This window comes from Fistularia commersonii, chromosome 28, assembly GCF_037954325.1.
Source record: "Fistularia commersonii isolate RoL2024-O1a breed Wild chromosome 28, RoL_Fcom_v1.0, whole genome shotgun sequence".
Taxonomy (NCBI): Eukaryota; Metazoa; Chordata; class Actinopteri; order Syngnathiformes; family Fistulariidae; genus Fistularia; species Fistularia commersonii.
In genome coordinates, this window is record NC_141311.1 from 4,914,628 (window position 1) to 5,058,806 (window position 144,179).

Consider the following 144,179-nt stretch of genomic DNA (forward strand, 5'->3'; position numbering starts at 1 on the left):
CGTCCTCGTCGTGCAGATCCTCTCGCTCGGTGTCAGCCGCGATCGACTCCGGCTCCCCGAAGCACTCCTGTGTGCAGGAGAAGCGATAAAGACAATAAGACTAAAAAGTAATTCGTCGTTTAACAAAAATACAAATGACGGCGGTTAAATGTCGAATCGATAATACGGAATAAACAATAGTTTTCAGTTTTGGGGAGGTGTGGTCTATTAAGGATCCGGGGTGAGTAAGTTCATCGCGCTTGTTGTCATCTTGAAGCGTTAAAGCTGCTTAAACCATTGAAAGCAGGTCTTTGAAATCCTAACGTCAACAGCCTGGTAAGTATTTTTATTTCCCCCAGTTTGAATAATATGCTTGGCTCATAGGAGGACCAGTGTTAGGATTTTGGTTGTGTAATAGTCAATTTACAACCAAACATTGTTTGATATTAAGAACACATGACTGGTTTGCACTGATATCAAACCAAAGTTGTTTTTCTTAAACAGGAGGACAATATCACAGAAACGGAATGAATTTATCCCCCTATTGAAAACACTGTCACAAAAATATTTGACAGTGCGATATTGTTGAGGTTTTGCAAAACTGTGAAACGGACTCAGCTTGATGTCTTTTTTCAAGTATCGCCGCGATCTCGCCGAACGCCTCCGTCGACAGCGCGGATCGTCCTTTTGATCGGCGCCCCGAGGGCCGCTACAGTAAAACCGACCGCTGGGTCCGCGAGGTCCAGGGAGTGGGCACTCACTGCACCTGACCTTTGACCCTCCCGCAGTCTCAAGAGGAGAGGCCTTTTTACAGAGAAGGGAAAACCCTCTCGCTGATCCCACACAGTCCTCTCAAAGTCAAATTCCAAAGGATGCTTTTCCCATCGTGGACCAAACACATCACTCTGTTCTTTTCTGGCATGATTTCAGGGGAGTGGGCCATCACACAAGGAGGGTCCCGCTCAGCACTCATGGCAGACCTGACCTCTGGCACGGCCCACACTGGGGCCATTCTGCTCAGGTCAGGGGAAAAGATGGAAAAATGTCTGTATCTGGGAAAAGCATGTGTTCTTTCTAATATAGAAAAGAAATATTTGGATGAGAGTCCATCGGAAATATTTTTTTTTTTTATGACCTGAGAAATATGTACAAAATGAGTTAATTGTGCTGAGATGGTTCATTTAATTCCGAGCACAATTCTTACTATTCGCACTATTCGCCATACAGGGAAAGATTATTGTCTCAAATGACCAGTTGGACTTTATGAATGACATCAAAAGTAATTGATGTAATGATGAAACTTAAAATGACATTTGAATGGGAAAAAGAAAGCCCATAAAATGGTTTCCCCATAACACTTCCAGCAAATATTGGTGTCTCCGCTTCACTTCATCCACAAGGTTTGGCTTCGGAGGCCTCGCATTTAGATGTCACACTGATATAAACTGAATTCTGACTACTATTGTTCTTGGAATCAGATTTTCATTAAGCACGGAGAGAGAAAACAAAAAAAAACAAATGCGTTCATTAAGCAGATGGGGACGGGGAAGGCAGTTCTTTTTCTTTAATCCAACTCTGCATAAATCTAAGCGTGTCTGGTCCAAACCCAGCCTGCTGGCTCAACGCGCCACTCAGCATCCAGCAAACAGATGTGGACCGAGTTATTAGGTGAATGAGAGGAAGATCGCAATTTGACTCAACAAAATAACACCTTAAAGAAATAAAACATTTTATGAAACATTCAATAACCGAGATTATAAACAGACAAATTTCCTTTGAGTCAGAGCGAGTTTTAATGTAGAATATAGTCTTGTTAGAGTGTTAGAGGCCTCTACCTGGAACTAGCCAAGGGTTCATCTGAGTTTTACAGGTATCGATGCTGTAGATCGCTCAGTTATGACATACTTCTCAAATTCCAGTTTCATACCCAAAGGCTGCAAATGTTACTATCATCCTTTTCTAAAATGTTCCCTGACAGGCTCTGCTGGATGCAAGAACATTCATGTTTTTTTGATATGAGAGACAAACTGTGGGAAATACAGGTTGTTTAAATCCCGAATAAATACTTCAGGCAACGAACTGTCTGACTCAAACAAAATGAGTCTTTTGTTTAGCTGTTTACATTTTATAATTGTGTAACAGTCAGGTCCAGACAGAGATTACTGAGGATAGTTAAACATCTTTTCTTATACCAGAGATCCATTCCCTGCAGAAATGATTTTACCGTGTTACATGGTAAAAGCCAGTGGCGTTTCCTCACAAAATTCTAGGGGATGCAACCTTTGCAATGAGGTGACCATTAAATAGGTAAATGAACAGGGGACTGAACAATAGACGCAATTTCCATTCCAATCATTCTGCGTATTTCTTTTTGGACTGTGGGAGGAAAATGGAGAACTCAAAGGAAACCCACGCAGTCACGGGGAGAACATGCACACACAGAAACAGCCCCGTGTCGGAATGAAGCCGGGGTCCTTTGTGACGTGAGGCCGAAGCGCTGACCGCTGCACCTCCGTGCCGCTCAATTTCATCTTGTCAAAATTACCTTACATAGGAATTGTTCAATATTTGTCCAAATTGTTTTGTTGCCAATCTTTCTTCATCACTGCATTGACTGAAAGGAACTTCTTTGAGAGATGCAACAGAAGTCTTTGTGTGAAATCACTCAAAAAGAAGCAATTCCAATGCACACTGATTTCACATTACATTCAGAGAATAAGATAAGATAAGATAAGATAAGATAAGATAAGATAAGATAAGATAAGATAAGATAAGATAAGATAAGAATTTCTTGAAATTTGTTTGTCACAGCAGCCCAACAATAACAATAACAATAACAATAACAATAACAATAACAATAACAATAACAATAACAATAACAATAACAATAACAATAACAATAACAAAACAATAAATAGGAATATGAATATGAATATGAATGGAAGTAGAAGAGACAATTAAAAGGACGTAGACAATAGCGATGACAGGAACAGATAATAGATTGACAAAAAGGATAAAAATGCGAATGGAATGGCAACAAGGGTATAAAATATATATATGTTTTTTTAAAAAGTGTTACTTTTAACAATGGTTGTAAAAGAGGTTGAATGTGATTTTGAAAATTCCCTCCTTTTCCACGCTTTGGTGGTGCGTCTCCCAGAATGCCCTGACAAACAACCGCCCATGGTAACAGCTGAAGTCATACAATAGTAGGTTTAATATTCATAAAAGAAATAACAATAGTGGACAGCCAGCAAGACCGCTGAAGTAAATCAAGCCACGTCCCCTTGGAACCTCAAAATGAGAGAGCCCAAGGACTCAGGAGAAAAAGATCAGTCTTAAAAAGTAATAAATTCACTCTTGGCCCGTGCTGGACCGCTCCACCTACAGTGCTGGACATCAGCTGGGTATTTTTCTAGTGTGATCCTGCAAACATCCAGGCAAACAGACAGATGTGGAAACAAGCATGAACCTCCTTGGGAAAGCTTGAGTGTCGAAACAAGCTCCTATATATCATTCTACACACGGCACTCAAACACTCAGCTGTCGGATTAGAATGGAAAACACATCTGCCAGTCCATGCAGTTGCAGCTGAACAGATAATATGGCGCATTACATTCCTATGGCTGTTTGCTGGATTCGTTGTATTTATTTTTAATAGAGCGACAGGTAGACGGAAGAAGGAAAAACAAATCTCAAACATCAGAAACATGCATGGTTGAAAAGTGTTGAAAATGTCATTTTACAGAATGAATGCTTTGGATTTTCTTTTTAGCTTTAAGCGGCGCTTCCAATTCAGCTGCAGTTTCAGTTTATTCATTGTGATCATTTCCACTTTGGAGACCCCGAGTCCCCATCGTCATCAATTTAGAAATCTCATTTTAAACAGTGATTCTGCTCAATAGCTGATGACCTCAAGCTTTCTAGCTTTTATGACCGTAATTACAGGGACATTTCTGGATCAAACCCAGAATAAAGAATCTAGACTTTTGCTGTAGCGGTGAGTCACTGCGCATGGGAGGTTTCACCGCTGGTGAGTGTTATTAATTCGCCCCGGTTTACATCGCGTCATGCGGCTGGTGATTGAAAAACGGCTCAACGTTCGGATGGTTTGCGCTGCTATTTTTACGACCTGTGAAATGTTCATAAAATGGGACTTCGGTGTTGAGAAATACTGTCAACAATAACTATTTGTTGTCGAAAGAGCCGCGTTTCACAGGCTCCCGCAGAGAAGAGCAGAAGGTAAGATGCGCTCATAACATGAGGTGGTCTGGGGATCAAATACCCCACAGCCCCACCTATCAAGGAAATGAGAAAGAAGTATAATCGAAGTCCTAAGTAGGTGTTCGGAGAGAAGTTGACGGAGAACAGACCATGCAAAAATAAGATATCCTGTGACGGAGTCCACGGTCTGAAACTGCAAACTGCCACCGGATATCGCCCATTTTTGGACCGAGTGTTCAGAGGTTAGATCGGGATTTTTTTTTTTTTTCACAATATCTGTTTAACATGGCCCTCGCTTCTACCACCTTCGCTCATGCCCCAATTTTTATTTTTTTTTTTTTAATTTTATTTTATTTTACTTTGCCACCTTTGTGGAGTTTTGCTGAGCGGCAGAGGCCTCTGCTGATACAACTGGTAAAATACAGCGAGGTGGCACATTGAAATGATAAAGATCCTTCATTCCTGGAATTCTTCCCATCGGTTTACCTGCCACCCGCTGCAGTCCGTGACTATTTTGGGGTTTACTTTTCCCAGAGTCGTTTAAGCTCCTATTTGATAGGACGGCCTGAACTGAGACCAGGTGGGCGGGCAGCAAAAACCCCAGCTGGACCAGGAAACCACTGGAGACACACTGCTCTAAGAGTTTAGCCTGACCACACAGCCACAGGTGTTAATGTCTCTGGAAGACCGACACGTTCTCCTCGGCCGCAGGCTTGCGCCCCCCCCCCCCCCCCCCCCAAAATCACGCGACTCCCCCCTTTTTCTCCGTCGCCAGATGTGGAAGAAATACTTGGAGCTTGCAAATGTATCAGTGCAGCAATAGGGAAACAGCACATGGAGTAAATACCGTTGTGCGTATCATATTTACATCAGACTTTAGCACAGATAGACCAAAAAAGTTGCTAAAAATAAGAGATGTAAATAACGGGACACAAATCAAGTGGTATGAGTCTAGTTTATTAGGAATCAACGGTGGAATGTACAATTCACGCGTGAATGAATACCAGAGAAGTGCAGAAAAACGGCGAAAACCGAAAGAGCGAATGAACGTAATCTAATTTGTTTTGTTATCTAATAAGAAATAGAAAGAGGAGAAGAGATACAGGGTGAGAGGGAGAGCAGCCAAATGACAGAGGAGTGTTTGTGTTCTGATTAGGCTCTGCCAAATGGTGGCAGTTTACCAATGGAGATAAGCAACAAAGACATCTCTTCACTGGGGGAACAAATCTATGAACATCTTTTCACGGTCAATAGATGGAGGCGTCCTTTTGTTTTGATGGTGGGGACAAAAAAATCTGCCTCAGTGAATCAATGAATGCAGCACAATGCTGCCGTTCATGTGCTCTTGAATGAAGAAGATGAACCCCGAGTGCGCGCGCGCAAAAAAAAAAAAAAAAAACCAACAAAAAATCCAATTTCATCGGCCCTCACGCTGGAGCGAAACGCAACCTGGACAAATGTTATGATTATGTTCTTGAACTGACGTTTTGAATATCTATTCACTCTCATCCCGGCTGCCAAGACGGGGTGCGCTCAAGCTGAATAAACAAACGGGAGTGGGTTCTTTGGGCCCGGACCGGCTTCCTGGCAAGGGTCGCGCCTCGTACCCTGCTTCGTTTCTCATCTTTACGGCTGGTGACAGTGAATAGATCGGATCTCTGGCCGACGGGCTACGAGACGAAGTTTTCCTCCCTGGCAGAGAAATAAAGCTGGTTCCGAGCCAAACGAAGGCAAAGTCCAATAGCGACAGACTCCCCGATGAGGTGACAGTTTAGGCAGCCTCTCTCACCCAGGAGTCAGAGGAACACAGGTGTCTTTGGGAAACAAATTAAAAGGTTAGTCGTTCATGGTGAGCGACTGGCGAACAGGAAAACTATAAATCAAAAATAAAAACGCTTCTCGTGGCAGAGGTTGTCGGGTATCTGATTTCATTACCGCAGAGAGAAAACAAATTCACAAAGGAAGACGTTGGGAAACAGACACATGATGATATGCAAGAGGGATGAGACTGCAAGAAAAAAAAAAAAAGTTTTTTTTTTTTTTTTTTTTGATGGGCCCCAGCCTATCCGAGCCACAAACAGGAGTTTCAGGTTTTGAGAAAAAACAATCAGCGCGCCGTCACCGCTAGCCTCGCCGTCGAACCTGCGCAGAGGAATACTACACCGAGCTGACGTCAGAGTTTACCCTGCGGATCGTGTTACCACGGCTCACATTACATTGTGTCTAAGCCCGGCACAATCAACCATGATCCCCTTGTTTGAGAGCTGAAATGCAAGTACACAGACCGAACCCTTTAATTATAGAGTTTCCCAGTCATTGGAACTGGTAGTTTTGAGCGGGTGAAAAGAAAAGAAAAAGAAGAAAAGTATTGTTGTCTGGAAATTTCTGCCAGATTGTGTACAATCTGGTGCAGCAGGAAGGGAGAGGGATAAGTGCTAATGTTGTAATGATAGCGACGAAAGTTCCTGGATCCGCGGCGCACAAACCTGGCTGCGGGCCAGTCAACGTTCCCTTTTCGCCGAAGTTCCAGCGTCCGAAACCGTCTCGGAAGCGGAGACGGCTACCTCCGATGTCCAAGTGTGAATAAACCAGTCCACTCTCCTCCTCCTCCTCCCCACCCCGCCGCCCCGCCGGGTCCGCCAGAGGTCACCGCGCCGTGGAGCCGGAGCCGGACGGAGAAAAAGGCTGACAGACAGTGAGCCGCGGATAGCAGAGATCGAGCGAGAAAGAAAGAGAAAAGGAATGAACAGAGGGAGAGAGGGAGGAGGACAGATTGACGCTGCGTGTTTGTTTCTCCCTGTGGCCTCTGTTGCCCTAATGGACCCGGCCGCCACAGGGCAACTCGGGCTTCCACTGTTGTGACTAAATAAAGATTGATAGCGCTCCTCGCACCCTTGACTTAGCTCCTTGTGGAGCGGTTTCTCCCATGTGGCCGCATCTGCCGTCACATAGGATTTTGCTAAACGGTTGCCGAGCGGTTTTTCACCTCTCATCTGTCGAGGGCCTCCGAGCCGCAAACAAAATCACATTACGTTTGCCATAAAGCGCGATCTGCCGCGAGACATCCAAGATGCTCCCGAATGAATAAATGATATTCGGGGGAATTAATACCCGATCCCGTGCAGCCTCCTAAACTGCAATGACCCGGGATCATGTTGAAGCACTCTGTCTAGACATGAGCCGCATTTATTGCCAGCGACGCAACAAAGTCGGGCCGCTAACCTTTTTTGTCTTGCCACCCCTCCCTCCCCCTTTTCCGCCTTCGGTTTTCATAACCGACGTCTCACAATTTCCTGACTTCTCCGGTTCGTTCACGTCGCAGTTATTTTGCCTTCCAGTCCATTTAATCGCTCGGCGGGTGAACCTCAGCTCCCGTACACAGATTGTCAAGGAAAGGGGAGGTTGCCGCGAAGCGACTCGGAAAGCGCGGGACGCAAATATAAACTTAAAGATAACCACATCCCTTTTATCGCGCTCTTTCTCTCTCCAAGTCTTTACTTGTCCGACATTGTCGGAGGCTTGTCAGGGCACACGGCGAGACAGAAATTACATGTTAAAGGGCTCGTCGCTGTGACGGGATGATAATTAAGACAAGCCCTCGCCATGTCACGCCGCCCTCATTACCTTGCAAATAGGTTCTACATAATAAAACAAAGAAACACAACAATGGTTCGATGAGACCTCCTTTTTTTAATGAGACTTTTTTTTTTGGAACTCCTGCATGCATTCGCTCATCAACCGGGTCTTCCATTCAGGCCCGAGCACCCAAATTCTAATTTTCAAAAATCCAGCACACACCCGCCCCTTCCCAACAAACACACACACACACATACACACCCCACCCTGAGCCTTCGACGTCCCACATTGGATCTTGGCATCCCTCGGAACATTCAGGACATACAGACTCCACCCCCGACCTACTCGGATTCCTATCCCCCACACCCCACACCCCTGACACACACCCATTTGATTGTGATTGACAGGCTCTTTGTTCCATTGTGTGGAGCTGTCACCTCTGATGAAGACACATACACAGAGCTGAGGAGCTGGGCTCATTGTACATCGGCCAGAAAACAACAGGTCTGAAACCAGTTGCACTTTTGTCTGATGACTAGCTTCATTCAGCTGGACTGAGTGAGCGTGAGCGGTCTGGACCCGACAAGGCTGGAAGGATGCGATGCGACGGGGCAGGCTGTATCCTGACGGGACATAAAAACACGGCTAGCTACGTAGCCTTACCGCAGACCCATGCCGGTGTCGACCAGGGGGTCCCGGTCTGATAGGCTAAGGGGGCCAGCTGGAGAGGGAGGCTCTGGGCTCCGAAAATGTGTCTGAGGAGGCCATCATTAGGGCTCACCCCTCCTCAGGGATGGGAACCAGGTCACATTCTCTCACACGGCACAAAGCGGGGTGTATGAGCGAGAGGGGTGGGGGGTTCAAGGCAGGGGTTTTGATGGGTAGCAGGCCATGACCTCTTTATATCCATCAACAGATCACTAACTTGGCTCACAGACATGCACATAAAATGCATTCACACACACACACACACACACACACACACACATGCATGCATGCTAATGGATGTGCATATGCATGCTGACAAGCACACAAATGCAAAAACAAGTAGGCGCTTTTACAAGAGGCCTTAATTGTGACGACACGTCGTTGTTGGAACATTAGCCATGATATCGTCTGAGCTGTTTAACTTTTTTTTTTTTGTTTACCTGAAATAATCTTATTTTTAATACAATTTATTACACCCGTTTTGGCACCTGGAGTTTGCAGAGATATCCGGAACCGTAGAGCTCCTTCACATTGACAACATAGATCGTATAGACATAGACTCTCCGAATAGTTAAGATGTATTGAGATGGAAAAGTTAAGTTCAAAATGCATTTAAATGAAAATGTCTGATACTCTATTCTCCAAGGAATATCAATGTTTTACTTATTTAAAACGATTTCTGTCATTAGAGACATGTGTATAAACAAACACATGCATAGTGGGAAACAAAATGAATGAGAAAATGAATTATGAACAACTGCAACATGTGGTTTCCAAATCTGAATATTTTCATCATTTCCACACTCAACAGTTGTCTGCTTGCTCGCATCGAAAAAAAGGTGAAATACTGCCCCCTCTTGGCTAAGAAACACTCTTGCAGAGAGAGAGAGAGAGAGAGAAAGAAAAAAAAAAACAACCCTTGCAGGGGTTGATTAAATCACAATTATGTTTATTTATCAATTTGCTAGATTAAAAATATATGACCTTTTACTTTCACAAGCATTTTGAGACAAAAAAATAATGTATCAACTTTATCAAAAGATTAAAAATATGATTTTTGACAGCAGTTCTGACCATGAGGACATTATGTTAAAGCAAACATAACATTAAGAGCACGACACAATAAAAAGCAACTTTATACTTCCTGGCTCCGTCATACAAGTTGCTTCTCCGCTGAATGTATCTTTATCTAAATTACACATTATAGCCTTATTTATATTTCCTTATAACTGTATTGTTCTTCTATGTAATGAGTTCATCATTTGTGCTTTGTTGTCCATGAATTGACAAATCTCATGTCTGTTGAACCAAAGTAGACACCGAACCCCTTGAATCGTTTCTTTTCAGCCCTTTCCATACTGCAATGATGAAGATATGGTCCTCCTTATATACAAAACCAGCTGTGTGTTGGTTGTATATTGTCTTTGTATGTATGTATGTATGTACGTATGTATGCATGCATGTATGTATGCATGAATGTCTGCATGCATGCATATATGTACACATGCATGCATGCACGTATATATGTACAAATGCATGCATGCATGCATTTGCATGTATGTATGTACACATGCATGCATGTTTGTATGTATGTACACATGCATGCATGTTTGTATATGTGTATGTATGCATGCATGCATGCATACATGTATGTATGTATGTACACATGCATGCACGTATGTATGTACACATGCATGCATGTATGTATGTATATGTGTATGTATGTACATATCTATGTATGTATGTATGTGTGTGTTCATATATATGTATATAGTACACAGAATTGTAGAACATCTCTTGTACATTTGTGCATGTTGTCTTGCAAAGCTTATAACTGTCACATCTCTGAACTAACAGGCGAGTGTCCGCTCTCCAGTTACTGGTTCTAGTCTACCTGCTATCTGAGAACCTCAGGAGAGAGCAAACGGGAACCGATTGGGATCAACAAGTGGGAAAGAAAAGGGGGGGGGGGCAAAAAAAAACAAAAAAAAAAACCTCCTCAGTTTGGCGAGATGGTGCGCCGACGCAGGCAGCTGCACGTCAGGCACTTAAGGATGCTCATGGTGATGTGCATGAGGGGGCCGAAATTAAAGAGTAGGTTGTAGAAGGTGTTGACAGACAGGCCGCCAGTCTCATCGGCATACTTCAAGGCCACAATGGGTGTGTAGAGACTGTTGGTCAGATTCCTGAAGCGAGGGCTGCTCGACTCAATAACCTTTTTAGTGCACTGATGGGACAAGACAGGAGACAAGAGAAACAAGAGAAAACAATAAGTGGCCGTATTATGAGATACGCTCTGGTGAAATGTTGGTAACTGTTAGCGACTGAAGAAAATCTTCCCAAAAACCTTCTTACTTTGGCTATGTCCTCTGGTGTCTGACCCATGGCTTCAAATATATCTATAGACGATGGCAGGTAAACATCTTTAAAATACCGAACTGTGTCTTCATCTACTCCTGGATACTCCATCTTAGCCACGTCCTCCATCATCTTTGTCTCAAATTCAGTGTGCACGGGGCCGGGCTCGATCATGGACAACCTGAGGAGCATCATGTGCAATGAGCACCACGCAAAACCACGTTATATGTAAAGGAGGAAAACGGGAAGGGGGACGGATTTACCGGATGTTGAACTTCATCAGTTGCACCGCCATGCTCTCGCAGAACCCTTCCATGGCAAACTTGGAGGCAGTGTAAACGTCATTGAACACAACTCCTGATCCCGGTGCGGAAACAAGAAATACTCAATCTTATGGATAACGGGAAATCAAAACACAATTCTTTTCTTCGGGCGACTCTCGTGCTAAATGGGAGACGTATCGGCTACAGCAGAAGCACATTTTAGAGATTTCAAAGAGAACTAACAGACGCCGTCGGCTTAAACGGCGGATTTAAACTCAACCTGTCTCGACGTTCAAACCGGGTTCGACGTGCTTAGGTGTATATCGTAACTTAAGATCGTACCCTGAAGGCCCATCACGCTGCTCATGACCAGGATGTGTCCGGAGCGCCTCTTCTTCATGTCCGGCATCACCTCTTTGATCATGCGGACGACACCGAAGAAGTTGGTTTCGAATACTCTCTTCATCTCCTCGATGCTGATGCTCTCCACGGGGCCCAGCAAGCCGACCCCGGCATTGTTAACTGGTAGGAAACACACCAAGTGAGTCGTTGCTTTTTTTTTTTTTTTTAAACTTATCGCTCACAAATGTGTTCTCGATCGTCCTAATTTTGGCTTCACCGGGGCTCCGGTGAGAGCTTACGGATGACCTGACTGAACTTTGCCACCAGATGTCAGTGTGTGACAGCGACTGAGGATTTGTGACACGACTGGAAGCCCTGCCAAACACAAAGGGCTTCTGGGTCTGAAGTAATTAGGTGAAGGGGTTTTTAGTTAACACAAGATCCAAGCGGATTTATGAGTAAAAAGGAAAAGAAAAAAAGAAGAAGAAGAAAAGCTTTTGTCAAAGAAAAGATAGCAACGAACACTGTGATGCGTCTGAACCGCGAAAATGCAGATTCTCCGCAGCATGCGCGGAGGATTTAGGCAATAAACGATTCATGTTCGGTGTTATATATGAAGGGGTCGAATAAAAAAAAGATCCGCTTTTGCAACATCATCATCGGGCTTCGTCTCGGTAGCGCCGTAATGACACCGGGCCGTGATATTTAGCTTCCAAACTGGACACGTCTGTTAGATCTTTACTGTTACTCTCATGAAAAGTCTGACATTGCTGTGCTAAATACAGACAAGTTTACACAGATGGATGGGTGTGTGTGTTGTGTGGATTTGATTATCTTTCTTAAACGCATTACCGATCAAAAAAAATGCCTTCGGGGAAAAGTATTTCTCAGCGTAAATATGAATTGAGGTATGTCGTTCTTAGGGGTAAACAAAGAAGTGAGGTTTGTTTTTCGGATTTAGGGCCGACGAGGGGGAACCTGGAGGGGGCGGGACGAAGGCGGACGCGTTTTCGGACGTGTCTCACTCACTCAGGATATCGATATGGCGGTCCTTGACGCTGCCGATGCACTGCTTGACCGACTCATCGCTACATACGTCTAGGGGAAGTAACACCAAGTTCTTTCCATATGTATCTCCCGCTGCCTCCAACAGCTTGTTCTTCTTCTTCAAGTCCCGCATGGTAGCAATTACTAAAAAAAGGGGAGGAAAAAACAGAGAAGTGGAAATACAAAATAGTATATTATGTGTGTGTGTGTGAGATGCAGCTTGGAGCTTTACATAATGGGCGTGCACAGTGACAGAGAGTAGTACTTTAGACTTGTGCAGTGACATAATCAGGGTCTTCAAAGCAGTCCTTAGAAAACCGGAGAGAATTACAAAAGGTCTATTATAAAGAGTTTTCAACCTCTGTTTTCACTTCATTGCTACAGAGAGGAGAATAAAAGTTGCGCCAATTCTAAAAAAAAAGAAAAAAAAAAACCCTTGACCAACTATGAAACCACTTAAGGAACACAAGGGAACTTGAAACCTTTGATCCAGGAAGCCACTAAATGACTTCCTCAGCAGAAACGAACCCGAACCTCCACAGTCTCGGGGCCGGAGTCTCTGCGTCGAGGGCCAAAGTTCACAGGAGACTCTGTATTGATTATTTGAACTTTACACACGGAGCGCCGCCGACCTATACCCTCCGCATAAATCTATCACGTCCGGCGGCCTCCCTGAGCGGCGTGCGCTCGGCTCTCTGGGCCGTAATCGAGCTTGGAAATGTGACGGAGCCGTCGCACGACGCCAATCAGCGCAGATAATTAACCTTGTTCTCCCAAATCTGCCCCGCCGTCCTTCGCTAGATAAAGCCGAACCCTCGTCGGATAGGCGACGAAACGAGCGACCTCTGCGTGCCGGAGGTGCCGCGCCGCCGAGGTTTGCGAACGCCGCCGTACGACGAGCGACTAATCGTTCCAAGTATTTTAGCGCACACTGTGCATTAATGCCGTCTCATTAAATCTATTTAAGTCCGGTCTTATGATTTGAGAGCCGGGTGTCAGTGAAGCAACAAAGAGATTTACGTTTTTGGGAGAGAAATGAACAAGAGATCCATTGTTCTTGGAGCTCCTGCAGGAATTACTCTTGGGCAGCTTAAACATTCTTGAATGAACCGCACCGCCTTCCATACACAGAGGTCTTTCAGCGCTCTCCGAGTTTGGTGCATATTACTGAAACTAATGAACTTTATGCGCAGTGCAAAATTAATCGCAGTTGGATTTCCTCGAGAGATCTCGGGAAAGGAACGGATCCTCGCCGCTCTGAGGCGAAGGAATGTTTCTTTTCTTTGTTGTTTTTTTTTTTTTTTTTTTTTGATTCGTCCTGATTTTTCAACTGCGATAATTCCAATCAGACCCAAGGTTGCAACACAGATGAAGCGCACACACACACACACACACACACAACTAGAAAATGAGCAGAGCTCACTCTACTGCTGTATTCCTATAATTACGCTGTGAAGCAGTAAGTATGAGGTTCACGCTTAACTTGCTGACCCAAGCTTGACAATTATTATGTAATTCTGGATCTGACACCGAAACCCCTGTCACAGGAGGGGTGTGTGTGTGTGTGTGTGTGGGGGGGGGCTCTCCTGCAGAGACAGGGGGGGGGGGGTGGAGTCCTAGAGATGGGTCTAATGTAAGACTACATGGCGTTAAACGTTTTTGCATCCCCCCCAGCTCCTTGCTGGGTTGAGGGGGGGGTCGATGATGTCTTGGATGAGGGCTGGGAAACAAGAGGAGACGCACACAAGAAGCAAAAAAGGCGTCAGATTAGGACACCCTAACTCTACTGTGCACCAATGAAGACTTCAAACGGGGTCCTTGCTTCGGAGTGAACCCTCGCTTGTACAGGTCTCAAACTTTGTCCCCCTTTCAACACTGGCTCCAGAGAAGGGACTTTAGGCACATTAGACACGGCACTAAAAACCGGAGCAGGCGGTCTACATACAATTCAGCGCGATAAAAAGGGGGCTTTGTGCTGGAGAAGTCACTTGAAAGAGAACTGACAAGCCTCCTTTTATGATTCCGCCTGGCAAGCGACATCCTTCCAGAACTCTACCCTGGAAACTGTGCTTTCAGATGATAATGGTTAAACCGAAGGGGTGACTGAATCCCTAGTTTGGGAGGGAGGGAGGGTGGGGGGGGGGTATTAGTGGGTGTGTGTGTGTGTGTGTGTGTGGGTGGGTGTGGGTGGGAGGGGGTCGATTCGATATCACTAAAGTTTAGTTGTTTTGTGTGGAAGCTTCGCCAGATCACGTTTGCGCGGCGCACGAAAGCCAAGCAAAGTTAGTGCGTAAAAAGGGAGGAAAGTAAACACGGCGCGGTGAGCGAACCCCCCCCCACCCCCTCTCTTCTTCCTCCTCCACCTCCACCTCTTCCAACCCCCCCACCGCGGAAAAAAAAAAAGGTCCGATCAAAGAAACAATGTAGAAGAAGGCGCATTTACCATGGTAACGCTTCTTTTCATCTTTGGCCAGCGTGACGGCGATTCGTAGCCCGATGCCGGAGGAGCAGCCGGTGATCAGCACGACTTTCTGGCCGCTGTTCGCCATGATCTGTCCCGGGTCGGCGCTGCGTGTGCCGGCGGTCCGTCGCTGCTCCGGATGGTCGCTGCGCCGATTATCGGACTTTTAAAAAAGCCAAAGCGGATCATGCAGCCGCGGGAGCCATGTGAGCGTCTAATTCAGTCACATGTCCGTTCGAATCGAAGAAGTGAAAAAAAAAAACAAAAAAAAACACACACACACACACACACGAACTCAGTCACTCACACGCACGCACACACACGCAAGGTAAACACCGCGTTGAGTGAATAATACCGTAATAACGCTTGGAGGCTCCCGGCCGCCTCTAACATGAAGTTTATTCCTGCAAAATGTGTGCGTGTGAGTGTGTGTGGTCGTGCATGCGCGTACGTGCGCGTAATGGAGGGGGCAGAGCTTATTTGATTTCTGAGCCGGTGACCCCGACGACAGATCACCCCGACGCACACACTTACACACACATACACACACACGTACACACAAACTTACAGACACACACACAAACTCACACAGAGACACGCACACACACACACACACACACACTATTGACATTTCGGCTTTTGCGTGAATGCATTTAACGTGTCACCTCGGGTTAATCAGGTTAACTACTGTTTTGTCCTGATGTTTGTTAAAAAAAGGATTGCATTTATATATATATTTTTAAAATTGTCGACAGTTTTGCGGATACACCCTTACTCTGTTTACTTTTACAAAATTCAATTTGATCTTCTCACAAACAAAACACACAAGCCGTTCAGAATGACGCATATCTAAACCCCCCAACCTTAAAACTTCACAATAATACAATAGCAATTGAACCAGCGCTCTTTGAGCTGGATTAAAAGAATCAAATATTGCAGATTTAGTTGAGTTGTAGTTGGTTTGTTTACCTATGCAGTTGTCTGTTGCCGATTCTAATTTTGGATTGAAAAGCTTGTGGAAACTTGATGCGCAGGATTCTACCGTCATCTGGTGGTCAGAAGGGAAACAGCACAAGCAGAGACTCACTTTTTTTAAAATTCATCCCATTGATGCGCTCCAGTCATTAAATTATGAACCATTATATTACAATAGTAGTAGCAGAGCTGTGGATCTGGGTTCGGATATCAGCTGTGCATCAGCTCGGTTTTCTGCTGGTATGCTTAACGAAGTTTTGTCATCCTGACCGCTGAACCCTGACCGATGTTGAAAGGGGTCAAAGTGCCTCAGATAAGATCTTAAGAGACCTGTTGCTTATTTATTTTTTTCTATTTTCTGCCAAAGCAGAACAGTTGTAGTCTTCCATGTCCCGGCCTGTCACTGAACATGATGCAATCCTACTGCAAAGACTTGGGAAAAAAAAAAAAAAAACAACAAAAAACAAAACTGGGCTTGAAAAAAAAAGAGTTGTGTAAAAAAAAACAAAAAAAAACAAAAAACAATGTGATTGTTCACCAATAAATATCCTTTGGCTGAATATCATCTGATTTTTTTGTTTTTGGAACAGATGTTTCGCCACCATGAAACACGGTCTGGCAAACAATCACATATCCCATTATTACAAATGTAATAACTCATCACGGGGCGAATGTGTAAAAACATATTCTTCAGCCAAGGCATTTATTAAAAGCGGCATTTCCTAGCTGACTACGTCCATCTCCGGAGGGCCGGGTGGCATCTGGGCAAGATAAAGGTAAAAACGCACCGATGACTGTTTTCCACCCGCGCTAATCCCGGTTAGCTCATCTAACCTGGCGCTATTTTGACGTGTTAACATGGTGTGAAGCGCTTACATCACTCCGTGGACACAATGAGGGAAAAGGTGAAAGCCAAAGTGCACGCACGCACGCGCACACGCACGCGCACGCACGCACACACACACATGCAGCTAAGAAGAGAACAGGGGAAGCGGAAAGATGTCTGAGTTTATTGCCTGTTAATCTTTTCCGAGGGTAAACTAAGGTTATGTATGATGGGATTTCATCATCGGGAGCCGCTGTTCATTTCTGCCTTACTATCGAAAAGAGATGTTCTTCTCGGGAGGACAATGAGCGGGTCCCGGTGAGATCGGCCAGAAACCAGCTTTGTCAGTATCGGTATGAAAACAAAACAAAATAAAAGAGAATTATAATAAAATCCGTTTCGTGGATTTTTCAGTCATCCCTGCCGGAATGAGCCGCGTAGACAATCGACCGTCAGCTCGAGTTCAGGCCTAATTTCCTCTCGCTGTCTCATAAAGCTGTCGTCTGAAAACATCCTTAACCTTTGACACGTCTCTCGAGCTGAAAAGCAACAGTTTATACTGTGATAATAAAAAAAGCATAATTTGTCTTTCTAGCCACAATAGTCTCACGTCTATGCTCACATGCAGCGCAAAACACCCGGCGTCGTTTTTAAGTCGTATATCGACATTCCACTGCGGTTGTGTATTTTGTGATTTTTGAATAACTGGCACTGATGTCCAAACAAAATGCACATTTGATAGCATATTTGAGGCGGTCAGCTTGTGTTGGGAGAAAATCAAAGAAGGAACATTATCCCGAATGAAGAGGTATCTCCTGGAAAAACGAAATCTCGGAATTCTTTTGCCTACAGATCAATTATTTACTTTTGTTGGCTCTCATTTATTTACTTGTACCGTAATTACTTTTACGGTACACGTCCGGATAAGATTCCAGCGTGGCGAGTCGGGGGGCGTTCCCGCCATGTGCCTTCAGAGAAAGTGGACAGGTGTGGATGGAGATGTGGGGGGTTGCAGGACGGCCAATGGCGTCTAACGGCCTCCGAGCAATAGAATTTAAGAAGATTGAGAGGGAGTGAGGAAGGAGACAAAGAGGAGGAGGAGGTAATGAAAGAGGGGAGGAGGAAGAGAAAACGCGAGCTCGCACACGCCGTCACACGTAAACTCTCCTCCACATTTCACCCCGGCCCATTTCTCGGCCTTCTGTCTGTCCTCCGTCCTCTCTGGAACCTGCGGCGTCTGTGCATCCTTGTCTGGAGTCGTCCAAAATACCCGGACGCTGTCCCAGATGCTTTTTTTCTGCAGGTTTCTGCAGACCCCCCCGCCAACCCCGACCCCCATTTCAGACCAATTTCATAGCGTCATAGTCAATTTCCTGTGTATTGACTTTAAGGTTACACCAGCAGATGCTCTTAGACCGTTTGCCGGGATTTCAAATGACTTCATAACATTTACTTAATGTAATTAAATGCGGATTTTCTGATAAGATGAGAGATTCTGCTTATGAATTTTCTACGTATGATTCGAATGTTATAAAAAGTCATTAGGGTTACGGTTTTCACTCATTAATACACAAGACAAGAAATAACTGTCCCTCAGGCCAAACGCCAAGGTAAAACACTTCTAGAAGGTCTAGAATTGGATTATAAAGAAAATAAATAAATTTATACCTAGTACATCAGTTTGAGCGCTGTACAAAGTAATTGAGGAGACAGTTATTTTCATTTGAACCGAAATACATTTTTTTACCGGTGATCTAGGGACATCTTAACTGTGCTAGAGTGACAGACTTGGTCTCTACGTTTGCAAATTCAATTCAATATCATTCTAAACAGAAAACACATATTCGTAGCGCCTTCCTTTTTTATGTAAATTGTTTAAATATGCACAGAGAATATCTACCGACCCCGCAGGCCCTTCTCAGGAGACACACTTTGACACGTCATAGCAGGAGAAGCGCCATGACATCTCGCCGGCTCGTTTTCCCCGGCAATACAGAATTAAATACACCCGCGTGGCGGCTCGCCCGCTGGTGCCACCTCCGCGCCACAGTTTATGACAGACTCTGGCCAACGCGACTGGCGGGATGAAGAACTCTGGCTGTGTGAAAGGGCCCGGAGGACTGGAATGTTTGCCACAGGTCATCATTGGAGCTTTCTGCTCTTTTGTGTGCGGTCTCAGAGGAGGTGTGGAATGCAAACTTCCTGAGAATAGAAGCAAAGAAAGAAATGAAGGAAAAGTATAGCTGGGGGTGTGTATGTGTATGTGTGTGTGTGTGTGCGTGTGTGTGTGTGTGGGGGGGGGCTTAATAGCAATATAAGAATCGGTGCAAAGACTTGGATAAGAGTAATCTTGGGTTTAGTAAGTGTCTTACGGCAAAACTTGTTTGTCACAGTTGGCAGGTCACATTTCTCAAAATAACAATGCACCAAAGATCATTTTGGGGTATATCTGTTCACTAGTTCACTAGTGTTCACTAGTGAATGTCATTCTTGCAGAGGCACAACCGTTACATTCTAAACACATTTTATATATATATATATATATATATATATATTGATATATACATCACACATGTATGTATCTCATCCCTATCTGTGGCATCATATCTGAAAACTTTTCTTTCGGTCGAATACATGTTTAAAAATCAATGAACGATGACCTTATCCAAGAATATTCCATCTTATTTTCAAAAAAAAAAAATGTCAGAGAGATTTAGGGTTGATTCCGGTATTCACCTCAACATATGCGACCAAAGAAATGTTGTTTTGAAGCACGTCGACATCTCCTCTGTTGCTTAGAAGCCATGAAAACAAAGTTCTTTTTTTAGCTTAGTTGAGTTGTTATGAACGGATCCAGACAGAGATATGGTGCTCAGTGCCGGCACTAATCACAAAATGGACTGTCGACCATTAGGGGAGCTCGTCTGGAGGTCTCAAGTTTATTCAGTCTCTTTGTTTGAGGAGTTAATTTGACAGTCACGGTCTTTAGATGTCGGGTATTTAGTCTTCCTTCATCTATACTGATTAGTTATCACCATACTGGCAATTTACTTTTCTGACCGGGCGCGAGATTTGCACACATTTTCTTTGAGAATGTATGAAAAGCAGCCGGCAGCGATATGTAAATATGTCTATTTACAAAGCTCGGCATCAAATCCCCGCATCGGATCTAATGGCGGACTTGTTTCTTTCAACTCGGTCGAGACGTGAGGCTCGTTTCGGACCCGGATGATACAAATGGTTTTCGGGGCGATAAAAAGTACGAGGAAGGTCCGCTCTTGCCCGGCGAGCTACGGCGAGGCAAACTTTGAGTGCCTGTCGTAGGTGTTTCTGTCTGGCCTGGTGAAAACTCAATAATAAATATCTTCCATACGCGGATCGAATCCAACAGTGAGCGTTTGCACAGAGCGCTATTTTCTCGAGGTGCTCTTGCAGACCGGGGGTTTTACCAGCCCCTGGAGGGGATTAACCTACATTTTACCCCACGAGAAAATAGGTATTTGATCATTTTTTTTAATTCTTTGTACTTGTGCTCATGATCAGCTAAGGATTCCTTTTTTTTTTTTTGAAGTTTTCCTGGAAAATGAATGCTTAAAACCAGAATCCTTAATTATTTTTTACCAGCAATGCATTCCAGCTTTCGCATTCAAGCTAAGTGGCTCGAATTCAGTCCGGCATGTGTTGCAGGCAGATGTCGGTTTCTTTGGATGTGTAGAGGGAACTTGTTATCCACAGCTCATTTGTGCTTAATCTTTCAACGGAGAGACTCTACAATGACGATAAGTGATAACCTACGCCAAATAATGAAATCTCATCCCGTGATATTCTGACACCTTTACAGCTATTTGATTGCAATTTAATATAGACGCGAGCAAATCGGCGGCCGCTTTAACGTTCTAAAACATGTTTCTATCTCGCAGGGAGAGGGCAAAGGTCAACTTGGCAAACTCCCAACACCATCTGCACGAGGAGCCTGACCTCCCGCCATCAGGGAGGAAGTGTAACTTTTCCTCTTAGGGTCAAATTGAACAAACATCTGAGATAATTTTCCCCATTGGGCTCGGGAGTCGGCGCCGTCCACTTACACCAACTGCCGACGAACTCCTCTGTGTTTTCACAGGTAATTGCAATTTTATTATAATCACGTATGTATTTATCATGTGAATTATGCCTCTTTTTATTTAATTACCTTCTTATGATGTGGTCCTCCCCAGGGTCGAAGACCACGGCACCCGAGTGTGAATTACCGCAAAAATGCCAATCATCGCGACGAGAAGATTTGGGGAATCGGGATGATTTCGAAAGCGGTGCATTAACCCTCGTGCGATCTAAAAATTGTGTTTACTCCCCTTGTCCTACGGGTCAAAAATGACCCGTAAGACAATCTTTGTACCCTAGTGGTGTACAGCCCACATGGAAACGTAAACAAAAAATAAGTATCGCTTTTTCTAATTATGGGGTCTCTAGGAAAAGTCATAAAATTTCAAGTTGGAAAAAAATAGGTTAAGGTGTTTTTTCTACAGCTAAACATGGTAGTGGGTCACTTTTGACCTGCAAGACAACACAAGGGTTAATTGCTTGCCGTTGCAAAAATAAATAAAAGATGTCCTTCTTTTACACAAACAGATGATTCCGTGGTTAGCGCAAGGAGACGTGTCTGTTCTTTTGGTAACTTCACATGCATATTTGCGCTAGCTGTTCGCCCGTTGTCCTGTTCTGGCACGCTCTCCCAGCCTAGGAGAAGACCGCAGGCAGACCCAATTCAAAGATAATTTGGAGTCCCTAATCCCGAATGCCCGACAGCCTCGCGCGAGGATTAAAAAGACGAAGCGAGGACGCGACAGGTTAGCAGACCTCGCGCCCCAGGATTGACCAAATGATCAGGAATGTCCATCGGATTCAGATCGTCAATGGTGACGGGAAAGCGTGCCAAATGAATAAGAATAGCAGCCTGACTGAACTTCGCGCATCGGGAAACATACGGATAAAAATAAAGGGAAGCAGAGAGTTAAATATGTTTGGGCTTTGCTTCTTTGACAAAGTCTGTTATACATTAGGTCTGTAGCCAGTCTTTTGTTATTTCTTGTTGTGCTTTTCAATCCATGTCAGAAATACTGTCGGGTATGACTTAGCGTTTGGCTTCTCGTAAGATATATGCCATTTGAATTGGGAGTTTTCGATGACTAACCGGTATGAATTCTTCACTTATGCTGACGTCGATCAATCCGTTCCCCGTCAGATGTCGTTTTCCGTCCGATCGACGAGCTTCCAGCCGCAGCCGCGTTCTCGCCGAGCGCTGACGTTTTATTTTTCAAAGTACACAGCACATGTTCCGGTAGTATTTCTCACCCAGAACTCAGACTACCATCGGTCTCTTTGTAACTATCTGCTAAAAGCTGCCAGGAATGTGGCTCCGACTCAGGCCGGCTAAGCTGGTACTGAGAAGGGAGCCGGTGGGAGGTCATGGGGTCCTTTGTTTACCTTCCAGATCAGCCTCAAACTGAGTTATCGGGATTTTGTTTTTTTTTTTTAATTTCAAATCGCTCTGCGCTCTTTTTGCTTTGAGTGACGGAGAGCTTGTGTTTGGATGTAAAGTAGTAATGTCGATTTTTTTTTTTTTTGTACGCGCGTCTCGCCCTCTCCGAAGAAATTTAATTTTGATTTATTCCGCCGAAATGTTCTCTGAGACCCGATCACCTTACCTCAACAAGGGTGTGTTGTTGTTGCTTGGATTCCAGAAATTCTGCCTTTGGTAAATTTCCAATTAAGACAAGTCTTATCTTAGAGCCTGCCTGAACTAAATGCCAAAGGTATCTTAGGTGAATTAGCTTTTTGGCACCGAAACGTAGTAAGCGTTGGTGCAATTTAATTTTTTTTTTCTTTTAATGTCCTTGGACCCAGCGTGTTGAAATCCACTTCGTATTCCCGTGAAAGACGTTAATATCAAACGGCAAGATCTCGTAAAAAATCGCTGGGTTTTTTTGATTTTCCCCCTCCTCAAGTCTTCTTTGGTCTCAAATAGAGACGAAGGTTTCACCTGATGTGACGGACGACCCGCCCCGTCTCCTGGGTGATGGACCGCGGCTCCAGGTAACGCTGTTTTGTCCAGGTGTGGCTTCTCCTGAGCCCATTTGTTCAGCCGTGAGCGACCTCTAACCTCCGGCCTCCAGCCTCACGGCGGTCCGGCGCGGAAAAGTCAGCGATGCCGAGATTAGACTAATGGCGAAGATAACTTTCGCCGATACGATCTTACAACTTGAGCTCAAAAGTGCATTCACTTTTCGGTAATAAGAGACACACCGGACCTCCTGTATTACTATGTTATTACCATGTTATTACCACGATTTTACACTTTTCGATTGATGACACGGTAATAAATCTGCACCACACGAGCAGATACTGACTCAGCACGCACGACAGCTCCGTGACATTGCACAGGAGACCCCGCCGTGTTATTCTATACATCATTGGGGTTAATGACAGAACCCCTCCTCCTCCACGAGAGGGGAGAGAGTAATGACCGTGATTTATGATTCCCGTGGAAGCGTCCCAGGACGACGTCCTGTGGGAGGGAGGAGGCTGAGGGAGGTGGAGAGCAGAGGGAGGGAGTGATGGTGAGAGGGAGAAATTGAATGAGATGGACAGAGCGGAGCCGAGAGGAGCCACCGAGACCAAACTTCTGCGAAACTATCGAGCGATCGGAGCTGCAGGCGGACTTTCCAGCCTTTCTCTCCGCATGGCCGCGTAGTTTCCACGCACACCCCGCGACTCCCGTCAACTTTTCTCTCTGCCGGCGGTCTTGGGGTGGGAGGCGGGGGGTCCGACGCTGGGACGATGGACTATCTCATAAGGATCCGGGCACGCCGGAAAGTATCCCTATTTGTCCTCATCCTGCTTCACATAACGACGACCCACGCCGGTAACGTATCCACTTGAAACTCGTTCACTTCAAGTGAAACCGATGGCAAAAAAAATATACTGTTATTATTATTTCTTTTTTCATATTTTGGGAGAATTTTATTCCCCTGCTTTTATGAAAGTTCATCTCAAAACAAGTTTATCAGCATCATCTTTGCTGTCTGCTGTGGCCCCTGGCTGTCTCTCCCCCGCACCCCCTCCCTCCTCCTTCCTGCGCCCGCATGCTGTGATGCTGCGGCCCCCGCACGCCGCACAACCCCGCACCACCCCGCACTCCGACGCCCCGGGCGCAGATTTCCCTTAGAAGTTGTTTGAAGGTGTAATTACACGCATATAACTTGGTTATTAACTACCCATCCCCACCACCACCACCCATCATAGGCTGCAGCAGCCGGACTCTTGCAAAAAAAGAAGAAAAAAAATAAATCTCATGATGTCATGTTTCGCGCTTGCTTGTGACCACCGGAGGTTTACCGTGAAGGCCTTTAACGTGGACTCGAGAAAGACGTGAACGGCTGAACACTGACTTAACGGAGTAGATTAAAATTCCTGTCATGGATCTGTTTAATGTGCCCTCTGCTCACATAGGTCTTAAGTGAATGCGCTTAGCACTAACACGCTTACTGCTTTGGCACGCTTGCATATTTTACGTGTTTTATTACCGGGCTATTAATTCGTATTGTAAATGACCGACCCCGTCACGTCCGACTGGACCGCGTCGTTCTTTACTGCCGCGACACGTGGACGGGCGGGAGCCGGCTCCCTCGGCTGCTGCGCCGGCCTGCTGTTCGCAACGTCCCCATGTTGAGATTCCAGCAGTTATCGTCACCCCCCCCCCCCCCAAAACCGATTGGTCACCGGCAACCGGTTTACGCATCCGACCGACGCATCCTTGCACGTGCTCGGAGTGGCCTTGGCCACCTCGGCAGGAGGGGTCAACCTCACCATCGAGCCTCATTTCTTAGCGACTGCAATTCGACGGTCGCCCGCTTTACGACCGGCGCCACTTGACGGATTTCATATCGCCCGCCGTTCTTTTACGAGCCCTTGAGAAACATGTCGAGGTATGAAAAAAAAAAAAAAAAACTTTGCTTCCGAACGTCTGCGTGAAACCGTCCCGAGACGTTTTTTTTTTTTTTTTTTCCCACGGTGTGAAACAAAGATGAGTCATGGCTTTCTAGACAGGATTGCAGACAGGAAGCGCGGCGTTTGATTCTCGTGTCCACGTTTCTAGTGAGAATCCTCTGTTCCTTTGTGTCAACACGTTTACATTTTCCTTACTTTTTTTTTCCCCCCGATGCCTTTGCGACGAGGGAAACGTTGTTTTCACTCTATACGCCCTACATCTTTATTTACATCGCCCCCGCCCCCCCCTCGTCTGTTCGAGGGCGGCCTCATCCCCGTATGACAGAGGGGAAATTGAGCATACAGCCCCCTCACCGTGTCCCGTTTGATCCAGCTTCCTGCCAATCCTGTACCAGACTCCCAAAGGAGGGCAGCCAGCCTTGTTTCCCTTTGATCCGGTAACAAATTAGCGGCAAATGAAAACAAATGAAAAAGGCAGCCGAATTTGGCAGGAGGGAGAATAGGAAATTCCATATCTCTACGACCGCGGCGTCGTCTTCAATTAAAGGAGTTTGTATTCCTCTGATGAGCATTAACATTAAATACTAGAGGTGTCACAGAAACTGATGTCTGTCTCCAGGTACCTGCTGCTGAATATGTATGATCTCAAACTGCTTCTCAGACTTTTTGATGAGGCAGACTGATTGAAATTCTCACGACTCTTGACTGCGTTGAAACGATGTCGAAACACTCGGCGGCCCTGGATGGTGATCTATATTATTAAACAACACATCTGGCTTCCAGAGAGCAGGCGACACCCGCCGATGTTTCAAGGAGCTTTAGACGGAGACGCTTTTTAATAGAATGGGAATGAGCCGACTTCAGAGGAGCCCGGGTTCTCCGACGTGTCACTTTCCATATCATCTGCCGCTTCATCTTATAGTTTGTGAACCTCGGAGAAGTTCCCGGTCACTCGTCAAAAATGTGCACGCACATCGCTGAAGACGCTGCGCCGGCGAGCCGCTGAATACCAAACAACGCGTCGCTCGATGGCGGCGTATAACCCGGCTCGTATTTCATCCCGACCGCGTCCTTCAGCGCGGGATGTCACCAAGCTGCTCGCGGTATTTGTCTCGATGCCTCCGAGCAAGTTCACCAATGGATTGTTTCTTCCCCAAAGTTACGAAGGAAGAAAACATTTTTGAGAGAGTAAGCTATCATCAGACGGGGAAAACGCGCCCGTAACATATATGTTCTTTGTTTCGGAGCAGTCTTGGTCTTTCGCTCCATCATAGCTGCCCAAGAGCCGTGCTAGAAGTACTAATAGACGGAGTTGAACTGCCGTGTACGCGCATTCTTGAATAATGGTATTTCTCAAAGCTGCCGACGTTTGTTCGGTGTAATTGTTTTCTTTTCTGTGTTACACATTTATGAGGATCGGATAGCTTCACAAGCTGTCCTCCCACATACACATCTGTAAGGGAATGTACCGATCGGAAACTGGGTCGGGCTACCCCGAGGGCCGATGGTACTCATGGAGTGGAGATTAGGGTCAAGCAACGGAGTTTTTTCTCTGAAAATTCAAGGTCCCCACAAGCTTAGAAGTACTAATGTGTGTTTTTTTTTTTTTGTTCGTGTTTGTGTGTGTGTCTACAGTAGTGTTTGCCCAGTCATAGGCCTTGAGGGGAAGGTGTTTTCTCTGTGGGCCTCGCAGCTTCTTGCCCGTTGACTCATTATGTTGCGTACGAAAAAGAACAGCAGAGACTGTCAAGATCGAAGAACGCTTATCCGATTCGATGCGAAAGGGGATTTTGGAACCTGCTTCCGCCAGAAATCGATAAGATTAATACTATACATTATACACTATACCTAAATACTATAATGTGCAAAAGACAGTAGCCTGAGCATTTGGACATCTACAGACCACCAATGGAAACTTTGTGCATATTATCAGTGCTTGTGTTTCCTCCCAAATCGAAGACTTTTGAATGCAAAATTTATACCTCAACTTCCCTTGTTTTAAATTTCACCAATCACGTGTTTACGTTGTTATCGTCTTATTCGTGGAGAACACAAGGAGATCTGAGACGAAACCCTGTTATTCAAGTCTTTGTGTGTGTACAATATACATGTTGGCCAGATACATCTGATAATTTTGACATGCACGGATTACAGGGTTGGGCGAAATAATATATGTAGCATCTGCATCTGCATGCTTGACAGGCTTGTTTTTCACACATGATAGCAACACCGAGGCAGGTTACGTCCAGTCATCGTCATTCACGTCCAGAACTTGCAGCAACAGAATCTTTAGAAGTTAAGAGCACTTGTTATATGCTAGGATATTCTTCATAAATAACTGTAATGTCCAGAATATCGCATGCACGTGAATATAAGCTGCGCTGGCTAAAAATAACTAGATAAATATATGTCTACATATATAGGCCGTACTTGTCTATAACGTCGTAATATGTGATATTTACACAGAAAGATGTTATGCACTGGACATACGGTGCCTGCTACACGGCTAATGAAAGAGATTAATGATAAATAACACGAGGAAAAGTGCATTCATCCATCCATTTTCTATCTCCGCTGCGAATTTCACGGTAATTTATCGGTCCGATGTGACGAGGCTAAATGTTTTGGCGGCACGAAGCTCGTCAGCCCCAAAAAATTCATAAATCAGCCTCGTCGGTGTTTTACGCCGCAGTGTTCAAAGCGTGTGGAAAATATGAGAAATTCCGGTACTATTTACACATAAAAGAAATCGCAGCCATCGCTCCCTCTTGTGATACTCATTTCAGCCACAAGAGGCATGAGTCCACCCCTGCTCGGAAAGACCATTTATCAGCTGTCAAAAAACATTTAGAAGAGACTTAAAAAAACAGATTACGACAATGCATTCTCTTACCTGCCTGACACTCCTTTTGGACACATTCTCTCAGAGCTATTTGCCGAGACTCGACACGCATCTACACTCTCAGTGACCCGGTCAAGTTGAGTTTAATACAGACCTCGGTTTCTACATTTGCATACTACCAGAAACTGAAAAAGTCCCCGTGTCTATCTGAGAACGCTCGCGGATATTTCAGATACAGTAATTTTTAAACAAAAAGCCGACGGTTGATCCGAGAGTGATCCGACGATAGGTGTTAATAAGCGTCGACGGTTTTACGCGCCGCCTGTCAGCCTCGTGCGAGTGTGTTTGTTCATACCTCCGTCCTCCGAATCTCGTCTTGTTTTCGTCCGCAAACACGGCAGTGACCCAAACAACGGGTCACGCGTGTTAATTAGAGCAAGTCTATTTTTCATGGACCCTTCTGGAAGAAACTGCGCGTGGATTATTTTCAACCATTTTCACCGAATCTGTCATCATTCTGTAATAATTAATTCCGTTTGTTTTGTTGGTTGGTCGTCATTTTAAAAGATGTTCTGTGAAGAGACGCTCTCTTTCTCTTTCTCTTTCTCTCCACGGTGGCTTTCTCATCTCGGCTTGAATTTCAGTTAACGACGTATAAAGCGCAAAAAAAAGATATTTCATGTACGGAATTGACTGCGCACATATGTTCAGCATCTGGTCGCGTATCCCGGTCGCGCTGATCATACGACACCGATAGGCGAAAGTGAACGGATCCAAACGGTAATTGAAAATTTGAATGTCGGTCCTCTTTCCTCCACTCATCTCAGGGTGCGGCCCAGAAACACGATGGGAAATTCTCTTTTGCCCAGATTCATTTTGGCGTCAATTCTTGTTAAAATTCCCTGGTTCACAAGCTCAATAGTTTTTGACAGTGTTGCATTGTGTGAGTGCAAGTGGTATTTTCAGGCTGGACTTGGGAGTGTAGGTGGGGTGAGTCATGGAGAATGTCCTCAGAGAAATATGCTGTGAAACACAGAGAATACATTATGCCCATGTACAAGTGATTGCATCGCACTGCGTGACCACAGGGCTGGCATGGGCAGATTGTGTCATGCAGTCATGAATTCCCGGGGGGGCTTTTTGAGGGATCCGGGTGATCGAGAAAAAGCGGGTCAGCTATGTTTTGCGAAGACGACGCATTCTTGCGTACTTGTTCAACACGCACTTTTCCGTCCGGTGCGCAAGCAGCTGTTATCTCGGCAATGCTGGGTGTTTCCTGATGCACGATGCTTCTTCTCATGATCTCTTGACATTTTTACGCGATTGGAAAACAATCTGAGTCATCAGTCCTCGGAGATTCCATTATGCTATTTCGAAGCTAAAAAGGTTGCGAGGATGTTTTGAAATTGTATCCATGACACTCATAAATAATGCTCGTCTTGGGTTTTTTTTTTTTTCCGGATCTAGAAGTTTTGGCTGCTGGGATTATAAATGGTGAAATATGTATACGAAAAAATGTTGGTGTATTTTGTGGGTCACGTCTGCTGACCGCAGCAACCCCTTTAGGTCCAGCACATATCATACTCACGTCCAGCTTCAGGACGTAACCCAGAGTTTATTTTGCTCACTTGGGAATGGGATGCCTATCCCTCCATGCATTTTCATGGACAGATCGTTTTTAAAGAAAAGTCTTTTTTTGGAAGGAATTTCTGCTGCCTCGTCCAGATAACTCCCCTTAGCGCGATTGCATATTTTGACCTTGTTATCTTAAATGTCAGAGGTCAATGGTCTCCGGTCAGTAAATCACTGGAACATGTTTGGATTTGGGCAACATTTAGGTTTAAAAGCGAGAGTTGCTGAAGCGGCAGAAACTTTACGCAGCGACAAGTTGTCTTCCGTGCCGTTCAACACCTCCCAGAGGAGAGGGACGGCGTCCGTCTTATAAAGTTCATTACGTTGGTCTGTATTAAGGCTCTTTTGTCAGCGGCGGTTCCCGAGCTGACCCAAGTCCGAGGAGCCTGCATAATCAGATCCATGTTCCCTCAGTTTACAAAATTACTCAAGAGTACGCTTCCACGCAGCCCTGCTGGCTCCACACGAGCACCGCTCACTCATACGTACATTTTTTTTTACATCGGTAGATCAATAATTGAAAACATTTAAGGACCTAGAGGAGGCAGAATGTGAAGGTAAATTGCAACCTTTCTATAACAATCCTCCAAGTGTTATACTAAAAGACAAAACTGAAGTTTAAAGTAATGATTCACACAAAAGTAGGGCTAAGAGCAAAATTCCAAACTTCAGACTGGTTGAGATAGCTCACGTCAAACGCGCTTGCGTTCTTCTTGTCAAGATGATCTAGATACTCACTGACGACAAGTCTGGCAAATCAGAGAGCTGCTTTTACTTTGACAAACTAGAAAATGAGAAAGGGTAGACAGGAAAGCGCAATTATTCAAAATGATCACAATAAATGATGGCCCTCCTTACAAGCGGTGTAACTGTCAGATAGCTCAGGATCCTCCTCTTGTTCGGTTTTGACCTTTTAAACTCAGAAGACGCGTCACTCCTTGACAGCGACGCGCTTCTTCGCATCAGGACTGGAAATGATCCCGAAACAGTTTCTGCGGTTGAATATTTAATGGTAGCACATCTGAAACGCCCTGAGGTGTCTGTTGATAGTAGCCAGAAAGTTTTGCAATTATTCAATTTATACAGCATGTTTATGGCTCAGCGGGAAGAAAATTGAAGCCCTTGGGTTTTACCTTTATTTTTTATTTTTTGTCCATAATGTTTTCCATTGTTAAAACTTCACAGCTAAGCCAATTAACAGGCCGGTTGCTGTGGCGGGGATCGAGAGGGTGAGCTCTTAGAATAAACGGCCTCTCTTATGCAAATAAATAATGCCATAAAATGCAATGTGGTGCTATTTTACATGCGGCGTCCGGGCAACAGTAAACAGTCCACATCTATCATTAACGGTCAGAATAAAAGGGAGCTCTGTGCAAGCAAGAGGAGCCACAGGAGACGATTTGGGTGTCAGATCCACGTTTCAGACACCCGGTGTACCAAGTACAGAGTTGCAATGAGCCGCCGCTCTCCAGCAACCAGTGGGAGACCGGCTGCGTGCGATGTTTGGGGAAAAAAAAAACGCTTAAAAACAGCAACGGTACATCGAAAAAGCTCGTTGTGGTGAAAAAAAGATTTCGGCGGGGGGAAACAGTTCTGGCTTGTTGCTCAAAAAGAACATATTCATCATATAAATTGCAATAATGTATATGTTTACATCTAGCCTCAGTCTATATATCACGGTTAATTAGATCGGGTTTGGTACACGGGGGAAAAAAAGAAATTTCACGAGAATTGTAAATTATCTCGAAAGCGTCGTAGCCTCGTTCCTTCTTGCGCTCTTTCCCTACGGTCGGGGAGCCAACGAAAACATCTTACTCTCGTCACATAGTGTTTTATTTTCGCTCGAAAATAAGCCGCGATGCTAGCTAAGTTATTAGGACAGATGATTTACCGGGTAGAATATATGAATCATTGCTCGCCGATGCCAGTGAAGTGTTCATACCGTGATGAATGCGATGCTGACATGGTGTTGCTGGCTTGCACGGGGCGAGCTGATCGCAGATGTCAGCTGTCAGGTGCGCTGCTGTAGGATTACGGCTTAGGCCATATACCACCCCTATCCTTTAATAACACCCACAGATGCCTGGCCACCTGCTGCCACAACTCCCGGGAGCTTGTTTCTTCCGACTCCGAGGAAGCAGGAAGTCCCAACACTTTTAAGACCGGCTTCCAGCTGCACTTTACCCTGCTCTCCGGCTCGCTAACAACCTGCACTTAAGTCGGCTAAACAACAAAGCGATGTCACGGCGGCCGAAGATACTCGACGGAATGACATTACTGTAAGCGTGCCACCATTGTCTCCCCGAACTCCACCCATTGTAAGACTGGAAACGGGAATTATTCAAAGTGCAGCTGGGCGTCGGGCTGATAGAAAACATGTCAGGAATGGCCTGTTTAAAGAAACAGATGAGGCTGTCTTGCGCACGTTACGGCCAACCGAACCAGATTTCCTCTGTCAATAACTATTTTCTCTCTCCCTCGATTTCCCAGCGGATCCCATCGATGTTCTGCAAGCGTTGGGGCTGTCCGAGAACATGGAGGGGGTGTCCCTGAATTCCGGCCTCTGCAGCAGCAGGAAAGGGACAAAGGAAATGGACTTGGCCTACAAAATAGACAAAAAGATTCAGCTGAGCGCTCCCACCGAGCAGCTTTTTCCCGGTAGTGACATTTTAGAGTGTTGTTTTTGTCCCGGGAAGAACTTGTTTTCGCGCTTGCTGAAAGATCCCAGATGTATCACCGTTACTAAGGATTCTTTAGTTTAATCTTAAATAACTCGTCCGCATTTCGTACCGACTCGTGTCCAAGTGACAGCGGGTGATGCCTGCACGTTTAAAAAAGACAATGACGGCTTCCTGCCGGTCTCATATGACTTAAACACGCTCTCCTCCCGACAGATTCCAAATTTCCGGTGAACTTCTCCCTCATGGCCGCCATGCGAGCTAAAAAAGGCTCGCAGTTTTCCCTGCTCTCGTTGTACGATGAGCGCGGGGTGCAGCAGCTGGGGCTGGAGGTGGGCCGCTCCCCGGTCTTCTTGTACGAGGACCGGCACCGTCGGCCAACGCCTGACACGTATCCCATCTTCAAGAGGATCAACCTGGCTGACGGAAAGTGGGTATTCAGAGGACCCGTCTAAAATGTTTTTAAAAGATGGGATTCAACATCTGTTTTCCTAAGTCACTGTCATTGGCATCAGTAATGAAGGGTTTTATGACTGATGTTTTGGTTTGCTTTAACACATATTAGAGGGCAGGAATTTGACATAAACCCCAGATTCTTAGGAGTTACATTTTTTTTTTTTGGTTTCCATTGTAGCTTTGTAATATTACTGGAATAAAATGGAATACAATCCTTGCAAAGTGCTGTGTTCTGACCTGTTTAAAGGCCCCAAGGAAATCAACTCTTCAATGTCTCTGGCTCTGGTTTACTTGACTGGTGTGAAACAATTCTTTCTCTTGCCAGTAAACATCTGCAGTGTATTTCCAATGTCTGTTTTTAAGGTCAAGCCCTCCATTAATTCTTTAATTGATTTTTCTCTTCCCTCTTTCAGATGGCACAGGATAGCCTACAGCGTGGAGGACAAGTCTGTGACCTTGTTCTTGGACTGTCAAAGGGTGGAGACCCTGGAGCTGCAACGGGGCGAGAATGCCGAAGTCAGCACCGATGGTGTCGTGATCTTCGGGACACGGATACAAGATGAAGCTGTATTTGAGGTAGGACGTTGTGATGTGGGAGAAGATGGAACTGCCCCTTTGACTGTTTCATATAGTCACAATTGTCAATTTCGAAAGTCTTTTTGTTCACTTACTTCTCTACCAAACATCGATAATGACAAACTCAGTGTGCATTTTAAGTGATTTGGCGGACAAATCAGTGCAGACGCACATGTTATTAATCAATGTGTCAATACTGCGACATCCTGAAGTCCTTTCTACCAGGGATATACTGCACACTACATTACAGCTGAAAAAAAAAAGATCTAATTTGATGGGAAAAAATGTCCTGATATATGTAAAAATTAAGGAAATATAAATGTTAAAAAAAATGATCACACCTGCCTCCATGTAAGAGCAATGCTTTCATTTATTTGACGTTTGCATCCGAGATGCAACCTAACATCCTGTCTTCTGAATGGTTTGCGCTGCAGATTGATGGACGCAGTCACAGTCACTGACAATCCCGTCCTCTGAAACTAGCGCTGTTGTGCAAAAGTGACAAGTTTCAATTAAATTCCCATCATTCACGCAGACCTTAGGGCGTTGTTTTAGATGTCAGAAAGAGAATTGATGCACAGAATAGATAATACGTAGAATTTCCGAATGATTGGTCATGTATCCTCCGGTTTAAAGATGTCCAGTTCGAGTCAAAGGCAATAAGCTGGATAAATGCAACAAAATAATGCCGATTGAGTTTGGATTTCAACACTGGGATTTCAATACTTTGACTTGGCGAAGTTAAATGTGAAGATGAAAAGAACATCATTTATAGATGAAAAAAATGGGATATTGAAATAGTCTAGGTGTTACATCACTCTTGTATAAATGAAATACTGTTAATTATTTCTAATGCGTGTCGTAACACAGGGATTCATGATTATCCCCATACCCTATAAAACTCTTCAAAATAATGTCTCTTTGTTTTGTTGCATTTTGGTCTGGTTTGGTTTTCTTCTCTGCCTCCGTCTCACAGTTCCTCGGTGCATTTAATTGGAGGGTTTTTACAGCCAGATGATGAAAGATCGATGATCAGAGTGGGCCGTTGCATCGGGATGCCAGATGTTGTTCATGTATGCCAGGCCTGATTCTGGGCATCGAGAAATAAAGAGGGATTTCTTATTTCCAAATTAAATTTGCAGGTATTATCATCTGCTGTATGCACAGTAAACAAGAGGACTAGTGAAACTAGTGGGGTCGGTGAAAAATTCCTTGCTGTTGGAAATTTAAAGCAAAAACAGTCACTTTTCAAGCGGTTATAGAGTAACGGGTTTCTCCTGTCTATCAAGCTTTGCAGGGACAAAGCCTCGCAGAGGAAATATTTGGGCTTAAAAACCAGACACACACACACACAGACGTGCTTCGGGTGCCCTGTGTACAGTTCCAATGACAGCAGGTATAGATTTACGTGGATCACATCATTATGGTCACCTGAAGGCTGAGCGTCCTCAATCCTGTCTGCATCTTAAATACCCATCTTGGTATTAAATGCCTGTGTATCTACTAGCGGGGAGAAACTGAAGAGCAAAGATTCAAACCTAACTTTGGGAGTGGTTCTGGCTCCTTTGTCTTCAATGCAATAAGCTTTATTGTAAATCACGATGTGCTTCCCCTGTCAATATGCAACCTCTGCCCCATTATCATTCAATGTGAGGCTCCGGTCCAAATCTCTCATTCTCAGCATGAAGCGGAGATCAGCTCAGGCTCCTTCCCCCTGCCATATCCCCTTGGCTCTCCTCAGCGTCGGAGCGAGGAATAAGAAAGAGAGATAGTCCTAGTTTCAAAGTCACGTTCGGAAAAACGTCCGTCCCCTGGACTCGGTTCTTCCTCAGTGTCCCTCGTTCAACTCGCGGTCCGTAAAAGGGAACTCGGTTAAAATTGGTGAAAGCCACTTCCCTCGACTAGAGGGAAACCGCAGCCCTCTTGACCTTCACCAGAGGAAAGCAGATGTCCTTGGTCCTGACCAGTGGAAACTCACCTACTGCCGGAGGGTTTTACTTGATAGTCAGTCCCCGTGTAGTAACTTCACCTTCCCTGTTGCCCTGAATTAACCTCATCTGTTCCTCCCATGCAGTTAACAGCTCTTCTACCCTTCACTCACAGCCTCTGACAGGCAATGTCGTTTTTAAATGCCTTTATATCCTAATTCTGTCAAGAAATGCATCTCCTCGTGGGCTCATAAATTCCCCCTTTCAGATGTGATGGGGGGGATGTTTAGTTTTTTGGCCCGGCTCCAACGGCTCTCCCATGCTTTATTTATCATCCTATGGGAAGATTTATGATGCTGATTCAGAAAGTGACGCTGATGACTTATACCCCTTATTTTCTGATCAGATCTTGGCCGCTGTCAAATGCATACCCTCTTTGTGCGTTTGACAGTTCGCATTGAACGCTCAGCGCCAATATCTCAACGCCCTATTTTATCTAGTGCTGAAAAGTGAACGTCTAAAATAGGTCAAGTAGTTTTTTTGTGTTTTTTCGGGGATTCACTTGAGGATTGTGACTTTTCGACACCGTACAAATACAGTATATGTCCGGTGTGCGCAGTTGAGCGTTGGAGTTATTCGAATTAGGGAGGCTGGTACCAGGGGAAGGGAGATTAAGCAGGCTGACCTCTGGGCCTCTGTTCCCAGGCCCTGGTTCTGGGGGAGGAGGCCAGTGTTCCGGCCCAGTTCTCCCAGCGTGGGAGCTCAGTGTGGGAGCTTTGGGACTGTGGTCAGCCACTAATGTCTCTATTGCTTCCAGATTTCCTACAAACGACTAAAGAAGTTTGATGTTCGATCTGAACGTTTCGCTTGTGCTCTCAGAAAACCCAGCGCGTAGCCGCTCGCAGGTTTGGCTGCGCTCTAAGTTGGCCGACGTGCGCCTCGTGTGCCTCCAACACATTGACTGCCCGGATAAAATCCAGCACCGCGTTTATTTGCTCGGATATTCAGACCCCGTCCGTCTGGATTGAGACTGGAGATACGAACATTTTTTTTTTTAGCCTCGTGCTGAAACTATAACTTTTTAGGCGGTGAATAAATGGACAGCATAGTTTGAATTCTTTGCAATCATGTTGCTTCGCCACAAATTAGAAAAACAGCAAACACTAGCCAAGGTCTGTTTGAAGGTCTATCATGTTTCTGTATTAAAACGTATCGTTATCTGACACGTTTCCACCAATGTTCATCCTTGGAATTATCGTTTATGTTAAACAAGGTAGTGTGGGTTTCATTTGTTCTCATATGAATGGCATTTATTCCACTGGCTTCACCCCCTCGGTTATTTAGAAATACTCTCAGTGAAGGTAGTATCGCATTTCTCCCGGCCATAAAACCAAAAACCATTGATGATATTCATCATTTCCACACCGATGTTTTTCCCCCTGAAAAGATATTTCAGAATATATGTTTATGTCCGTCTATATACCTTGCACAATGCGCTCACACACACACCAGAACAGAGCTCACCCAGATGCGAGATGAACGAATGAAGTTCAAAACAAGAGTTTTCGGCGTCGACTTGTGATAAACCGCGGGACGGCTGTGAGGGTGGCGAGCGGTTCACGGTGCGGAGTAATGAGGCGCGAGCACCACGTCGAGACGGATTCCTGCGGTGAATGTCAGAGGAAGAGAGCAGACCTGTCGGGGGGACAGGTAGAAATCCAGATATCGGTCTTGGATACAAACACACGGGTTGTCAGATTTGGGAAAGGAGAATGCATGCAAAGAAACTACAAAAAGGCGGGAGCTGCACTGAAGAAAACAGAGATGAAAGCTTTGACTATGGAGGAGATGTTAAAGTGGGCGCTGAAAGAAATGAAGACGAGATAAAACGCGGGATGAATCTACGAGACGCACCTGTGGAAGATGACAGAGGGCAGACAATCCAAAGGATCAGGGAAAACCAAACAAACACAACAAAAGCAACTCATGAGGTCAGAATCGCAAATTAGAGCGGCGGGAGGAGGTTGTGAGGAACATCCAGACAGGAACCGCCACGGCGACTCCCACGCCTCGTACCAGCCCACAAACTAGCGTGTACAGATAAGGTTATGCCGCCGTTCGACATGTCCAGAAAAGCGTTGTTTCCGTGAGCGCTCTTAATTGAGTACATACTATATAAACTATATATGAGGATGTTTTTCTGAAGAATTTCCCTTAAATTGGGAATTTCTCCAAAAACGCAATGATAAACATCATTGATCACGACGCGATGAAGGTTTGAGCTCCTGTTCGTTTATGTGTGGTTTAACCCTCATATTATGGTAAGGGTCAATTTGACCCATTTCACCCATTGACCCAATGGGTCAAATTGACCCTTAACATAATATGAGGGCTAACACATGAATCCCTTGAATTTTTGGTCAGTCATCTGATACAGAATGGCAGCAAACACGCAGCTCACCACCCGAAGAGAAAAGTGTGTGTGTCATTGCGACACGTCAATAATTTATTTTGAGCAATAGGGACTAGTGTTGACTCAAACAACAGCAGTCATTCATATCTCATGTTTAAAATCTGGTCTTTTCATTTTGGGAAGTTTTGGTTGGGAGTCGCCGATAGCGGAAAAAAAAACATTATGCAGACCCAGGAAACGACTGGTGCACCACCACCAACCGTCTTTTCAAAGCTGATAATGGCTTTCATAATCTGACTACTTCATCACATCGCCCACTGTTTTGATGTCGGCTTTTTGTTACGGCTTTCGCCCGTAAATACCCGAGCGGCGGCAAACTGCACATTTGAATAAAATCAACCCTAATGATATTTTGTGTCTAATGGCGACCATAGGTTTTGTTTACTTGTGAGCATCTGTTAAATGAGTATCAAATTGTTGGCTCGTTCCAATGAACTCTTTGGAGCCAAACATTTGGATTTTCCCCTCCCGCCCCCAACAACTCCCCCAATCTACTCACTCGGAGGAAAATGACTCACACTGTAATGCGTGATATTTTTTTAGATAGCATTATCAGATTGAGTCACCTCAGACACGATCACTTGTAACCGGAGTTGGCTTGTTGGCACCTTCCTGGGGGCGACGGCTGAAAACATGGGAGTCACCGATGAATGTTTTCAGGCAGAACCATCTGTGACTTCGTGCTGTGTTTATGAGCCATAAGCAAATCAGGGGGGGGGGTTGGTTTCTTCTGCACGTACTCCTCAGATTCTCTAATTTATATGAGAAATTGCGAGGCGTACGTGGATTCGACTTGGGTGGGGGGGGGCACTTAACTCGCCGTGCGTTTTCTGCAGGCAGACTCCAAGAAAAACAGGAAAACTCTGAGAAAGTGTTGCTTTTGATCTCGAGCGGAGGTTGGATTAGATTGGATTTACTCCCTGTTGCCTTTCTCTCACACTTCAAGGAGCGAGAAGGGGGCAATCTTTTTCCCTCGCTACAAATTGGAGTCCTTCCAAAACTGAAAGACAAAAAAAAAAACAATATATGTGTAACCTTTCATGTTTAATGCATTTCGTACAAAAAAAAAAAAAAATACTGCTTTACCGTGTAGTTGCCGCGGTCACACGGATCGAGGGAATTGTGTGGACATGAATTGCTGGCCTGATGGAAAATATGAAATCCCTTTTAGACACCTTGCCTAATTGTGGATATTACAATGACATCACGATCCACAAAACATGAGATTCGATTTGATTCGGCCCGTGACAAAGTGCCGCCTCAACGTTAGAGGACGGTATTTCCAGCGGCATTATTTCGATAGTTGGCCAGTCAGCTTTTTTGGATGGGTGCATTTCATCAAAACCTTGTAGGACACCGGACAGCGTGTTAATATTATTGTGGCTCGATTTTCTGTTTGTCCAAAAAGCGATGGGACCGTCGCTGAGTGTGATCTTCGTAATCCCTTTAAACAGCTGTCCTCAATAAGATTACTGAGCAATGAAATATTGACGATAAGGACAAATTGAAAATCTCAAGTTCATGGCCAAAACAAATGCGCTAATATTTTTGGCTTGACTATTTCTAGACTTCAAATCTTCCGCTGCTGGTTTGTTGAATGACAAAACTGTTTTTGTTTTCTGAAGAAGGCCAATCGTACCAAACACATCTGTTAGGTTGGGATCTGTGTTTAAAAAACTGCGTCTGAAAAGGCAAGTAAACATCTTGACGGGAAGCAAGACAGGGCTACAGAACTGTTTAGTGTAATAACACGCAGTTATTACAAGCAATAGTTTGTAGCATTTTCAACAAGAGCGGTAAAATATGACTATTTTATTTGCTTTTAAGATAACGATATGTTGTATTTATTGTTATGTGGTTTATTATTTTTCAGCTCGTCGTATCCGCTAGATGATTTCCTTGTATTTCACCTTGAGAAAATCATACTTATTTTTACAATCATACTTTTTTTCAGGGGGATATTCAACAACTACTGATTCACAAGGACCCCCACGCTGCTGCGAACTACTGTGCAAACTACATACCGGATTGTGACTCGCCGCTGCCTTACAAAAGCATCCGAGCCCAAAACATGCAGGTCAGTAAACTTCCAGTTGGAGGCAGTTTGGACTCGAAGAGCGGGAGTCTTTCTTTAGCAGTTAACACAGAGAAGCATGGCTTCAGTTCATCACAGGGAACTGGCTCAAATATTTATTTCAAAACGACGCCAAGAAATTATTCATTCTCGTCTCTGCCAAGGAGGTTATGTTTCCATCCCTGTCTGATTGATTTTTTTTTTTTTTTTTTCTCTCTTTACTCTATCAGTGGGATTAAGCAAAACTTGCTGGGCTCATTTTCACACAACTTGTTGGAGGGCTGTAGAAAATCCATTAGGATTTGGGTCGGGGCCATGAGAAAGGCAGAAATTTTGATTCCTGGCTTTGACAGTGGCCCACACTCTGTAACTCTGAATTTTTGTTGCTATTGCAACTCTTTATTCATTATTTTGCTGTTTAATTTAATACACAGAGTTTGATAATATGGTTGAAGCAATGCAGCTCGTACGTGTCGCTCTCCAGTAAAAAAAAAAAAAATCTGTCAGTGCGATGAAGTGGGCTTTTCACAGCCAACCAGCAAGCGTGTTTCAAAGACTCTTCATCTTGTAATGAAAAGCGCACACTGGAGTCACAGCCAAGAGAACAAAAATAGACCTGAGAGATTAAGACAGAATCGGTCATCTGTCAGTGTAGAATTTGTTTTCTTTTAAATGTAGCCAGTAGGAGACCATTCTTATGGTTTAGTATTTATTTGGCAAGGGACGCACAAGCTCCCGGCCCCAAGTCCATAACTCAAACATGATATAAAAGCTCTTCCCCTCCTCAGACGTGCACTGAAATTAAATCAATCATGAATATGAATTACCCTCTATGTCTTTGATGGTGTGTAAAAGATAGACTTAATGAAGGAGGTGGCTGCAGGAAGAGGTGTGTGTGTGTATGTGTGTGTGTGTGTGTGTGTGTGTGTGTGTGTGTGTGTGTGTGTGCACGTATGGCTGGGTTTCAAGGAAAAGGCCTGCAGTTTCAGCGGAACACTTAAGCGACTTTATCGGCCCATTTCTTCTTCTTTTTTTTTTTTTTTTTTGCATCCATTCGCCTCTTGTGCTCGGTTATGTGAGTGCATCTGTGTCGGTCTGCTTCCAGCCGTTGAAAGTGCTCCAGGGATAGTTCATTAATAGTCGTGTGAAACCATTTTGATACTCATTCAGCTGGCCGTTCCCGAGCCACAGATGAGCAATGGCCTTCGAATCCAGAACATATCAACACCTGTCACCCCACTGACCCACTTCCCATCATTCTTCCTTACACACTGACCTTGTTTATAAGAAGAGCTAAATCACATCACGGATGTCTTTAAAAGACTGGGCCATCAGCACCATTTTCAGGCTGAGGCCATTTGTATCAATGGAGTGCAAACTATATTATCTGGAGGACAGCGTAATCCATATCACTGACTGGCTGCGGCATAATTTGAATTACCACCTTTTGGGGATCATAAATACGGCCATGTCTGACTCTACATGCAAATAGCAGCTCTTCTGCTGTGTTTGCTTTAGGTTTACCAGCTCACTATTTCATATTTGTATTTGTATTAACAACTTTTTTTTTTTTCTCCCCTCTGTCCTCCACCCGTGCCTTCATGCCCTGTTTTTATAAAAAAAAAGCCTTCCCGCCTCGCGGGTGACGGCACGATGCAGAACGACCAGTCGGAGGAACTGACGGAGCGGTCCAAAGGGGACAGGAAAAGAAAGAAAAACAAAAAGAAGCGGGACAAAGGCTCGAAGGGCAAAGGCAAACGGAAAGGCAAAGGCAAAGGCAAAGGCAAAGGCAAGAAGGGTTCGAGAAAGAAAAAAAACCAGGACGAGGGCTTCGAGGACGGCTTCCTCAGGGTTTCCACAATGCTGCCCGAGTATCTATCCCAGGAACCTTTCTATCCCAGAGTCCTGCCAGACGTTCTGAGCAACCTCGAAACCGTCGGCCCCACTCAGGTTTACGACAACACGCTCATCGAGATGCCCACACACGAACCCGACTACACAACTGAAGACCCAGCTGTGGCGGTGCTCGCTGCACGGCCTGGATCAAAAGCTGCAGAAGAGGTAAAAACAACAACCTTTTCCTACCATCAACAGTTTCCTACAAAGCAGGGAGCGTGATATAAAATCATAAACACATCACTGTACACACTGTGACATGCAGCACCGCCAATATTGCGTAAAGTAAATACGATGTGCTTGTGTTTATTTGGAAACTTATCACATGACTGTCGTTTAAAACTGTAAATGATTCTGAAAAAAACCAAAAGCGAGTTAGCATATTTAATTCCTTTTCAGAAATATAGTTGTCTGTGCTTTATTTATAATCACAATTCCAACAAAAAGAAACTTTCACTGCGTCCCCCTGCGTTTATAGAATTTCCCAGAGTTTTTCTCAGACCGGTCGTATCCAGCCTACTCATTACGCTCCACAGGTTTTAATTAACCGCACACCCGTTAAACTGCATCCAGATAACCGACAAATCCTTTTTAAAGTTCACACCGTTTGCAAATATTTATATCTCAGAATTCAGACGTTCAGACTTCACCTTGACCATGTGCTAATGGAAGGAGCTACGTGTCCCCGGGTTCAGCTGTGTTGTGACTGATTTGAGCCCGCGTGTCGACTTGCAGGAGGGCAGAGCGGTGAACAACCCCGAGGTGGAGGTGTATGCTGATGACCTTTACCAAGACCTCTATAATGATCTCTCAGTTTCCACAGTAACAGCGGGCCCGAATGTTACCCAGTATGAGGTAGGTTAAAAGCAAACGCGGGTAATGTCTCTCACACCGAACTGGAAAATGGATATTTTGGTAATCACGCCGCCCGTCTCTAACCGACTTCTACCCTGGTTCGCAGACGTTTGAATACGAAGATTACAAAAATGACACCCGGACGGATTATGAGGAGTACGATGAGTACGAAAACAGCTATGACTTTGCAGTTCGGGAAAGAGAGGAGACCTGGGACGGAGAGGTGAACCTCGAAGTGGACCTGTATTTGAAGTTGGTGGTCGAATTTCGATCGCCTTTGTCAAGTGATCTTTAACGATCCCCGTTTTATTCGTCTGCTTCCCTTCCGCAGGCACGCCTCAGAGCAGAGAAAGGCCAGAAGGGAGAGCCGGCAGTTATTGAACCGGTGAGCCGCTGGAGGAATTTAATGATTATTGTGGCAGCGTTGGTGATTAGAATAGCTAAAAGTTGATGGGCTCCTGATATCCCATGTGCGCGATGTGTCGTTTCCAGGGAATGGTCATGGCAGGACCGCCGGGTCCACCCGGACCAGAGGTGAGCGCTTTTGTTTTGCTGCCTAAAAACACAGGGGACTTTTGACAATCTCTTGTCGCTGTTATTGTGCATTCAAATGGATAAAAACACATATTTATATATAATTTACAACACCGCACCGTATGGTTTGTATTATTAAGTAGATGTAATACTGAAAAACATGCAGAAAATTGAAGATATTGTGAGTGATAACTATGATTTTCGAGGGAAAAAAAAAGAGGATGTGGCAATATGGTATTGCTCTTTATTCATGATGTGTTCAACGGGTGAAAATGTTTCCTCACAGGGATTGATGGGCCCAGCTGGACCGACAGGCCCACCAGGACCCAGGGGAGATACTGGTGAGCTGGTGAGTTTGGCATTGACACTAAACTCCCTGGCAACGTGCAGGATTGGACGGTTTGACCCGAGTTTGACCATTTCACCCGGGGGACAGAGCTGTAGATTCATCCGTGACCCCGGATTAAAATATATCCATGGGATCATAATGACCTGGGTCACTGAGCCGAGCTGGCTGGACAGCAAGGACTAATGTTGATGCACGTGTTTGACCCAGTTTTCTTACTTTATGTGTGTGTGTGTGTGTGTGTGTGTGTAATCACACACACAAGTGTATTAATTCATGATTCATCACAATGGAACATGTGCACAAATGGACACGAGCTTACATGAAATACATGCGGAGACCCAAACGCACAAATACGTTCGCACACGTGCGCCGACACGCATTCACAGAAACAAACACATCCACGTGCACAACGAGACACGTGCACACCCAACGACAGGTTCTCTGTGGAATATGACAAGTTATCTTTTGAGCATTCAATCAAGCTCCATGCTACCTGGTAACCTGGATTGTAAATCAACAAAACCTAGCAGCTGAAGACAATAACGCAGTAATACTGAAAATATTCTCTGTTATCGCAATAATAAAGGATGTGAAATTGAGCCATTATCAGAGTTCCTCTTGATCTTTTCTCCTCACTGCTGCAAGAAAGTGACTTTGAAAAATCATTTGTAAATGGGAGATAACGCTGAACGTCAGTGACAGGTCCTTTGTAATTTCACAAATTTGGCTTCACGGCGATTAACATCAGTCTCTCTCTCTATCTCTGTCTGTACTCTATTATTATCTCTTTCTACCGTCATTTCTTTCAAGGGTCCCGCGGGACGCCCCGGTCTTCCAGGGGCTGATGGGATTCCCGGTCCTCCAGGAACACTGCTGATGCTACCGGTGAGCCCTCGCACCTGCACGCACACTCAAACATGACCTGCATTTTTTTTTTTTAACCAGTGTGGTGGTATGACCACAAGGGGGGGCTGTATGATAGAACTTCATTTACTTTTTTTTTTTTGGTGGGGGGGCTCCAGTTGCAGCTGACTTATTTCCATTTCCTCCAGTTTCAGTATGGAGGTGATTCCCAGAAGGGACCGGTGGTGTCTCCGCAAGAGGCGCAGGCGCAAGCTATCCTGCAGCAAGCTCAGGTAGACTTGACACGGTGTCATGTTGTCAGAAAACATCAATCGCCGCTGACACTATTTCCTGAAAATCACAATATTTCCCTCCCGTGTAAAGGTGACTTGTATGGCTTACATAAAATGTGCGGCTGTGTTTTCTCTGTCAGCTGTCATTGAAGGGACCCCCGGGTCCGACGGGTCTTACAGGGCGACCGGGCCCGCTGGTAAGTTTCACCTTTGTCCTTGACCAAATTTACATGATAGCTCCGGGGCCCCTGCAACCTTTAACCCCATCTTTAGACGCTGTCCGCACAGGCGCAGTCTCCACCCTCTTCTCTCCAAACGAACCTCATTAGTATGCATCAGCAGCTTGTCTAGAACCCGGTTGCGAAATTGGCTCCAAATTATTGCTGTACTGTGGAAAAAAAATTATCCAATTTTTTTTAAGAGGATATGACCGGACTCCTTGGTATTTCTTTCACGCAATGTAAATTAGAGTGAGTGTTTGAATTTCTCCTCCCGAACCTCCCTTTTTGTTTTGCAGGGTGTTCCAGGCCCCTCTGGGCTCAAAGGGGACAGGGGAGAAATTGGCCCACCTGTAAGACACCTCCCTCTTCCATCATATCTGCCCCCCTGTTTTTTTTTTTTCTAAATAACGCTTCAGTTTTGTCGGCCTGGGTTTCTGCGCTACCCGTTAATCGGCAGTCCCGATCCTTTTCCCGATACAGGGATTGCCTGGAATTCCGGGACCCCCCGGGATCGATGGAAAACTGGGAAAGAGGGTGAGATATTTTGGTCGGTTTCTTACGGCGAGGCCTTTATTTACAGCTCTTGTTTCAGTCATGCTGTGTTCTGCGCAATTATGAGAAGAGCCTAATTGCCTATTGTGTCTGTTAGGGGCGAGGAGGAAGGGATGGGGGTCGTGGCGCTCCGGGTGAAACTGGCACTAAGGTGAGCTGCTTGAGATATCGCTGCACTGCATTGCAGTAGTAATTATCTGATCTAATAAAGCTGCACCAAGAACCAAGAGAATATTTGTCTCCGCAGTCACTTTGAGCTTGATATTTGTTGAAATGCTACATTGCTAGTTGTCAGACCGTATTACTGATGCTTGTTGTTATTTTTCCATTAATTCAGTGCTGATCCCAACCTAACCAGCCCTCTTTGGGCAGGAAGGTCTTGTGCAATAACAAACTTGCATGATAATCTCCACTGGAAAGTGTAAGCCCGTAGGTATCCGGCAACCCATAGCTTATTATATGTATTGACAACCACCACTCAATACTTAACAGCTGCAGGAAGAGCTTAGCAAGTAAATCGCGCTCCCTTGATGCAGGGTCTGACAGAACAGCAGAGTCTTTATCAGGCAAAGCAGCATTTTAGCAGACCTTCAGCAAATCTGAAAGCTCGCCTCTCCCTGATAGGAGCTCGGAGCAGATGTGAGGCTTTGCCAGAGGAGACTTTCAACACAATTCCACTAATGTTTACACTTTACTGAATGTGTGTGATTCAGGGTTTAATGCCCTTGCTTCTCCATTACTTCTCAGGGTGACAGAGGTTTTGATGGCCTGCCAGGTCTCCCAGGAAACAAGGGACACAGAGTGAGTTAAATGGGGTAACTTGACGACGGCAACGTATTTTGTCATTCAGACACTCATAAGAGCCATGATATGCATGAATACCTCACACATCATATGGCAGATGTGTATTTGCATATTATGATTATAGCGATTTTTTTTTTGGGTGGTGATATCCGCGATAACGGTGTACACCGCAAAGCATCTGCTCCACGTTGGTCTGCGATAAACACAAGAGTTCGGAAAGCCTCGAGGCTTGTCGTTTAACGCTTTTGTCTTGCAGGGCGACAGAGGAAAACCTGGCCCACACGGACCCGAAGGGGAGCCGGGCGAAAAGGTACGCGCACAAAAAGCACTTTTCGCAAAAGGGTACATCAAGTAGCCCCGCTAAGTTTCCCCATTTTTTTCCCCATCAAGAAAGGTCATAGGGGTTAATTTCTTTCCAATCCAACGAATCAATTTTACAAACCATTTAGACGGTAACGCACCACAGATCAAAGCGGGCCGGACTGAAATTAAGTTATAAACCCCTGAATTTTTAATTCCTCCCTGCCGGACCGAGTTCATTCAGTGTAAAGGTTTGCAAAAGACATGAAAGCAATATGAAAGATAGAAACTCTATCAAGATAGTATCAATTCATGCAGCCAGGCGGGTAAAGTCTGAGAGAGCAGTCTATTAGTCTCTGTTCACAGATAGTTTAGCCTTATCTGTCAGGCAGTGAATTTCTTTAATGAGCTATTTTCAGAGATTATGTCTGTGGGGATAAAAATATATGCACCCCTGAGGTTGACATAGAGGGGCTGAGGAAAATTATGTGTAGAATCTGTTTCCTTCTTTGTTATTTTAGGGATCCGCCGGACCTGTGGGGCCGAGAGGGCAACCGGGAGAACCCGTGAGTAACCGTACCCTTTTTTTTTTTTTCTTATTATTTTTCCACTCAGATTGAACTCTAAACCCATTTTCATGTTAAGCACCCACACAGACGCGTGCACACACCCACCTATAAAATAAAATATTTAATGTTTCTCAGCATTCGAACACTTAATGGTTCAGAATTTGCATATCAAGGGAAATGCAGAACACTAATACCGAAACCACAGAAACAGCAGATTTGTAGTGAGCATTTTGAGCCTCCAAATTCAGATGCAGAAAAAGGATACTTCTGAGGGGTGAACAGATATGGATAAGGATGTCTCTGCATGCCGCTAGGAGTGTGTGACACTAGCAGTTAGGAAGAAAAGGTCACAGGAAGAGGACATGGGGCTCGAACACAAAAACACACAAAGAGAAAACACGTTGTTTGAAAGATGTGCTGCAAGTTGCTCGTAAAACAGACCCGTTGCTAAGAAAACCATGAAGCACTTAAGAGGACCGCTGAAATAAAGCTGTCATTTTCCTCTTTGGATCACTACAGTGAAGCCCGGTTGATTGGTTATGACTCACACTCTATCTTTCTCCCAGTAGGTGAGGTTTGAGCTCAGCGGGATTCTGTCCCTCCAAATGCATCAACATGTGCTGGAAGAAACAGAATGCTAGAATACATGTTAGTAGGGTTATGTTAAACTCACAAGACACGGGCTGGGAGAGGGGTTTGGCTGTTCTGATGAGAAAGGGAGAGGTGACTGTTAGAGACAAATGAGAAACAGAATTTGGTTGGTGGTGAATGAGATAGTGAGATGAAAAAGAGAGGAAGTCGGTGCGGGAAGAGATAAAATCATGGCCTGAATGATTATATTTCCATATCAATCACTTCCCAGGAGATCACAGATGTGGCTTTGGAACAGGTGGCTTGGCCAGCCTACAAAGAGGGAGGCTGACAAAAACAGAGCACACAAACACACACACACACACACACACACACACACACACACACACACACACACACACACACACACACACAGGCTAGCACAGTCTCTTTGGCGTGTCCATGCTCATTCACATGTACTGCACACACACACACACACACACACACACACACACACACATACAGATTTATATATATATATATATATATATATACACACACAAATACTGTAAAATATATGACTTGCAACTTCCATTTTTTAACTCTGTGTCTGTCTCTCCGCTCTGATTTATGATTTAGTATTCAAGCACTCACTCCATCTTGTCGCACATGCACGTTAGCCACTGATGATTTGTTGTGCTTTGTTTCCAGGGTTCTCGGGGTCTTGTCGGGCCAAGGGGGCCGCCTGGTCCACCTGGCCAGCCTGTAAGTCGGCACCGCCCACATTACAAAATCGGGGATTAAAATCTCGGATATTTTAATCTGCAAACTTCAGCCGTGACTTTAACCCTCTTGTATTGCCGCAGGGAATCGGTGGCGCCGATGGAGCACAAGGGTCGAAGGGCAACCTGGTTAGTACAACCTTCATTAACAGCGCATCATGTCACTTTTGCATCTACCATTGTTCACTGTCAAAGGCTCAGAAACAGGGAAAAAAGATTTCCTTGGATTTTGTATCTTACTTATACGATATTTATGAATATGATTTTGTGACAAAAATAAACGTGCAGTTTTTGATCCCCCGTGTTGCTTATTTACAGGGTCCAGCGGGAGAAATTGGGCCCCAAGGACAGCAGGGAAATCCAGGAGCGCAGGTAATGAAGCCCAACAAATACATCCAATCCATCCTGCATTTTACAGGATTACATGTTTCTGAGAGGCTTATATATAATATAAGCTTAAAAGTAGCATTGCGATACCATCAGTTATAAGATATTGCAGTGCAGGACAAAAGAAAAATATCGTTTTTGGATTACGCCAAAACTGCTAAAAGATTAACCCTCGAGGACGAATACTACGTTGCGTGTCTTCCAGACTCGGCTCACTTTTGCACACACACATACGTCTGACACATGCAGAAAAAAAGCACTCAGACAAAACGTCAATTTAAAGTCTCCTTCAGATCTTGTGACACTGAAACTGATCGGTTCTCTGCTCTGGTCCAGGGGTTGCCTGGTTCTCAAGGTCCAATTGGATTTCCAGGAGAGAAGGTAGGTAGCATGTCTCTGGCTTAATTGCAGAATCAAAGATTTGACATTTTGCCCCTGTACATCACCTGCCCGGGCAGGGCTGACTGAGGAGGAGACTACAACACAACACCGCCACTGCTGGCTCCTGCTCAGACAAGACAGATCTAGTCAGGAAATCAATATCCAAGAAACACACACAGACATAACAGATGGCTCTGGCCAATGTACATCAAGAGACTAGACCGATAAACGAAATAAAAAGCGGTCTCGGTCATAAATACACGATGTTTGGTAGCGAGGCGGCGCAGTCGGAAATGCGGTCCCTTAGGGGTGATTTGAGATGTTAAACCATCTGAAGCTTAGCATCAGTATTCCGTTCCATACAGGGCTCTCAGGGGAAAGCAGGCATGCAGGGGCTACCAGGCATTGATGGCCCTCCTGTAAGTATACGCAGTATCTCAAACACACGTATATACACACACATATACATATATATATATATATATATATATATATATATATATATATAGACTGTATGTATAAATACTGCAAGAGTACGAGGTTCTTAATTCACCCGTCTACCTGCTCTGCACTGCATCAACAAAGAAACGTATCGGAAAATCCAACGACAGATTAAATCTTGATTCGTTGCTGTCTATAGTTTGCAAGCGCGGGAATGAGTCTCCAGAGGAATCTATGACACCAATATGGACACTGACAGAAGTAAAAATGTGATCCAATGAACAACAAACCGATAGCTCACGGATACAAATCATTATCGGCGGATATATTAAAAAAATCATATATAATTATCCGTTGATTGCAACAAAAGGGATGAAAATATATTGCAGGGAGCAATTTCATACCCTCACATCTCAATGGTTACTTGTTTGATATTCTATCAACGCTCCTAAAAAAAGGACTTTGTTTAACTCTAAATTATACAAAGTTTTTCTTTCATGAATTGGATGGTTTCTTTTTCACATTCTCATCAGCGACCGAAACGGTAATAAAGTATGTGCAGCCATGCTAAGACTTGTTTCTGTTTACACGGCTACAGGGACACCCAGGGAGAGAGGGTCCCCCGGGAGACAAAGGCAACCAAGTGGGTAACTGCATATCTCGACGGCTTGTGAACAATAGTGCGATTGCAGAACTTTAAAATTACATCACGCTCTTCCTCCCATTCAACGACCGTAACCGTGCCCCTCGCCTGCGGAAGGCTCAACAAATGCTCACCCTCATTGTCGTAATCATCCGTGTCCCGATGATTCTATCATCTCCGTCTTACGCCGGGTGTTTAGAATCGGCATGCACATCGATTATTTCTGTCCTAAAACACTTATTGACAAGACACGTCCGACGCGGCGTCCGGGTGCGATAGCGATCTGTGAAGTCACACAATGTAGAGGGGTTTGTACGTGAGACATTTGTGTCCGTTTTCTCCACGCAGGGATTGCCGGGCGCTCAGGGGCCTATCGGGTACCCGGGAAGTCGCGGAGTCAAGGTGAGAGATACGCCAATGGCGTCATGATTTCAGCTCCGACATCCGCAGAGATATTTATCCTTCCTAGGTTTTATTCCGTGCACATGTCTGCTTGTGACAGACAGGTTGTTTGAGTCTATAACTGACAGATGACAGAGAAAGAAAAAGCACCTTGTTCTCAAGGGGAAAGCGAAAACAGCAGTGAGAAGCATTTGATGGATGATGAGAAATGCCAGTCTGGTTGAGAAAGAAGGTTTGTGTAGGTGTGGAAAAGTCAATTTTGTGTTTTTGAACTTGAATAATAAGAGTGAAGTTGTCACAGAATGGCCTTTCGCTTGTTTGTTTCTGACACCTTGTCATGTCTGATATTTTTTTTCCACTCCATCGTACAAGCTCGTACTCCCTCGTCGGATCTGCTAGTTATTTCTGTCGACAAAACCTGACCTCACCGGTAACCATTAGGTTAAAATGAATGTAAGGTCGGTTAGCGCTCAGTAAGGGAGCACTGAGAGAATCATACACTTGTAAGTCCGTTGTGAGTTTATCGGTATATAGCGGCGGCATTTTATTATTTGTCATTTCTGATTCAATTGAAAAACATCGTGATTAAATTCAAGTATTTTCCCCACCAAAGGGTGCAGATGGAGTTCGGGGTCTAAAGGGGAGCAAAGGGGAGAAGGTGAGGGGAAATGATCATTCTTGATAAATAGTTAACAATATTCTACAGTTTGTTGGATTTTCGATCGTGATTCGGCAAAAAATACAATTCATTGTATTCAAGCTTTCATTCTTGGCGCCTCTCTTCCCCATATCAGGGAGAGGACGGATTCCCCGGGTTCAAAGGTGACATGGGCATCAAGGGGGACAGGGTGAGTACATCCTCGGACCGCAAGTCACAGCATCCTCTTCGGACAGCGAACCAGTACTTCTCCTCTACGCTCGTTGGTCACTGTAGGGAGATTTTGGACTTGTGGGTCCCCGAGGGGAGGAAGGACAAGAGGGTCCAAAGGGCCAACCGGGACTCTTGGGTGACACGGGACCTTCTGGATTAGCCGGCGAGAAGGTGCGCAAACAGAATATTACATTGTCATCAGCGGTTCGTATGTAAAACGGGATTATTTGGCAAACCAAATGGGTAGCAATGCTATTACTGTTATCTAAACCTGCATATGTTTCTACAGCATGTGTAAATAATCCTTGACATGAAAATACTGAAGCTAGACCGGTATTTTGGGACCAGAACCATTTTTTTTTCGTCATGTCAGGCTGTGATTAGAATTTGATGGTGAAATGTCAAGGTCACTGTGACCGTCAAAGTTATGACTTTACCGAAACTGCTTCCAAATGTTGGCACAGTTTCACTCGATTGCCTAGTTTGATAAAAACCCCATTTCAGATGTAGAGGAACAGAAGTCAGCTTTACTGTTATGTGATAATGTTGCACCAAAATCACTGGCGGACGCTGATTCTATGCGCACACAAAGTAACACCGTAGCTTTAGCTAATCCCTTATTTATTTTGGGAAAAACTTTTCTACTAAATGAGGGTTTCAGGCACACAGATGGAAGGGAACACCCTCGCATTAATTACATCTGTTGCTACGGCAACATTTCCACCAATGTGTACATTGAGCCATTTCATCTTTTGGTGTTTTAGGAATTCATCTTAATATACTTTTGTGTATTGCATGTCTTTTCGGCATTATGATAGAAAAACTTGTTTTTGTTTACATGAATGTGTCCACAGGGCAAACTCGGCGTTCCTGGATTGCCGGGACACACGGGACGACAAGGATCTAAGGTGATTTTATACTGATGAGCTATAATGATCATTTAATGTGTCCTGTAGTTGCTATTATCAGAGGCTAAAACTGCAATACGCGTGTCTTTGGCTGCACTGTTTCCTGTCTGATTAAAAAAAAAAAAAAAAAGATGATAAATGGCGCATTAAAAAGGGCTTTTTTATTAATATTTCATTAGTGACATCCATTTATTACATGTTGATGAATGGTGTATTTAAGAATCTGTTGGGCTCATGGATTAGGTTTGATTTAATTTGATGCAGTAGTTAATTATACATTAACAAGACATTAGGGGTGATGCGTGATGAATGGTGGCTGAGGCTGATTAACCTCTACGTGTCTCACCAGGGATCACTTGGCTTCCCAGGGATGTCAGGAGCCCCAGGAGAGAAAGGACGCAGGGTGAAGAGTCTAATGTCATATCTGCCCTCGTCACATCCCAACTTAGTCTGGAAAACATTGCTCAAGTATATAAATGAGTTTTCAAACTATAATTTACATCGCAGGGTCCGGCAGGTCAGTCAGGGTCTGTCGGCCAGAGAGGTCCCGGTGTGAGTATGAATGAGTTATGGTTCCCACGCCCGAATCTCGCTAGGTTTTCTCCCGCCTCCAGATAAGATTTTTTTTTATTTTCCAACAGGGAACCCGAGGGGGGAGAGGAGCGAGGGGCCCCACTGGGAAGCCCGGGGAAAAGGTGAGTTGCGGCTCATGCGGCCCGACCATAAACAAAGACGTACAAACAAGCGGGCGCGCACATACTGTACATGCATGCAGCTCAGCATGGATGAATGCGCCGTGTTCAGCTTATTTTTGCTGTTTGCTCATAGATGACAGGCCATCTGCTGCAGTGAGAAGCTTCTGTCTGGCAAAAGATGCTTCAGTTTACACTCTCACCCCCAAAGACCATCTTGGGAAAGCTTAAGATTTGCTGGCAGGCAGGAAACTGCTACAGTGGCTCATGCGTTTTGTACAGTGACTGCAGTTGTTTGTATTTCTGTCTCTGTTACATTGGCAGGGTTCTGCGGGACAAGAAGGTCCTCCGGGTTCCCCTGGAGAGCAGGTGATCTTTGTAGTGTTTTGATAAATGCGTACCTGAACAGGGTCACAGTTTGTGCCTATGCACTTCAGAATACCATCAACAGAAAATCCTACATTTATTTACATTTTTCACAGCTTCCCTTTTTTTTCATTCCCCAGGGTCCCCAAGGGCCACAGGGAAGAAATGGGGAACCGGGACCTAGGGGACCCAATGTGAGTGTGGTCAAAAAAACAACTGTGGTGTTTGCCTTGTGATTTTCTTTTCCGTTCTCTCACATTTTTCATGTTCAGTTCTTTAGAATTATGTGAAAGTATATGCTTTTCAGGGCCCACCAGGAAAAGATGGATTGCCAGGCCATCCCGGCCAGAGAGGGGAAGCAGTGAGTCATCTCTCTTTCGGATAAAGCAATATACATTGACATAGGTTCAGATACAAAGTACGGAGGAACAAAAGATTTTCTTTTTCATTTATGAAGATAAATAGCATTTTAAAGACACACAATAATACTGGAGTAAAAGAACAAACCAGATGATGTCTTTTCCAAGCTGACGTTTTAGAACTAGTAGACAAAGGAAAAGCACTGTTGTCATCAATAACATTAACAATGGCTCCATTCTACTAATTTCTATGTAAAATGCATGAGTGTACAATCACGCTCGGCACGCCGAGCCCAGATCTGGCTCGGATGAACTGAACGCGGCCATATTTCTGTAATGAATTCCACCTGTCTGCAACTGCAAGTCTAAATGAAAAGGGTTTGTTATTATGGATTAAAACTGGCCGGCAGATTTGAACTGAGTGAATTAATTGCAGGGCATTGCTCAGCGGCGGCGCAAAAAAAAAAAACCCAAACAAACCCAAAAGCGGTGATGAGAACAACTTTGGAGCTTGAAATAAGACCTCATTTGATGAAGTGTGATGGAGTTCAGTACTTAATTCTCCTAGAGTTTAAGATCATCCTGGCTATGTGTCAACACAGCATTTAATTTAAGCTCAGAGATATACAGATACTGAATCAGATGAAATACCCTGCCCTGGCTTCTCCCCTCAAAAATAATCACAGATGGTACCGCCTGAACTGAGTTACCTATGTAAATATTGTCTCAACTGTTAGGGCTTTCAAGGCAAGAACGGCTCCCCCGGCCCCGTCGGTGTTGTTGGACCGCAGGTAAGAGCATCAGCAGATGCACCGGTTCATTGTCCTTTCCGCACCTTTGTTTTGGGAAGACAAAAAAAAACAAACCTATACCATTTCACACAGCTAGCAAACAGATGTCCCTAAGGCAGGGGTGTCAAACTCAAATACACGGTGGGCAAAAATTCAAAACTGGGACAACATCATGGGCCAACATTGATATTTATTGCAAAAAAATCTTCCTCCAGATATAACGATGCTTTTCATATGGACCCAAACAAGTTTTGCTTAAAAACTAAATATGGAACAAGCATAGCTCAATACTATACAATATATAACTTAATACTACACACATGCAAAATCCTGTTTCCTAAGTAGCAGGGTGCCAGTATTAGCATAAGGTTGCTATGACTACTGTACACAGAGGAGAGGGCGTTTATGGGTCCTGTTGTGATTATCGTGCCAAAACACCAGCAGAAAATTCTGGGATTTGTAGAATTGCACTGTAGACTGTAACAGCGGGCCAGCTCTAATAGTCATTTGGTATTGCTTTGCGGGCCAAATATAATTACGGCCAAATTTGACCCGCGGACCAGAGTTTGACACCTTTGCCCTAAGGTGTTGGGTACTTGGGTTGTTTTTCAGGGCAACACTGGTGAAACAGGACCGACTGGGGATCGTGGCCACCCGGGTTCACCGGGCCCACCGGGCGAGCACGGGTTACCTGGTGTTACAGGAAAGGAGGGTGTCAAGGTGAGCGGTTTTCATTTACATTAAATAAAAGAATATGTATATATATGTGTTAATACTGTCATTAATATAATAAATCGCAGGAACAAAGGGAACAAAATCTGAACAAACTCTTCTTACTGTTGCTTTGGATAAAGCACAAGAACTCTTGGCAGTGACAGAATATCTTAATATCTTCTATCTCCTGGGACTCATCCCATTCTGTAATTTCCTAACAAATAACCGGAAACATCACGTTGTCGAAATTTCTCATATGAGATACGGGTTCCGTCTTTGTGTCAGTTAGCGCTCGGCTATATTCATGACTGCATAAAGTCCTGCTGACTGTGTGTCGCCGTATATTCTCCAGGGAGACCCAGGCCCCGCAGGAGCCCCAGGAAAAAATGGTCCTTCTGGGCCCCAAGGCTTCAGAGGTAGCAGGGGTTTGCCCGGTGCAACGGTAACAACAAAATCCATACATCTCATATGTTTACCTTCTCCTTTGAGCAACCTGACATTCCTTAGAATTTGCAGCCCCTACCATTGTTTTCATAATTAGACCTAAAACGGCCCAAATTGGTGTAATACTACAGGGGGGGAAATGGAAAAACAAAACAACATAAAAGCAGCTGCCAGGCATTTAGCCTTTCTTAAATAGGGCTTCTGTTTAAGTCCGGCAGATGTTTCCAGGGGCAAGCAAACTCCCATTTGTATTTTTTTTTTGTATTTGTAATTTGACCCATTTCAGTCCCTGTCTTGTGGCCCTCTTAAATTGTGTATTTAATTAGTAAAATGTGTCACGCACTTGCACGTCTCTTCTAAAGTGCATTTGCCGGATTGTGAATATTACTGTGGCTGTAGGTGTGGTTTGATTGTGAAGACGGTGACTCTGTTTCTCCAGGGTCCTGCAGGTTTAAAGGGAGGAGAGGGCCAACCAGGTGTTGCAGGGATCATTGTAAGTCTGATTTTGTTAAATTACATCCCGTCTCTTGGTCCCCGTGCAGCTTTCTAGAGAATATAGAATGCTAGAACGTATAAAGTAGGAGGCTGTTTCCATGGTGATCAGTGGTCGTGACCACCACACTAAATCAGAGTGAATCATGTGGCTTGCTCACCTCATCTCTCTATCGCCACTTATTTCCAGGGTGCCACAGGAGAAAGGGGCCCTGCTGGGCCAGCTGGTGCTATTGGCCAGCCGGGACGGCCTGGAAGTCTGGGTCCCGCTGGGCCGACTGGAGAGAAAGGCGAGCCCGTAAGATGCTTAATGTTGCTAAATTAGTTTATTTGGGCACGAAGTAAACCTAACACTCACTGTACCATCACCTCCTACCACTGTGTCATAAATAACAAGTGATCTTGCTTCGTAATGTGTCATTGAGATGGGGAGCAGATGAAAGGTAAGAGAAGAAATTCTGCTTTCTGGGATGTAAGCTTCTTCCCCGGTATGATAGATTTATCAAAATGTCAGGCCGCTATATGTGCACGATACATAATGCGGCATTCGCTAGATGAACACTGTTTTCCCGTCTGTCCTCAAGGGAGAGAAAGGACCGATCGGTCCCGCTGGGCACGACGGGGAACTAGGACCTGCTGGGCTACTGGGGCCTGCAGGACCTCCTGGGCCTCCAGGAGAGGACGGAGACAAGGTAGTTCGGCTGAAAGCCGGCATGGATTTTAACACAGCTCCTGACTGAAGGAAGCCTGCTTTGATTAGTCTTGCTTTGGAGTTTTGTTCACATGTTTTCTGCTGTCCCCATAGGGAGAGATAGGAGGCCAAGGCCAGAAGGGAAGCAAAGGAGATAAAGGAGAAGCAGTGAGTAGGAATTTTTATGTGAAGATCCTCAACGTTTCATGATTACCTTTCATCGCGGCGAGTTAGAGGGCAAAATGGCTATTAATTGGTTTAGGATAATTAGTTATGATTAGTGCTCGTCTGTACAGCTGGTTTCGATTATTTACGGCATTTCCATCGCGCTGTTGAATTGTCAATTTACTCTTCTAGGGGCCCCCGGGACCAGTTGGAATTCAAGGACCTGTCGGGCAACCGGGATTGCCAGTATGTTACCGAAACGCCGAACGCACCATTTACGCCAGGAATCGACCCCGTGATGAAAAGGTTTGAGCATGAGCGTGGTTCGGTTTAAGAACGGCTTCTGTCTTTTCACGTCCTCAGGGAGCGGAGGGTGATTCAGGTCCCCGCGGTCAGCAGGGCATGCATGGAGCGAAAGGAGATGAAGGACTGAGGGGCTTCAAGGGAGCATCTGGCCCTCAGGGACTACAGGTAACAAACTCCAAAATGGATGTGTCCGCAAGGTCCATGCCAATCTTTCTATGTTTTCCTTGTAATCTTAAATACACCGCACACTTGACATTTCTGCATTTGCAGGGAATGCCCGGACTGCCCGGGGAGAAAGGAGAGACTGGGCATGTTGGCTCCATGGTAAGAAGAGCTCAGCAGATTTTGCGGGTCTCCGCTCGGCGACTATTTTTAAGCGTTGGCTCGAATACCTTTTTTCAACAGTACATTTTTCTTTCTTTTCTTCCCTGGTATTAAAAGGATTCAAATTAAATATTTTTGGGGATCAAATATGCATGTTGACATCAAGACAAAAGCAGTGCATTATTCTTATTTTGAGAGATACATCAAGGTGTAACAAGCAGGATGCAGTAGCTTTTAGCGGCTACTGACGGTCTTATGTCCCATGCATTATTTGCACACATGCATATATATATATATTTCTATTATTAAAAAGATATGATAAAAGGAAAGTATGACACAGCCTCGCTGTATCAGTTTAGAAGTTAATGGACTTAAGATGATATGGAGAAAACCAAACGCCGCACATTACACTTTAATTACTTCCACTGATTAAATTCTTCCGAGGCGACTGCTGCGATATGTGCTCAGCTCATGACCAGCCTTTTCATGACCCAAAAGCCACATTTTAAATAATAAAATGAAGCTAAACTCCAACCAGAGCGAAAACAGCCGAGAGCTTTGTCTTAGTTATTATAACATCGCAAATGTGTACAGAGGCTCACAGCTTATTAGGAGAAAAAATGATACTCGTAAATTGAACAATGTCATAATACACCGTGGGCATTAGGACATTCGTAGCACCGTCACTTCAGTCAGCTGACTTTATCCCAACCGGTGAAACATATAATTATCTTGTGAAATTGAAACGCCGCCATTAGAGGGATGATGCAATTATCTCAATGTATGGCACAGAGAACAAAAATGAAGAAAAGGGGTAAGGCTGTGTGTGAAAGGAGAAAAATAAAGAAAAAAAAATGACAGAAAGGATGTAGTGGAGCAATGGGGTGGAAGGGAGAGGCGGGGCATTGATTGTGAGCAGGAAGTCGGTGTGACAGCTGCTAATCAGATTAGCCCTAGCCTTGGCTGACTAATGAGCATCCTCCTTTGTGACAGTCATCTCACAACGCTGTCAACCATGAACTCACGCTCAACAAGATTCTCTATAGCCCCTCTTCTCCACAGCCAGATTAGGGAAGGAAAGCATTAAAATGGAACCAAAAACAAGAAAGAAAGGCCTGGGTGCTGAGGACTCACTGGGGAAGTTTCATTTATATGTGAACGTTGCAGATCACAGAATTCTCCCCTCTAAAGCTCAAGTATGTTTCCACCCAGAACGAGATGCATTTGCTCTTCGGAGTCTCTCTCTCTCTCTCTCTCTCTCTCTCTCTCTCAGGGCAATGCTGTCTGTCTTGTTCTTTCAATGTCTTTCCAACACGGCTCCATGCAAGACTTCACAGCTCAACATCTACTTAACTGAAACACAGAGCGCAGTTAGGATTAATTGCTCGGTGCTATCAAGTTGCACAGAACAGTCAAATCACATGCAGTCACCCTGGTTGAGAGAATATTGTCTTGTACGTCACAGACTTGAGGTTTCTTATTAATAAGGGAGAGTCAGAGGGAAAGAGGGGGTGGGAAAATACGAAAGCTCGGAGCCTTTGTCATATCGAGGGTAATGGCCTGTCAGGGTGTCTTCATCTTGTCACTGCCATAATGATCATAGATTCTCAGGCCATTGCATAAGAAATTTACCATGGGCTGACTTCTACCTCGTTTCTGTTATGAGATACCAGCCACCCTGTGATCACACATTTCTGCCAGTTTCAGTGATGCAGTACTACTGTCCGTATATATATATGCACAAACACATCTATATACATATACACACATATATATATATATATACATATATATACACACACACATATGCACATACTCACACACATGTATGTATATACACATGTGCATATATTTATTCAGGGTATAATTAAGAATCCTTGTTTCCCCATAGGGGCCTCCAGGACAGCACGGCCCCCGAGGCCCACAGGGGCCAGCTGGTGCAGAGGTACAGTGACTTTTAACTATGTTGTTTCTTGGGTTGTTGATCTTGCTTTGCTTGTTGTTTTATGGGCTTTTTTTTTCATAACTGTTGGTTAGATGGGGGGCAATGCTGATGTTGTACCCAGCAGCTAGACACTAACATTGGGGGAGAATGAAGGCGAATGCTCTCGTTGAGAGGTTTTTGTACAAAAGCACCATGTACAGACACCCGGGGTAAAGGAGAAACTCCTTACGGAGCAGAATTCAGGCAGCGTTGCAGATCATATCAAAAAGCTGCTGTTGCGTATCCTCCTAACCCCAAAATACCTTTATTTCATAATCAAAAGAATTCGGCGAAAAAGGCTCGGCAATTGAACTTGCAGAGTGTCGAAATCAGTGTTTAGGCTACATTATTGAGCGAATCATAAAGAAAACATGGCGTTGTACCAGTTTTTAAATCAAGGAGGACTTCCATTCAGCACAGAGCTATTTAAAGTTTATACTGAAAAATAGCTTACTCTTACACACCACAAATACTTGATATTTTCCACGTCTCTGCATACACTAGACGCTTCTTTTGAAGACAGACCCTCCCCTGCTTTTGAAAGTTGAATTATTAATCACTATTAGGATATAATCCCTAGGAGAGAGTTATATTTACTGCTTTATGAATCATTAAGGAGTATTAGACTATCATCCCTGAGAGGCAGTTATATTTACCACTAGTAATGGCCACCCCTCTACAGCCTCTCATGGCGGTCAATTATTCAGCAGTGAGCTGCAGAAAGCTGCGTGAGCCACGCTATTGCTCCATCACAGCGGGCACGGACACACAGTGTTGCATCGACAGTGGGATCCATAAATGGATTGATACAGGAAAGAGGGGGGAAAAGAGGGTAAAATGGGAGAGAATGGCATGCGAGGAAAGCGGTTACAGCGGGAGTTCACAAATGGTGCGTGGCTGTACTCAGCTCCCGTGTTTGTGCACTCTACTAAAACACGCTTTTACTCAGTCTGTCCCAAGACGCCGAGGACAACACGCTGACATACGTGTAATAAAGTAAGCACGAAAAAAAGCAAAGCCGTGGGGGAAGGAGGTAAAGTAGCGGTCTGAAAACACGGATAATATCCAGATAGCAAAATGTCATTATATTATTTTTGCCTTTTAAGGGGGGTGATTTTCAGCATTCTGTGAACGGAATAGCTGACAAAGAAACAAAAATTCAACATCTACAACCCAAAAACTGTAATGAATATTTCAAAGCGGGCCTTGTTTTCTATTTTACTACAGGGCACTGCTGGAATGCCTGGCGGAGTTGGTCAACCTGGTGCTGTTGGAGAGAAGGTCAGTATGTTCCATTCTCAGTCACTAAATGTCTACTGGACACACACAGACACAACAACAAACTCGGGGGAATTGAGGCTTCTGCGACAGTAAGTGCTATTTTGCCTTGGGAAATATTGACCGATGTTTATTTTATTTTGCTTGAAGGGTGAAGACGGAGAGGCCGGAGATCCCGGGCCACCTGGGGAGCTAGGCGTTGCTGTAGGTTAATGCTCCTTTGCTTACACTTTAGTACTACCTTGTCTTTTCTTTATTCCCTTTCTTTTCATTTGCTAATGGCTCAGGGTGCTAAAGGCGATGTCGGGGAGAAGGGTGACTTTGGTCCCTCTGGCACATCGGGACCTCCGGGACCCAGGGGAACACCAGGGGAAGATGGACCAAAAGGCAATATTGTGAGATTCTCTGGATTATTGACTTCTGCTTGCTGTGGTTGTCTGATTGTTCAGTCTATTAATGTGGCGGTAATGGCGGTCTAACTCATTCTCTGCCTCCACAGGGCCCTATCGGATTTCCAGGAGATTCAGGGCCCTCTGGAGAAGCTGGTGCCAATGTAAGCATTAATAAGCTCACTATTTGGCCACTCGCTGGTTATTAATTGTCTTCTAATTTCTCCTATTTGTTTTCCAGGGAATAGATGGTGGACCGGGTCCCAAAGGGGACAATGGAGAAGCCGGCAAAGCAGTAAGTGGTTATTTGCGTTCATAACAAAATACCGTATTTTCCGGACTAATGAGCGCACCTGAATATAAGCCGCCCCGGCTAAAAATAACTAAATAAATATACGTGAACACATATAGGGCGAACTTCTCTATAAGCGCAGGTGTCCATGTTGTAACATGAGATATTTACACAGAAACATTTTTTTAAACCTTTAGTTAAACACATACGGACAACATCCACAAATACGTGCTGGAAATCCTTTTTTTTCCAAACAGTGCCTGTAATACGGCTGATGAAAAAGATAATAATACATAATGAATAACACAAGGAAAAGTCCTGCCATTTTCTATCCCCGCTTTGTCCTACTCCAGCTGATTGCTATTTTCGTCTTCCTCCTAAAACCGTTAAAGTTGTTTTCAGTGTCGGAATTGAACAGCCTCAGAATTTCACAGTAATTTTATTGGCCCGATGTGACAAGGCTAAATGTTTTGGTGGAATGGAGCCCGTTAGCCCCCCAAAAAATCCATGAATTAGCCAAATCATTATATGAGTTGTAGTATCAAAGGGTGTGAAAAAAGTAGCACCTTTTCGTCCCGACATTACTGTAGGTGTACATTTGTTTATTTTTTTCAAAGCGGTAATGTTTTCTACTTGGCTGGGTCCTTGCTTTAGAATTTGTGATTTCTGGTGGAAAAGTATCCCTATCTCGGATTTAGTCATTTATCTGTCTTCTGCAGGGACCCCTAGGAGCCTCTGGGGAACCAGGGCCTCCTGGCCCTCCTGGACGGAGGGTGAGTTTCAAGAATTTTGCGTGATTGTACTTATGCAGCAAGGCCTTTCAAATCTTTGAAATATTCTCTCTCTTTAATTCAAGGGCCATCTCGGTGCTGCAGGAAAAGAAGGAAAACAAGGACTGAAAGGAGCCAGAGTAAGGATAATCGAAGCGAACCCAGCGTCCGTGAACCGAAAGCTTTGAAATATGTTTTGATAATAATAAGCAATCCCTTGCTGATTCTCTCCACCACTGCACGCCAGGGCGAGACAGGAACTCAGGGTCCAGTGGGTAAAACAGGCCCTGTAGGACCGCAAGGGCACCCGGGGAGGTCCGGTCCAGACGGGTTTCGAGGCATCCCGGGACCTGCCGTCAGTATTCCCAATGAGACACTTGAAACCCAAACGGCACGTTGCCAAGTTTAAGCAGCACGATGTTATAAATGTCTACTTTGTAGGGGGAGCAAGGCTTGAATGGACCAGCGGGAGAAACTGGACCGCCAGGACCCATTGTAAGTAAATCGGCTAGAAGCGGACCTATATTCATGCAGGGAGTAATGGCTATTGTTTGACTGAACTCAAATCCAACAAAATCAAACAGTATTTATCTAAACAACACATACAGTATTATTGAAGCAATGTATCTCAATTGTCTCATTGCACTGCCAACATTGTTTATATACATGCATATCATTTTCCATACAATGCACTGCGGACAGTAAAGTAGGAGTTCACTGTCCATGGAGACACGTTACTACACTTTGCCTATGACAATAAATGCTTTGAATCTTGAATCTTGAATCTGACATTATTAATAGGGCCCGCCGGGACTTCCAGGATTTAAGGGGGACCCTGGGCTAAAAGGAGACAAAGTGAGTTAGGAGTCCCTTGATAGAGAATATAAATTTTAAAGTTGAGATGCTGTTACGCAATAGTGTCGGACCTTGTCTTTGTCGGCAGGGTCACGGTGGGCTTCTCGGTTTAATTGGCCCTCCCGGAGAACCGGGTGAGAAGGGAGACCGGGGCCTGCCAGGTAACCAGGGCTCACAAGGGCCTAAAGGAGATGAGGTGCGTCTTTTCAACAAGTTTCGAGCAGTGCAGCAATTCTCAAAGATGGCTGTTTGCTGAACCGGAGACGATTGTCATTTCATGTAGGGTTTCCATGGACCACCCGGCCCCACAGGTCCACCGGGACCGCCTGGATTGTCAGTAAGTAACAAGTTTGGGATATCATTTAAGTTCAATTTTTGCTAGCTGATTTGTTTATTGAACAGAATTCAAATCTTAACTTCTTCCAAGATATGATTATGAGTGATCATCAAAACAAACCGGGCCTCTAAGCTTTAAAAATCTCCATGGCGTGGTTGTTCAGTTTTATGCGTGTTGGGAAATATCGACTTTCCCCGATACTGATTCATACCCTGAGAAGTGAGAAGTGAGTCGTACTTAAAGAGGTACAATTTCTGGTCTAGGCAACAATAAGAAAAGCTATTTTTCTTTTTATGTCTTTTAAAAGGATTTGGAGTTATCAACTACACCAGATGTCCTGATACCAGTGGTCTATTGCATTTCGATGATGATCTTTTACATTTTGCACTTGGAAAACACTTTTAATCTTCAAGTTTTGTGTTAGAAAGCCGTTGCTAAAAACAAAACATAAACTGACGAACAGCCCTGTTGAGTTTAAAAAAAAAAAAAAAAAAAAAAAAAGAGAGAAAAAAAAGAAGGGCTGATTCCACCTGAAAAATGCTGAATGTTTTTATCCGTTCATTGCAGCATATTACCTTCTCCTAAAATACAGCGGAGCTGAAGAGCATTTGTCTACCGATCTTATTCCTTTTTTTTTTTCCTTGTCTTTGGGTGTTTTGAGCACAAAAACACAAAAAATGTAATCCGAGCTAAAAAGAAAAAAGTTTTTATTTTTTTAAATCTCCAAATATAGAAATAAGAGCCTGGTTACCCTTGATAATGGTACAAGTGTTTGAGAAATATCTTTCATTTCTATTCCATTGACAGACACCTCAATGGGCAATAGCACCAAATTCAAAAACCAATGGCGAACAATGTCAGTGGTGCAAACATAACTTAGACAGTATCTAATTAATAGCAGATTTGTTATTTGGAGCACTTTGAAACCTCATTGTTCACCCCTATCTCTGCTCCTAGGGAGCTGCTGGAGATAGAGGATCGAAGGGAGAGATGGTGAGTCAATTTCTATACACCGATACCTGTACTTACAGCTCAGCTTACTTAGCAGGCGTTATGGAATATGCTTGGGACGAGAACGAGTGCGTTTGTGGGCTTAAAGGTACTATGCTTCATAATCGTAATGCTTCACTGTGTTTACCACGTCTTCTGGAGTAAAAGCCTGCTGTACAGCCATGCTTGCCTGGTGTGTAATTTTTCCATTGGGCCTTTTTAATGGGATTTGGTTCTGGTGTGTGATGTTATAAAAACCACTATAGCGTTTGCAGAGAGCCAAAGCTTTGACCACAGAGTGCTGTTGCACACAGCTTGATAATCCTATAAAGCAACAGCCATATCTGCCTCTGTAAAGCCTGGACTTTGCCAAGGGATGTGCACGAGGCTCCAGGTGATGGACGGTTGACCCAAAGTTTTTTTCTTCTTTTTTTGTATTCACCAGGGCGCTGTTGGTCCCAGAGGTGATCCGGGCCCCGCCGGTCCTCCAGGATCCCCAGTGAGTACCGCCAGTGAGCGGAATCATGGCTCACACTGTACCGGTGTTATCCTTCTTCTGTCCCTTTTCTGAATGGCTTACTGTACTGCGTTACCTCCAGGGACCTCCTGCTGAAGTTGTTCAGCCACTGCCTATCAGGGAGGGCAAGAGGAAGAGAAGGCGGCATTCAAGTCAGCTGGGAGGGGCGACCGTATCAAATGAGGAGGAGGCCGATATCGACCTGGACGAGTTCCTTCAAGGAGATCAGTCCCTGGAAGATGCAGAGGGAATGGAGGAAGTCTTTGCCACACTTTCATCCATGAAGCACGAGGTGGAGCTCATGAGGAGGCCTTTGGGAACCTTTGAGAGCCCAGCTCGTACCTGCAAAGAGCTGATGATGGTTCAACCCGACTACAAAGATGGTGAGCTTCTTCTCCTTTTCCTTTCGGCTTTTCCCTTCAGGAGTCGCCACAGCGAATCAACCCTCTCCATCTAACCCTATTCTCTGCGTCCTCCTCTCTCACACCAACTAACTTCATACCCTCTCTCACTACGTCCATACATCTTCTCTTTGGTCTTCCTCTCGACCAGTGGTCCCCAACCTTTTTATCACCACGGACCGGGGGAAGGGAGTTTGTATACACATAGTTTTTTTATATTGCGACTATAATAATAAATGTGAATCCACTGTGTACTCGTATGCAACTTTATTTGCATCTTCCTCGTAGCATTGCACCAACAACATAACATGAGTATGATGAAGGCTTCATTGCCTCATTGGTGCATATTATGCAGAGCGCCTTGGACTGTGGGAATCACCTGTTACCATAAATCCACATTTCAATTAGAACTCCTGGTATTGTCTGTTAAAATCTTTCTTTTTCTTGGAAGTTTTAGACTCTTCTGTCTCTTCACTAGACCTTTTCCCCCTTCGAAAAGAAACTTTCCGTCTGACGTCTGTTTTTTTACTCAATTTGCTAGCTCCTGGGTGACTTTTTTGGCGCTCAAGTGACCGAGATGTAACCAAGAGACTTTCGGTCATTTTTAAAAATAAAAGATTTTTCAAAATCAAGAAGATTGTTCAGACTCAGATAATAAATCCAACAGAAATAAGTGATTATTTCTTGGGCGGCCCGATACCAATTGATCCATGGACCAGTATTGTTCCGCGACCCGGGAGTTGGGGACCACTGCTCTAGACCTCCTGCCTGGCAGCTCCAATGTCAGCATCCGGCTACCAATATATTCGCTATCCCTCTTCTGTGCATGACCAAAACTTCTCAGTCTGTCTTCTCTGATCTCTCCAAAGAGAACCTCGACATCTTCATCCTTGCGACCTCCAGCTCCGCTTCCTGTCTTTTCGTCAATGTCACGGTTTTTAGACCATACTGCATCGCCGGTCTCACCAGATCTGGCCACCACATCTCGCACACCTTTCCTTTCATTCTGGCTGATAGTCTTCTGTCGCATTGTACCCCTGACACTTTTCTCCATTCTGTTTATACCACCTTTATGATATTCTGCCTGTCACAGACGACCTCTTTATCTTAAAGCACGTCCACCCACTGTGTTGTCGTCATTTTTGTCCAATGTCCAATGCCTCATTTCTGCATTTTATAGGAGATTACTGGATAGATCCTAACCAAGGCTGCAATCGAGATTCCTTCAAGGTCTTTTGCAACTTCACGGCTGATGGAGAAACCTGTCTCGACCCTGACAAGAAGATTGAAACGGCGAGTCTCCGAGCTTTTTGCGGGAAGGTTCCACAAAGCCAAATTCGGCATATTGCATCAGAGCGAATGAACAAGAAAATATTGTCCTCTGCCTCTTTGTCCAGGTGAAACTAGCAGGTTGGAACAAAGAGAAGCCAGGAGGTTGGTACAGCCAGTACAGACGAGGCAAGCAGGTACAAAACAAGTTAAATCCCACCTAATCGCCCCGGCTTCCCAGACGACAGACAGTTTTTCAGCCGAATTACTCATTTTAATTACAAGCCTTAATGATATTCACGCATGGGATAGAGGTGTGAGCATTTGACTGTAAACACATGAATGTCTAGATTGGCAAATGTACCCATCCATGTGCACAGTAGCATGTGAATGTTTGTGTTTTGCAAATCTGCTCACTGTGTAATCTGGAATTTATCTATTAGATCACATATAACGTTCACTTATAGGCGGCGGCTTGTTTCAGTATGACTCACACAAAGCCATTGGCGGCTCCATCTCATTGACTGGCGTTCAGGACAACGTGCACAGAGCTCCTTCCTTTTATGTGCACCTGATCAGAGGTCTCACAACCCACTCTGATAGTCACTGAGCTGCCAGCACAATCGCAACTCGCTGACTCGCATGCAGAGAGTCCTTGGCTCCGCTCTTTTTATTTTCTTTGACATTTCTTTACTTGCTTCTTTTAACTCCCTGCCGTTTCTAATTTAACAAAGAAGGTATTTTTCACCTTGGCACATGTTAAATACACTATCCTTAGTAACCCAAGTGGGAAAATCAAAGGGTATTTTTTTCCAACACAGGTCTTAAGCAAAATTGTCTTTCTTCTCCTTCTCAAAAATGTGTCCCGCTGATATATTGCTTTTGTGATCCAAAAGATCCTACGTTTACTGTAGAAAAATAGAGCAGCGCTGCTTAATGTGCTAGTATAATGACATTTTTTGAGTTCGGTGCTAAGCTTATAGATGACATGGATAAAGCCATTGTTCTCTGAATTTCTCTCTGCCTAGAACAGGGGTCGCCAACCTTTTGCACTAAAAGAGCCATTTGGACCCATTTCCCCACAGTGATGAAAACACCGGGATCTACACAACCCTTTTGAAATCTAAAATGAATAACATGGCTTATAGCATTATTTTTTTTGCCTTTATGCTCTGTATAAATAGACTTTTTTTTTTAAATCAATGAACAACTGCAGAGAAAATGACATTACATTTCTGCATGCAACAAAATATTTTGAATTCCAAAAAAAACTTTGGTTTGAAGGTTACTTTTAAGCAAAATACTCAACATTTATTTGAGTCCTCCTTGTACTTACTTAAGAAAAAAGCAAAACTGAAATTATACACCGCCAGTAAACCAAAAATGCCGTCCTCTATGTGTGCTGTCATCCTTTTACTAGCGCGTGCAGTCGCTTATTAAGAGCAACAAAAATATTTAAACATGTTTTATTTAGACGTTGCAAGTTCAAATTTTCTTCAAATTTAAAATGGCATTTTAAAAATGAACAAACTAAAATAAAATACATTTTAATGAAATACTCGTTAATTATTTTCAAAAGCCAAAGGGAGCCCCATCAGAGGAGTCAGCCGCGGGTTGCACGTTTACTCCTTTGCATTTGTTCTCCAGTTCTCCTACAATGACCGGGATGGGAACCCTGTGCATGTGGTTCAGCTGACCTTCCTGAAACTACTGAGCGCCGTCGCCAAGCAGAGCTTCACGTACACCTGCCAGAACTCGGCCGGCTGGTTCGACGCCGCGTCCCGCTCCTACCAGCTCGCCCTGCGCTTCCGAGGCAGCAACGATGAGGAACTAACCCGAGCCAAAAGCCCCTTCATTTATGCAGTGCATGATGGATGCCAGGTCAGTTCCAAGGAATCACTTCAAACAATTGGCATTCATTAGACAAAATGAATAAATTCTAACGGCGGCTTCCTTTTTTTTTTTTCTCTTCAGTTCCGCAAAGGTCAGGAAAGGACTGTTTTACAGATCGACTCGCCCTCCGCAGAGCTGCTCCCTATAATGGATGTGGCTCCGGCAGACTTTGGAAACAACAACCAAAAGTTCGGATTTGAAGTTGGACGAGTATGCTTTAACGGTTAACGCTGTTCAAACAACACTCGAAAAGAGACAACTTTTTAACACAAAGCAACTGAACTATTACCATTGTCCCGGCAATATTTATTATATTACATTCCCATTCGTGGTGAGATTGTGGTACTTTATTTAAGACTTTTCAAGAGCCAATGAAATAGGCACTACGGCTTTACATCAAGAAGAACAAGGCGGGGACGAGGACATCAACCATATGGAACAAAGGTTTTTTTACCAAAGGGAAAGATTTCAATTAGATATATTTCGGTGTTTTTCTCCCACTGCTTAAGTTTGCTGTAATTGATCTCCTACGATTGCAATGACTGAATGAGATGGATTTGTACGATTGGGGAAAAAGTGCTGTTGCTTGACTAGGATTTTATTTTTCAGACCACGGATGAACTGGCCACCTACCTAATGATTTCAGGGACGGCTGCAGGACAAATCAGAGATATTGTCACGCTCATTTCCATGTTCCTGTTGCACAGTGACATTTGAATAGCTGTTTTTTAATCACCGTGGCATATGAATGCCATACAAGTGCCATAACTAATTTTCTCAGTGCAGGAATGATAAATTGTCCTTTTTACCCTTCAACTGCAGTTTTCTCATTGAATTAGCTTGATTAGTATTCAATGGGTATATCTAGCAATTGAACCAGACACTTACTTGAAAGGATAAGGTTGTTTCCTCCTTGATAAAGAGCTTCGTGAGCCCTCCAAATTCTCGTGGAGAACTGTACTGTAAATGTCACGCTAACATGCCTCCATCTGTGGTATGCTCTCGATATGACACAATTTGCCTAGGTTGGGGTATTCCACTGCAAAAATTAAAACCACGCTCAGTAAGATATTCACTAGTTGTAACCAAATTTCTTAACCTAAAGAGATATTCCGTACATCTCTTTAAAAGCTGCTGATGTTTGTTTTTCCTTGTTTTTTTTTTTGTTTACTCAGAGGTTTATTTTTGTCCTCTGTGCTGTTCATATGTTTAAATTTAAACACACTTTTGGTTTTTCATCTGATATACTTTGTTCTCCAAGTGGTGCTATGAGTGTTATTATTGTGTCACTCAATGTTTTGCTCTCTGAGCAGGATTAGGGGAGGGGGGGGGGTTTATTGCTCTTTCAGCAGCAAAACACTCTCAGAGGCTGAACTAGTTCACTGTAGTTTTTGCACATCTCCTGGCTGATTGTGACATTTTCAAAGAGCCAGTGAAAGGCGTGTCTCAGAGCAACGTAGTAAATGTGTTAAAGGGAAACTCCACTCTTGAGCTGAATTTACGCTGTGGTGTTGATAATTTTGTACAGTGATTACTGTTAGGAAATATATGAACAATGATCTTACATCGAAAATTTTGTGAGGGAGCTGTCTTTATAATGAAAACAATTATAAAAAAAAAAAAAACTGGGAAAAAGAAAAATGCCCTCACATAGCCGCAAAAAAAAAAAAAAAAAAGCACCATGGATGGTTTTACGGAGTCATCGTTGTTATTCCATTATTCCCCGTCTGTGGAGCTGCTCCAGCGTGTGTTTTAGATGAGATTATTACCACAGTCTGTCTTCTGCATGTCGGCTTAAGCGGAGTCCTGTTCAAATTAACAAATCGAGTGAAGAAATGTTACAGGAATAACATGATGATGTAAATTCCCTTTTCATGGTTGATTTTCCCTTAAGCAAATAAAATCTCTCTCTTAAAGCACTACCTCCTCCAACTGTAACAGCGCATCGTGCATTCAGCGTATGTGATTTTATTCTTCACCACCGACAGTTCACTTTGTCTCCTAATAACTTCAGACCCCAGAGAATGAACTCTGCCGCTGTCCCGTCCCTTATGTCCTGAAATGTAAATGGTTTGTGTCAAAGTGATTTGATATACTGTACAGTTATTCCTTAGGATTTTATGAGCGGTAACCGGTTGGATAAGCACATGTATTTGTCTCAAATTAATGCTTCAATAAAAAAAAACAACCAACAAACCCTTCTTGTATATCAAAACGCTCCGATGACTACAGGTTGATGCAGCGCTCCCGAAGGTTTGCGCCTCACATTTCGCAAACACGGGTGTTTCTCCATCGACTGCGACCTCCATAAACAAGCATGCGCACGTTGGTCTCCACTAACTGCTTTCAGGTTAATTCGATAAAACTAGCCTCGTTTCCATCTTCCGGAGGAGAGGCGGGGGCAGAGGGGAGAGAACGATGGGAAATGAAAACAGAGGACAGATCATTTCAGCCATGTGGAAGTTTTGTAAATGCAGATGGGATAGTCTGAAAATTAATAAACCCGTGGCAGATGCCTGGTTATCTAACTTTGAATATTTCCTGACTTGTCTAAGAGTTCTATCTTCTCAAATACACACACTCTCTCTCTGCTGGCCTACTTACCTACCAGTACAAACACACTTGTAATAATTGCTTTCTGCTTTATGTGTGCGTGCTCATCTACCGACAGACACACACACACACACACACACACACACAGACACGCTAAGCGCATTGCCGATTCTTTTGCACATATTAAAGTAAGGTGCTCATGCCCGTTGGGGCCCATTGTTCAAGGTTACCGTCAATGCTAGAATAAAGGTTACCATGTACCGGTAATCCTTTTCTCCTCTCTGCTCTCTTCCACACAATTGAATTTTAACCACACTAAACTCTTGACCAGGAAAGGTCATCTGTTTTCACTACCTCAGACTAATGATCGTGCAAAAGAAAGAGCAGAGTGACTCTCAAAATGGTATTTCTGCCACGCTCTGCCCTTTTCCCTTGCTCGCATTCCACCCTCTCGCGCCCGCCTTGGCATTGTAACTCCGAATCCTAACATTTCTTCTGCAGAGAGAGGAAACATACAGATACCATCAATGCTGTGCTACTTACATCGATGCTCTCTTTGTTAAATGTGGCGAAGCAATGAGAAGAATTCTCCTCTTTGTCAGTCTTGCGGCACAGCTGTGCGCAAACTCCGAGAATTTGCTATACCTGAGGAAAATTATTCTTTATAAAATGAAAACGGGTGACCACAAATTTAAAGTCTTTATGTCTTTACAGCATAGCCTTCGTCCAAACCTGTTCGCTTTTCACATCCACGTCTTCGGGGTGGACCATCAGCATTTGTCCACGTACTAAGTACAGTGAATAGCTTCCCCTTGACTTTTATTGGCTCTGACAGCTGTATTATTAGATCTGATTAGATAGATTAGATCTCTGGATGATGCCAGAGATGCATCTTGGACCCAATTGTCTTCTGTCCATCGCTGACCCCGTCGGCCATCGATCTGGGGCTTTGTCACTTAGTATCACAAGCGAGTAAAAATTACATGGAACCGGGAACTAAACATTAATTTAACTCATCTTTGGTTTGGACAAGATTCTTGAGGTGCACTAAAAGCCAGCGAATCAGCATGCATTTGATAACATGCCCTGCAGAAAGCCTCCCAGCTTCTGAGCGTTACAGCTTTTCCAGCACGGATCCAGAAAACTCCGACTTCGGCTGCTTCATCTCGCTTGCACATCAATCCTCGGCATATTGTTTCTGCTCCGCTGCTGCGTGCTAGCTGGGTCACTACCTTTATCTTTAAATACCTGGACTTCAGTGACTGAGGTTGTCATTTTCCTCCAGGGACTCGAAGTAATGTGATTCTACTGATTTGCTTTTATCATTTTGGCCCGGACAAAAGTTGCCCCATTTTTTGGCAATGAACCCCTCGGGCTGATTCATAACTGTTTGCATTAGCAATATGGCCTCATACAATAACCTGAGGCCTAAATTGACATCCATCGCTGCAGTTTCGTCTGATTCACTCCACGGGAACTCTCCACACTTTAATTTTTGGTCTTTTAGTTTGGGTCTGTTTTTTGCATTTTAAGTAATTCTGTTACATTTTGCATTCTCGAATATCGGCGAATTTCCCCTTCCAACCACATGGAACACAAAACTGAGAAACCACAGCAGACGTTTGAATTCTCCCAGCAGTTACTGGCAGAACCTGAAAGAGAACTACAATTCAAGCTTTAATGCTTGAAGTCACAATTTGGTAACAATAGCAGAACGCTGATGTTTGAAGCAGGCTGCAGAGGGACATTAAAATACATCCATCACATATTGTCATTAATTACATTTTGCTGCTTGTGCACCCAGAACTTGCAGTGTCTTTCATGGCATCTGCAGCTTAGAGCAACTGAAGGACATTTTTGCTTACATGAAGTGTAAACGGTATGTAATCAAGTTGGTGGAATTAAAAAGAAATAAATAATTGCAATTTTCCATGCTACTTGTTTTTAGGCGCCTGAAAATGTGTAATGACTAATTTCAGTTGTTTGCAAGGAAGCTGCGGTGCTAATATGTCCCATAACGCTCCAGCGATCTTGTAATTGACTCAAAACTTCCTTGACCTTCCAGGCGGTCTAATTGATGGATTGAATTTTAATCGGACCATTTCTTTAATCCCAGGTGGTTATGTGTTGCCCGAAACTGTAAATTTAATTACATTACACAAATCTGATAATGCGTTCGAACTTTATCAACAGCAAGAGAAATAAATAATGCAAATTGTGCTGCGCTGTAAACGCATCATTAACGCAACTGTCGTAAGATACGAGAATATCCATGAGTTTCGTACCACTTGACGGTCAGCTCTGCCATTCTAGTCCGGGGAGAATTTGAGCGCGAGTCACATTTGGCATTGATGAGTTTCTTTTTAGGCTCAAATGCACTGTAACACAAGTCACAGGCTTCACAATCCTTCACAGCGGCACACTGTCTCTCTTCAAAACTGCTTTTCCCATTCCTCTCTTATCTCTTCTTTCTGGCTCCCCCCTCTTTTGTGCTCTTCCCACATCTCCGTCTCATTATTCTGGAGCTGAAAATGCTAGATATGTTTGTTGTTTGTCGGACTGTCGGGACTCTCTCGGATTCTTGTGTTTTTCACCGCCCTTAGCGTTTCGTCGGTGACAGTGATTTTAACTAAGCCGAACTCATCAGAAGTCACAGTTCGGGACGGGCAAATTAAACAGACATTTCGGTTTATGAAGGAGACGCGGCGGGGAATTCATCGGAGGGCGAGTGGGGCAGTTCCATCGGTCGCGACACATCCACCGAGATCAGGGAGTAGTGTCAATGCAGATAACGGCAGATATTATTTTCCACATCACTGATGTATGTATGCGTCTACAAGCTCGCACCCAGTTCAGCATCTTGCACCATGTAATGACTATAACTCGTATCATGTCCCACTTATGCTGAACATGCCCTTTGATGTGTACTTCTGTACGTGTGTTTCTGCACTCATGAACATTTCCAGCAGAGCGGGGGCACTCTTATTAGTGTGCATGCAAGCGCCTCTCCTGCCAGGTCCCAGCCACAGCTCCTTTATCTCACGAGAGGTGGGGGAATAATTTTCACAGATGCCTTCTCCATCAAAAGTACTTATCGGCAAAGCTAACATTAGTAAAGCAGTTTAAAAAATGACTTGAAGGTGAGGGAGGGTAATAGAAATACCCGGCGAGTGGACAAAGAGATTGGTGACACTACGGGGACACAAAGCCCTGTGTGTCTGAGAATGTGGCGAAGAGCCAAATCAAACGCACAACATGAGAACACCCTGGCCGCCGACAACACACACACAAACACACGCACACGCAGAACGCTAAATGTGTTATCTGCTCCAGCCCTCAGCATCTGCTGCCACAATCGCTACAGTTACGCCATCCTGACACAATATATTCCTCTCTAACGACAGACTGGTTGTCCTGCAAGCTCTCTCTCTCTCTCTCCGCTCAAGTAATCAGCGGTGTGTGTTATTCACCAGAGCGAGCGAGAGAAATAGGGTAACAGGAGAATGAGTAGAACGCAGGACGGTGCAGAAAAGCAACCCTTACGTATGTAGTTTTGTGCTATCGGAGTCAGTCAGTGAAATAGAAACGCACACAGCGGCTGATAAATCCAAAGGTGACAGTGTTATGTTAAGGTTGTAGTGATGTGTGGGTAGCTAGGCCGAGAGGAAACGGGGGTTAGTATCGACCGGAAGGACGGGGGGGGGGAGAGGTGGGGTGGTCGGGTGTGATGGTGGCAATGATTGATTGGCAGCCAGGAAAAAAAAAATACTCGCAATGCTGGGTGGACTTGGTTTGCGCACATTCCGCTTGAGTTGCCAAAGGCAAGGCTTCATTTAGGGGAAGAGACTATTTTTCGCTACATCTCCATGGCCAACAGCTAGACACGCCTTCCAACGAACCGCCCAGAGAGAGTGGATTGCCTTTGATTACTTAGATAAGGAACAACACTCGAAAAAGAAATCCAAAGTGGCTGCCAGGGGTAAGAGTGCTGGTCATGGTTCAGCGTAGGCAATGATGGGGAAAAAAAAACAAAAAAAACATACCTGTCCCCTCGATAAGGACATCGACTTCTCCTCCAGGGCGGTCAAAGTTCCACGTTCACGTCCAATGCAACACCGTTTAAACCATTTAGGTCGATTGCGACCCACTCTGTAGAGTCTGTTTTTGTTCGGTGTTAATGTTGCTCATCTGACAACAGGCATCTATTTTAAAGTGAGCACGACTCTACGTTTATTGTATTCACATCAATGAGTGCAGGAGTTGCCATTTATTTAACTTTGTACTGCTTCTAGCTTTTATTATCCTGTCATCATCTCATTTAAGCACTATTTGTTTAAGAAGGTACACTTTAACCGGAAATCCGTGGAAATGGAGGTAATAAAAATTTGGTTAGAAGGACTGTGCAATAATAGAAAAGGTACAACGTCTATGTTTTCAACCAGTATTGCTTGTGGGTAAAAAAAAAACAAACAAACCTCATATCTCACCATATAAATGCGACAATGCTCTCAATGTACAAATACAAAATTTAATTTGTTTACATCATTTCAAGTTATCCTCTTCAAATACAATGGGGTTCAGGCCTGTGTCGGCTCTCAGTTTCACCTCTAGTCATGACTCTGATTCATTCTCGGGTCTGATGAACTATTAATCCCAGGCCAAAAGCCTCTTTGCAGGGGCCAAAACTCTTTATGAAATTAGTTTATGTCCAAAAATGTAGACGTTCATCGCAGATCACGATCAGCCCTGGAAGTATCCCTTTGAGTCAGACTGCAAATGAGTGACATAAGTGTAGTTTCTGCAAATGTGGCAACTGCAGATACATAAATGAAACAGCATACAGGACAACTCAAACCGTTTACATTTGCTCTCCCTGACAATGTTGAAAAATCCTGAAATCATGCAGAGTAAAAAGAGCTCTGTGTGTGTGTGTGTGTGTGTGTGTGTGTGTGTGTGTGTGTGTGTGTGTGTGTGTGTGTGTGTGTTTGGGGGGGGTGTTCTCATGGGACTGAAGTGACATAAAGACAGGTGTTGTCGTGGAGACATTTTCTGTATAAGAGATGCAAAGAAAGAACAACAATGATACCAAAAGCTTTGAAATACAGAAATGAGGAACTACAGAGACATCTGGTCTGGTTGCCTTAAACAAAACTCTGCAATCCCTTCAATGCAGAGCTCAGGTCTGGCTTTGTCTCCATTGAATTCGTACATGGGCTCTTAGACTGTCTGTAACCCATAATAGCTGTACTCATTATTCAGACATAGGTGACATTATTTTCTAAAAGCTAGTCATATCGAATTTTGTCACCTGAAAGAACGACACACAAGGGCTCCAAACTGGGTTGTTTATGAGCTTATTGTAATAAATGCATTCCAAGGACAGGTGGGGACTCCTGATTAAGCAGAATTAAACATATTTGGTGGCTTTGAGGGGGTAGATGCTGTGCAAGAGGGCTGGCTAAAACTCCTGCTTCAGTTCAGAGAGGCACTGCATCAGGGCGATCTTTTTAATGATAGATGGTACTGTTCACTTCCTTGAAACAGCTACTTTGGGTTGCTGAAAGCCCCGACTTTTTTGCTTGACTTGCTTCGGATGGAGTAATATCTAAATGGGCAGTCGGGGACAGAACCTTCCTGAAAGAAAATGACTTGATCCATGCGATGGTGATGGCTCTAAATCCTTGAGAAGTTCCATCCATACATACATTTTAAGTACTGTTTATGCAGCTCGCAGCTCTTCCTCGGTGCTGGAGACGGTCCCAGTTCGCTTCGGGTGAAAGATGGGCAGCACATTTCGGACCTGTCGCCAGTCAATTACATAGCCGAAGGGTTGAAACATACAATCATTCCCTGCAATGCCACAAGGAGTTGTAGGGACAAAAATCCTGGCGGGGGAATAACAAGAGGATTTCCAAGTCTGGGCAGCGACTTGTCTGGAGACTAAAACGCATGCAAAATTTGACACTATTGTTGTTAGCAGTGTGTCTGAAGCTCCTCGTGTCTGTTGCCATCAGTTACCAGTGGGAAGTGAAAGCACACTGATTGCAGCACAGAAACAGAATCCCAGCACAAACTTTGCTTTAAAGCTGAGAAATGTTACCATTATGATTATTTACCGGTGGGAAAGTGACAACAACATTGTTCTCCCATGGTTCTTCTACTCGGACATCAAGAGGAGGCGTTACGATCGGCTCCCGACACCTCAGCCGTTGTGGCCGTCATAGAAATCACCGCTCGTTTCCCCGAGGCTCCATGCAGGAGCAGCAGAGGTGTTTTTTTTTTCCTCATTTCTAGCCACCGAGAGAAAGTAAAGCATGACCAGCAAAGATATTAAGTCTCTTAAGTTTTTCATGACGTTATGCATGAGTTAAGTATTTCACGGGCTGCCTCATCTGAATACCTTTTCGTGTTTCTAAGGGCTCCTGAACAGACACATCAGACAAAAATGGCTCGAAGATGTGAGGTGTCCTTTTTTCCTGGAAAGCACGACATTGCACTTCCATTTGTTCTTTTTTTGCTAACAGATACTGGAGTCGAATCAACAGTTTCCATCCACTTTGACCGTGTGTTTGGTCAGGGTTTGCGGTCCGGAGCAATTCGAAGAATGTCTGCAACTTCAGTTCTGCTGGAGTATGTTTTTGAGTCCAACAATCACTTTTGCTCTGCTTTTCAGGTTGCCAAGAATAAAACTCCAGCAAGTTTGGAAACATATGACAGCTCACTTTAATCAAAAGTCTGCAGATCGCAGTTTTGCTGTCAGGGGCCTGAGATACCGTGGTCGTTTGGGAATTATCTGCACATTCCTTGGCATAGTGAGAGTCTGTGTTGAGGACACTGATAGAAGTGCTAAACTTTCCCACCTTTAGCTTTGTGCTCTGTGGATGTTTGAGAATCAGCATTCATATACAATAGACGCATACCCTCAAAATCCGGGTATGATGGAAAAGGTATCCTGTAGTTCAGGGATTAAAATTGCTAAACCATGGAATTCTTCCAAATTCAAAGCCGGATTCAAGCTGAAGACATTGTGTAAATTACTTACACTGATCACGAAACAAACTTAGGCCTAATTGTAGAAAAAGTGACAAAGGATGGTCGGGAATGCGTGGGTTGTACAGGAGAATTTTAACCCAACTCGGATGCATCAACAAACTTTTGAATAATCTTCAAGGGGGAAAAAAAAAGTCTCTGCTCTCGTCTGTTAGCAGGAATTCCTTAGAGTGAACCTCCATTAACATGGGAACCCGTGTTATTCGCTTTGATGCTTTTTGCCTCGCCTGGAATCGGTAGTACATGCGGTGAAAAGGTTGCAGCGCTTAGTCACTGATGGACCAGGTGGGCTTCGGTCTTTGGGTTTCGCTTTGCCTTCATGTTCGGGCACTAAGCATTTCACATTTAAGCGTCTGACTCAGGTCAAGAGGTAGCTACTGTAACTACGGGGATCACCATCTCCTTGATATCCTTGTCAAGTTCAGATCCTAAGTTCATATGCCATTACGGGGATAAATTCGGGGCAGTGTTGGCAACTCTTTTTTGATGGGTGCCAGGAAGAGACCTGTGAGAGAAAGCTTGGCTTGGCTTCGTTGACGTCAGCCAAAATAATAATTTTAAGATGAGAATTAGGAAGCAAAGACTAATGGGAAAAAAGAGACTTTTTGCCACACATTTATGAACGTATTACCACCTTTTATTGAACCAAATAAGCTCACCGGCTTGAGAGAACAGGTCCACAAACAGCTCTGGAACGGTTGCCAGGGCAGAGAGCTGTGGTTGCCTGTAGTTAACCGGTCCAACCACTCTAGATAAGGACACCTAAATTTCACCAAGAACTGCTGGGTTACAGTCACACATTTACATCTCATATTCAATATGGGAATAAGCTTCAGATTATAAATTGGCTCAGTCAAAGGGAAATGATAAACCTTGATTAGCTTTGCAACACAACTTTATGTGTGTGTGTGTGTGTGTGTGTGTGTGTGTGTGTAGTGGGTGAGGGGGAGGGCTCACAAGAGAGAGTGCTAGCTGCATGAACCAATCACTCAATAGAGATGATTTTTCCCATAAATCATCGGAGGCAGCCAGAGCGAGGGCAATAAAGAGACAGAGACTAAGTGATTTTGCTGTGGAAGTACTCAGACCCTCAGTTAAAAAGCCAGGGAAACGCTGGACGCTCTCTCGGTGGTTTTGAATATCTGGGAATGCTCACGTCCTCTCCACCTGGGACCTCATCAACGACCATCTCCTCCCCAGTGATTTTCTCTTTTCTCTGCTTTGCTTTCTATTGGCCTCTTGAAGTGATCAATACTCCCTGTCCCGTATCTCTTTCTGTAGCTGCACTGACACATTTGTTATTCTATGAAAGATAATCAGATGTGACAATGTTTCATGGGCAGCTGGAGACTTTTCATAAATCTTTCAAGGCGGGGGTGAATTGCAGATGAAGCACGTAAGCTAACAGGGTGACAGACAACGGTGAACCCGGTGTTCAAAATGCTCATTTAGTTTTTAGTGAAATATTGAGAAAATGCACTACATGGGAGGAATAGGTGCCTAAACACATTTTTCCAAGTCCTGAAAAACATTGTTTAATCTCTAAATCCTTTGTATCGAAATAGAGAAGCCCTATTACTCAGTCACCCTTTTGGAGGATAATATGCACTTTACCTGGTAATCGGAACGGGGATGGCTGAATTAAGCTTTTATGTTTCACAGTAATGAGTACAATTGGGCCTGACTCTGCTGCTTTTCAATAATTCACAACCAACCTTAGGCATCAAGCAATATTCTGAATTTTCAATTGAGAAGTAGTCCTGCAGTTTTATCACACACACACACACACACACACATATATATGAGTTTGTGTGTGTATATATAAATGTATGCACACATATATATGTAGAGAGAGCGATGTATATGTAGATGGTTAATGTGAATGAATATATAGATACAGTGTAGATACAGTATATACTACAGATTCGGAGTATATATAGCATACAGGACTTTCTCAGAAAATTAGAATATTTTGATAAAGTTCTTTATCTTCTGTAATGCAATTAAAAAAACAAAAAAAAACCTTTTTCATTATATTCTACTATTTGAGATAGGATTTTGAGTTTTCTTAAGATGTAAGCCATAATCAGCAATATTAAAATAATAAAAGGCTTGCAATATTTCAGTTGATTTGTAATGAATCCAGAATGTATGACATTTTTGTTTTTGTAATTGCATTACACTGCAGAACTTTAGCACAATATTCTAATTGGTACTATGCGATAGGAGACTATCAGCCAGAATGAAAGAAAAGGTGTACAAGGAAGTGGCGAGACCAGCGATGCTATATGGACTACAAACAGTGACACTTACAAAAGGACAGGAGGCAGAGCTGGAAGTTACAGAGATGAAGATGTTGAGTTTCTCTTTGACCAGGACGGATTGGAAAGAGTCCATCAGAGGGAGAGCACGTTAGATGTTTTGGAGAGAAGGTCAGAGAAGCCAGACTGAGAAGTTTCGGTCACGCACAGAGGAGGGATAGAGAATACATTGGTAGACGGACGCTGGAATTGGAGCTGCCAGGCAGGAGGTCTCCAGGAAGAACAAGGAGAAGATTTATGAACATAGTGAGAGAAGATATGAAGGTAGTTGGTGTGAGAAAGGAGGCTACAGAGAACAGGGTTAGATGGAGACGGCTGATTCGCTGTGGTGACCCCTGAAGGGAAAACCCAAAAAGACAGAAGATTCTGTACAAACAAACAAACACATATATGCGTACATCATTATAAACATGTATGTGCAGTATGTTCTTTATGCACCGTGTTTGCTGCATATAGATATACATGCATATACACACATGCAAACACAGACGCAGTTATATACGCATTTAAACACCGTGTACGTTATTGCTGAAACTCCATGAACACGCAATGTACTTTAACAAAGCGGTTGCACAGTCAATGGTAAATGACTTTACCCTCTCTGTGTGGAGTGTCTGTTTGGCTTTTCTACAGGTTTTCCAGTTTCCTCTCACAGTCCAAAAAAAAATGCAGAAGGTTAATTGGAAAAACTGGCTCAAAATTGCCCGGATGTATGAATAAGGAAGCGAGTGGTTGTTTGTCTCTCTAGGCGGCCCTGCGATTGACTGCTGACCGGTCCAGGGAGAACCTTGCCTCTCGCCCAATGACAGCCGGGATAGGCTCCTGCAGCCCTATGACACTGAGAGCAGGATAAGCCGTAAATAATGGATGGATGGATGGATGGACAGATGGAATAATGGCGATAAATAAGAATAAAGCGCTTTCTGTCAAAGTGCTGTACAGACAAGAAGAAATGAGATTAAGACAAATGAAATAAAGAATCATTCATTTATTTTCCATCCCATTTATCCTTTAGTCAGGGACACGGTGGAGCCAGAGACGACAAACCAATGCACGTCTTTGAATGACAACCATGAAGAAAACAAACCCACAAAGACGCAGGGAGAACATGCAAACTCTACACGGAAAGGCCATCCTGTGGGAATCGGACCGGGAACTGCTTGGTGTGAGCCAGAGGAGCTAACCCCTGCGCCGCCTTGCCACCTATTATACTTGAAAAAAGAAATGTCCAACCATGGCACGAGATCAAGTGCAATCAATAATAATTATAAGTGAAATAACTGCAAAGGAATGTGCCTCATTATTTTGACACCGGAAAATTCAATGAAGAATCTTTACACAAATAGCAATCTGCCAGAGCTTTCTTGAAAATTCACCATTGACAAATGGTAAACGGTGTCCACTTATATAGAGCTACGACCTCAAAGCGCTTTACACTCACATTCATCATTCACACACGCCCACGGCAGCATTGTTGACAAGCAACATGCTAACTGGACCGTCAGGAGCAACCAGGGGGAGTTCAGTGTCTTGCCAAAGGGCACTTTACCACCGAGCAACAACCGCCCCGATGATATCGCAAAAAAAGTTTTTCTTGATTCAAAGAAACAAAGAGCGATTACAGTGAAATAAACAGTCATTTCTCCGGATTAGACTGTTTGGGGATATAATAAACCGTCAGAAAGGAGGAGGAGTCAGGTTGATGTTTGTGCACAGCCGGCAGCACAGGGAAGACGTCATGTTTATGTTTCGCTTGCTTTTACTATCCTACATACTGTGAAGAACAACAGACATTTATTTAAACACCTAGCTCTCTATCCGACTCCCCGAGGACACATCAAACATCCATTTCTGTTTGAGTCCCAAGTCGGAAATGCGCTGATCGAACGCTTCGCTGCCTGAATAAAGCAGAATCTGCTCTGTTTAAACCGCAAGATTGGAATTTGAATTCTATTGAAGATCTGGGCTCCATTAGGGCCCCATGTGCTCGTTATTTACACGCACGTAGGAGTATTATGGCCATGATGTAGAATGAAGCCGCGCCCGTGTAAGTGAGATTTTGTGTTGATACGAGCGCTCGTACTGCCGCGGCGCTAATGAGAGACTCGGAGGTTTCAGGTGCCGATGCTTTGAGACGGGAGAGGGGGAGTGAGTGACAGGGCTCATGAATAGTGATGGTCGACAGCTGCTCATTAACCAAGAGACTGTCAGCCAACAGCCCTTCCCCTATGTATGTTGTGTACATGTACTTGCACATAAACACACACACACACCGGCATTGGAAAATACAACAGCAAAAGCCAATGCAGATGCACCAGAAACACATCGAAATCGAACGCCCTTCATCCGGGCCCCTTGCGCCTGCTGCACAGCGGAGGGCAAAGCGGCCTTTCTCCCCCCCTGACAGCATTAGCACAGTGAGGCCATTACCTGTGTGCTTCCACCATTCCTGCCGGGCAAGACCCTCACTAAATAAGGAAACGGGTGCCAGATGTAAATTCTGAACGAAGCCCGGGGAGCAAAAGGTGCTTAAGATTAAGGCTGTGACGGTGCCAACAGAAACGGACTCTATTTTATAATTTGACGCTTTGGTGTTGAAGAAACGTTACACCTCGGTTTCACTTTAAACAACCTTGAAAGAAAAAGTTAAAATTCAAACGCAAGGTGACATAGATTTCACACGCATGCTATGTGCGGTGTTATTCTGACAGCGAATGGTCTTTGACGACGAATTTAAGAATATCGCAATAAAGGTGGCATAAAGATCCTTTAAGAATAATTATTCACCTTCGTACGAAGAGGACAGTCATGTAAAATGATGATGTTTTCCCGGTGTATCCGGATAAAATGTAAAATAATGGCAGCCCTTGTTTAAACTTAAGAATCAAGGAAGCTTAAGGTTTCATATCCATTTCTCATTCCCGAAGCAGCAGAGGGGAATGGAGGGCGCAGAAAAATGTAGTTTGCACAAGGACACAACCCAAAACATTAAATTGTGAGGCAGTATTACAGAGTATAAGGAAAGGTATAAGAGTCAGAAAGTAATGTTCTTTGATAAAACAAAAAAAAAAAAAAAAAAAACGTCTGCGCTCAATGACTTTATTTACGTTTGCTTTTTTCTATAAGAAGGTGCAGTAATAACTTTTCACTTTCACTCGTACGCCCACTGACAAGCCCCCTCGGTGCGAACCGCAGCAGCTCGCACAGATTCGCTCTCAGCCCTCTGCCCTCTGTGCATGTAAATTTGCCCTCACATGCACGACACATTATGCAATGATGCAATGTGCCACATAACAAACCAATAAGAAAATAGTGGCCGGGGCGTTTCTTTAAGTCGTGTTTGCTGCTGAATCTAAGCTCCGGATTCGCCCCCTCCCCACCCTCCGGATCTACGGAGCTTGCGATAACAACAGCGCTGATAAGGAGACTATTCTGTACTTCACATCTCCAACCGCTAACTCGAGATCGGCGCATAAATATATCACAAAGTTTCATCTTTTCATCTTTAACAATAAGTGGGCATTGCTGAACATTCTTGACTGGTTTGTGAAAGACTTAAGTGGAAATCCGTTGTTTATTTAACTCAGCCACTGCATAATGTTCTTTCACACGTGGCTTATGTTCGAAGCTTTGCTCAGCTGATGTTTGATCTGTTTGATCTGTGAAATACAAATATGGCGTGAAATGTGTTGATTTTGGTGAGCTCTTCTGTTCTTGCGAGTTATCCATGGAATCTATTCACAGGTAAAAAAAAAAAATGCTGGGTATTTTCAGGTAAATATCACATTTACTACCAAGAAAAGTACATTCAATGGAACGTCTGAAAGAGCAGACTGCGGTCACCCCTGCAACACCAACTGAGCATTCGAGATCCATCCTTGCCATGAGAAAATATGTGAAATAACCGTAATGCCAAACATTCAGGCATGTGTCTATTGCACTTTAGAAATATTCACCATTTCCCTTTGGCTACGCGCAGGTAAACCTGACCTGAACTGACTTCTCACCCACTGGCATAGGTGACAAATTAAACAGGACATAATTTTCATGATAAAAAATAATGTTTCACAGTTGGTACACAGATCTCATTTCATAAAAATGTTTTATGCCAGTTGAATTTGACCTCACGAAACACAATCTCCTGTAATTTAATAATGCGCATATTCTCTAATCTAAGGGCTTGGTGTACGTCTTGTATATACAAAATATATCATGCTCATTTGTCATCGCGTTAAAACTCCCCCAAGGACTCTATCTGCTGACTCAGATAAGACTAATGCATCTCAAGCAAAATCCATATACATCAACATAAAGACATACATATCTATAGGACTTAAGGAGAACCTAACTGTCACCAAAATGCACTGATATTTAATAATACCAGTAAGAGACCTTCTAAAGTGTAACATCAGTCAGTATTGCTAACAGCCAGCCAAAGATTTTGCATATCTTGGCCATTTTCTGGCGCCAAACCATCATCTTCATAAAACGTATTGTCATCGTGGTTGCTTTCCCACACACCACACAGTGATTTAATGACTTAATAGCTCATGCTAGATCATTAATGTACAGCAAATAAAGCGAGGAGACAAATTATCTCTTTGGTTGACTCCCAAAGGTGGTGGAAACCATCCCGTAGGCAACTCATTTAAATTTGAAACATGCTAGGTGGTTATTGTATAAAGACCCGTGGATTAATTCATGATGCATTCCGTACCGAAGGAAGGAGATTTCAAAAATCAACAAAGCGAGGAACCTGGGATTTCTTCCTCTACGGTTTTGTCCTTTTCCATTGTATGTAATGTAGAAATGTACACAATACAAGCTCTTCCTATATTACACTAATGTGTGTGTTTGTTTGAACGATTTCCATCTAAAATTAGGGACCTTTACAGCAAATAGGGCCGAACCCTGCCACTGTGGATGAGAAGCTATAGCTTATGGTTGATGTAAACAATGAGAACCCGCTGTGATTACGTGAAAAGATGGAATTAAAATAAACAAATAGATTAATCAAAACATTTTTAAACAAGCAATCCAAAATGGGAGAGAACATTTAGGACTGGTATATTGGCTGAACGGCCGGGCTTTTGTCACCTGATATTCCTCAAGATAAAACTATCTCCCCCAAACAGGTTGGGTGGTGATGTTTATGAAAAAGCTAACTTTGAAAGGGATCTTCCTGTATTTTTGATAGCATTTGACAGCTAAAGCGCGATGTCTTAGCCGGTTCCGTTTCCACTTCTCTTCCTAGCTTTCAGTCAGAAACTCCACGAAGGGACTCTTTCAATTCTAAAGCATCTTGAGGTTAGTGAGAGGACACATCAAAATTCCTCAAGATAGATAAAGACCAAAACAAAAGTCTCTTGCAACCTGTTTAGTGACAATGTTTATGACCGGGAGCTCATGAACGTGTTCCTGATGTGACCTTCCTTCCTGTTCATATACGCACCGTTCTCCACACATCAGCGAGAAACTCCGCGGGGAGCTAATCCAATATAAAACTAAGTTTCCCGAAAATGCAACTCCGGTCACGTCTCATCATCCCAGACTTTATGAGCATATATATAACCATGGAAGACCCAGGGTGCCGGGTGTTGACCTAAGCACAGAGCTCAGGGCGTGAGGAGGATATAGCGAATGCTGCAGGTGCAGACTCTATTAAGGGCCTAGACAGGGCATGAAGGAAATTTTTCATGATTCTGCATAAGCGGAGGGTTTGAACCCGAGAGCGCTCGCTCTCTGATCACCCATCGTCACAGAATCCGCAGTTGTAGTACTTAACATCCTACACAACAGGAATAAAACAGAAGACGGAAAGACGTCCATTACATCCAATACACGCTTCGAAATGCCTACTTGCTTGACCTTAGCCTTGACACACACGTCTGCATTTGCACACTCCTTACCATACTCATCTTAAATTATATTACCCTCTCTCTGCCGGTCTCCCGCTTTCTCCAATCTCTCTCCGTATCTTTTCTTCAATCATACTCAACAAACAACTATACACACAGGGTGCACACACACACATACATTTTCGCCGCCTATCTTGGAATGAGCCTGGGATTGATTCTAGTCACACTGGAGTGGGGCGAAATGAGTAGTCACTCTGAATAGGCGAAGGCGTCAAATAATACAGATATGACATTGGTGGAATAATTGAAGAAAGTGTTTTATATGTAAAAGACAGAGAAGGATGGAGTGGAATTGGATCTCAAAGAAAATGAGGTGCGTCTTGTGTCTAAGGGGACTCACAATGCCTCAGACATGTTTGAGGAAAATAGAGGATAATTAGAGTGGTCAGTGGCTTCCGCCGAGCCAAACAGTCATCGGGCTCACTTTTCTTTTTATCTCTCACCCTCATTCCCTCCCTTTTTCTCTATTTGTTATCCGGTTTTAGCATCTCTCAGTCAATTGTCACTCCATGTTCATATAACCTTTTGTCCCTCTTATCACTTTGTCTCTTGCTCTCGTTCATCCTGTCAATTGCTTTTTTTTTTTTTCTTTAATTTATTTTTTTATTTGTGCCCTTTGTGCCTCTTTTATAATTATTCTCTCGCACTCATTTTCTCCGCCCCGACGCCGGCAGTAGTAGAGCCACATCAGCGCGGAGTTCATCACATATTCCGGGCACATATGGACAGCACTGACGGGTATAAATCACAAGTATTTTGAAGTGCTCATGCAGGGTTCTTCAGATTGCTTATGAGTGGAAACAGCACTGCAGAACCAGTGCATGAAATCCCTCTCTTCTGCCTTTAGCTTCATGCCAAATATCGTCCTCTTCCTTTCCTCCTCAAAGTGTAAAACTCTATCTCTATAGGCTCTTTCTGTCTGCTGCTTTCATGCTGAGCCAACTCAATAGCATGAACGCTTCTTCCAGCGACTGTATGTCACAGCGTCGAACAGACACAGTTTGTCAGGGGAACCGGCGGACCATCACATACCGCGACGGGAAAGTCTCAGGAGTCGGGTCGCTCTCGCCTTATCTATTGTTTTTTCATGTTCCATATCGGCCTGTTTGTCGGCATGACGACAACATATCTCTATGGTAACGTAGTAGCTGTTTGGACACGTCGAGGTGACCGAAGTGCTTCCTGGGTTTCTCGGTGGTGGGACACCAGACGACAGTCGATATCTTCCACCTAAATAGACGGGTAAAGAACCTGGACTTTGAGCACCCGCTTACAAAATACAGCACCAGCACTGCATCAGCTTGGAGGAACAGATACAGCATCTCCCCTCCTGTCGCCCCGTACGGAAAAAAAAAAAACGGGGAGGAGCATTTGACAAGAGGAAAGAAAAATGAAAATGAGAAAGAAACCTTCTGACCGAGGAGTATCATTTCTTGGCTGCTTTAGAAAACCCAACGTGCACTCGTAATCGTGGGGTAAAAACATTCGCCTCGAATATTCGGCTCGTAAATATCGGACTTCGAAACGATCACTGCAAAATCGATGGGCGTCCCCCCATAATCACAAAGACCATTTCAAAGCATGTACACTGTGTGTGGCTGGAAACTGACAGGCAACAAAAATAAATCTTTGCTCTCAGCTCTGTCCTGTCCTTGTACACTTTCCATTTACCTCTTTTCAGATGACTTGTCCTCTGTCTCCTTCTTTCGCTCCAAGTCCCTGGATATTGATTGGGACCATACTGGAGGGAACAAGGAAAGGATAAATAAGGACTCACTGGCCACGAACAGCCCTCTCACTCACCCGAACATGAAGGGAGGGATAATCATCTGTCAATCCTGAGAAAGCGGCCATGTATTTCGCCGGCCACTTTCATACAGATGTCATCACATTATGGCCCGGGCCTGAGGGATATCCTGTTTTTTACCACAAACGCAAATCTAAACGTTCAGGTTTTAGTGTTAGTTTTGTTACTTGTGCGCTGTCCTCGTTGTATATTAATGGATTTTCTTGAGCAGAACAGGAATAAAAAGCACTGGTGTAATAACAAACATTCATGATGTAGGTGGATTCATGAATTACAATTACTTCTTCCATATTTAATCTTCCTATTTATTGCAAGGGGGCTACATTAGACCAAGCTTTCTCTGATGTTACCAGTCCAGCCCATGCTTTCCTGACTCTAAATTGCCATTTGAATGATTTTGTACAATCATCAAAAGAAAAAAGAAAAAAATAACCCTCATAAACTAACACAGAATTCTGATGCATGGTGCACAGCGTCATTTAAGTAGGTGCCACAGTGTCAGTTTGCACAGCGCTGACTGATTGTTTATGTAGTGCTGCAGGGCATCATGGTACTCCATAAGGGCCATAACCGTTACTATGTCACAACTGGCCTCTATCAATCAAGCCTGATATCATGAAAATGCAGTAAGGAAAGGAACTGACGGATCATCACATACCGCAATGTATGGCAAAGAACAAACGACAAAAAAAAAAAAAAAACATGCTATCAGCACTCAAATTCACAGCATACAGGCATGCATAAAGTCATCTGTAAACACAAGCGATCACAGTGGGGTAAATAACTGCCGGTATCTCTTGCAGCGTCGAGAGCAGTGGCGCGAGGCTTCCCCTCAGATTTTGAAAGCACTATCTATATCAGGAACAGCAAACCAAAAAAGCAATTTGCTTTGTTACACAGAGACATGCTTGAATACACTGAATAATTGCACTGCAGCTCGGGAAAGAGCTGTTTTCCCTTTATCTAATGAAGGCCTTCAGGGGGAGGAGACCCACTGCTTCTGGTATCCATATATGTATTTTGTGTGTTTGGGTTGTCACACGTGTGCATGTGAAATTGAATATCCAAGAGTTGCAATGAATACTTTCTCAGGCGTGCAGGATTTTACCTGGCTCGAAACTAAAGGTTTATATCCATACACGCACGCATGCATGCATGCATACATGGATCAATTTCCATTCATCCTTTTAACCTTGACACCTTGGTTATTTCAAGTACTGGCTTCCATTTGACCATGTTTGATGCTGTATTTCACTGATGTACGTTTTTCAAAGCCGAACCTCACAGATTGTTTGCTCCCACGCGCTGAGGAAGGACATCGGCGCGGACATTACAGAGAGGAGTCACAAATGAGCGCCAAGCACTCAGCGAGGAGTGGAAAAGATGATGGACAACTAATAGCGCAGCTTGCCGTCAACCCTGACTGACAGGTTTTGCAGAAATACAGTTTCCAAGAGAACTGAAAGAGATTTCCTGAAAGATGTCCGCTGAAAGCTCCAGGCAGCTCAAAATGTGACGAGGGAGGTCGCCTTGCACTTTTTCTGCAGGAAAAACCTTAGCGGTTACACTGCAATATATTGATTCATCAAATCTGATGCTGCCTGGCGGCTGTATCCAGTTCCATGTTTGATGTAGCCCCGTTTCAATAATGCAAAAGCAAACTAAAAAGAAAAAAAAAAAAAAAAAGACGCCCCTGTGCCCGGCCTTGGATTCTAACTTCCAAAAAGTGCTGAGTCAACACACAGCTGCCCGCTGGCCTCTCGCCGTGAAGCCCAGCAGTGAGGCATGGAGGCTGGGAGAAAACTTCAATCTGCACCTGAAAGATGTCATATAGAACGGATAAAGGCGAGATCTTTAAAAAAAAAAAAAATTAATTCTTTCCTCTCCGTTCCTCATGTGCGAGATCAATCACAGCGGTATCCAAAAGCTTAATCTCTGGGGAACAATGAAACAAGTAAAGCAACACCGGAGACGAAGGAAAGCACCTTCTCTGATGATAGTTCGTGCTTTTTGGAGAAGGTTTGTGAACTGCCATTAGAGCTCCAAAGCATTTGTTCTGCCGCTGAACTTTAATTAAGCCGTCAGTGACAGTTTGGAGTCTTTAACTTCATAATGAGGCTGAATGTGCTCAGTTCGTGCTCTGTAGCTAAGCTGCCGTAATCACTTCTATCTGCTTAATTATGCAAAAGTATTCTTCTATCCGACGTGTGTCTGACTCTTCATCTCCCGCTCGCTGTCATGCTCTCCTTTTGAATGTGAGCATTTTCAAATGCGGATGTACGGTATGCGCACGTACGCCGGGATTCACGACGGACACGGACATCTCGGAGGCCGGCGTGGAAAGAAGCACTACTTATATCTATGTCTGGAACACGCAAGCAGCTCCATTTATGTTTTTAATTACCTCTTGCCCTTCCTTATTACTGACTCATGGAACATGACAGGTAAATATTTCCTCATTTTTCACACTCCCCTCTCTTTTTAAGGTTAATTCAGTATATCAGATTACAACCTTACTTGCATGTTTTCGGAATCACAATCAATTCCAATCAACCGACATTTCCAGCGGCGGTCCTCTGGGAGGAGAGGCTGTGCCGGCGGGGTTGTTGCCGGTTATTTCCAGGATGATATCTGCTGTGACTTTTCCGAAAGGAGAGTCTGGTCGTACCCTTTCTAGCCAGACCTACATCAAAACTCTGCCTCTGGAGTGCTTCTGAGATGCACGCGCACTCTCACACACACACAAACACACACTCCAGAGACATCTGGACGTGAGAGTTAATCTGACGAACTTTACACCTCTCTGTGGTTAAACGTGGGAAAAAAAACTAGATGAAAAGCAACTTCTAATTTTTCAATGAAGCAGAACAACAAAATGTCAACAACAACTGCTGGTTACAGGACTGTCTAAGAAAATTAGAATATTGTGATAAAATTCTTTATCTTCTGTAATGCGATTAAAAAAAACAAAAATTACTTTGTCATGATATCCTAATATTTTGAGATAGGATTTTTGAGTTTTCTTTCGGATGTGAGCCATAATCAGCAATATTAAAATAATAAAAGGCTTGCAATATTTCAGTTGATTTGTAATGAATCCAGAATGTATGACATTTTTGTTTTTGTAATTAATTTACAGAAGATAAAGAACTTTATCACAATATTCTAATTTTCGGAGACAGTCCTGTATATCACTGTGGCCGGTTTTGACTGCGGATCCTTCGTATTTATTTCCTCCCCCATTAAGTGTCATTTTTTCATGCAATTAAGCAAAAACAGAGCCCGCATTCTGCATCCCTGAGAGCGTCTTACCGCACATACTGTGAGAAATCAGAAGCGGAGGGGAAAGAGGATGGATGAAGATGATGGATGTGCGCTAGGAGACTTCTTTTCTTGACGGACCGTCTCAATGTATCTGCCGCTCTGTTCTTCCTCATGGTACGCAAGTACAGGGAAATAGTTTTGTCTCGGTTCAGCAACATGGACAGTCTATCAGACCACGCGCTTAAATAATGATTGATGGAATCTGTCGAATTATTGGATGTGGGGCCGACAAAGCCTGACAGTGTCCCAGCTGAACCTGAGATGTCCTTGCCCCGGTTGCCCTGGTTACACGCAGGTAGCACCGCCAGAGAGTCCAAGAGGGTGTGAAAAGCTGAGTTTAATTTCATCTTCAGGCAGTCATTGAGGGCTTCACACCCCACCCTCCCCGATCTCTTGGGTGAGCATTGCTATGACAACCAAGCACCGCCAACCTTCTGACCTAATCGCTGGTTGAACATCATCTCCAACATGTTCTGCATTATTTTAAGGAATGTGGATGGAAATATGGAGGGCTTACCCTTATCTCTGTGAGAGGAGATAAGAATTATAGCACTTTCTTCTCTTAACACTGACATGTCAAGTTAAACTCTTAAAGTTGACAATTCTGTTATAAGTATAATAGCTTTTTCACAATGCTGCCACGGGCGGAGCACCGCATTGACCCCCCTTTCAGCAAGCTTTTGCCAGTATTACATTTGAATGATGTAATTTTTAAAAAACAGATTTACAGCAAGTGTGTCAGAGCATTTGGCAGTATGAAGGCTGAATGAGGTGAAAATGTCTAACCCCGCTGTTCACACATCTCCCCATTTGTTAGACCGTTGCGTATGGTGTGTTAACAATTCTTCAGCAGTTCATTTTTTGATATGTTGATGCCGCGGTGAAGTGCTTTTAGTGCACATGATTACTGTGATTAGAGAGCACTAACCTCACCATCAGCTCAATAAAACCACCCGTGCCAAACTGAAGACCTACAGTAGATTCAACATTCTGAGTAAATTTCAGGTGCATTAGGTCTTTCACTCCTATTGCATAACAACTGTGCAAACATGGCGGCGGCGGCGGCAGCGTTACGAAGATCAATACCAACTGCAGGCTCTTCTCGGACAGACTCCAATGTACTCAGGCCTCTCAAGATCCAATTAAAAAGTCTGTGTGTGTGTGTGTGTGTGTGTGTGTGTGTGTGTGTGTGTGTGCGTGTGTGAATCTGTGTGTCTGTGTGTATGATCTACAATCAAGTCACTCTCTGGACCTGTCCTCATGCCTCATATCGAAAACTTTTCTGTCTCCAGCTCGACGTTTTACACTGGGTGCACTCAAAACTGTTGTTGCTTTTCAATTATTTGAAGAGAAACCAACTCCAGGAAATGTAAAATCTATAAAATGATAGGCTTGGCATGGTCACTCAATGAAAATACTCTTGTCTGAATATTTGTGTTTTCAGGCTTAGCGGATCTAGTTTTTGACAAGCAGTGCAACTGTAGGCAATGGGACAACACATGCACACACACACACACACACACACACACACACACACACACACACACACACACACATGCATGCACATACACGGCAGCAGCAAGATGGTGCTGTCTGTTGTGGAAGAATATCTGCAGGCCATCTCAAAATAGTAGATATGTCCCAGTGCCAATAACATTTTAGTGACACAAACGCAGGAACAGGAAGTACAGAAGCGAGGGGTTATTATCTTTTCTTCAGTCGAGTAACATATTTTTATTTATTTCACTTTCAAAGCGCGGGATGTTCTCACTCAAACCCAGGACCTTGTGCCCAAATAGCCTCTGCTCACACTCAAAAGGTTTGCACTTGCAATTTTCAAAAATCATTTTTATCATTCACCATGTCCCATGTTTGAGCCTCAGCCCTTCAGGCTGCCTCCGCGCACTCGTGAAACAGCCGTAGTCAGATTTGTGTTTTGCTCTTGGGTTGTTGTTGTTTTTTTTTCTGGAACAACCCTGTCAAAAGTCCCCAGCTAATAAACTTCCAGTTGTTGTGCTAACCAATTAATAGCTTGTTTGCTTTAGATTGATAGCATCCCATATGCTAAATAGCTTTATTACGTGAACCTCTTGTATCTATTTATTGATTTTTTTTTATTTTTTTTACAAGGTTTCAAATGAAAGCATACTTTATTGTATGTTGCACTGTCACTTTCAACTTTATTTTCCATATAACACGGCTTTCTGGCAGCCGCAAAGCTCCCAGGCAGACGAGCAGACAAGAATCCAGTGGCTCACAAGGTTCAAGGCCTCGTTACGGTATTTTTTTATATTGGTACTACAAGTGGTATCCTTACGTGCGCTCCAGTGCCAGCATCAATGGTGATCCCATCGAGCAAAACATTTTGTTTAAAACAAAATGTCTTAAAGATCTTTCATAACCGAAACTATTTATATCGAACGGCACGGTGAGTTTTATTTTCAGGTAAGTTGATGCAGCGTGAGCGCTGACAGGAGCTGTGAACTACTATATTATGAGCTTTTGACAATGACATTTCCGTTCTGTAGTACTGAGAAGCAAGATATTTCTCAAATTATACAAATGTACACATTCGCTGTATATGCAACGGAGCATGTCTGCATATGACAGTAGGCTAAATTGTAACACCTGTCAATGGAGCCGGTTACAGTCAGTGGTGCAGGCAAGCATACAGTACAAGCCGTTGCGAACCGGATACCATTTTTCAACAATAGACTATGTGTAAATACAGTAGAGGACCTTGGATGGATCTACAATGTGTTTTTATAGAAGTGCATGACCAAATAGTGTCTGTCACTATGTGTGAGTTAAGAAGGTGACAAGGGGGATGTAATGAAAGTTCAAGAGATGGTCACAGGTTTACACTGCAGAATAAAAATGGTCAAAAATTGATTTTAGTGCCGCATCTGCGCGGCACAATGCAGGCGCATGTTAAAGTGATTAGAAGTGAGAGAATTATGTCTGCCTGAAAGGACACACAGAAGCCCCGAAGGTTTATTTTTTCTGTTTCTCTTGGCATTCTAGTTCTCGCTCAAGGACGTTAAAGTTCAAAAAGATGAAATAATGCATATTAGACAAATGGGTCATTCTTTGTCCGCGCTCACCTCGATACTCATTCACGCAGCCCCCACGGTACTCCAGGTCTTTTAAGAGTGTCTCATGATGGAGGTGGAAGAAAACCGCCATAAGAGGATAGGAGTCGGTTGCTCGAGTATATTTTCTTAATATGACTGTGGAACACACTGGCACTGTGACTCCAGCTGGTGACTCAACATCATGCTCACCCACCCTGGCAGGCTTGGGTTTCTCCATTATTCTCAGCCTCGCGCTCCACTGTACGCATCTGAAACAAGGTACTGGACGGTGCGGTAAAATACAATAACTGGTGTAAATGAAAACGGAATAGAAGATTTTTTTTTTCATCTTTTCCTGTCTTGCATAGAACCCCCATCGCTTGTTCCTCCAGTTACTCATTTCACCTCCGTGTAGTTATTCCTGCTGGGAAAATAGAGGGGTGTGCACCATGCTACTAAGGGCAGCAGCAGGGGTGGAGAATGTCAACCCTACACTAAATCAAACAAGGGAGGGGGTGAGGATTGTGCAAAGAACTGTGCGGGGTTTACTAGGAGTACAAGTGCATGAATAAAATGTACTTCATTTGCAGTTTTGTTGTTCGGCAGGACAGACTTTGACTAACGTCGCTTCACTTCACCTCACCGTCTTCTCCTCATTTCTTGCATGGTGCAATTTGTATTTGTCTAATTTGTAAATCCGGGTATTCGCTTGAGAATATTTTACCGCCTTCCGAAAAATTCGGGCTCTCTGTATTGCGCTTGTCCCATATCTCACTTTGGTGTGTTTTATCACATGTCCTCACATCTACTCTCAGCATCTGTGAACCTGGCACTATAAATCCCACTTCACTTCACTCCTACCTTATAAACTAGGGATCAGCATTTATATTCTAAGGAAGGTTTTTATTTTCAAATGAATGTGCTTATTGTATTTTCAGGCTGCACTCTGTGGTATTTTTATAGACAATATGAGCTGTCACTTGATGAACAATGGATCTGCTCTGGCTATTTTTAAATACAGTGAGTTGTGCTTCTCCATTTTGAATACGGAGGGAAGACAACAGGAACACACTCTTGGAGGAGAGGTGTGTAATAACAGGGGAGGTGTTTAATATCAGATTTGTATGAGGGGTCGTAACACTGTCCGATCGTGAAGGCTTTCATCGCCGGGGGTGACATTACAATTAGAGTTGTATTTTTCTCCCCGATTCAAGCCCAGACACTTTATTTCTGGGTGGGGTTGGGGGGGGGGTTGAAACTAAAAATGGGCAGCTCAGCCTCTGATATTATTCATACCCTATTCAGGAGCGCTCGAATCCACAAACAGCCTGTCAGGAGAGCAAGGGGTGTGTGTGTGTGTGTGTGTGTGTGTGGAGGTGGTGGTGGTGGTGGTGGTGGTGGGGGTTCATTGCTTACCATCCAATCACTGGGAGACAGCTTACACACACACACACACTTTCATGGTAGCTCACCTGGCTGGAAAAGTGCTTGTGTGATTATGGCCATAATTTACAGCCAGTTTATCTCCATCCTTTGTCACCATCTTTGTAGTTCACCCTCAGACTCAACACCCCAATGACTTAAGTGCGGAATAATGCCATCAATCCGGATCCGGCCGCCACTATATTAACCTTTCACAATGCATGCAGGCTCTTTTCTTTCTTTCTTTCTTTTTTTTAAAACACAAATGAGCCTCCCGCCCGAGGAAGACGGTAAATGTCACCTCCTTCTCTTATCTGCAGACGTGGTGACATTTTGTGGAGGAGAAGATCTGCAAAGCGACGTTCGCCCCGTCTATCTGTCCATCTATCCATCAATGCAATCTCTCTGTAAGGCGTGCACGCGTACACGCACGCCTCCAGGCTCTGCTCCGACAAAGAGTGATACTTCTCGGACCGGACTTAGAGCGAACCTCCGTGCTGCTCCCAGCGTCCGCGCCGTGCAAGCGCATCATTCACCTTGCAACCCCTGCGACTCCCCCGGCTCTCTTCGGCTCTGCTCGGCTCTCATCGGCTCTGCTCGGCTCGATCAGTCGCAATCATTGAGCAGGACAGAGGGGCGGACTGTGGACCGTCTCCGGTGTCCTGGTGTGTGTGTGTGTGTGTGTGCGTGTGTGTGTGAAGGAGGAGGAGGAGGAGGAGGAGGAGGAAGGGGGTCTCTCTCTGCACCGGGCGATCTGTGCGTTCTCAGCTGACACACACGCACGTCTCCGCGCCACGGAACCGGAGGTGGTTTCCGTGGTGCGTCCCGGTGATGCGGTTGGTGGCGCACAGCCGACACAGCTTCGCCGACCCCCGCGCGTAGAAGCCGCCCCGGTGAGGTCCAGGAGCGGCCGGAGAGCTGCGGAAACCGCCGTCGCTGCCATTCCGAGCGGGATGCATCTCTTCAGTGCCATGTTCCTACTTGTGATGTTAGCAGCCGTGCCCTGCGAGGTAAGGTCCCGGGTTCGAATACTTGCAGGTTTGCTGTCATATTAAGCACTTTTTTTTTACCCTCCACTCCTCTAACTTATTACCGGTGGAGTGGCTTTTCTTGAAAATGTGTGAATTTGCAGGGATTTAGGGTGGGAAAACGGCGTGTGAGGCTCAGAAAGAAGGCTGTCGGTGGGGATTATTGTGTCATATTGTTTAACATATTAAAAATGCCTGGCGGAATTAAGTAGGCGTACCGTGGATGCGTGGATTTACGCCACGGTCTTGTAAACAAAGGAGGGGACGTTTACCGGAAAGTTCATTGCAGAGAAGCGGGTCCGGTGATCCGGAAAGCTCACCCGAGCGGGGTTTGGGGATTTTGGGGTAGGTTGGGGGGGGTTCCGAGAATTCAGATGTGACAGGTGCCAGAATTGACATAAATCTATGGATTTTTTTAACTGTCCAGCTTGTGTTTTGAGATGAAAACCAGCAGCATAAAAGTATCAGATCTCCGTGAGTTGTGCCACCTCACTGGTTGCCTTTTTTTTTTTTTTTTATAATTTTTACAATTTTTTTTTTTTTTTTTAATCCTCAAATATCACGCACAAAGAAGGGGCTCCCCCTGCAAAACCCTGCAGGCCGACGGACAACGTCGAATGAACGACAGCACAGGCAGTTTGTTTGCAGGATCTGTATGTGTGTGCATGCATGTGCATGCGTGTGTGTTGTCGCTGCGCGTAACAGACCGGTTTTGAACGGGGGAGAGGATGCGTGGCGTGCGGCGCCATGGTGCGTGACGCGGGAGAAAAAAAAGAGAGAGAGAGAGAGAGGGAGAAAAAAAATGCTGCCCGTTTGGTGAGAAATGAGGAGCGGCGATGTGACAGTCGCAAACCGAAGTGAAGGGCGGTAAATTGTTTGACCCAGAAAAGCTTTCAGTCAAGACGGTGTGCGCACTGGCAGGGGTCCGGGGCCGGTGACCGCGGAGGGCCACCGGGCACCGGAACCGGACACGACGACACTTGTTATTTCTGGAAGTTGTGTGTAGACTCGGCGCCACGCACGGCCCCAGCTTTTGTATGTCTACGTCGGCGTGGATTTAGCAAAAAGGGCCAAGAGGACAGATTGCAGATCTTTGCAAAACAACATTGACATAAGGACGTGGTGGGCGACGAACCAACAAGTCAAATATGCGCATTTTAGTCAGTGTTCAAGTGTTGAGAAGAAGAAAATAAAACACGAGGATCTGAAGTCACTGAAGACACCAGGAGGTCTAGAATGTTATTTTCTCTCGGCTCCAAAAGTGTACCTGGTGTTGCTCCGCTGACTGATTTATGTGCAGGGTTTTTTTGTTTCCCCCCCCCCATCTGTTGATCAGAGTCTCCTGGTGGTCATCAGAATTCTGGGATGGAGGTGAGGGACATGATTTGTGATGTCACAAATATCCTCAACCGCACTAACACAGAGAATGGAGTTTTTTGAATGGACCTGCTATGCTTACCAGACTTCTCCTGGTGTTTTAGATGAGCAGGAAGTGGCTGGATGTTGTTTCAAAAAAAAAAGGGTATATATTTATATACAGAGTATGTGTTGGTTTCCTCCGGGTTCTCCGGTTTCCTCCCACGGTTCGAAAACATACAGCAGGTTAGTTGGAAAAAACAGAGGAAAATTGCCCCGAAGAAGTGGTTGAGTGGGCTGTTTTTTCTGTATATGTGACCCTGTGATTGATAGGCGACCAGTGCAGGGTGAACCCCACCTCTCGCCCCATGACACCTGGAATAGGCTCCAGCATCCCCCGCAACCCTGAGTGCAGGATAAGCAGCAAACAATGGCTGGATGGATATATATATATATATGTATGCATATATAAAACCCTGTGCTGTAAGTCTAACAAGAGCAACTTTTGAAACCAGGGGTTTATACATCATAATTGCATGGTGTTTGGCGCTTCCGCCTCAACCAGACGGTCCTCTATTGGATTTGGATAGGGGGACTTTCTGAGGGGGTTCCTCCAGGTTCTCCAGTTTCCTCCCAAAGAGCCAAAAACATGCCGGGGGTTCATCGGAGACCCCGAATTGCCCAGACATGAACGATCGAGAGGATGGCTGTATGTCCCGATATGTGACCCTGTAATGGACAGGAGGCTGAACCCCGCCTCTCGCCCAATGACAGCTGGGATAGCAAGCGAATGAAATTCTGTGATGAAATGGATGTAGTTTATCCATCGATGTAAATCAAAATAAACAAAAATGTTTCCCTGGGTCTGGGTTAAGACTCCAGTGTGGAAGATGTAGTGACATCGACCCTGTGAATGATTGTCTTCATTGTCAGAGATACAAAAAGGATCCTTTGCTACGATTCAGGTGGCGCCCGCCGTTGTTACAAACAGCTGCAGGCACACTTTGTCTCTATTTCTACTTTTTATTTTTCTGAGGCCAAACTAGCTGAAAACTGTCAGTGGAAGAGATGGGATCAGGAGCTACTGGAGTTAACTGTACCTTCCTCCCTGCAGGCACACACACACACACACACATAAGCTCACACTTTTGGTTGCATGAAGTCCCACTGACTCCTCAGCAGCTGATCCAGTGATCAACATTTACATTTCCTGTAATAATTACAGGCTATGAATGTTTAAATGTTTAAATGTCCTCCTCTACATCCTGGTCTTATCCCCTCATCGTGTAGCATTTGCGCTCGCTCGAGACGCTAATGCCGCTTTAATACAAATTTAAACAACGGCAAGAAATGCGAGAACTTGATGGATGCCATAAGCTCCCGGTGAAAACCCCAATCACATTGGAGCAAAGAAAAACATTCTTTTGTCACGAAGACGCCCCCGTTTGCTGCACGTTCACATTCTGCGGTTGCAAGCGGCCATTCCTTGTATGGAGCCCTCCATACACTACACCTGTGTAAGGTAACCACCTGTAATTAGCTTTGTATTGCCAAAAAAAAAAAAGGTAAAAATAAAAAAGTGTCAATCTGAAAGAAACAAGGGGTTGACATATCTAAGGAGTGAAACGGGTTCTCACTTCTGCTTGTCAGGAAGCCATTGAAGATCATTAGGAATGAAGTCAGTACAGCTCCGCAAGTCTTTCTTTTGAAGTAAAGTCTGGATTTTTCAGTGACTAAAAAAAACACCGTCACCCATTTTTTTTTACTCATCGGTATTTAAATCAATTTGATAGGATATTGTTCGGCAAAATAAAAGATACGTATCGGCCGCGAATGACACAGCGAAAATGAAGGTGATGACTTACTATTATATCCCGATAGCTGTAAACATACATTGTGTGATTGGCCTCGGGGGGGAATTTGTTATAAGTGTTTACATTAAATATTTAAAGAGCTGCAAGAAAATATGATGCGACCCATCTCCAGAAGACTGTACTGCAAACATAAAGAATTGATGACTTTGAATGTATCTAGTGCAATGAGAGTATCACTTCCCGGCTCTGGCGATATCTGCACTTTCTCTCACAGTCTCAGCCGAGACCTTTGTGAAATATTCATACGGCTGTAATGAGAGAGATTCATTTGCTCGTTCATCACATGTATTTGTTAAGTATCATTAAAACCCAGGGGTGCTGCTGCTGTTATCAATGTGCACCTTGTTGACTTTGGTAAAGATGTCTCGATAGGTGCACAATGTCCTTAACGTGCGCTTTTGGACTTGCAGGTCAGGACATTCCCCACAAGCGTTGCATTTGCTTTTTACTCGCCACATGCTCCAGTTAATTTAGAAAAATGTCAACGGATCACATAATCGTCTGCCAACATGTCGACCCCTTAGCCCTCATCAGTCAGATTCGATAATTATTTCAAGGCGTCCGCGAGGTGATAGAGATTGACTGGGTGAAATATTTGTTCGTCTGGCTCCGTGGAGTTTCTGTATCGGCCGCTGAACGTTAAGAGTGTTAAAGTTAAGAGGAAAAAAACATTTTCGGTCCCACTGGAGCAAGAAAACACCAGGGGAAAGCAGTGGTTGGTTTAAGCTGTCTGGGCTTTAAGACTTCCTGCACTAGCCGGTGATGGGAGTGTACAGAAACGCCCGGCGTTTCTCTGTGCAAACATCAAGTTAAGTGGCGATGAACCCTTAATTGCTTGTCACGTTCAAGAAAGGAGACGGAACGGTACATAATCAATAGGTTAGATTGTTCAAGTGACTACTCTACGGGAATCACAATTACCAATCAGTTCTAACCGTCCCGCCAATTAGATCTTTCTAAGTTATTTTTCCTTGTTCGGAATCGGGGCGACGATTGCACCAAAACTTAGTCAAGCGGATATACAGCTACAAGGCAAATACTGTAAAGGAGCGGAGATTTGTGGACTGCGCGCTGCTCAAAAACGTCACTAAGCAGAAACATTTATCTTACTGATATTGGATTAATTAAACTTTATTTAATTGCTGCAATATAACCGTCACCGAGATGGTTTATCGCCTCAAATGAAACAGTAGCTATAATTCTGTAGTGGACTTCTTGGCTGTATGGCGCAATTATTACCAAGCGTGTCATATATTCAGTCCGTTAGCGCATATTAGCCGCCGACATGATGGAACTCGGCATGCAGTGCTGATGCGAAGAGTGAAATCCCCGTCTCAACATGTGAGGACAACAAGGACAGACCTCAGCTCAGTCAGAGTCAGGAAGGACAAACAGCTGGGCTGGCTTATGTCCTGTCCAAGACAGCTTTGATTAGTCCCCCGGCCTGGCAGTGATCTTTTGGCCAAAAATCTCTTTTGCTGGTGCCAGTCCAGTGAGAGCAGCAAAGCAGCACGATCACAATAAACACCCTGGCCAGACATGAGTGTGATTGAGCCACTTGTGGTAAATCCCTGCCCCATTGTCTCCAGGCTAAAAGGTCTGTTTCACAGCAATCCTATCACAGCACTGAAGCTTGTCACACCCAGCAAAGAAAAAAAAAAAAAAGGACAGAAAAAGCCTTGTATTTTTTTTTGTGTTACGGACCAGATTTAGAAATTCCAAAGCAAGAAATGAGCAGGAGAGAGAGGTTATAGATACTAGTTTCCATGTAGGTGCGACATTGATCAAAATCTGTGTTTTTATGTATGATTTTCATCCATTCATTTTTTGTTGCGGTATTATTGTGTTCCAGGGAAACTTACCAGAGTTCTAAAAATCAGCGTGTATAGTAATTTGGTTTTACATAGCCAGGAAATTGAGTTTTTCCACATTTAAAAAAATATGCTCTCAGATACAGGAATGAATTAAGCTTATTCATTTCACAAATCTGTTATGATGTTGGACCATTACCAAAAACTCAGGTATTAGATTCAGGATCATGTATGTGTCGGCGGAGGAGAGCACACCGGGTATCAGGTCGAGCAGAGGGTGTTTTCCAAGCAACCGCATAAACACCAGCTTGAGAATTAAACAAATGAAAAGCAGTAAGAGCCGGGATGTAAATCTGCCAGCGAGACACACTCAACCGTTAAAATCACCTTGCCATGCAATGGCAAACCCAAAGCTGCACCACCGCAATACCTCACAAAACACAAGAAGGTCAAGGCGCGGAACGCAGTCGCAACTTTAAATCCAATTCCACAAATTCTGTTCATGTTATTCACTCCTGGAGTAAGATATTAAGAGGGTCGCCTCGGTTTTCCGAATACGAACGACATGGAAGCTTATTCTATGTTTCCCCGTCTCCTCGTACATAAACTAGATAACCCACACGGTGTACTTTCTCTTTCGAGTGTCAGTCAGGAACAATCCGGTCCAGGACTACGTGGGAGAGTGAGCGACTGAGTGGACTCTGCCTGCATCCACCATTAATAACCAAATGTGTTGCCTCATAATCAGCCATAGATAATGGGATGGCATTATGTTTGGTTCAATTCTGCTTGAAAAGATTGACTATTACGTGCTTGTGTCATGACTGATTAGGCGAGAGCTTGACCCAGTGGTAGATAATGGCTCTGTGTGAGTCAGGAGTTTAGAAAAAAAACAAACTATGAAGAGATTGGTTTTGTAAAAAGAGATGCTGCTCAGGAAAGGAGACGGAAGCCCAAAGAGCTTTATGGTCTTTGTGCTGTCCGCCGTACACTCGCTCATCCTGATGTTTGATGTGTTTTCATGTCGCCCGATGCCTCATTATCAGGGTCGCGTGCGTGGGCGTGCACGTGCCTGTTCACGTCGTCGCATCTCAAGCGCTGTCTGAGGGGGCTGTTTTTTAAATTAGAGATTAGAATGATGACTGTCAGATATGCAAGACACAAAAGTGAATCCAGCGCTCTTGCTAGTGTGCAGCGTGCGTGCGGGCGATACATGAAGGGGCCGTTTCGTCGTGCACTTTGACGGTTAGGGAGACTTCTGTGTTTGTATGTGTAATTTTTTTTTTAATTTTTCATTTTTTGATGAGGTACCTGTTTCTGGCTCCATCCATGACTCACACAGCACAGAAATTAGTGTGCGCTGATGGCCACGTATTTTAATTTTACTTTTTTATTTTTTTTGCTGTGTTGCCCAAGGTGTAATGGGTGACTGATTTCACTACCGTAGTGCCCTGGATGAGGCAAGAAGGCAGGCAGCGATGCGAGTAATTGGTTAACAGATGGAGTGCTAGGTAGACAAGCATGTGAGGTCAGGTGGCTGACTCCCAGAGTAACACCGGTGCCCGTTCACAGTTTCCCCGCAGAGGTTGTGAGGGTGTGTCAACATGGCCTACCTTTCCAGCTGGAATGGCCTCCCTGAAATTAAACAAGCAACAGAAAACTGCCTTTTTTTTAATACACCACAATATTAAAATTGGCCAGTGTCACCCAAATGTTACTACAACAACCAAATGCGGCATTACGTAATATTGCACGGTGGCCCCACACAAGCGTTACCAATAATACCAAAGAGCATGACAATAGATCAGGGGTGGGCAAACTTTTTGGCTCAGACTTTTAAAATTTGACGGACGGGCCTGGTAAGCACAAGATACAATACATATATATATAAAAAATAAAAAAAAAACGCATTTGTTAACAGCACATATCCAACTCATGTGACATTTGCTTTGAAAATAAAACCAGCATGGTTTTGAAGGCTCTGATGTTTGCTTGCATTTCATGCATAAAACGTTTTTTTTTCCCCTTGTAGCTTCACATGCAGCTCATTCATGTGTGTCAGTACGTCCACAGTAAAGGCTAAATCACAAAGCTAATCTGTGTCATTCAGCTCAGGAAAATTCTCAAGTGGCTCCAAAAATGAAATAATCTCCTGTTTGAGCTGCCACATTCATTGATCCAATAATTCTGTACCAATCTTTGCGGGCCGAATTAAAAAGACCAACGGGCCTGATGTGGCCCGCGGGCTGTAGTTTGCCCACCCCCGCATTAGATTATTGTTTCTGATATTTGTAAAATACCATGGTGCTGCACTGTTTGAGTTCTGTTTTTATACCACCATGACTTACAACACCAGCCAAGATGGGATATTTTCCCAAGTTTGACCAATTGTTTTGTTATCCCAAGCATAGTCTTTGGTGCAAGGGGAACGTGTTTTGAGACCTGACAGATCATTTCACTAGAAAACTTAAACTACCTGTTGTGATTTGTGAACATACTACTGGTTTTGCCCAACTTTCTTCAAGTGTTTTCTCGGTTGAAAAAAACCCTGGGTTGCATCATCAACAAATTTTGCCCGAAGATTATGAAATATGGACGAAATGTGTTTCTTCGCAACAGAGTGTTTTCATCGGAGTCCTCTCTGGCACCGTAAACTAAATGCCCTCAATCCCTGCTGACTAACACACCCCCAGATAAATCACATCCCTTTTATGTTCTTGCTAGTTGTTTTCTGAGGTCTAAAAATCAAAGTGTAGCGGGTTGCTTAACTGCCTCTCACATGAGATATCTGTTGCAGAATTCCTCGCGTTTGGAGCACTTGTCATCTATGTCGACGTACGAGAGACTATTTATTTCAACCTGAAAAGTCAGAGAGGAAAGGCTGGTATTCTCGGCATTTAGTCAATGTCTTAAGTGACCACTTACTCATTTTGAGCTACAGACAGCCTGCTACTTATCCACCCGGGCTGTGTGGGCTCCGAATGACCTCTGTTGCTGTTTTATGTCATGTTGCAAAACCCAGAGGTCTAATGTCCTAAAATGACCATTAGCATCCCCATGAACTGAGCTGGATGACTCTAGGGTGGCTTATAATCATCATTAGAAAGGTCTTTAAGCTGATTCTGGACCGAGTAATCCATCCAGTTGTTGAGACTCATTTGTACAGATGTGCAGCCCTTGTCGGCGTTTCCACCGGACAGCACTTTTCCTTAAAGGAGATTTGTGCACCTGCATCGCACCCCCCAACCCCACCCCACCCCCCCTCGAGTCATGCATGTACTAACACACTCTTAATTTCTCAGAATATTTGAAGGGGTGTCATGTCTGTGACCTTCTGTCAAAGGTATTGAAGGATCAGCTTGACTGGTGGGATGAACATCAGCTCCATACGCCGCATACCCCCCCGCCCCGCCCCAACTTTCTCTTCTTCCTTCTGTGTGAGTGTGCTGGAGGGTGCAGGACTCCCAGAGGTTCATGTCTGTGACTCTAAGCAAGAGTGACATTTCTCTGACAACACCCAGAATGGGCGCGTGCATGCGCTCACACATACACGCATGCGTATGTGCACTCTCTGTCCAGAGTTCATAAACATGTCAGCATTCGGATCTAGAAAAGTCAGAGAGCTTACCATTGCTAGCGACCGGTGCTAACAAACGTGGCCGAGACCACGGAGGCCGTCGCCGTGTGCCCTATGTGTGGTTGACAGGCGATAATTTGAGCGCGGGTGCGCTCCATCGTCTGGTCCGAGGTGAACACGCGGCATTCGAAATTGCAGGTAATGAAACGCTTCGCCCCAGAATTTGCTATCAAGCTCACTTATTCCTTTTTTCCTTTTTGCGTCCATCTTTTTTGCATTGCAGTAGGCACCTCCTGACCAGTTTTCTGCACGACCTTGCTTTCCCCTGCTCAATGAATCTTTTATGAGCCTGGCAATGTGGGTTTCTGTGTAGAAGATTGGAATATAAATATGGCTGTGGTGCCTAGAGCTCATCTTCCTGCTCTGATACAAAAGCTTTCATAAGACGGAGTAGTTTGGGCAGGCTGCTAATTGAACGGTGCTCTTCATATCTCTTTCACTTTTATCAGTAGACACATATTCCACGTTGGAGGCTGCTACACGTTCTCAAACACTGATTCTGCCTCCGCCTCCTCAATCACATGGCCCGACATCATACAACATTTACAGGAAATGCAGATTCCATGAAAAAAAAAAGGTTAGTTTGCGTGTCAGTCGGTTTCATTTTTCCGCAACATAGTTTTATCTTCCCTAAGCCCACTTAATTAATCACATTTTTGCTCGTATTCATTTTATGAAGTTGAGAGTAGTTGTAGAGGCTGCTGTTGAATGAAAGTCGATAAGGTAGAACGCCACCGACGGTGCTGTTTTTTGATTTTTATTTTGTGTTTTTAAATCCTCCGACTACCTCCCTCTGTCTTTTATCCGCCTTGATTTGTCTCACTTTTCTTTTATTTCGCAATTCGTGCTACTATTACAATCCTTTTCTCGACCTGCGTATGAGTATGACAGATTTTCTCCCATGTTGATAGCTAACTCAATTGCTTGGCTTTTATTTCGGGGGGAATGAAAGATGAGAGCTCTGTGGCGAAGCAGAAGCGGATGGCAAGAGGAACCATTTAATCGATGTGTTTTCCGCGTGGCACTGTCACAGCCACTCAGTAAGGCCATTGATGAAGGAGGCTCCTTCTGACTGCACCAAGGCTTAAAGGTTCCAGTCAGACAGGCGTGGGAGCCCAGCAGCCACCAGACACTGCTGCATATCAAGCAGGCTGGCATAGCTGCTTTCTGCAGCCCCACGGTTAGGAGGGTAGAGAGGTCCTTTGATAGAGACACTACATGTAGGAGAGGGAAGATAACAAGATGCGCCATAGGAACACCGGCTTACATTACGTTATGCCGCTTTATTCTAAACCGCCAGGATCCCTCCCGGCCTGCAAAACACACAGAGACGGGGAGGTGTGTTTTGTTCCGGGTGGAAAAAGCGCATCTGGATTGAGCAGCCGCAACTGGAAATGGGTTTGTACGCACACAACTGGTCAATGATGTTTACATAAAACTAGAGGACACCCATGTCGTCTCTATTAACTTTTCACAAGGTGAGTCCTTTGTATCGCGCAGTATTATCAAAGAATCATTCATTCCGGTTTGATTATTCTCCGAGAGAAATGGCAATTCATTCTTTTTGAATTTTTGACCTTGAGCCTCCCCCAAGTTCCCAGGATGCAACTTTGATTGTATACAGAACAACTGAAGGCATCATCTTTCCACACCAGTCCCTATGATACACATCAGTGCCAGTGTATCCAAATGCAAAACATTTAATATTTGTAAGAATAAGCATTAGAAATATGCTCTTCACCACCAAAATGATATGAACCCCTAATTCAATTATCGGTGAGTAATAGGAGAAAGGCGATTGATGTCAGACCACAAACAGAATCGGCGTGCTGCATTGAGGAGTTACTAAGCGGAGCAGAACGGCAGTGAAATGCCTGTCAGGGACACACAAAGAGAAGAAGGTAATGTAAAGACAGACAGGCTGAATATGGGGACCAAAAGAGGATTTGACTCAAAGTGCCTGTACACCGTGCCGGTCACTTAGTTTTGCCCGGACAAAAACCAAAAGGCGCTATTGGTGCAACGCCATGGTTTTATTGCACTGACCGGCGCAACCGCTCCTCACCCATTGTGTTTAATTAGCTTCAGGTCACTAAATCAATATGGGTGCAAACGCGACAAAAAGATGGCACATGCATCGTGTCTCTTAGGTAAGATAGGCCCTCAGGAGGAGACCATTGAGAGTTGACACACCAATGCGGGGTAAGACTTTACGTGGGTGGAGGAAAACAAAACGTCGTGCAGTAAGAAAAAACTGCTCTTACGATGACTGCGTATGGGATGTGTCGCATGACTTATGTCACGACTGTGTCAAAAGAGGAGGAAAAACACACGGGGTGCGTTCTGGGCTCGGCTTCATATCGGCGATAGCGCAATCCGTCTTATCATGTCAGACTGGGCCGGGAGATCTAATGCAGTAATCCCTGTTATATTTTCATACAGCACAGCTGAGTGCTTTAGCCACACTAATGGTGATGTGATGAATAGGTATTCAGCAGAGGTCTCTCTCTTTAAGCCTTAGTGCTTCAGGCTAGTAGCCCTCTCAGGCCCAGCTCTCATCTCTTGCTCTGCTCGTGAGAGTGTAACAGCATGTGGTGGGAAGTTCTACTCACTTATTAGGCCTATTTTTCAACGTGGCATATTTTTTGATCGATATCCACAACTGCCATGTTTAAATCTGCGCTAATGCTACCCAAACAGCTCTGAGCGAGACTATTAAATGTGACCATTGATGCACGGCTCAAAATGAAACTGACTTATACCTGCACATCATATTAGATGAGCTGGAGGGAAATGCAAAGTGAAACAAGTGATCATCTGCGGAGTCAGAACACAGCGGCCAAGTAAATGAACGAAGATGAAATGTGACAATTGTCAGCTTGTTACAGACTGCAGGGGACAAGGGTGGGGAGTCTTTCTATACATCAGCCTTTGCTTCCCAAATTAGCATTAACACGCAGTTGATGTGCAGAGGTGGACCTTTGCATGGGTGTCATTAAAATTTAAATTAATGATTTAATCTGTGGGTGGTAGAAATGTCCCCCGAATGTGCTACCCTCTAAATCTCATTATTTGACGGTATTTCTGCCATTCTAATCTAGCACCCTTAGAGGTTTGATCTTAATTTAAATGCATTCTTGTCCGTTTTACTCGAAGCAATCAGGCGCTAGCCGACAATGATACGTCCCAAGAGGAACGAGCGCCGGAGCTGAAGTCTACCATTTCTTAAAGACAGCAAATGAAAATATTTAGGTTGATGATTAGAAAAGGAGACGCCTCCTTCAGATTAAATATCATCTTCTGTGTCATTCCTCTCGCTCAAGGGAATATCGAAGCAAGCGTTGGCCTTTATGATATCTTATCTCTCGGGCTACTCTCTCAGATATCATCATAAAGTCCAGTGGATCAGACCCGAATGCTCAGAAAGGAGGCCGCGCACTCGAAACACCCTGCAAGTTGTACCTCGCAGCCAATTGCACATCCATACTGTACTGGGAAATCTACGCAGGCACATGTCAGCTAATGTTACTCAACAGTTTATTGCCTTTTACCGACTGAATATTGCACTTGTAGTTGAAAGACCCAGCTGGTGCCCCATGTGGCGAAACACCTGACTCATTAGCCACTCTTCTTCATTACGGCCCTTCTTTTCGCAGCGGCTGCCGCCCGGTAACTTCCTACTTGTGATTCTTCTCATTCCGCATTTGGCAAAGTCCACGATACATTATCCATTCATAATATTCAACGTACACACTTCTCATTTCTGCTCTGTATACTCATTTTCTCTTCGTTTGTTGATATTTTCCTGCTCCTTTGTGCAATCAATCACTGAACGGATCAGTGGCTCCTCTTTGTGACAATGCAGCTGAGACTTTGCAGATTACATGGGTGGAATCAACAGCAGCGTTTTCGGGGGGGGGGCTACAAGGAACGAAGGCTAGCACGAGGCTGTTTACTTATACTAATAATCCTTTCTACTGGTCCCAGCAGGAAAACTCCATGAAAGCACACAGTGACAAGCTAATTTGTTTATCTAGAGGTTTCTCCCAACCATTTTCCCCCTGTAACTCCATGTGGCTGTAAATGTAATATTCAGTTGGGGGCTGTTTTGGTATTTCTCCTCACTGCATACTATGCCCGTGTTGTACTAATAATGTCTCCCTAATTAAATGTTACAGCTTCTCTGAGCATTAATGACCTGAAGATAGAGGATACAAATGGAGGCTTCAGTGTGAACTGTAACTAAGCGGCAGGGCTAAAGCCTGCAGGCTGGTTCTGTCCCTTCAGTACTGATACTGGTCCTTTCCATTGACAATGTAGCAAAAATGTTGTCTAGTATTAAATACAATACACAAGGTGTTTGACGTACGAACCTGATGAATACTTGCGCTGTCCTATATTGATACACTTAATTACCTGTTCATTTTGTTTGAGCCAGTTTGAAATTTTTGGTTGGGGAAAAAAAAAGTGGAAATTTTGTGACTAACGGAGTGAAGACAAAGAACCAGAAAGACCCAAGTGCAAGGAACCTTAACACTCGGGACCTTGAGATCCCACTGCTGATGGGGCACTGATCGAAATTTTGCACAAAAGAACTGGAAACACGATAAAATCAAGATACTTCGGTTATAAATAAGAAATTATTGGGATTATAAATACAGGTATACTGCCACGATGTGATTTATTACCCATTTAAGGAGGAAATTCTGTCCCGAAGGCGAAAGTTGGTCAACATCTGTTTATCTAATCAGATATCACCTCCAATTTGTTATTCTCACCCCAATATATTGCTGCAAAATGCAATTGCGCCGCAGACAGACTGAACAACAGCGCCATAAAACCCCGTCGTAAATGCAGCACCAGACTTAGACAAAAACTTCCAATTGTTTCTTTCAATTTGAATACGTTGTATGATAACAGACGTCTGCATAATGATAAAATATCGCAGTCCCGTGTGTTTTTGAATTTTTGTAAGCAGCCCCTGACACCCACATGACACCCGTGCACCAATCATGCAAAGAAGCAGAGATTTATTTCTTTAGTTTTTCAGTGAAAGATGTGGTCATTGTTTGCTCTCCTCTGCTCGAGTGCAGGGCAAAGAGGATATTTTTTTTTTCCTCACAAATGGCTACTCTCAGTCAACCTGACTAATTGGCAGGTTCCCGCCACTCCTCTCTGGTCCTGCTGCTTTCACTGATGCAGACGTTGTGGAAAACAGACACAATGTAAGTTTTACACCTCAGGGAGTTTCAAATGCAACAGAGATCTCTTTTTTTTTTTTGGGGACTTCTTTTAACTCGCTTTCTTTGCCCCGTCCAAACATCTTGTTTATTTAACAGACTCTTTGTCCAATTTCCTGCCTGTTAAAACCCAGCACTGTGATATACTAACAACAGTGATGCATTCACTCCTAGGCTAGGTGGCATTTCTAAACAATATATTAGTGGGAACACTTGGAAGATGGCAGATACTCGCTCTAAGAGCCGTCTCTTTAAAGATTCAGTCGGGCTGTAGGTGAGTCCTGTAGCTTCTACGATCGTCTGTCCGCTCTTTGTCAAATACAGTTAAACACAATAATGGAACAAAGCTTTTGCCAAGTAATAACACAATGGGAGGGAACAGAGACCAGAAGCCTATTCAGACACTTCAAAGTAGACATTTTGAAAATATAATAAATGTAATATTACTTCATTTTCCACCAAAGGGACTCCATTTGACAACTTTATACTCTCTGGCATTTATCCGTTTATTTTTATTTCTTCTGAGAGCAGTTTGAACTCAGTGTCGCTTGAAAAACACACACAAGGGCTAATTTAAGGCACTCCGATACCGCCGCATACACACTCATCTCCGAAACATCGCAAACACACTTCTATGTAAGTGTAAGAAAGTTGGAAACAAAAAGTAATTGAAATCACATTGTAAAGATGAGAGGTCCCAATACAATGATCACATCAGCTGAAGCATTATTTTATATTGAAGCTATTTTTTTAGCAATCACAGTGCAGCGCCACAAAACTGCAGTGTTTATCAGATGCATTTTAAAAAAAGAGGAGTTTAAAGCCATATTAATGGAAGATAAAAGTTGGACGGTTATGATTCTATATTACAAATCCACAAGAGGTGTCGATGTGAAATTACCAATATCCCCTCGACTGCGTCGAGGATGCAAAACAGCTTCCAATTTTCTTCAGTCGTTCTTGGGAGTGTTTTTTTGTCAAAGTGCAGACAAACTAATCAGAATCTCAGAGCCCGTCCTTTAGGCGGCAGCTGGCCCGGTGACACAGGTGCCTGCGTGCTCAGGTTCATGAGGGAGGTTGTTAGATCCAATCTTTATGACAGAATCCACGGTGGGGTGGAAAAAAACACCCTGTGATTCCCATTTCTTTGTTATAAATTATACTTCAGAATTCATAATCGTCTTTGTATTTCCCTTTTTGACAGCAGTATTAGAGTATTTAAGCTTCACTCTGCCTTACAGTGCCAGGTTCTTAAATTAGCATCTGTCAACATGTAACGTTTTTCTCGAAGGAATGTCTATGTGAGCCGGATAAATAGTTCATGTGTCACGTTTAAACGGACAAAAAAAAAAAAAAATGAAATGGTGGTGCATGTTGTGCGCAACTAAATAGATTTCTGTTGTTGTGAGAGCTGGACCTCAATCTTATTGAGCCACAGACTTCCTTCTTTAGATGTTTTTTTTTTTTTTTTTTTACAGACATCAAATATTCAAATTTGCCTTTCAGTAAAAAAATAACAGTTTTATTTAGTACACTGGAAATTGTCATTTTAATGCAGAAGCTTTTCCCACTGTTCGGTAAGTCTCGTATGGTACACTCATGCAGGTTCACTCGTGCACATGAAAAATGTTGTGAGAAATTAAAGATAAGGCTACAAACACTTGCGCATGAGGCCTGACATACTGATTCAGTCTCACCCTCTACGTTTAACCCATCCATTATGGAGCAGGGTGACCAGGGGACCAACAACATTCTTTCCACCTGTTAACAGATGATAAGAGTATTAACTTCCTCGCACACGGGTCTTTGATGGGAAAGCATCTGCCGAAGAACCGGGCACGTATGCAAATCAGAAAGTGCACGGGATGGCTCAAAACCAGGACATTTGTTGTGAGGAAGCTGCACAACCAGACCACTATGCCATTGTAATTTTTTTTTTATTGTGCTGAAGACAACTGCTGTCAATAATGACTCCATTTCTATTAGTGGCTTGTTTATTAACAACCAAGAGCATTGTGGAACAGCTGGATAGAAGTAAAAGTCAGTCCATGGCAGAGTCCTTCTGCTGTTACATCCAGAAATGCCCAAGATGGATTCGTGAATTATCGGCTATGGTTATAATCTTGGTCATCCGGTCACGGCGGTTGGATGGGGTCCAGAAACGATTCCAGTAATCACAGTAATGATCACCGTGAATGTGAATGCATGTACATAAGTGAGTGTTCCATGTGCGTGCGGGTAATTCATCCGGGCAGATCTGCCACAGGAAGCCATGCGCAGACTCCTATTCAGCTGGTTATTCTGGCACGAGGAGGTGGCGGAGCTCTGGATAGAGACATGCTGTGCTGTAGAATGCATGGCAGCTGATTGCTGCATGCAGGTCTTATCTGCTACGATGAAGGCTTTCTTTAGCAGGCCTTGAGTAAAACGCGACACCCCGCTTCCTGATTGAGCGATAACGATACTGTTCATTTTTTCACACGACCGAGAAATAATAACATATAAGCCCCCGTGAACTGTTGAGATCGTAATCAAGGCGGCAATCACGAGTAATCAATCTGTCTATTAATGAAATCTGAAAGCACGTTCCAACAATAGATTCATGCTTCTAGGGACACGTAACTGAAACGGCAATGAACATTATCTCGATAATTATATTAATATTTTCATTTTTTGGTGGGTTTTTTTTCCCGGTGAATAATGAAAAGGGCAGACCGAGTAGCTGCCGAGAAAATCCTACGAAAGAATGGTAACTAACAATTTCAGTTTTAAATACAAGGTTTCGATTTGACTGATGTTGTTAATCTCCAGGAAAAATCTCAATCCACATCCCCGAGGTTAAGAGGTCTTTTTTGATGTTTTGTTCAATGTTTGTCTCCGAGACTTGGAAGTCTCACTTTGTGATACATTATGATTGTTTCTTCTTGTCTTCATTGTGGATCAATTAGATTGGCAATCCAATATATATATCTGGAAGACCCCTGATCGACCCTTCGTAGGTGTGTTAGTCAATACACGATGACACACCTTCTGTATCGGTTTTCTTTCTTGCGCGCTCCTGCTACCAGTACATATTCTCACCTGGAAATAGCAATGATTATACCAAAGCCCTACCGAAAATCTGAATGTGATGCTATTTGTATGTTATACTTTATTTGTTTTGTGAGTAAGCTATCGTAAACCTCAACTACGGTTAGCACATTTAACAGTTGGGGATCGTAGACGTGGAAATGAAGCTTTGAGATAAGATAAGAAAGATAAGAACAACTTTATTAATCCCGAAGGCAATTGTTGTGCCAGAGTTACAGAAAATATAACAGTAATAAATAATAAAAAGAAAAGGCAGAATTAGAAATAAATAAACTATAAACTATAAAGTGTCTCAGTGAAACTATAAAGTGTCTTAGTAAACAAGTGATAAAACTATAAGTGTCTTAGTAACAAGTGAGGTAAGGAGTGCACAATAGTATGATAAAGAAAAAATTATCGTGTACTGTTATGAAATGAAATATTGCACAGTTCTAAATATTGCACAGTGAAATGAAATATTGCACAGTTTTTGTTTTTTTTTAGGTTAAAGATAGGTTTTTATGGTTGCCGGCGGCTGAATGGAAAGGAATTGAGTGGACATAAATGCATTACATTTTTGTTTGTGAGGTCCAAAAAAGAAGTAATCAGAGTGCAGTGGGATTGGGTTGGGAAGTTTGGAAGGGAGATGATGAGAGCCAGACTGCAAATCAACTTCCACGCAAGGTCTGGGGAAAAAAACAAAAATCAAAATAAGAACTGGATCTGTTTTGTATCAGCAAGTGCATGGAAGCTTTGCCTATTATCAGTCACATCACAGTTTCTCACTTTAGCTCCATAATCCAATTTTCGTATAGAGTCATTGGACCTTAAAGGATTTGAATCCAGATCACAGTGTGGTATTTTATTGAAATTAACACATTTCTTATTTGAGTTCGGTTGAACTCACAAGATAAAGAATAAGCGTCCTGCAACTTTAGACCATCTGGACGTAAAATTCTCCTCTGCTTATTTATTTCAAGTAAACCCAGTGATTCACGGTGTGTGACCGCATTTCATGAATTCAACTCGAATTCAAACCATTTTCAACAGAATTCAATGCGTATTTCCAGTGTGGTGCCCATCGCAGCCTGAACTCACTGAGATATTTCAAGTGACCACCATCACTGAAGGTCACGGGGAGCGATGCATCAACCTGTGAACTTGGAAACCTGCTATCAACGGTCGCCCAGAAATCAATTTCTGTCGGGGAATTGTTAAACAATGTGTCATGTGTTGTTCCAATCCCTCAGCTTTGCCCATTTCCGACCCCGCTGTCTGGTCCAGGCTGGGGTGAAAAAACCCTGCTGCCCGTGTCTCGAAAAAGCTTTTACCGTTAAAGTTAGTTTTTTCACGTTCACTTAACTTCTCTGTGTCCAAATTGGCTATATTATTACTGTTCTTCTTATTATTATATTATCGTCTTTATTATTATTATTATTATTGCAATGATAGTGGTTTATGTTATTTCATATTATTATTATTACTATAGTGTTGATTTCTTTCTTTGTATGCACATAGCATTATTTTTAATTAGTCTGTGGATCTCCTGTTTGTTATTTTTTGTTTTGTTTTCAATGCAATGTATTTTTGCCTTCTCCCAGAGTTTCATCCGCTGTCCAATTATGCCTCGTATATTGTGTCTGGAAGAAGGAAAGTACATCTGGCAGCTGGGTTGTAAACTGTGCTGCCTCGAAAACGGAGAGCAGAGGCCTGTGCCTGCTGAGACATTTACTCTTGTTGTAAGTCAACCTGACTCGCACAGTAGATGATCTCCGTCCTTTCCGGCAATCAATTTAAAGAAATAATCATTTGGCCCGGGTCATCTGAACAAGGTGGTGTTTCCGTAAACCTTAAATGAAATTAAAAATGTCAGTGTGTGAAAGCGGGGGGGTTGATATGTGCATGTGCAGCGTGTAATACACCGAAAATTGACAATAAATAATAAGCTTGCTTCTCACTTTTGTTGCGACTGTAAAGTGACTATAGTAACAGGACGTAGTTTTGCTGAGTTGCAGCATCCTCTGCTGCTGACACAAGAAATAAAACGCTGACGCCTTCATATATGTTCATTTGATAACTGTCAAAGTGACATTTCAAATGGCCTCCCGGCACTCAGATACATATAGAACTGCAGCCGTAAAAAATTTTTTAATGTCGCGTACACCGAGTAACAGCCAGTGAGACTCTCGTTTTGCTCCTTTTCTCTTTCCACCCAAAGCGAAGATTTCTGCAACGAAAACAGACTAACCGCGCTTCGAGTAAATTAAAGCAACTCCAAAGCTACTGGGAGCTCCGTGCCTGGTCAGCTCGATAAACAAAAAAATGCTGAGAGGCTTACTGTAGCTCGGAGACACAATGATAGATGTGCCAATACGGATGATGTCAAAATTATAAAGCAAAGATGTTGTCTGGCTTGTTATCGGTGAACTCTCAATTTACGCCGTACACCGTTCTGATGTTTCATAGTGTTATATTAAAGTCCCCCGGGTTCGATGAATTACAGAGGTGACGTATTTACTAAGCAACGCCCGAATGGTAAACGAGTATCCCAGTAAAATCAAAAAGTTCAACTGTGCTTAATATCTCAGGCTAAAATGAGCAATCGAGGTTATTGACAGGTATGCAAAAGGGAAACATATCATGGTACACGGCGCCGGTGTGGTACAAGTCAGGCGATGTCTCTCCCTCATCGGTTGTGAAATGTCACCACATGAATCTTTGAATAAATGCCAATGATAGGTCGGCGCTCGGTGATTTACGCCCGCTGCGGTTAATCCATGTGTATTACAGTCCTCTTGGTCCGGGTGTCCATTATACAAAAGAATGCCCGGGATGATTGTCTTAATTGTGTTGTTAATAGATTAAATACTCCATGTTGGAGGCACACCACTGTGCCTCGCTAAACCCTGGGCTACAGTCTATTTATGCCATTTAAATAGTTGCTATGGTAATGAGGTCACGCTTGTTTAAACAGATTTTGATCCTGATATATTTAGAAGGCGACGGGCCTCGATGCCCATCATCTAATTATCAAATTATGACTCAGAAAAATGGCCACTACTCTTAAAGTGAGATAACGCCGGCATTTTTCAGAGCTCAGACGTGGGTTCAGTCTCGGTGCAGCCTCTCCGCCTCAGTCACAATAGCTTTGTGTCATTATGAAGAAGGTCTACGTAATTAGCTGTAATTTGGTCCTGTATTTCTGCAGTGAATCAATTGCAGGCTGGGTGTTTGTGCTCAGTGAGAATGTGGCTTGTGGTTGGTGCTGTCTGAACCCCAGCATTGTTATCTCTCAGAGCTCGTCCCCGCGGATCGCAGGCTCTGCAGCGCTCTACTGCCATCAACGGGTGTGCCCGAATGCTACCACTTGCAACGTGCAACTGCTGGATATTTTCATGATGTGAACTTATTAAAAATGCCCTTTACAGACCACACCCACGGGCTGGTGCAAAGCTGGATTTTTTTTTTTCTTTTTTCTTCGCTGTTTTGAAACATAACATGAAATCAGTGCGTGTAACTTCTTGAAAACTTCAAAATCCAAGCAAATAAGAATAAGAATAAGAACAACAAAGGAAGGGGTTTGAGTGGATTTGGACTCGGGACAGAAATAGTCAGTGTGTCGACAACCTCGGGTAAAGGAGGAACACATTATACCGATTTGTTTGGGGTTTCTTTTTTCCTTTTTCTTCTGTTTTTTGTTTTTTTTTGTTCCTCGTCCTCACAGGTTCCATGGAGTACAACAGGGAGAAGGGCGGAGTGAGGAGTTAAAATGCACAGAACAAGAGGGAGCTGTGGAGAATCAGAGATAAAGGCACGGCAGAGTAGAGCAGAAGAAAATTAGCCTAGCCAATTACGGGAGTGGAAATTATGAGAAACGGCGATGAAAATAAATCAAAACGGATTAATTGAATACAGGTTAAATGGTTGATTTCCTCTTGAGGTAGGGTTTAATTTGTTTTTCCTCAACCAACTGAGAAATGTTTTGATGCAATTTAAATGCACATAAAGTCCATTAATAATACTGAGGGTTTTTGATTAAAATGTGTCTCTATAATGAGGATGCAGGGGTGCGGAGGGAAAAAATACAGCGACAGGAGTGAACTGGACAAATCTACTGTATGTATTGATAACATTGGAAGCATATATTCTCTATCTGCATTCAATATATTAGATTATTTTTGTATTTTTTCATATTACAACAGGCAGATATTGGGAGGCAGACAACTTCTGTCTTCAAAGAGGTAAATCAGAGGCAGAAAGCGAGGGGTTAACATTGCTATCGCCGATTCGATGACATGATCACCAAAGTGTGAGTTAAAGGGAAATATTGTGAAAACCGAAGGAACTACACTTGGGAGTTTATATGATTTAGGAGTCAATGATGGATCTGAACAAATATGTTGTTTCAGATGTATCCATGCTGGCATCTGTTGTTACGGCCAAATGAACGCCTTATGAAAAACTTTGAAAGAAATTGATTCATTTAGATGAATTCTTTGAAATGGTACACTGTTTCATATTATATTGAATAAAAGTGGAAAGAGATGGTTGAGGGAATTAATCGTACGGCAGAGTGGAACACTCGGAACGAAGGTAATTATTGATGCAAGATCTTGACAGATGCTTAACCGCTTTTATTTATTACTTTTTTCTTGGTCCGCCAAAGAGTTGGCTGCGGGGCTAAGAGGCGAAGCCTGGTGTCTTACGAGTCAGGCAAGACCAGGCGCATCCTCCGAGGCGGCTGCTGGCTGTGCAATGATAACTATAAATAACAACGTTTCACCAGTGTAGTTTCTGCAGATGTGTCAGATACAGGCTCGCTGAGCACTGAGAAACACGGAACCCGGGGCCGAGCGAGCCGGTAACTGCGCTGCTTGAGCCAAGATTCATCTCCCCCTCTCTCCCGGTCGGACGAACTCTAGTGTGCACATTGCGGGTCAAACAAGGACTGAAAAGACCGGAAATGTTCTAATTAAAGAACCTCAACAAATACGTCAAGGAATAAAAAAAAAAACAATCAAAACAAATAAATAGCTTGCCAAGGTTCTGCATTCTCTTGGCATTCAAATCGAGCTGCGTGGCTCAGTTTCAAAAGCAACTCCCTCCCATTGTCTGCTTGTCAAGGGGAAGAAATATACACATCGCATTTGCTTGTGAGGGATATTTGTCTTCTTTTCCTACTAAAACAAACCATTTTAAAACATTTGCTCACAAATTTAAACAACAATAATAACAGTATAGGTGATTGCTGTAAACCAGCTGTGTGGTTTTTCAAGTACTGATTTGGAAATTAGAATCCCTTCTATTTCTATTATGATTATTATTATTATTATTGTTATTGTTGATAATGATTTGCATCAAAGTGCTGTACAAGCAAGAATATATAAGAATAGAGGAATAGAAGAGTAGGGTACGATGAATAAATGAAGAAAATACAACTTTATCACATGATAGATTGCACCTGTCCTGCAGTCAGGGACCTTGGCGGTGTTATTTGGTGGTTATTACAGTGCCGTTGCATTCATCCGTTCATTAAATCATTAAATCATTCATTATCTAGACCAGCAGTCCCTGCTGTTGTTCGGTGTGAGGCTGGGGTTTACCCTGTGGCGGCCGCCCGTTGACGTTAGTGTAAAATATTGACGAGTGTAGGAACTACTGAGAATGTTGCAGACTCATAATTCATTTGTCAGTCATGCCAGATAACCGCCTATCTGATCACCGCATCATTTTATTTCACAATCGCAGCTGCTTGATATTGGAAAAAAAGTTTCACAATTATGCAAATTGAGCTCATGTTATTTCAAGATCTCATAATCGCTGAAAGAAACACTCACAGTCTTTGTTATCGTGGCACACAAACTGTGTTCTTTTACATCTATATTCACACCACTGCCTTTTAAAGGCTATTAAATTTGAGTTAAGAGCAGGCTTTTTGTTCATTAAGTCCAAATGCACACACCGCTGGGAGACGGGCTGCTTGTCATAAAATTAGTTTCACGCAAATATTCTACATTTAGGCATGGGAATACAGTCTTCGTTAATCAGTCGGTTGCATAATACATTATCCGGTACATTTTCATGAGTTGAAATGCGCAAAAAAGCCACTGGTAGAAAATGCCAAAGTCCATTTTTTTAATGTTTTCATTTTAAGTGCATTAGCCAATTTACTTCCAGCACATTGAACAAAGTTAAGCAATCCAGGAATGGTGAATTTGTGGGCTCTCGGCCTTGGCAATCACACTGGCATGGGATTCTTCTGAGAATTGGTGAAAAAGAGATACAGGGTCTTAATATGCCTGTGTCTATTTTGAAGTCTTTGCTGCCGCCAGTGGCAGACTGGGTGAGTTGGGGGAGAAAAGAAAAAAAAAACAGTTGGGCATCAATGCATCAGTTATGTGATGTGATGAAAACCTTGCATTTGGCATTTTCAGAAATAGTTAGATGTAATTAAATGAATTAGTAACATTTAATATGAATAAAAAGATAATTTTTACAGTAAGAGTGAAGATACTGCCTTTTATCTACATTACTTCTTGCTAATAGTTTGTGTGTGAAATTCAGTAGAAAATCAATTAAAAAGGAATGACAAAAGGTAAATTAATAGGTCACATTATAAAATTATATCATCGGATATAATATCATCGGATATAATAACCATTTAACCTGTATTCAATTAATCCGTTTTATATCAATTATATCATGATGATATAATTATTATTATTATCATCATTGATGTGTGTCTTCATGTTTTGCAGATCTGAAGGAAAGGAATACTTAATGTTGTGCCTGGTAAAACCACATCATTGTCAAATACATTTCTGACTAAACTCAGAAATCAGTTAAAATGATCCAAACTGGAGGGCGTTTACATAAAGTACACAGGAATCTGCATCCTACAGGGCTCATCATCAAGTGTTTGGGTGGGTGGGTTTATCCATATTAGCAATAATAGAAATAAATGGAAGAAGAAAATAATTTCTATGTATATATATATGCACACACACACACAAACACATATACATGCATGTACATATATACACACACACACACATCTATATATATATACACACATTATACATCTATATATATGTGTACACATATCATACATATTATACATATAAATAAATATACACACACACACATACATATATATATACCTTTACATGTATAATTAAATGCTTAGAAGTGCTTTAGTCTAAATCCTACTCCTGACTTTTGTTTAACCATACAAAGAAAGCAGTGTGTTTCCTTGAAAAGAACATGTCCCACATGATTGAAACATCTGTTAGACATGGAAAAATGTGACTCTTGATATTTCTGCCACATGGCCTCTTACATCTCTGTCAGGCTGACAGCCACCTGTCACCTGGTTCAATGTTACACAATACCAAGTATTGTGTGCTTCTTTGGCTGCAGTGGCAGCTCGAAGGGTGTAGTTCTACCGGTGGCCACTAGGGGGCAGTGTTGTTCCAGCAATCAAAGCGCTGAAACGCCAGATTGACGCGACAGCCAGCAGGTGAGCTGAGGAGGCCTGACATTTTTGGAAGAGCCTCAGAAAGCTGTCTCTTCTCATATCCCTTCACAGAACAACTCACACAGAAGAGCCCATATCACTCACCCAATGCGAGTGGTGGGGAGGGGAGTCTGTCCATTCCCCGCCTGACAAAATGAATAAGTCAGCAGAGCAGGAAGCAGGAAAGAAAGGGAGATGACCTGGCCATTTTGTCTGAGCAAGCCATTCTGTCATCATTATGCATGGCTGTTTATGGCATGAAATGACATTGCCAGTGGCCCAGGTTCTTGCCGAATTTTTGTGAGAGGAATCTTCAAGGAGAAACGAGACAGCCCCATCCATACCCCATCGCGCTCACTCTGATCTGTCAGCTGCACAGCTGACTGGCAAATTCAGGGCGCTGTGACTGGGAGACAAAATAGATATCAACCCCCCCCCACACACACACACACACACACACACACACACACAAACACACACAATCTATCTCAGTCTGGTTTAAACTCTCACAAATAAAACTTAAAACAAAGTCCCTCGGGTGAAATGAGGCCAAGATAGGTAGAGAAGGACATTGGACAAAAGCTGATGCAGCCTCAACGCCATGATTGTGCTGAAAGTTAATGCCACCGGGATCGACGTGAGAAAGCCAAGCCAGGAAACTAGAGAAAAGTTAGCCCTTGTTTTAAAAAACTGAAGCCAGGAAAACTCAAATGAAAAGTGTTATTTCTGTGGGTGCTGTTTTTTTTTTTTTTTTTCATTTTTTTATGACAGCTTAGTAAATGTCCTCCAAAGCACCTTTGCAACATGTGTGTATTTCTGGCAACATATGGATTAACTGCCCAATTTAAGTGAGTGTGGAATTTCCCATAGAATAACTGAGTGTGTTTCTAAGGCTGAGGCCTCAGGCACCGCGGGTCGGATAGAATTCTATATATGCTCCCTGCTACAGGTTGCTATAGGAGATGTCATGAAAGAGAATGACAGATGAGCTGTCACGAGCAGTCATGGGCAGGTGCACCCAGATCTCATCTATTAATACCTTGCAGAGCTGTTTGCCCCATTCAGCCCGTCACAAGCCCCGGGCCCACCTTTAATGGATCTACTGAACCCTCCATCTGCTGCTGAAGACAGCGGCTGATGCTCCAGGACGATCCGCCGCACCTAGGTTACCTCAGACCCACAGATCAGCCCTCTGAAATCAGTCCCTTTCTCTGATGACTGTACCTCAGAGGCGTGAGCACGGGAGCACGCTCACTCACGCACACTCACAAATATCAAGATGTGAGTCATAAAAGAAGAGCAAAATGTCAGGGAAAAAAAAAAAAAAAAAAAAAAGACGGGACAGGAAAAGAATGGATATATGCATGCAAAACAGGGCTGACAAGACCAGAGCAGTGGCTGATTGGGAGGGGATGAGACGCCAGCCAGGCAGCCAATACGCAGCTCTGCATCTTGAGAAAGAGAGGGGGAGAGAGAGGTAAGAGGAGAGAGGGAGGGGGTGAGGCAGTCATTCTGAGAGGGAGGATTCCGGCGTGATGGTGCTGGATTTGAGCTGCACTCCTCTGACAAGTCTTTTGCTGTCCCTTTGACTGAGCCAGTGCTTTGTGAGTGCGGTAATTGCGCCTCCACCAGCTCAGGGGGGTTCTTCTGCTGTTGCTGCTGCTGCTGCTGCTGCTGCTGCTTCTGCTGCTTGGTTGACGCAGAAGCTCACTGGCTGGTCCACCACCTAGTCTGTGTGGAGCAGACTGGAGCTGACTGGAGCAGAGGTCCAGCAGGGCAGGGTAGAGGGCCCCACAGGGAGCGAATATGAGTGTTCCTATGCTGAAAATAGGGGCGGTGCTAAGCACCATGGCCATGGTCACCAACTGGATGTCTCAGACTCTACCCTCTCTGGTAGGACTCAACGGCACTGCCATCTCCAGAGGGGGAACCTCAGAGAGGATCGTCAGCGTGCGTATGCCTTTTTTTTTTTTTTTTTCCAAAAGTGTGTGTGTGTACTCTACTTTTTTCCCCGAGTTGCAAATGAAAGATCACATTTGGGTGTGAATAAGGGGGGTAAAGTGTGAAAAATTGGAATGACACAGGTGAGTTAGTGTTTGCATGCTAATGGGTGCCGGATCGGGATGTGCACATCTGACTCGAGCTGCGGGAACCTTATTTATAACCCACATGTTGTATAAATTAGTGAGGGGAAATGATGGAGGTAGACACAGAGTGTGTGTGTGTGTGTGTGTGTGTGTGAGACGCTCCCACCGAGCATGAATGATGCACATGGTGGTGCGAGAGTCACATATTATCATCCTGTATCACGGGCTTGTCATTTTAAGAGTTAGTGAGAGACAAGGGATACACTGCAAACAGCTGTTCTGATCATGCTGTTGTCAGCTTAACCGAGTGAAAATAACTGTTCTGAGGGGTGTTTAGGTTGATCCCGCCTGTCACTCGCCAGGCTCGGGTGGATTATGTTTAGATTCAGGAGTGATGTAAAACAACGGGAGTGATGAGATTAAGTTCAATTTTCAATTTTGTCTCCTTTTGTTTTCAAAACAACTGCTTATCCTCTCCATCCTCCTCAAATCAAATACACCAGCTCCGAATCGCGATTGCACACTGCAGAATAAAAAAGATGCTGCATAAAAAGTTTCTAAAGACAGCTTTGATAAAGTTTTGCGTTTAAATAATATGCAAAACCACAGCCATTTCTCTCCCGACATATTTAGATCTAAGTTTCACATACTATGCTCGCCTCGGTCTTAGTGTGAAATATGAGCACAGAGGCGCAAATTGGATATTTTCTAATTCATCTGAGGTAAATGATTGCATTCGCCTTTATTCCGAGCGTGTGTTTTTTTTTTTAATGGTACCTCAGCCATTATGCAAATGCAGCCGTCCCCTGGAATGATTGAATGAAATTGAACATCCTAAAGGGATCTCCAGCCATCTGGATATGCATGTGTGTGTGTGTGTGTGTATGTGTGTGTGTGTGTGTGTGTGTGTGTGTGTGGGCATATATGTGCAAACACACTGCCATGATTGCATTTTCTTGCATTCGTGTACATCTTCTGACATTGGTGTCTTCAGGGTGGAGGTCCATCTGTTTACAAAGACTTTTAACATTAATAACACTTGGTTAGAATATCAGTGTGTCACAGTTATCGTCTCCTCAGTGTTGAATTGATGTGTGGGCTGAAATTAATTCCTACAGTGGAACATGCATCTATGTGTAGTCTGCAAGGGAATGTCATAATTCTTCTGCATACTCTTCCAGATTTACACATTGTATTTCTGCATGCCATCTTGACTAGAACCTCAGAGACAATGTATTAACACTGTCAGTGTATGAGGCATATTTGAATTATTTACAGCACTACACTCTTTAATCCTATTGAACACCCACATTCCCCTTTAGGCTGTAGCCTGATTAATCCGTCCATTCAGTTTTGATGCTTGTTTATCAGGCTCAGGGTCAAGAGGAACAAAAAGATTTGTCTCTTCAGGAAGCCCATTCTATCTTATTTTCCTGATCAAACGACAGGATACGCTAAAATTAAACCGCTGTTGTTTTCGTTCGGCAGGCTCTCACTGCTATATGTGGTAAAGAAAGGCCGCTTCTGAAGTCTGTTTTATCAAAGTTTCTCAAAAAGTGATGAGCCGGTTTGATGGTGCCAGGAATTATGACAGTATAAAGCTCCATTATGATTCTTTTCTTTCAGACAAAAATATTCTCCCCTCATAAACTATGACTGCGAATAAAACTTTAATGTAAAACCGCGCATCATCAACTCCAATCACTATTAATGAGACATTTGCCCGGGATGGTCTAACTGTAATGACTCACATTGTTTAGAGCTCTAATCAAAGACGATGGAGGGACGTTCTCGTGACGCTCTGGTGCTGGATCGCCAGCGGCCATGGGATGGCTTCTTCCCGGTAACCACGCAGGGCCGCGTTCCACATTCTCCCCGCTCACAGCTATTTTCAAAGTCCGCTTCACTCGTTTTCTGCATCCGTCTTCAACCCGGCCGCTCCGTGAACACAGCTGAATGGGTTTATGTGGACCTGTCTGGGCAGTGAGCACGACGCCGCTTGGATGCTTGTGCACATTTGTATAGTGCAAAACCATGTTCCTTAATGAGTGGAAGAGACCCGGGAACCCGAACACACGGGTGGAACCGGTGTGGTTTTGAGGACAAGTCGATATGCTGTGGACCTTTCAGACTATAAAAAGACCGAAATTCACTTATAACAAAGTTAGTCATTCATCTGTAAACAGCATTTCTATGACACATTTCAAAAGAAATGCGCACCGTGCCAACACAGTGCTCTGCGACTTCTGTTCAGAAAATATATCATAAAATGCGCATTTATTTTTTTCCCCCTTCTGGCAACGACAATATTCATATAGTGATTGCTTAAGCATCTTTTTCATTTGAACTGATTGAGACACTGGGTATTGTCGGAAGGAAATTGTTAATTAGATCAGCCGGGGACTAAGGAGTAAAATCCAGCAGTGTCTTATTTTGTGTATTTTCAAAGGATGCAATGCGCTTGGCTCAGGTGACACCTCTGGAATATATTTCAGATTTATAAGTGAGCAGCCTTCCAGCTGACTGACGGATGTGAGAAGCAAAATCACAGTTCTACACTATTTTAAGCGTTAGATCCCATTTCATCGCAGTAATCCATGACATTGCAACAAATGTTTTTCTCAGTAGGACGTGTAAGGCAGCCAACCTCTGTGATACTCCTTTCACAATCCCTTTTAGAGGTCAAGAAAAGTTGCTGAATGTTAATCGCAAAATCAGGAACATTAATTTTAGCTGCGTTGAATTGTGATGAGTTATTCTAAAATAGTTCAGGATATTGGAGACAACTGTCCAATATCCTGAAGAGGGAAGAGGAGTAATATATCTATGTATCATTAACATAAACGAAACTTCCTGCATGCAAAAGATGATTTTTTTGTGTGTGTCATAGGAGTTTCGATTACGCCTAGATGATCTAAAAAGCAATTTTATTCACTCATTCATTCATTTTCTATCTATACCACTTATCCTGCAGTGCCACTGTCATTGAATACATCCTAGACCGCTCGCCAGTCGATCACAGGGCCACGTACACGTGTAGAGACAAACAACCATTGACTTGCTCATCCACATGTCTGGGCAATTTAGGGTCTTCAATGAACCTACAGCATGTTTCTGAACTGTGGGAGGAAACTGGAGAACATGGAGGAAACCCTTGCACACAAGGGGAAAACATACAAACTCTCCGGCTCAAAATCAATACAAGGACCCTGTTGTTGAGGCGGAGGCACCATCCACTGCAACACCCGACCATTTTATCAGCTGTGGAAAATCAGAATTTGCTGTATCTGTGTATGGAATGAAAATACATAAATAGTAAATCCTCTCATATTGTTACAGCAAATACTGTTATTTGTGTGTGTGTGTGTGTGTGTGTGTGTGTGTGTGTGTGTGTGTGTGTGTGTGTGTGTGTGTGTGTGTGTGTGTGTGTGTCGTGACTAGTCCCCTGTGATAGCTTAAATAAGAAAGTCGTGAGGAAAGATAGGAAAGAGAATATTCACTGAACAACAAATGGCAAAGAAAAACCCGGAGCTGGAAATCTGATTGAGGTCATGGAGACTGAATGCCGAGCGATTGTAAACTTTATCACGTCTAGTTTGCAGTCCAGTAAAAGCAGATTGTGATGATCGATTCTTGGCAGTGAATTAAAGATTAAACACTGCTGCAGGTTTTTATATAAGCGCTTTAATGTTTACGACCCCGACGTCAATGAATTTATTTTGAGTTTGGACTCGGACAGATGTCCCCCACCTGTTAATGAGACGCCAGGTGGACGCGCGAGCATCTCAGCCACCCAGGTCATAAAATCTTAAAAGCTTCTGATACATTAAATGCCATCAAGTAAAATTTAATTGCCTGCGCACAAATGAGTATTGATCCCGAGTTCGAAAGTTGAATTTGTAATTAAGCTGTTGACACGACATGCCAATACAACATCAGCGTCCAATGCAATTTGTGGAAATAATGCGAAAATCATTTCTTTGACTTTCAAAAGCAATATTATCAGCTTACAATCCACGCACCTCCGCAATCAATATGTTCCTCTCCCGTGTAGGTCTGGCTGTGTTTACCTTGCGTTGTCTCACACTTGCTTCTCTCCTGTATTTAGCAACAGCCATGAAATAGCTATCTTATATCTGCCAAACAGCTGACTGGAAGCCAAATCCTTTTCCACCGGGGCACCTGGCAACGTGTTTGCAGATCACTCCGGTCTAAAGTTGCAGATGCCGCTTTTAAGTACTGAGCACGGGTGATTTCTCTAGCTTCTCCAAATGAGCTCCCAACTTTAAAAAAAAAAAAAAAAAAAAAAATACTTGACACAATTTGCCCACCCCCACTGTCTTTCAACTATTATCTGATTAGGACGAGTGAGCTGCAGATGGAAAATGAGCGAGACACCGCACAGCAGGGTTGGCAGGCATGGGCGTGATGGAGTTGGAGAGCTGTGCAGGCAGTAGGGAGGGGAAGGGGATGCAGCAGGGAGTGGGACTTAATGAGTTTATGAGCCATATTATTGACTGGCAACCACGCTGAGCTGATTGTGGTAATCGGTTTTCCTTGGGAGCAGGAGAGACCAGGGACTTCTCTGGGAGTCTTCATTGAGTTTCGTTCGAAAGGCCGGCAGCTGGCCTGGGCTTTGAGGAAACTCTCCGCATTCATTTAAAGAGCGCACGTGTGCGTAAATGTGCGTTGGTATGTCTGTATGTATGTGGAGACTTAAAAGCAGAGATAGCTTTTTTTCTTGGGATCAGGGCAGATTATCAAGTTTAAGGCAAAAAAATATTCACAATGGTTAACAGATGTAAAGATCATACCTTAATCCTGGCAATTATTTCGGCCAGCGGGCCACATTTCATCTTTAATTTTTCTTTTATTTGTCGTGGAAATTGAACAAAATGAAAATTAAATATTTCATTTTTTTGGCATTTTAACTAACTAACTAAACTGAAGGAAAAAAATGAGGAATTTCTAAATTCAATATTGATTGAAAATACTTATTAAATTAAAATATTCAAAGAAAATAGTTTGGCGGGCCGGATAAAAACGAAAAACGGGCCGGATGTGGCCCGCAGAGCGTAAAATGCCCAGGTCTGCCTTAATCCAATTTGGGTCTTTTTGTCATTCACCCGCTAAACACCACAATGCTGCGGAACAATGAGAACTTAGGTATTAGCTATCATGACAGGAGGAAGCAGACATTTATGAACTCTCAATTCTTCCCATCCATAAATTTGAATTTAGAAGAAGGCCACAGAGTAATCCCTCGTATAGCAATAAAAACAGCGAGAGATACTTTGTTTAGTGCCAGTTATAGCACAAAGAGATACTGTGATTTAATTACACGTACCAAACTAACCGTCATGCGGCGCATTAGTGGATGCAGCCGGTACGGTCACATCGAGCAATGGCTGTCACAGTTTGTGAAATATTTTCACGCCCAGTGACCAACCTCCAACGTATCCACTTCCAATATATTTACCTTTCATCGCTGTCATGGCGAGCGCTGTTCCACATGGGCGAGGATGTGGAGGAGGAGAGTAGCCCACAAGAGGAGAAACATTAGCGCATTTGTGCCTTCTCCTTTGCCGGAGCCAAGACTGTTTATGAGTTTTGAATTTGAGCCGAGCGCACACAAAGAACGGATAACCAGCAGCGCGTGAAGAGAAACAAAGTGCATTGGTTTATGAATAGCTGATTTCATCCAGCAGAGGGACGAAGAGGACAACATGGAGCGATGCTACGATGAATAAAGTTGGCATGAAAAGAGACTGAATTTTTTTCACCGCTTGCTATGTTATCCTGATTTTTCAGGTGGTCACACCTTGATTCTTTGTTAAGTCTCAAAGTTTCCCGCCTCTCAGTGTGACATCATCTCAGCCCTGCCGGCCTCATCCTTTTTCGCGCCGATGAGCCGAGTTCAAAGTGCAGCGGTCACATCTCCGGTACTGTCCGACTCACGCGCGGCGTCTGCTCCTGCCTGTTTGCCCCTTCAGACTGCTTCTTATGAAAGTTTTAATAGACTTCCTCGTCATGCTCATAAAGTAAGGAACTGGAGATTTATGATCTCATTTAGCTCAGATTTTACAGAAGCCAGCTCCAGGGTCATTCTAATGTAATGCCACAGGAAGTCCACCCTTCATCTCTCGCCAGCTATATCACCGGCTATATCATCTGAATGGGTGTTCATCAACAAATAGGGTTTGAGCTCCCTTGCGCCAGAAAATGAGCTCTCGGGTATTGAACAAGTTGATTTTTTTTAATTTGTCACAAATATAGACATGCATATCCGGGTCGACCAACCACATTTAAGGTTGTGTAGTTCATCCTTTTTTGAATTGCACGACAAATGCTCACCACTTACTTCCTCAGTCATGATTTAAGCAAAGGTATTTCTCGGCATTGCAGCTAAGCAACGTTTTATCTTCAATAGAGAACTCGTTCCTCCAGCCACCTCTCATTTTTGCCCAATTTTCTCAAACCACAGATCTCCCCTGTCTTACAGTTACGGTCAGTAACTCTTGCTTTTATTTATTCAATCTCAGTTTTCTATAGGGAGGACGGGAGGTTGTGACTGGAGGACATGCCTGCAGCTTATGTCCAGTTTAGACTGCATGTTGGCATCCCCTGCTTTTGCGCTTGTGGGAAGGTTTTCAAGTTCAGAGGCAAAGCGGTCCTCTAATGCTGGCACTGAACTGGTGTGCATGGACTGTTAGACGGTGCAAGCTGATGCACATATCTCAGATATCATGCAGGTTTGCAGCCCGCCTTTGCTGTGGTTGAATGGTAAAACATCTGAAAACAGGCCATAAACTGAGAACATGCCATCTCTAGCTGCCAGATCCATTCTTTCAACCATATTGTTTCTTCTTTTTGTTCTGTGCGTGGAATTCATTCATATGTGTCCATGAGAAAACCGTTTTTACAATACCCTCTGGAAGAGTCCTCACCAAATATAGCAATTTGTGAGCTGTATGATATGTAATAAATTTGTATTTTGATTGGTATGAAAGTAGCCCCCAAAAACCTCTGCTGGCGCTCGCATCAGAAATCTTGAGTTATTTTTGCAAGGACTCTCAGCTGATAAACCGTTTCACTTGCCCCCCCTGCAATTTCCTGTTGTTCTCATTAATGTCGTCTACTGTAATGGGCTTTCGCATGGCAGTCAGAACTGTGACCGCTTCAAATCTGGCACTTTGTATATTGTCCTTCACACCTAATGGGGGAAATTTTGGCAACAGTGAACTGAATATTTCCTCCCCTAGAACTACCTTCTGCACGTGTTCTGCAGACCTGAAATACTCCCTCCAGGCTTATGCTGCTGATACATTAGTGGAACAGGTTTAGTTTGCATCACAACCGAAATAAAGTCCCCTAAGACTTAACCTGCCAGCAATAAACGTGAATGCCTCATCTAAGTGGGAGTCTGAACAGCTTTAGATATTGAGAAAGTTGTTTTTCTTACACTAATGAGCTAACCGGTAGGCTTACTGTGAACACAACTGTAAATGAACCAAACTCAATGATCCATTCTTTTCTATTGCGAGCAATCCCATAATATTTGCATGAATAGGTATGTGTATTAAAGCCCATTCGAGGCACCACGGTGGGAGAGTGATTAGCGCTTCTGCCTCGCAGCGAGCGGGTTCGACTCCGACTCGGGGCTTCCAGTGTGTTCTCATGTTCTCGCCGTGTCTGCGTGGGCTTTCTAGGGCTTCTCCGGTTTCCTGCAACCGTGCAAATTGATGCAGGTTAATTGAAGACTCTAGATTGCCCAGATGTTTGTATGAGAGGAGGAATTGTCATATGTCTCTCTACAATTGGCTCCTGCCCCAACACAAATGCAAGTGGCATAGACAGAAAATTAATGGAAACAAATTCAAGTTTACTTCCTGTAGTTAGAGAGCACTTGCTTAGGAGCGCTGATATATAATCTCCCTGCAACAGTTTAGGTATAAAAGCACATTTCCCAATTACCTCCTCCCCTCTGGTCGCGAAGCTGCCGCTGAATGGGGAAGTTAGTTCAAAATGAATAGGTGGGTGGTAATGAAATTGGAACAGATTCAAATAGGGTCTTAATTTCAGCCCAGCATTCATGAAATATTAATAAAATGAGGAGAAGATGCATTGCTGTAAGAACTCCCTGGTGCATTAAAAAAAAAAAAAAAAAAAACACATGAAAAGCACAGCGTGAATCCAGACATTTTGGAGAGCGATGACAGAGAAATGGTTGTCACTTGCCTCCAATATTACTTTACCGAATTATGAACTTTTTGCACATTGCTGCCCACTTTGTGCTAAAGTGTGAAACAAAATCATCGTGAAACAAACTGTGGCTTTCTTTGAAGCCGATAGCTGTATAACTAATTGAAGCACGCTTTCCTTCCATCCCCGGTCATATTTCTTTAGCATAAGTGAATATCTAGTGCGTAGGCGGGCAGACAACCTCCACATGTATGAATACGAGTTATTTTATCGAAGCCGGGAGGCCACACATACCCACAGAGTGATAAGTGTATTCTGCAGTTTGAAGCAAGCTAATCTTCACCTGTTAACACTACCCAAGAAATGTATTTAATGCAAAGTCGGTGTGCCCTGCCATACCCTTATAAACCAATATCTTTTGCAAATCCATCATAACACGCGCTCTTCAGCAGTTCTGCAGAGATCTCACAGTGCGGCCTTAGCGATTCCCGAGCAAATCCTCTTGGAGGGATTTGTTTCCTAACCAAATCCATATGGTACTAAAATGTGTAAGAACTGGTGATATGTGATTTGCTGTTTACAGACAGGTGCAGACACCCAGTCGGGCGTCACACAAATACAGCACATGTTCCCCCCCAACATGGATAGGGACACACACACACACACACACACACACACACACACTGTTGTACGCACGCATACGCATGCTACAATAAATCCCGAGTCCTCAGAGTCAGTGAGATGCAGAGAGAGAAGCAGAGGGAGGAAAAGAATCTCCACCCGAGGCAACGGCAAAATGAAACCGACAGTCAGGCAGTTGAAAGAAATTGGAAGACATTCTGCTGTGGAGTCTCTTTCGACTTTTCTTAGCTGTAACTTTGGCCCCTGTAGACCTCTATCCTCCCTCCACCTAACTTCCTCTTGCTGCTGAATTGCCTCAAACAGTGAGAGACTAATGATAAGACAGGTGCTGACTAACAGAGAAAAGCTGTGCAAAGTCAAAACATCTATGCATCAGTGGTAACAAGTGGAATGATAAGTTGACCCGAGCGTGGCTACATCCGCTGAGACCAATTGTTGTGAACCAATATTTATTTACTCTTCATTCTCACTAATAAGTTACCTAATTAACTGCACTGACTGAAATTCCAAGCGTACAGGGCAGGTGTGCAAACAAGGTTTGATTGCGAATGTGGTTTCAGTGAAAGACTTCGCTTGCTTCCGGTCTACACATCGTGAGTGAGCAAGAGTTGGAGATTACGTTGCGTCCAGCGTTTATGTCTTTGGAGGTTCTCAGTCATCCAGGTCATGGTGAATTCTTGTCGAAATCTTCTTGTTGCGGTAATTGGACTTGAATTTCTTCACTTGAAGATGTTTCACCCCTCATATGAGAGACTTTTTCAGGTCTAATGACCTGTGGGGAGTTTCCGAATATAACTGCCAGGGTTTTGGGCTCTTTTGTCCCAGCCAAGTGAAGAAATTCAACTCCAGTTGCCACGACAAGAACATTTCGACAAAACGTGTGCAGCATTTAACTTGTACAATCCCAAAATGTACACATTCTTGTATAATGTATGGTATGTAAATACGACATCATTACATATTCAAGCACATGTTTCTTAGGTCTCGATGTAAATTTTGTTTAAAACCATTAACATGAATGGATTTTCTCATTGTACATGTTCATATATACAGTATAAAACAATCACACAGTCCATAGCTTCACTCTTACAATAGGGTTTTCCTTAAATATATAATGCAATAATACTCTTCCTGTGATTTTCTCTGGTCACTCTTGATAATCCTCCATTTTTTTATACAATTCCTAAGGGCGGAGCGGATTTGAGATGCACTTATTTCTAGAGAATGAAGAAAAAGGAGCGGATGAGCGTAAGATAGAGAAAGGGAAGGACGGGGTGCAGAGCCGAGGGATTGGCAGGAGTGACACGATGTGACAGTGAGCACATTGGCTCGCAGGGTGGTTGCTACTTTACACTCCAATCACACACCCCCTGTTCCCCAAGACATTTTAATCTGATCCCCCAACCAAAGAGGACACAAGCACATCGCTCAGAGGAAAGCACAAGAGCGGTACAGAGCCGAGGTTTTATTTCTAGCCTTTTTCCCACGACTTATGCGGAGAGGTCTTCAATTTCATCCCTGCACTGGCCGCGTCTGCTATCATTGCATTGTGCTTCAAATGTGTAGATTTAGCATCAAAGTGCACGTACGAGCTTGTGCTCGAAAATACGGCACAACTTTTGATTGGATTTGATTTGTTAGTCAGAGAGAGACATCCATCTCGCAGGCTGGCTCCTCCTCCTCTGGTTACAGGCTACATTATCGATCCCAAATAGTTGTATTTCCGCTCAGAGTCCGAATGCATTACATGCTCTGTTTTTACGCTGAACGGTCCGATCCATCTCCTTTCTTGTGTCGTTTAAAATCCCCGGCTTCTTTTCTCTCGTCTTTCTTCATCTCCGACTCAGAACTTGCTCGGCCTCCCGTGCTTTCATTTATTTATGTACTTTATTATCTTCCATCTTTTTTTTTTTTTTTTTAATCTGCGCCCCTGTTTTCATATTTCCTCATATTTTCTACCTGATCCTTCATCCCTCGCTCACGGTGTCGTAACCGCTGCAGGCTCAACCTTGCTCATCTCTGGCCTCTCCTCCCTCTGCCTCCTTTTGCTGTAGCTCTCCGGTTAAGGCTAAAATTAGACCGTGAGTGATTTGTGTACTAGGAGGGATCAATTGCCATTAATTGTCTTTGAAGGAGAGTAACTTTTGACAGGGTTGCGAGAGCGAAAAAAGAATCCCAAGGAGAAATTATGACTCTGCGGCTAAGTTATGGTGACAGAATGGGCACAACTAATCACGATATGCAATTTATTAAGGAGTCGTTGTTTTTTTTTTCCTCTCCCACCACTTCAGTACTTCGAGTATTGGATGAATTTATTCGTTTAGAAAGACATTATAAGGGCAGAATACATTTGGAATGTTGATATATGCGAGGGGAAAAAAAAAAAATTCAAAATGCATTTTGAAAGGATTCTCCAGCACCATATAAACAACATGAGACAGAAGCAACCCGCTTCGCTTTGCTTGTGTTATACAACGACAGATCTGTGTGTTTCTATGTTCCTACAGGCGCTATACCCGAGCCCAGAGGAGGGCTGGCAGATCTACAGCTCAGCTCAAGACGCAGATGGGAAGTGTATCTGCACCGTGGTAGCGCCGGCCCAGAACATGTGTAACCGCGACCCACGCAGCAGACAGCTTCGCCAGCTCATGGAGAAGGTGACAGCTGTCATTAATACACTCACGTTAAGACATGACGGCTTCCCACGCAGATGCACAAATGGTCACGTCGGCCCTCGCTCGTGTCTAGTTCGGTTTGTCTCCCGCTGTCTGACAAAATTTACGGCTTAACACCCTTTTCTCCTTTGTTGACAAGTAGCACTGTCACTCAAAACACCAACCAGAAGAGCGTTGCTATTATTTAATGCACTTTTTTATAGCACTAGAGTCACTAAAAGAGGCCTGAATAATCGCAGTCGCAAAAGCAGACTCATTTTATTCAAACTATTTGGCCGTATTTTTGTTCCGCTGCTGCTTATGTTTGTTTATCAGGTCCAAGAGGAAATTGTTACTCTGAGCAAATTTAAAAAAAAAAAAATGAGGCCAATTTTGATTTGTTTGTAAAGCATTCTGAGGCACATTTAATATTCGTTCAATGATTTTTTTAGTGCATGTTTGTCACATATATAACAAGGAAACAAATGCAAACGCACTGCAATAATAATGGACATACAGTGCACTCCGGATTATGCTGATCAGTTTATTTTACCTCTGTCTGGTGCACAAAAAAGGCACAAGTGTAAATGGATAATGCTTCAGATAATGACTGAGCTAAATCAACATCTCAGGGGGTTTGCTTTCTTTTCCTAAGCGCGTAGCCCTCACCTCTGCATCTTGGCTGCAGAGTTGTTGTTTTTTTTCGGTGGACATGCAAAAGCCGGCGAATGTGTGAATGTGATAGGATTCACTGAGAGAGCAGCAGGCGGGGAGCAGAGGCGGGGGTAAACAGGGGGTTGGGGGGGCGGTGGCACTGGAGGGGGGGGGGGGGGGGGGGGGGGGGGGACGACACCGAGATGGTCCTGTGAGAGAGGTCGAGTTAAATTGAGATGCTGAATAGGCTCCGAGGCCCTGATGGATCAATGAGACACCTCAATTCAGAAACTGTATTCCCCCACAATGAATTGTGTATCCTTCTCCTTCTCCCCTGGCTGTCTCTGTCGGCTGCAACCTCAGGCAGACGCTTGTATAGAAAGACAAAATCCACACCCCTGCACACTGGAACAAATGCATATAATACATAACAGATGCTGAATATTCCGTCAGTAAAAGCAAAGACGCTCAACAGCAACGTTCAGAAAAAAAAAGTACCATTGCAAGAATAGCAACACACACGCACGACCTCAAACGTTAGTTATATATGGAATTTGCTTCATATGTGAAATGAATACTAATTCCAAAGGAAAATGTTGAATCATTTAACTTTGAGATTATCTGGTATTTATAATACATTATTTTCATGAATGAATATCAGCATGAAAATTGTTAATATTCACACTGCTGGGCAGTTCAGCCTGTGCATTATTTAAATTGTATTTTTAGCACATTGTCATCCTCCTAACTTCTGTTCTCGCCGCTTGCTCTTGATGCTACGATTTTCTGAGCCGCTAACACTGCAGAGCGTGGGTTTTGAATGGTCTCTTTGCAAGAAAGGAACCTCAATGGCTTCTCTTCCTTTTCTTTGCTTGTCTGTGAAATGGATGCTAATATCTGAGGCTTCTTGACAAAATAAGGCTTCAGTCGCAACAAACAAAAAGTGTTAGAATGTTTTTTAAACATATTTCGGGGCTGCACCGGATCCGTGTTTGTGTGAATCTCTGTGTCCTACGTCTATACATGCACATTTCTTGCAAGGCGCCAGTTAGCAAAGCAGAACACTTTCTTCTAATACAGTCCAGAGCCCGGCTTAATGAGGACACCTGAGGTCTGTGCTGTTTGAGATTCTCGTGAGTTAGAGCCACAGATTGAAAGAATAAATCTGAGTCCGTGTGCACGTTCCCTACTAAACCCCCCCCCAACTGAGTTTGGAGCATATTGAGAAATGATTTGAGCAAATCCGCAGACGATCTCAAAACCCAAGGATTCACTAACAATGTCATAACCTACCACTGTTGCAGGAATTTAAAGTACAGTCGCCTTGAGCGAAAACCTTTATTCAGCTTTGACTGCAGAGCCAGTTGAAATACAATCCAAAAGCAGAGCTGGCCCTTTGGTGATATTAGGTTGCTCACTGCGCAGCCCCTTGAACGCCTCATTCTCCTGTGACCGCTTTGGCCATGGAACTCTCATACGTCTCACAGAATTGGTGGGGCGGAGCACAGGGTGCTCGTGCTGAGGCCGGAATACACAAGGCCGCTCTCTAAGTTTAAGCCATTACACCGACAAGGACATGGAGACACGGGCTGCGCTGTTAAGTGAGTGCTGGACGTGTGTGAGAAAGGCCAGAGCTATCCCGACCACCCCACCCCCCCCGACGCTATGGACGCTGACTCTGCCGGTTGGCTGATTTGTTTCTCCAACTATTCCCTTCTGCTGTCAAATAAGTTTTATTTAGAAAGTATTTTCTGACTGTGGCCAGCTCATGAAGCATGTGGGAGCAGCAATGGGTGTAGAAAACAGTAGGCTGGACACAAAGTAATTGAGTGGGCTGTCAAAGACCAGGCAAGCTTGGAATCTAGAGCAAAACAGACCGTACGCCAAACTGTGACCTTTGAGATTTGGGATTGTTTTTCGAATAAATATATTCTGTGGACGCGTTTGGAGTTCTGCTTGTCTATCTGAGTGGGAGTCCGTGTGGTTCGATGGGGAGATGAGCACATGAGGCTCCGATTCGCACCACCACCGTGGAGCATTATGGCAGTATGTACAACTTGCATCATGGGAAGGGGGTGTATTAAAACGGTGGGCTGGTTATGCAGTCGGAGTGGGCTTGAAAAAACTGAGCAGAGCTGAGCACTTGAATGAGAAGTATTTATTTATAGACTGAAGCTGTGTTTGTAAACTTAACCGAGATGCATCCATACAAACACGATACCGTTGTTTCTGCAGGATATTAATCACCCTTGTGTTTCATTCTGGCTTCTTGACAACACATTCACATCCTTCTCTCACACTATCCCTCCAGATTGGTGGTTGATCAGGAAAATCCAGCACATCCTGGATCCAGTCAGTCATTCATTCATTCTAATACACACATTGCGTTTCGAGATAAGATAGATTTGTTTAACTCAAAGGTTGCAGAACCAGACTCGAGCCTTTGTTGAGACTTTCTGAACAATGGTTTTGTCCCCGGTGATATTTACCTTATAGGCAGGGCAAACTCCCCAGAGCTGCCGGTATTATTTGTAAATTATTCCATCGCTGTTTTAATTCAGCGTGTCTAGAGGATTGAGACAACATAATGTGCAACTTAGCAACAGCATCTATAATTCCTTTTTTTTAATAGTTTTTGTTTATTTGTTTGTCTGCAATAATGGCGAACACAAGCCCTTAGTAATCGTTTAAAACTGTTATTTAATTTCTGGAAATCAATTTGTGCTGTCTTTTTTTTTTTTTTTTTAATCTTTGCTCTTGGCTTAATTAAAATGACTTAGTTTGGAGGGCGGAAAAAAAAAATGTATCTTTTCAGTTAGAATGAACGCAAGACCATGTTTATTTTAATGTGTGTGTTTCTCCGAGACAGGTTCAGAACATAAGCCAGTCGATGGAGGTGCTGGACCTGCGGACGTACAGAGACCTGCAGTATGTCAGAAACACCGAAGGTCTGATGAAAGTGGTGGATGGAAAGTTGAAGGTGGTCTCTGACTCTCCCCTCAGTCTCAATCCAAAGGGCCTTCAGGTAAACAGCAGCTCATCACCTCCTTTACGTTGCATATTTGTAATAATGTCAGATGACTCAGAACCTATTTCATGTGGAAGTAAACTTATTGGTACACAAACTTGCATTGCTGTCTGATCTCCGTGTGTCACAGACAATGAAGTTTTGCACGGCTGTCAACGGGATTCGTTGTGGAGCCAAACTCAATTCTGCTCCCATTGCTGAGGCAGTGAATGCGGCACGGAGGAAATTTGTTTAAATTCACGTGTTCCTGAATTATTAAACTGCTTGACCATGTACAATAACGCTTTTTCCGTATCCTTCGCATCATTCCCCCGCCCTCTGTCTTCACTCAGCCTTTTTTTCCTGACGTCCACGCTTAGATAATAGGCATATATATTCACATTTATTTCCACCTTATCTCTCTACAAGCTAAGCCTGAACTAGCATTATGAATAGGCCTTTTGTCTTCCTGTCAGAAGGCTGTCTTATCCTGGCTTTCGCCACATTCTTCACACTGGGACAGATATTAGATGGACCATAAAGTAGTTTGATTAAAAGATGCCAAGATAAATGCTAAAGGTGCTTCGGCGGTGGAACCCTGCCTCGGCACGTGGCCGAACGTGAACGGCTGAGCTTTGCTTTCATTGTATTTAGTAAAAGCCGTTTCGACAGAGGGTATAAAGATGTTTATGAAGTTAGCCAAATCATCAGTAAATGCTGAGAAGGCAAAAAACATTGAGGACGGCGGGCATAATAACCCACGTTTCGGAATTCTAATCCGCAATCCAATAAGGAGAAAAGTCTCCAAGAAAAGCAGGATTTGACCAGAGCGCGTTGACTGATGAATGAATGCGGCTCAGAGTCGCCGACGGCGGAGCACGGGAGATTAACGAGAGCGAATTTTTGCAGGTTGAATGGGAGAAAATGAGATATATGACGAGACGCCACGTGCCTGAGAGCTGCTCCATCACCAGATTTAAGACAAACCTTAACAAGGCAGGAAAAGCCCCTCTCGTGGCAGCCACGTTTTATGGATACGGCTATTTCTCTCTCAAGCCATTCACCTGCTGCTTCTGTTATTCCCTTCTCAGGATGCATTTTATTTTTCACTTATAAAAGCATGATGATTCACAGACTGAGTTCACACACACACACCCGACTCCAGAAGAGTGCACTTTATTTTATAGTTATGAAGTAAGAACGTAACAAATATCTTACAGTGTATAGCACGGTGTTAAACAGTGTAGGCTCTGTGTTTCACAGTGTACACTGTAGAAAAAAAAAAAACGAGAGGCAAATTACAGATGTTAAAAGCTGAGATGTATATAAATAATAAATCTTTTCCTGACAGGCTTTTTTTTCCCCAAAATGTTTAACACCCACAGAGTATTCAGTTCAATGACTTGATGAACATGGAATATTTTAAAAGTAGAACAAAGCCTCTAGTTCCAGACAAAAACTTCTGTTCTAGTTTCAGCTGCAGCTTATTAACACTTGCATTTTGTTCCTTTGAGTACATCTGAGAAAATGTAATGTTTGTGCAAAATAGCATCATAACTACTTTTTATCTTTTCTTCAAATCACACTGATGTTAGCTTTTTTGTAAAACATGAATGTGATCACCGCCAATATGTTTGTCTTTGCCCTGCGCATTCAAGATAACATTGTGGGATTGTTTTTGTTAAATTGTTCAATATTAGAAATATTTTGCCCCCTCTTTATTGTGGAATTGGGCGAAGATCATGTTGCCGGAAAAAGGTTGTCTGGTAAACGACTTTTCAGCAGAGCCCCAGGAGGAGATACGATGTAATCTTTGATTAAGCCGAGATAAGAGGAATTCAGTTTCATGGTGTTTTTGAAAAACCCAATTGGATGGAATTAAGCAAAATTATACAGTGCCATAGGTCTGCAGCTCCATAATAGTTCCGAGTGCTGAACAAATTTCCCTGCATCCAGCTACATTTTGAACTATGAATCAGAAGCAATAATTGAAGGTCATCATGACCTCTGCAGGGACTGGCTAAATTGAACTCATTTATTGTCCTCTGTTTTTTTTTTTTTTTTTTTTCAAACTTTCATAATCTCCTTTGCTTTTTCCATGTCTATTATGACTGCCTTAGGAATTAAAAGACAAGGTGACCCAGCTGCTCCCCCTGCTACCAGTGCTGGATCAGTATAAAACGGATGCCAAGATGATTTTGCGTCTTCGTGAGGAAGTGAGGAATCTGTCCTTTGTGCTGATGGCCATCCAAGAAGAGATGGGGGCTTATGATTATGAAGAATTACGCAAGAGAGTCCTGTTGTTAGAGACCAGGCTTCACTCCTGCATGCAAAAACTAGGTATAAACATTTATTTCGTGACATACGCAAAATGCTCAACGCCTGTTTTGATGAACTGTTAATCTAAAATTGTTTCAATGAGTCAAACGTGAATACAGAACTAGTATTGCAGTTTCAAAACAAAAAAAAAATGACTATACATTTGAATGGTTCTGTTGTTTTTCTTTAATTAAATGTGGGTTGTTTCAAAATATTGTAGGATTTAAAATTGTTTTAAAGCATCACATGACACAAATGACTTTATTCAAGGGTGACAAAATAACAATTACGGAAAGAGAATAAACTAGTTAAAGGGAAGTCGGGGCTTCATCAACATTTAATTCTGTTCACAAACTGAAAATGAATTGCAGTGGTGTTCAGGACAAGAAATTGAGCTCCTGCTGTGACCTGCACTTCAAATCATCATTGAGAAAAGATGCGATTTAGGATTTAGATTCATAAGCTGAAGTTGAAAATTATAGCGGGCTGATGCCAGCTTTGAGTGAATGAGAAATTTGGGGAAAGATGGCTGTCAGAGAGAGACACACAATGTAACACTTGTTTCCTTTTTTTAATGTTTCTCTTTAAATATCTGTAAAATTTGTAATAGAAACTGAGCAAGATGTAGGTGAAAATTCGTGTCAGAGTGGAACATGCTAGGGGTGGGTGGATTTTTTAATTCTAAGAAAATATGTTTAAATACAGTCAGGAGGAGTGGAGGACTTTTATTTTCAGAACACTTGAAGATTATACCTTCATAATATTTAGCTGTGTGAAACGATTGCGATCGAACGCCTTTTTTCTTTTCTATCTTCTCCCTGACAGGTCCGCGTGCATTTAAATTGTGACACCAACCAGTAAATTCATGCCGAGCCTTTTAAAATGCCACATCGGTGGCCGTGGTGTGTGTGTGTGCATGTGTGTGTGTGTGCATACTGTCATGGCGTGCACCTGTAGACATTATAAATATGGATGTCTTTCTGCCTCTGTCTCCTCTCTGACCTCCAGGCTGTGGGAAACTCACTGGCGTCAGTAATCCCATCACAGTTCGCGCATCAGGGTCCAGGTTCGGCTCTTGGATGACAGATACAATGATCCCGAGCTCAGACAACAGAGTGAGTCTCTTAATCCCGGCTACCGTTGTAATTCAACAAATATAAGGGATAAAGTAGAACCAAAGTCATTGTCAAAAACAGGTTGAACTCTCAAATGCGCTGCGGCAAAATATGCCCGCTGTCTGAGAGGCGCTTCTCACGAGCGCCGAAAGAGTTAGACAGGGAGGGAGAGAAGACGCAGAGCTCGGTCACTGATGGATGGCATCTCTTTTTCCACCTCTATGTCTCCCTCTGTCATCGCTACTCCGACTGATTAATCACTTCATCGTCGGTGGAGAATAAATGAGTTGGTCGGGCTAAAGTTTTCTAAATCGCCGTGGTAATTTCCAGGAGCGAGCAGAGATGCTCCGGACACGGATGATATAGTAACAGTGCCAGCTTATTAGAGATGACATGTGGTTTTGTGTGAGTGGGCACATAGTAGAGGCCGGGGTTAAAGGAGACGAGGCGGATGAAGCGTCAGGAGGAGGAACTGGCGAATGAAGGTGTTGGCAGCGGCGAAGTGAAAGAGTTGATTATTAGCCATCTCCTGGAGAGACTGATTGACTTTAAGAGGCAAGATGAGGTTGGCCTTTTTATCCCCAGCCTGAATCATAACTGGCTAAATAGATACTGTCAACAGAAAAGCCAATTTCTTTGATTAAGTGACCTGATCTTTGTCTTTAATCACTTGACCTGCTGATGTCACATTATAGCGTAGATCAATCACTGATATATTAATAACCAGATACATCAACAATATGGCATTGACATCTGCATCCATCATGATAATTATATTTGGGAAATGGCAGTGTCACTGGGGAACCGAACAGGGGGGGGAGAAAAAAAAAAAAACGTCCATGCTCAACTGTTTGCCTGTCTTAACTCCTTTAGCAGGCTGAGAAAAATAATGCTGAATAATCTCACCCTCTAAATAATTCTGCAAATTTATTTCACCACCTCCAACCCCTGCCATGGCATCCCTCTCCTCCCACCGGGATTCATATCGGAGGCAAGTGTCTGTTGTGCACCTGGAAAGGAGAACGCGACGGGACAAGTCGAGACAGTCGAAATATGTGAAGCATCACAAGAACAAAAGCTATGTTTTGCAACAGCTCTCCTTGATAAGTCGAGAACTAAAACTGATATGGAAGCAAACTGGTGTTTAATTGAATATATTAGATGCTAAAATGTGCCTCGATGGAAGCGTTGGGAAAACAAGACGAGAGATACAACCACAGAGGGGGCATGTTGGTAAAGTGATCCACTGGGGGTGCTTGAGAAAAACAATAGAGCTGATAAATGGATTGATTTTCTGTAAATGTGGACTGGAAAGGGCAGGGGGCACGAGCAACGGTCCACCGCGAAGCGCGGGCAACAACCGCGCCCTCGCACAAAATGAGTACAGATCAATAGTTAGGCCCGCAAATTTAACGACGTGCACGAAAGCCTGCATTCACAGAATTAAAAAAACAGAGATCTAGCTAACGCACCGGTGGCTTCGTTTGCCACGGGCATGTCGAAAATGAATCATTGCTCTTCAGCACAGGACTGTGCTGAAGAGGTTTCCCATCTATGACACAAGAGCATACAACTGTTGCTCAAATGTCTCCTTAATGTTTCTGGTAGTTGCGGTATCTTCCCCACTTTAATTCCCTGGGTTTCTTCTTCCCAGGTGTGGTCCATGGACGGCTACTTCAAGGGGCGACGTGTCCTGGAGTATCGCACCATGAGTGACTTCATGAAGGGCCAGAATTTCGTGCAGCACTTGCTCCCCCACCCCTGGGCGGGCACGGGCCATGTGGTCTACAACGGCTCGCTCTACTATAACAAATACCAGAGCAACATTATCATCAAGTACCACTTCCGCTCCCGAAGTGTGCTGGTGCAGCGCAGCCTGAGTGGTGCCGGCTACAATAACACCTTCCCCTATTCCTGGGGCGGTTCCTCTGACATCGATCTGATGGCAGATGAGAATGGCTTGTGGGCAGTGTACACCACCATCCCCAATGCTGGGAATATCGTTATCAGCCGCCTGGAGCCCCAGAGTCTGGAAGTGCTGCAGACTTGGGACACAGGCTTCCCCAAGCGCAGCGCCGGAGAGTCTTTCATGATCTGCAGTACACTTTATGTCACCAATTCTCACCTCGCCGGAGCCAAGATCTACTTTGCCTACTA

General features: G+C 43.7%; 3 protein-coding genes across 4 annotated transcripts in view; 2 read left to right on the forward strand and 1 right to left on the reverse strand.

The window, feature by feature from the left end:
• Positions 1-9,415: 9,415 nt before the first annotated feature.
• Positions 9,416-15,230, reverse strand: rdh8a (retinol dehydrogenase 8a). The gene is made up of 6 exons (XM_086175862.1): positions 14,941-15,230; positions 12,480-12,641; positions 11,451-11,630; positions 11,109-11,202; positions 10,843-11,026; positions 9,416-10,714 (listed from the first exon to the last, which is right to left on the reverse strand). Exons 1-6 carry the CDS (start codon positions 15,044-15,046, stop codon positions 10,487-10,489), a joined length of 954 nt encoding a protein of 317 aa, XP_086031988.1. The 5' UTR covers positions 15,047-15,230; the 3' UTR covers positions 9,416-10,486.
• An 8,180-nt stretch (positions 15,231-23,410) lies between these two features.
• On the forward strand, positions 23,411-69,987 carry col5a3a (collagen, type V, alpha 3a). Its single transcript, XM_086175863.1, has 67 exons — positions 23,411-23,678; positions 31,728-31,895; positions 32,132-32,345; positions 32,785-32,947; positions 39,303-39,425; positions 41,049-41,483; positions 42,054-42,173; positions 42,280-42,396; positions 42,505-42,558; positions 42,666-42,707; positions 42,994-43,056; positions 43,867-43,941; positions 44,109-44,192; positions 44,333-44,389; positions 44,710-44,763; positions 44,894-44,947; positions 45,063-45,116; positions 45,713-45,766; positions 46,026-46,079; positions 46,591-46,635; positions 47,920-47,973; positions 48,075-48,119; positions 48,309-48,362; positions 48,714-48,758; positions 49,124-49,177; positions 49,798-49,842; positions 50,191-50,244; positions 50,858-50,902; positions 51,039-51,092; positions 51,179-51,286; positions 51,970-52,023; positions 52,373-52,426; positions 52,531-52,575; positions 52,665-52,718; positions 53,040-53,084; positions 53,222-53,275; positions 53,389-53,442; positions 54,178-54,231; positions 54,844-54,951; positions 55,298-55,387; positions 55,829-55,882; positions 56,072-56,179; positions 56,466-56,573; positions 56,687-56,740; positions 56,930-56,983; positions 57,101-57,208; positions 57,314-57,367; positions 59,259-59,312; positions 60,579-60,632; positions 60,780-60,833; positions 60,917-61,024; positions 61,129-61,182; positions 61,260-61,313; positions 62,030-62,083; positions 62,167-62,220; positions 62,328-62,435; positions 62,522-62,575; positions 62,882-62,935; positions 63,024-63,131; positions 63,219-63,272; positions 64,230-64,265; positions 64,708-64,761; positions 64,862-65,162; positions 66,361-66,473; positions 66,578-66,646; positions 68,097-68,330; positions 68,424-69,987. The coding sequence occupies exons 1-67, from the start codon at positions 23,594-23,596 to the stop codon at positions 68,568-68,570; spliced, it is 5,643 nt and encodes a 1,880-aa protein (XP_086031989.1). The 5' UTR covers positions 23,411-23,593; the 3' UTR covers positions 68,571-69,987.
• A 26,647-nt stretch (positions 69,988-96,634) lies between these two features.
• Positions 96,635-144,179, forward strand: part of olfm2a (olfactomedin 2a) — a 48,021-nt gene continuing 476 nt past the window's right edge. Inside the window, exons 1-6 of one of the 2 annotated variants that reach the window (XM_086175650.1) lie at positions 96,635-96,821; positions 134,781-134,930; positions 138,451-138,606; positions 140,709-140,928; positions 141,916-142,022; positions 143,677-144,179. The exon at positions 143,677-144,179 is cut by the window's right edge and continues 476 nt beyond it. In XM_086175650.1, coding sequence (XP_086031776.1) covers positions 96,765-96,821; positions 134,781-134,930; positions 138,451-138,606; positions 140,709-140,928; positions 141,916-142,022; positions 143,677-144,179 — 1,193 coding nt within the window. In that variant the 5' untranslated portion in view covers positions 96,635-96,764. Of the gene's footprint in view, positions 96,822-122,831; positions 123,293-134,780; positions 134,931-138,450; positions 138,607-140,708; positions 140,929-141,915; positions 142,023-143,676 lie in introns of those variants that run through there. The other variant, XM_086175649.1, reaches the window with a different exon arrangement.

Bases quoted from the DNA above. Each gene is read 5' to 3' on its own strand.
- rdh8a (XM_086175862.1), bottom strand. From the start codon at position 15,046: ATGGCGAACAGCGGCCAGAAAGTCGTGCTGATCACCGGCTGCTCCTCC. The intron at 11,027-11,108 runs GTAAATCCGTCC...GATGCTCCTCAG, and splicing joins CTGATGAAGTTCAACATCCG to GTTGTCCATGATCGAGCCCG. The intron at 10,715-10,842 runs GTAAGAAGGTTT...TTGTCCCATCAG, and splicing joins CACCAGAGGACATAGCCAAA to TGCACTAAAAAGGTTATTGA.
- col5a3a (XM_086175863.1), top strand. From the start codon at position 23,594: ATGGACTATCTCATAAGGATCCGGGCACGCCGGAAAGTATCCCTATTT. The intron at 47,974-48,074 runs GTAAGTCGGCAC...GTATTGCCGCAG, and splicing joins CTGGTCCACCTGGCCAGCCT to GGAATCGGTGGCGCCGATGG. The intron at 55,388-55,828 runs GTAACAACAAAA...CTGTTTCTCCAG, and splicing joins GGGGTTTGCCCGGTGCAACG to GGTCCTGCAGGTTTAAAGGG.